The sequence below is a fragment of the Leucopleurus acutus genome, assembly GCF_964270905.1.
Source record: "Leucopleurus acutus genome assembly, chromosome: 10".
Classification (NCBI taxonomy): Eukaryota; Metazoa; Chordata; class Mammalia; order Artiodactyla; family Delphinidae; genus Leucopleurus; species Leucopleurus acutus.
Genome location: NC_139153.1, coordinates 65,484,953 through 65,629,131, shown reverse-complemented (window position 1 = coordinate 65,629,131; position 144,179 = coordinate 65,484,953). Strand labels below are relative to the sequence as shown.

Sequence of the window (144,179 nt, the reverse complement as noted above, 5' to 3'; positions counted from 1 at the left end):
CTCAGTTCAAGCCCTTCTTTGCAGCAGGGCCTTGCACTGGAATTGTTCCTCCTGGTTTTTCTCAACCCAAGCTCTAGGTCACCACACCCTGATCCTTTTCTTCATAGCTCCCAGTACATAATAGAGGTATTTGTTGCCGGGCGTGGGATCCGAGTGTGTTCTTGCCTCCACTTTTACCCCATCACCTGGCCCAGGGCCAGGTGCCTTGTGCCTCACTGCTGAATGGAATTCAGTGAACTCAAGGGTGCGCTGTCATTTGAGAAGTCTTTTCTAAATGTCAGAGGGTATTATTATTTGTCCTCCTTCCTGACTCAGTAACCTCTAATATCCTCTGCTCACCATGAGTTTGCTCTTTACTCCTGAAACACTTAGTATCCCAATCATGTGTGAGACATCATGTTAACTGCTGGAGAGGACAAAGAGAGGAGCAAGTCATGGCCCCTGCCCACGAGAAGGCTCCATCCAGGGCTGGAGACACCACAAGAACCTCATCTGAGGATGAGCTGGGAAGTGCTGCAGTGTCCCTCCACATCCTCTTCTCAGTCCACATCCTCTCCAGGTGATCTCAGAGCCTCACAGGGTCTTAGGTGATTCCCTGACCTAATGTAATGCAACTCTCTCCCACAGGACGAATTCTGAGCTCTTTATCTAAAATCAGCCTGGGGAGCTCTACCCACCACCAGTCCCTCCCATCAGGAAGTTTGCACAAGCCTCTTAGATAGCCTCATCCACCAGAGGACAGACAGCAGAAGCAAGTAGAACTACAATTCTGCAGTCTGTGGAAGGAAAACTACATTCACAGAAAGATAGACAAAATGAAAAGGCAGAGGACTTTGGACCAGATGAAAGAACAAGATAAAACCCCAGAAAAACAACTTAATGAAGTGGAGATAGGCAACCTTCCTGAAAAAGAATTCAGAATAACGATAGTGAAGATGATCCAGGACCTCGGAAAAAGAATGGAGGCAAAGATCGAGAATGCAAGAAATGTTTAACAAAGACCTAGAAGAATTAAAGGAAAAACAAACAGAGATGAATAATATAATAACTGAAATGAAAAATACACTAGAAGGAATCAATAGCAGAATAACTGAGGCAGAAGAATGGATAAGTGACCTGGAAGACAGGATGGTGGAATTCACTGCCACGGAACAGAATAAAGAAAAAAGAATGAAAAGAGGTTAAGACAGCCTAAGAGACCTCTGGGACAACATTAAATGCAACAACGTTCGCATTATATGGGTCCCAGAAGGAGAAGAGAGAGAGAAAGGACCCGAGAAAATATTTGAAGAGATTATAGTCAAAAACTTCCCTAACATGGGAAAGGAAATAGCCACCCAAGTCCAGGAAGCACAGAGAGTCCCAGGCAGGATAAACCCAAGGAGAAACACGCTGAGGCACATAGTAATCAAATTGGCAAAAATTAAAGACAAAGAAAAAATTATTGAAAGCAACAAGGGAAAAACGACAAATAGCATACAAGGGAACTCCCATAAGGTTAAGAGCTGATTTCTCAGCAGAAACTCTACAAGCCAGAAGGGAGTGGCAGGACATATTTAAAGTGATGAAAGGGAAGAACCTACAACCAAGATTACTCAACCTGGCAAAGATCTCATTCAGATTCCACGGAGAAATCAAAAGCTTAATAGGCAAGCAAAAGCTAAGAGAATTAAGCACCACCAGACCAGCTCTACAACAAATGCTAAAGGAACTTCTCTAAGTGGGAAACACAAGAGAAGAAAAGGACCTACAAAAACAAACCCACAACAATTAAGAAAATGGTAATAAGAACATACATATCAATAATTACCTTAAACATGAATGGATTAAATGCTCCAACCAAAAGACACAGGCTCACTGAATGGATTCAAAAGCAAGACCCATATATATGCTGTCTACAAGAGACCCACTTCAGACCTAGGGACACATACAGACTGAAAGTGAGGGGATGGAAAAAGATATTCCATGCAAATGGCAATCAAAAGAAAGCTGAAGTAGCAATACTCATATCAGGTAAAATAGACTTTAAAATAAAGAAAGTTACAAGAGACAAAGAAGGACACTACATAATGATCAAGGGATCAATCCAAAAAGATATAATGATTATAAATATATATGCACCCAACATAGGAGCACCTCAATACATAAGGCAACTGCTAACAGCTATAAAAGAGGAAATCAACAGTAACACAATCATACTAGGGGAGTTTAACACCCCACTTTCACCAATGGACAGATCATCCAAAATGAAAATTAATAAGGAAACACAAGCTTTAAATGACACAATAGACCAGATAGATTTAATTGATATTTATAGGACATTCCATCCAAAAACAGGAGATTACACTTTCTTCTCAAGTGCACATGGAACATTCTCCAGGATAGATCACACCTTGGGTCACAAATCAAGCCTTGGTAAATTTAAGAAAATTGAAATCATGTCAAGCATCTTTTCTGACCACAATGCTATGAGATTAGAAATCAATTACAGGGAAAAAAAATGAAAAAAACACAAACACATGGAGGCTAAACAATACGTTACTGAATAACCAAGAGATCACTGAAGAAATCAAAGAGGAAATCAAAAAATACCTAGAGACAAATTACAATGAAAACACGACGATCCAAAACCTATGGGATATAGCAAAAGCAGTTTTAACAGGGAAGTTTATAGCAATACAATCCTACCTCAAGAAACAAGAAACATCTCAAGTAAACAATCTAACCTTACACCTAAAGGACCTAGAGAAAGAAGAACAAACAACACCCCAAGTTAGTAGAAGGAAAGAAATCATAAATATCAGAGCAGAAGTAAGTGAAATAAAAACAAAGAAAACAATAGCAAAGATCAATAAAACTATAAGCTGGTTCTTTGAGCAGATAAACAAATTGATAAACCATTAGCCAGACACACCAAGAAAAAGAGGGAGAGGACTCAAATCAATAAAATTAGAAATGAAAACGGAGAAGTTACAACAGACACTGCAGAAATACAAAGCATCCTAGGAGACTACTACAAGCAACTCTATGCCAATAAAACGGACAACCTGGAAGAAATGGACAATTCTTAGAAAGGCATAACCTTCCAAGACTGAACCAGGAAGAAACAGAAAATATGAACAGACCAATTACAAGTAATGAAATTGAAACTGTGATTAAAAATCTTCCAACAAACAAAAGTCCAGGACCAGGTGGCTTCACAGGTGAATTCTATCAAACATTTAGAGAAGAGCTAACACCCATCCTTCTCAAACGCTTCCAAAAAATTGCAGAGGAAGGAAAACTCCCAAACTCATTCTATGAGGCCACCATCACCCTGATACCAAAGCAGACAAACATACTACAAAAAAAGAAAATTACAGACCAATATCACTGATGAATATAGATGCAAAAATCCTCAAATAAAATACAAGCAAACAGAATCCAACAAAACATTAAAGGATCATGGGCTTCCCTGGTGGCGCAGTGATTGAGAGTCTGCCTGCCGATGCAGGGGACATGGGTTCGTGCCCCGGTCCGGGAAGATCGCACGTGCCGTGGAGCAGCTGGGCCCGTGAGCCATGGCCTCTGAGCCTGCGTGTCCGGAGCCTGTGCTCCTCAACGGGAGAGGCTGCAGCAGTGAGAGGCCCGTGTACCGCAAAAAAAAAAAAAAAAAAAAAAAAAAAAATTAAAGGATCATACACCATAATCAAGTGGGGTTTATCCAAGGGATGCAAGGATCCTTCAGTATATGCAAATCAATCAATGTGATACACCATATTAACAAATTGAAGAAGAAAAACCGTATGATCATCTCAATAGACGCAGAAAAAGCTCTTGAAAAAATTCAACACACATTCATGATAAAAACTCTCCAGAAAGTGGGCATAGAGGGAACCTACCTCAACATAATAAAGGCCATATACGACAAACCCACAGAAAACATCATTCTCAATGGTGAAAAACTGAAACCATTTCCTCTAAGATCAGGATGTCCACTCTTGCCACTATTATTCAACATAGTTTTGGAAGTCCTAGCCACAGAAATCAGAGAAGAAAAAGAAATAAAATAATACAAATTGGAAAGAGGAAGTAAAACTGTCACTATTTGCAGATGACATGGTACCATACATAAAGAATCCTAAAGATGCCACTAGAAAACTACTAGAGCTAATCAATGAATTTGGTAAGGTTGCAGGATACAAAATTAATGCACAGAAATATCTTGCATTCCTATACACTAACAATGAAAGATCAGAATGAGAAATTAAGGAAACAATCCCATTCACCACCGCAACAAAAAGAATAAAATACCTAGGAATAAACCTACCTAGGGAGACAAAAGACCTGTACTCAGAAAACTATAAGACACTGATGAAAGAAATCAAAGACGACACAAACAGATGGAGAGATATACCATGTTCTTGGATTGGAAGAATCAACACTATGAAAATGACTACACTACCCAAAGCAATCTACAGATTCAATGCAATCCTTATCAAATTACCAGTGGCATTTTTTACAGAACTAGAACAAAAAATCTTAAAATTTGTATAGAGACACAAAAGACCCCAAATAGCCAAAGCAGTCTTGTGGGAAAAAAATGGAGCTGGAGAAATCAGACTCCCTGACTTCAGACTATACTACAAAGCTACAGTAATCAGGACAATGTGGTACCAGCACAAAAACAGAAATATAGATCAATGGAACAGGATAGAAAGCCCAGAGATAAACCCACACACCTATGGTCAACTAATCTATGACAAAGGAGGCAAGGATACACAATGGAGAAAAGACAATCTCTTCAATAAGTGGTGCTGGGAAAACTGGACAGCTACATGTAAAAGAATGAAATTAGAACACTCCCTAACACCATACACAAAAATAAACTCAAAATGGATTAGAGACCTAAATGTAAGACCAGACACTATAAAACTCTTAGAGGAAAACGTAGGAAGAACACTCTTTGACATAAATCATAGCAAGATCTTTTTTGATCCACCTCCTAGAGAAATGGAAATAAAAACAAAAATAAACAAATGGGACCTAATGAAACTTAAAAGCTTTTGCACAGCAAAGGAAACCATAAGCAAGGCGAAAAGACAACCCTCTGAATGGGAGAAAATATTTGTAAACGAAACAACTGACAAAGGGTTAATCTTCAAAATATGCAAGCAGCTCATGCAGCTCAATATCAAAAACAACAAAAAACCCAATCCAAAAATGGGCAGAAGAACTGAATAGACATTTCTCCAGAGAAGATATACAGATTGCCAACAAACACATGAAAGGATGCTCAACATCACTAATCATTAGAGAAATGCAAATCAAAACTACAATGAGGTATCACTTCACAGTGGTCAGAATGGCCATCACCAAAAAGTTTACAGGGAATAAATGCTGGAGAGGGTGTGGAGATACGGGAACCCTCTTGCACTGTTGGTGGGAATGTAAATTGATACAGCCACTATGGAGAACAGTATGGAGGTTTCTTAAAAAACTAAAAACAGAACTACCATATGACCCAGCAATCCCACTACTGGACATATACCCTGAGAAAACCATAATTCAAAAAGAGACATGTACCCCAATGTTCATTGCAGCACTATTTACAATAGCCAGGACATGGAAGCAATATAAGTGTCCATCCATAGGTGAATGGATAAAGAAGATGTGGCATATATATACAATGGAATATTAGTCAGCCATAAAAAGAAACAAAATTGAGTTATTTGTAGTGAGGTGGGTGGACCTAGAGTTTGTCATACAGAGTGAAGTAAGTCAGAAAGAGGAAAACAAATACCATGTGCTAACACATATATATGGAATCTAAAAAAATAAATAAAAAGGTTCTGATGAACCTAGGGGCAGGACAGGAATAAAGATGCAGAAGTAGAGAACGGACTTGAGGACATGGGGAGGGGGAAGGGTAAGCTGAGATGAAGTGAGAGTAGCATTGACATATATACACTACCAAATGTAAAATAGATAGCTAGTGGGAAGCAGCTGCATAGTACAGGGAGATATAAAAAGAAAAAAAAAAATCATCCTGGGTTTTTTCACCAGTGTGTCTCACAGGCACAAATGCAACAAAATCTAAAACTGAATCCATCTCTCCTGAACAATTTAGTGATATTTCAGATAAAAGCATAGCTTATTGAGATAATGATGCTGAGAAACCATCTTACCCTTTGGAGGGAAAAGTTTTACACCAGAAGACATTCCAGGAGGATAAAAGATTTATTTTTTAATTAATTAATTAATCTTATTTTTGGCTGCGTTGGGTCTTCGTTGCTGTTCACAGGCTGTTCTCTAGTTGCGGCGAGCAGGGGCTACTCTTCGTTGCAGTGCGCGGGCTTCTCATTGCAGTGGCTTCTCTTGCTGCGGAGCCCGGGCTCTAGAGCACAGGCTCAGTAGTTGTGGCACATGGGCTTAGCTGCCCCTCGGCAGGTGGGATCTTCCCAGGCCAGGGCTTGAACCCGTGTCCCCTGCATTTGCAGGCAGATTCTTAACCACTGCACCACCAGGGAAGTCCCTAAAAGATTTAAACATAAACAATTTAGTCATGTAAAGACTTTGAATATTTTTGTAAGGGAACTGGGGAGTCCTTGGAGGATTTTAAGCAGAGGAGTGACATGGTCTGATGTTGTAGCAGGATCACTCTAGCCACAGTAAGGGAAGAGACCTGCGAGACTGTATTTCAGTAAACTGCATCCCAGAGCTGCTGCTGGGAAGTGAGCCATCACCCCTGTGTCTTCCTGCTGGCTGCTTTCAAGGTCTTCTCTTTGTCTCTGATGCCCTGCAAATTCATTATGATATGTTTAGGCATGGATCTGTTTTTATTTATCCAACTTGAGATTTGATGATCTCAGTGACTCTGAAGTGTGTTGTCTTCCAAGAATTCTTGAGGATACTGACAGTGTCTCTTTCCCATATTCTCTATCATTTTCTTATGTGACTTCACATAGACATGTATTAGACTTTCCCTCTCTATCCTTCACACCTCAAATCCTTTCTTTCAACTATCCCATCTCTTTTTTTCCAATTATATATATTTTTATTAAAAATTTTTTTTACTGAAATATAGTTGATTTACAATATTGTGTAAGTTTCAGATGTACAGCACAGTGATTCAGTTATATATTCTTTTTCAGATTCTTTTCCCTTATAGGTTATTATGTAATATTGAGTAGAGTTCCCTGTGCTATACAGTAGGTCCTTGTTGGCTATCTATTTTATACATAGTAGTGTGTATTTGTTAATTCCAGCCTCCTAATTTATTCCTGCCCACACCCACTTATTCCATCTCTTTTAATCTCTGGACTACATTGTGAATGTTCTGTTTTTTCACATCTATCTTCCCTTTCATGATTTTTCTCTTCAAGTGTGTCATATCTATTGTTTATTCTTTTTTTAAATTGTTTTAAATTTCAATCATTTTAGTTTTCATTACTAGGAATTTTATTGTATTCTTTTCCAAATCTGCTTTACCAGTCCTTAGATTATGTTTTTCCTTCTTCCTTGTTTCTTGTTGTCCAAGATTTTAAAAAAAATTTTCTGTAAACATGTTATGAATACTTATTTTTTAACTTGTGACAAAATACACATAAAATTTACCATCTTAACCATTTTAAGTGTACATTTCTGTAGCGTTAAGTAATTCACATTATTGTGCACCCAATCTCCAGAATTCTTTCCATCCTGCAAAACTGCCAAATACTTATTTTTAAACAGTGAAACCACAAAAATACTTGAAGAAACTATAGGTGAATATTTTTTAAATTAATTTATTAATTTATTTATTTTTGGTTGCATTGGGTCTTCATTGGCCCCCGTTGCTGCGCGCGGGCTTTCTCTAGTTGGGACAAGCTGGGGCTATTCTTTGTTGTGGTGCACGGGCTTTTCATTGCGGTGGCTTCTCTTGTTGCAGAGCACAGGCTCTAGAGCGCAGGCTCAGTAGTTGTGGCGCATGGGCTTAGTTGCCCCGCGGCATGTGGACTCTCCCGGACCAGGGCTCAACCCCACCAGGGCTCAACCCCGTGTCCCCTGCATTGGCAGGCGGATTGTTAACCACTGCACCACCTGGGAAGTCCCTAGGTGAATATTTATATGATATTCAGATGTGGAGTGACTTTTTAAGCATTGTACCAAAGTCTGAAACCATAAAGATTTGAATACAAAGAAATGTGAAAAAAAAGTGAAACTTCTTCGAAATACTATTTAAATTGAACAAATGAAAAAAAAACTGGGAGAAATTCTTGAAAAATACGTGACAAAGGGTTAATAGCTTTAATACATAGAGTAATTTCAAATCAATAAGAAAAAACTTAATAGGACAACAGGTAATGGAAGTGAATTTATAAAAGAAGGAACACAAACGCCTAAAAAGAAAAACTATTTAACCACAGAAGTAATCAAGAAAAGCAAATCAAAAGAGCAATGAGATTAATATTTCTTATCTATCAGACTGAGAAAAATGAATATCCAATGTCGGCAGGGTTAATAATGAGGAAGTGAGGCTTGTTGATAACAGCTGACCGGAATGTAATTGATAACGCCTTCCAGAAGTCAATGTGGCATGTGTCAAAAACCTAAAAATGTGTACTTTGTTACTCAACAATTACACTGCCAGGACTTTGTCCTAAGGAAAATATTTGAGAAGTGTGCAGGTGTGTGGCATCGTTAGTTATAATAGTGAAAAAATTCTAAACTATATATCCAGTCAGAGTGTTGATTAAACCATCCATCAGCGGACTACTACGTAGTCATTACAATTGAAGGTATTAATTAACAAGAAGAGATTCATGATGTATTAGTAAATGAAAAAAACAGGTTTCCAAACATCATACCATAACGTACATACAAAACATCCCATTTTTGTTAAAAAATACACTTCCTTTGAGTTTGTAAGAATATATACCAAAATGTTAATAGCGATCCTTCGGTTGATGGGATTCTATTTTTATTCTTTTATTATTATTGTTATTGCAGTTATTATTATTAGGTCTGGTTTCTCTTCCCCCCCCTCAAAGAGCATATATTATTTACATAATAATAAGTTAAGTTACCGACGGGAAACAAAAGAAACACGTAAAGGGCCTGCCCACGCAATAAAAGTGACCATTTATTGATAAAGCACGCAGTGTCAGAAGCCCCCAGTGGCGGTTTCCACGTGCGTTCGTCCTCAAGGAAGCCAGGGTTCGCGGTCGCCCGGAGACGCCAGTCCCTCAGGCACCGCCGAGGCCACCTCAGGCAGCGCGCGGGTCCTGACAGGGGGCGGGGCACGGCAGCCCGGAAGAGACGCCGCGCCGCACATACTCCTTCCTTTCCAGCTCCGGCCCCGGACCCAGCAGCCGTCGCGGTTAGTTCCTCGGGAGTTCGGGTTCCATCGGCCCCCATCCTGGCCTTCTCGCCGCCGTAGTCGTTGCTCCTCCCCGGGGTTGTGGCGGAGGCTGCTCGCTCCCGCTGCCCTCCCGTCCATTTTTGAGCAATGAGAGGAGCCAGGGGCGCACTTCGCTGGGTAGTGGGGCCCTGGCAGGCGAAGATTGGCGTCCCGATAGTGGAAGGCGGAGGGGAGAGGAAGATGAAACTCTTGCGTGGCGGGGAAGATCCGGGCGAGGCTAGGGAGACTGTGCTAGCTCCCTAGCTCTTGCACGTTGTTTTTCGGGGCAGAACCCCGCACCCTGAGTTGCCTCTTTGCCTGGTCATGGAAGTTTAGTTTGGGAGAAGAGTGGTAGGCTGTGAAGGTTTCAGCCCTTTGGTTTGGGGTCAGCGGCCTGTCATGAATCGAGGGCTTTCCTCTGGGTCATTCCCGCGCACCTGAAGGTACCGCCGCGCCCATTCCGCATTAGGTACTGTTGCTGATGGTCCCCAAATAGTCCGAGCGTACAGGGTCTGCTTCCCGTTTTATACCTTTGTTGTGAGTGTGAAAGTCTTGCAGCGAGTATGTACCTCCATCGTTTTATTTTAACGTCCTGGCAATTTCTCACCTGAATCGTGTTTTCGAGGGTGGGGGAGGGAACTAGTCACTGTTGGACTTAAGTTAGCGGAGTTTGAATTCTTGTTTTTCATGGTGTGTTTGAGATTTCAGTCCATTGGACAGCGATTTGTGTGTGTGTGTGGTCTTTGGGGGTGATGAACTGGGTTACTGGCCCGTGGCCACACTGCTCAAAAATGCTCTGGATAATCGCTTCCTTCTTGCAGATGTTGATGCCTAAGAAGAACCGGATTGCCATTTATGAACTCCTTTTTAAGGAGGGAGTGATGGTGGCCAAGAAGGACGTCCACATGCCTAAGCACCCCGAGCTGGCAGACAAGAATGTGCCCAATCTTCATGTCATGAAGGCCATGCAGGTAGCGGGGGTGGGGGGTGGCTGCTGGAGTGGGGTGCACATGGAGGGATTTTCCACTGGTGTTCAAGGCAAATTCCAAGGAGAAGTCAGGACAGCCAGAACTGCTTGCTGCCTTGAAGGGCTGTGAGGTAGATACACCGTGAAAATTTGTCTACTGTGAAGTTGAGCTTCCCGTTTGCACTGCTTTTCTAGCCTCTAGTTATGTCTTAACCGTAGTTTTCTGTCTTACAGTCTCTCAAATCACGAGGCTACGTGAAGGAACAGTTTGCCTGGAGACATTTCTACTGGTACCTAACCAACGAGGGTATCCAGTATCTCCGGGATTACCTTCACCTGCCCCCTGAAATCGTGCCTGCCACCCTGCGCCGCAGTCGTCCTGAGACTGGCAGGCCGCGGCCCAAAGGTATAGTGCCCACATAATGCCTCTGAAGGCATTCTCTGAAGTTGCTCTTTCTGGGGGGAGAGGTGAAACAGTGGTTTTTTTTGTGTGGGGCATGGAGGTGGTCTTAGTAATATAACATTGGAATCAGCTCTTGAGGCACTCTGACACGCAAGACCTAGGTCAAGTCCTAGAACCTTTAATGGAACTGGACTCAGGTCTTTAGGCAATCCCTAGAAATGGCATTAAACACAGGATATTAGTCTGTGGCAAGATAAATGTGATAGAGTATTACTGAAATTTTCTCCTGAAATTTTTCCAGTAGAGCGAGGTGCTTATCCACCCCGAGAAGTCCAAAGCAAAGCTGTTTACCATGTGAAATAAATGAAGAGTTGTCTAGAGTTTCTTGGCAATGGGAGCAGAAATAATCACGACAGATAGGGGAGAATGGATGTAGAGAGTGCGTGTGTGTATATTAGCAGTGTGCAAGGGGTCTGTGTGGGGAATTACCTTCTGACTCGAGGTCATTGTTGGCTTACAGTTGGCATTTTTCAGGGCTATGGTTCCTTTTCCTTAGGTTTTGAAAAAATTTGTCACTGGAACTTTGTAGAAAGAGCAGTTCGTGAGTTTGATGAGGTGAGATGCAGAGATTCCTAAAAACAGATGGTAATCAGACTGTCAGGTTCCCTGGAATGGCACTTCGTGGAGCTCAGGAATCTGCATTTTTTATGAAAGCTCCCTAGGTGGTTAGGCAGGATTACATATCTTTAGAGCAAAGGTTCTTCACTGCATCTTGGAATCTTTGGGGGCATGGGAGTGTTGCCAATGCCATTGTTTGTTCCCACACAGATTCCAGTTTGCCATAGGTGGGGCCTGGCGTTTATTTACTTTGGCCACGTACTACAGATTCAATCTAAAAAAGTCCATTTTCAAATCATGAACTCTATAGGTAATTTTCCAGCATAACAAGGTAGAGAGAATACTAGATTAACCTTTCAGTGTTCATGAGAATGTTATCCCACAGCCTAGTGAGACGCGAGGAGGAGCTAGAGGATTCTCAGTGGCCTCTGTATTTATATATTTATATTGGAGGTGGGGCTTGCAGCTTATGGTGCCTCCTTTCCTGTTTGCACAGGAAGTTTTCCATTTCAGAGATGGGTCAGGTTCAAAATTTCGGCTATTCAAATGTTTGTAGAAATGGCTGGATTTCTTAATTTGCCAAGGAATTGGAAAATGTGTGTTTATGCTGAGAAATACAGAAGAAAGCAAACTTTTTGCAGGTGTACGACATTTTAATTAAGATGTGCGTTTTCCTAGGTCTTAGAGGAGCCAAAACGTCAGCGATGGCAGGTTTCTACCTGACTGTTGTGGGTGTAGGAGTTCCTGTCCCCATTAACCCATCATAACTAAGTGTTGCCCAGTGAGAATGAAGAGCAGTTCGTTCTTTTGGCCTGAAGGGAACAGAGTTCCCACGTTGCCCTGTGTTCATACTGTGGTTTAATTTGTGTAGGTCTGGAAGGAGAGCGACCTGCAAGACTCACAAGAGGGGAAGCCGACAGAGACACCTACAGACGAAGCGCTGTGCCCTGTGAGTAGCATCATCTGTATCTGGGTATTGAGGTAGAATCTTGGGATTCTACTCTGGCTGGGGCTCGGCCCTTGTAGATGCCAAGGTAACCAGTAAAGATCCTTCGTTTCATCTCAGATCATCTCCAGCTGGAGTCCTTTGTACTTCTTGTCTTATGCAGGGATGGGGATTAGAAGGAAAGCCCTTTGAGCTGGGGACACTGAAGACTTTAGTTGAAGACCTTTAGAGCAAAACTGAAGACTTTTAGGAAAGCAACATGCTTTCTTTGTTTTGTAGTTGTGCTTGAGGGCAGGGCCCACTCACATCACCTTTGTTGCTTTTTTATTGCAAAAATAGTGCAAAATCTTATTTTTAAATAGCACATGTTTGCACTGATGGGAACAACAGACGTCTGTTCATTCAACAGATATATACTGAGTGCCTGTGGTATGCCAGACACAATTCTAGGAACTGGGGGGCTAGTAGTGTACATGAGAGACAAAAGGCCCTTCTCTTGTTGAACTTGCATTTTAGTAGTAGGGGGTGGATAAACAAAAATAAGTATATATCATGTCCATCGTGGGTGCTATGGGGGCGGGGGGTGTGCAGCTTCCAATTGGATTTTTAGGGAAGGTTCTGTCGAAGTGAGATTGAAGCAAACATTTGCAGGAGGTGAGGCTACCTGGGGGAAGAGCATTACAGGCAAAGGTCCTATGGGGAAGGCACCTGACTTGTCTAAACAGAAGATAGTGGGAGAGTCAGATAAGGATGTAGGTCTCATAGTTCTGTGGGCCATGGTATGACTTGGGATTTTACTCTGGAATAAGGTGGGGAGCCATTCAATTTGTTTTAAAGAGACTCTGTCCTTGCTGCAGAAGCAGTTAATTGTGATATAAAAGAAAGGTGTAAAGGGAATTTTTACTAACTTCTACTGCTCTTGCCTCCTACTTGTGGTGCCTGATTCTTAAGGTGTGAGAAGTGAGCGATTAACCTAAATAGCTTATAGGATAGTAGTAAGAAAGATTTCCTCCAGCAAACAGGCTCTCAGTTCAGAGAAAGTTCGTCATCGCTTTTATTAGAAGTCAAACCACACAAGGAGTCAGCCAGAGGATGTGACAGTTGGTCCCCAAGTTGAGGGTGGGGGAGTGAGCATTTCAGGGAGAGATCGGCATGGACAAAGGTACGGAGTTGGGGAGGATACTGTGGCTCTGGTCAAAGGGCCAGGAGGTGAGCAGACAGGAGCCTGTGGTGGGTGTGGTCAGAAATGGGCCAAAGGTGGGCTCCGATTTGAATAAGATTTACTGAAACCGCACTGACTATTAGCCCTGCCCCTCAAATGTGACTTGTAAAATTTCCTAGTGGTCACATTTAAAGCAAATAGAAATGGTTTATGTGGATATTAATTTTTTTTAATCCCAGGGTATTTTGAAATGTTATTTTAATATGTAACCTGTATAAACATTAATGAGATATTTTGCATTCTCTTAAGTCTTGAAATCTGATGGGTAGTTTGCACACATCTCAATTTGGGCTAGTGGCTGACATATAGGACGGAGCAGCACTAGATCTTTCATCTTGTTTGCCACTTTCCCTTGGTCATAATAAAGTTGCTTTTTGCTTCTGTGGGCCCTTCACCTCTTAGTTCCCCCTTCATTGAGCTCCCTCTGAGCTAGGTGCTGGTCTGAAGCATGGAAGTAACTCAGTGATGGGAAGTGCCGTATAGGAAGTGCACATAATCCAGACTTCATGGTCAAGGCAGCCTTCCTGGAGGAGGCAGTAGTTTGGGCTGTGAGTTTTGTAAGGTGACTTAAGGAAGGCTGCCTCAGGAGAGGGATGGGGCAGAGGTGGCTCAGAAGATGTCTCCCCACTGCAGGTTGTAATTTACTTGTACTTCATGGTACCTTTGCTGACATGGCTTTTCTTGCAAGATTGGGTTGGGTGACTTGTCCTTGTTCTGTAGTGGATCAGATCATATGATGAATCTAAATCGGTGTTTCTCATTCCAGCTGGTGCCGACAAGAAAGCCGAGGCCGGGGCTGGGTCAGCAACCGAATTCCAGTTTGTAAGTATCCCCTTTTTGCTCTTCATAAGCAGTCACTATTCTGGTCTCAGCCCTTTGGATCTGCATATTCAGAGATGCAGTATAGTGTGGTGGGTCCCACCCCTCTTCCCAAGCACATATTCCAGATAGGTTTTTATATTAAGGCACAGTATGCAAACATCTGTAAATATATAAATTACTGAAACACATCTCACAGATCAATACTACATGAGGCATAGTGGTATTTTCTAGTTCATTAATGGCCATCATAGGCTCCCTGGATTAGTTTCGTGAACCAAAACAGGGTTGAAACCTGAACACTGGGGATTGAGCAGGCTCTAGACTCCAGATGGTGTGATCTTCGGCAGGTGCCCCTCTGTGCCTGTTACCTCATCTATAAAGTAGTAGCTATCTCAAGATAGTTGTGAGACTAGTTAATCCAAGTAAAGGATTAACCCCGGGGATGGTGTATCACTGTTGGGACAGCAGCTGTCCTGGGCAGCAGGAAATGGGCCTAGGAGGTGAATGTGGCCCCAGAGCCTGTAAGAGGCAGGGCTGGGTTCTCTGAGCCCTTACATATGGGGACCTCTCCAGTGATGATGAGGCCTGCTGCCCGGCATACCACTTATGCTGATGTCATGTGCTTTCTCTTGCAGAGAGGCGGATTTGGTCGTGGACGTGGTCAGCCACCTCAGTAAAGTTTGGAAGAGATTGTTTTGTGTTGAATAAAGTGTAGCCAGAAAAAATTAATCTTGTGTGCCCTGTTTTGTGCGTTATGTAGCCTGAACAGGGCTGGTTTAAGGATCAGAGTGTTAAGTGGGGTAAGAGCGGATTGGTTTTGGGTGTTGTCTTTATCCAGGGTGACATCACTTGTTGCTGTTAGAGCTGCAGTACTTGGCTTTGACCTGGGCCCTCTTTGCTCCAGCATAAGCCTCCCTGTGGGGTCCTGTCCAGTGTGGTTAACCGTTCTGGGAGGTGGTTGGAAAGCTGGGCGTCTTTACCACACCAGCCATGCTGGCTCAGTTGCTATTCTGGACCTGGAATTATTAATCTTCAAAGCTCAGGGTTTTCAAGAATCAGGGAGAAAACATTGCACAAAAACACCCTAAAGGGACTGCCCAGCCTCCCGCCAGGAATACTAGACAACTGGAGGTCTTGCTATACCAGGGCTCCTTGAAAATAGGAAATCCACTGGGGTTTTTTTTCCTGGGGTTTGTCAGTGATGAGCCGGCATACAACATGAGTACATGGGCAAGAACAGTGTTAGTTTTTCTCTTGGTGGGGCCAAGTGTCATGTAAGTATCCAGAGGGGTTTGATGGGACCATTTCTGTGGGCCTGCACTGGAAACACCACCTGCCTGGTGCAGTGCCAGTAAGTGAGCCTTGAAGGTGCAGCCCAGTAAGAGTCCAGGGGCACAAGCCTGCAGGCAAGTTTGCTGGCTGAGATACCAACTTTGACTTGCAGGTCAAACCTGGGCTGCTGATGGTTGCAGTAAATCTGCACTTCCTGCTCAGAGGTCAAAGCTTTTGAGGCAGCAACTCTGGGTCAACCAGCAGGCCCACCAAGGTAAGGAAAGCCAGCAAGATGGATAACTAATAGAAGTGGCTCTTCTTAAGGGGTATGGGGACTTGGGAATAATTTGTGGGGTACCATGGGCCAAGCATTGTATGGAGAAGGCGGATAATTAACCAGGTGAAACTGATAACTGATAAAAAATCCTAAACTGCACAGGTGGTTTTGCACTGGTAACCACCTATTTCAGTCCTGACCGGCAGTTGTAATTTAGACCACAAGGTGGCAGCGGACAGCAGCCCTGAATGTGCACTTACACTTAGTCCTGGGAGGTGAGCTTTGTATTCTGAACTGCCAATGAGTAGAAGCTTGCTTTGGCAGAAGGAGGTGGTGTTGGGGGAAGCTGTTTCAGAGCAGCCTTGGCTGCCTTGCCAAAGATTGCTTTATATCCAATTTTTCTGCTGGCTCAAGTGATGTCAAGTGGTTTGCCCGTGTTCACATGCCTTGTGATTGTTTAACCTGGATTCTACTGTGAAATGTTAGCTCTCAGCTTTACTGTTTCCCACTGAGGCCAGCAAGTGAGCAGATGGGTTTCCTCTATAGCCTTGGTGATTTTCTAGCCCTAAAATGTCACTTTTTCAGCTACGGCTTTTTGCCAAACTTTTCCCTCGTGATTTAAATTAGTTGCAGAATGTGTTCTCCAAGATTACCCATGGACTCTGGGAAAACCCAAGGAATCTACAAAGTAGAGTCAGAGCCTACGGATAAAAATATACAGATGGAGGTGGTTCTTGCTGCCTGTCAGCCCCCCTCCCTCCCCCTACCTTGGTAAATTGAATGGCCCCTGCCAGTCAATAATCATTGACTAGCTCCTTGGGGATCAATGCTGATAAATGCTCTGGGAAACAGAAGGCTTGAAATTTGCCTTTAAGGACCTAACTGTCCAGTTAGGAAAGCAAAACCAAAGCTCTACAATTGGCAAATTCTTAGTCTAGAGTGAAAGGAAATGCAGGGCAGGGGCAGTGAATGAAGGCTGAAGTGACCCAGAGGTGGGGATGTAGAGCAGGGGAGGGGTGAGACCAGTCAGTGTCTTGAAGAGGTTTGATTGGAAAAATAAAACTGTCAGGTGGTGTCTGTGAGGTTATGAAGCAGATGTCAAAAATTAAGGCTTTTTTTTTTTAATGAGTTTGGGAAAAACAAATGTTTGCTATTATGAATGCCTGAGAAAGTCACTTGGGGTGGGTGGAGTCCGAGGGGCAGAGAGAGGTCCCCCTGACCACCTGCATGGGCACATCCATCACTGGGCGAAAGCTTTGGAGAAGTTTCGGCCTCTTTTCCAGGGTTGGTTTTGAGGCCCATGAAAGCCTGGCATCTGCGCACCAGCCCCATATATGGCTTACCAGCTAAGCCCCACCACCACTACCACCAAAAAACAGGCTCCAAAGGATTTTTAAGGGATTTTGGAAGCTGACAGCTGAAGGTACATTTTACTAATACAAACTTCCCTATATGGACGCAAATCCCCTTTCCCTGAAAAATACGGTCCCCTTACAGGGAGTGCCAATAACAGCTTTAAGTCTCTTGGTGGGGCCAAGTGCCATCTCACAAGTGCCCTGGTTCTTTAGAAGTCCAGATTTTGGTTTGATTAATTTAATAGACCTTTGAGAAGCAGCTACCACATGCCTACGTTAGGTGCTGGGAGACAAAGATGTTTTTGAGAAGAATACATCCTCTAGCCCTGAAGACGTGAGGGCCCACTTGGACCCTCCCTCCACGAGTGCCTGACCAGGCCTCCAGCAGCGCAGTGTGGGTCCTGGGAATTCCCCATCCCTACCCTTGTCTCCAGAAGCCAGGCCTGTTCAGTGAGAACTAAAACACAAGAGGCATGCCTGTGCCCAGACTGTTCTCCAAGCTTTGGGAATGCAGCCTGTAGTAGCCGCACAGCAATGCAGGGTCATGGGCTCCCACCACATCTGCTTCGATGCTGAGCCTCAAAATGGATTTATCAGTTCTTAGACCTGGGAGAAATGAGATGGGAGAAAGGAATCTTGCTGATAGCGCTAACTAGGGCAATTGTTTCAAAGCCCACAGATGAAGCAGACCTGGTTTAACCTGTCCTGGGACCAGGTTTGCCCAAGTTTTCAATGAACGTAAAGCACTCTTGGCTCTCAGAGGCTGGATCAGTGACTGAGGTGAGAGATGGCCTTTTGAAAGGTTGGGCTTTCAGGACAAAGTCTCAGCATGTTATGGAGGGAAGCGGGGGTCTGCTGGCGGGTAGGTGACTAGGCTGGGTGTCGGGGCAGGAGTGTAAGACATCCTCCTGACCTGGTCCTCTGTCCTCCACCTTGCCTCGTGCCACCGTGAACTTCCCCAGAGCCAGTGCAGTGCCCTCCTAAGAGGTCCCCTGCCTCTAGCTTTGCCTTGATTTCAACTACTGTCCCCACCTCAGCCACAGTTATGTTTCAGAAACAGATGTGAACAAGCTACTCCTCATCTTAAAATCCTTCCAAACTTCTATGTTGCCTTCTAGAGTCTTCTAGAATCTAGACGAATGCCAGGCTCCATGCATGGCCTAACAGTTTCATCTGCCTACCAAAACAAGGCTCCAAGTTCCAGAATCCAGCTACACTGACGCCCTTTCTCAACTTCAGGTTTTTTTGCATGTGGTGTTACACATGTGGGGAAACTCTCCCACCCCCACCCACTCGGGGCTCTTGTTCATTCTTCAGATTAAATATCTCCTCTGAGAAGCCTTTCCTGACGGAACCCACGTGACTGCAAAGCCTGGCTAGGGGTTCCTCCCGTGCGTGCCCGTGGCGTCTCAGCTCTCGCAGGCTGGGTGGGAACTGTTTGGACACTGGTCCATTTTCTCTCTAACACTGAGCCTCGCTCCAGTGGCCTAGCTCAGAGTCTCATAGGTAGTAGCTCCTTTTTTTTTTTTTTTTAATATTTATTTATTTATTTATTTATTTTGGCTGTGCAGGGTCTTAGTTGCGGCACAGGGGATCTTTAGTTGCGGCATGCGAACTCTTAGTTGCACCATGCATGTGGGATCTATTTCCCCGACCAGGGATTGAACCCAGGCCCCCTGCATTGGGAGCGTGGAGTCTTACCCACTGGACCACCAGGGAAGTCCCTAGTCTTCTTTTTTTTAACTTTTTATTATTTTATATTGGAGTATAGTCGATTAACAATGTTGTGATAGTTTCAGGTGTACAACAAAGTGATCCAGTTATACAATTTCCCATTTAGGTTGTTACATAATATTGAGCAGAGTTCCCTGTACTATACAGTAGGTCCTTGTTGGTTATCCAGTAGCTCCTTTGTAATTGTTCACTGCATGAATGATGTCCTGGAGGGAGTTATCTCTGAGAAGCCTCCCCCTTCTGTAGAAGGAACACTGGTGGGGAAAACAAAAATCTCTGCAGGAGCCTAAATTGGGAATGCAAAAGTGACTGTGACACATCCTGACCGTGGAGGTTCTGCCAGAGTTGGGGAGACAGACCTAGAAACATACACCAAGTGGTAAGTGGTCCAGTGGCTATGGTTGGAATTTAACTGGTGACTTCTGGGGATGAGGGAAGCAAACATTATCAGGAGGAAGTCCTCCCATAGTGGGCCACTATGACCTTCTGAGCTGAATCTTACAGTTTGAACTAAAGTAGCATGAGGCTGGCCCAGGTGATGTCTCACAGAGTAACTGGAGAAGCAACCTGGGGCTCCCTTCCCCAAGTCTAGGAGTTTGTATTATTTTTATTCTTTTACTTACTTCCTTTCAGCTTTGTTGAGGTATAATTGACATGTAATAAAATACATATACAGACATACTTCAGAGATATTGCAGGTTCAGTTCCAGACCACTGCAGTAAAGTGAATATTGCAATAAAATGAGTCACACGAATTTTTTGGTTTTGCAGTGTATATGAAAGTTATGATATGCTATTAAGTGTGCAATAGCATTGTGTCTAAAAAACAATGTACATATCTTAATTTAAAAATGCTTGGGACTTCCCTCGTGGAGCAGTGTTTAAGAATCCTCCTGCCAATGCAGGGCACACAGGTTTGAGCCCTGGTCCGGGAAGATCCCACATGCCGCGGAGCAACTAAGCCCGTGCACCACAACTACTGAGCCTGTGCTCTAGAGCCCGCGAGCCACAACTACCGAGCCCATGTGCCACAACTCCTGAAGCCCGCATGCCTACAGCCTGTGCTTCATCACAAGAGAAGCCACTGCAATGAGAAGCCCGTGCACCACAACGCAGAGTAGCCCCTGCTCGCTGCAACTAGAGAAAGCCCATGCACAGCAACGAAGACCCAACGCAGCCAAAAAAAATTTTTTTTAATTTAAAAAATTTAAAAAAGCTTTATTGCTAAGAAATGCTAACCATCATCTGAGCCTTTAGTGAGTCATAGTAGTAATATCAAAGATCACTGATCACAGAGCACCATAATAAATAATAATAAGAAAGTTTGAAATGTTGCAAGAATTGACAAAATGTGACAAAGACATGAAGTGAGCAAATGCCGTTTGGAAAAATGGCGCTGATAGATTTGCTTGACGCAGGGTTGCCACAAACCTTCAATTTGTAAAAAACGCAGTATCTGTGAAACGCTGTAAAACGAGATATGCCTGTATTTAGAGTGTACAGTCTGATAAATTTTGACATGTATAAGCCCATGAAATCAAGACAATGATTGGTAATCCCTCACCCCATCCCCAGGCTTTCTGCCTGATCTGCTTTCTGTCAGTATAGGTTAGTTTGCGTTTTCTAGAGTTTTATAAAAATGGAATTATACAGTATGCACCCTTTTATAGACTGGCTTCTTAGCAACATCGTTTTAAGATTCATCAGAGTCATTGCGTGTATCAAGTTACTTTTTGTTGCTAAGTAGTATTCCATTGTATGGATATAGCACAATTTTCAATCCATTTACCTCTTAGTGAGCATTTGGGTTGCTTCCTGTTTTGGGCTATTGTGACTAATGCTACTATGAACATTCATGTTCATTTGTGTGGACATGTATTTTCACTTCTCTTGGGTATATACTTAGGAATGGAATTCCTAAGTATATATTACTATATGGGTCATATAGTAATTCTGTAACATTTTGAGGAATGGCCAAACTTTTCCAAAGTGGAAAGTTTTCTAAAGTGATCTTCCTTGCGGCATGCAGACGCTTAGTTGCGGCATGCAGACGTCTCAGTTGTGGCACGTGGACTTCTCAGTTACAGCACACATGTGAGATCTAGTTCCCTGACCAGGTATCGAACCTGGGCCTCCTGCATCGGGAGTACAGAGTCTTGCATTTTACATTTTCTGCCAATAGCATGAGTTTCAATTGCTTTCATCTTCATGGGTACTTGGTCTGTTAAGTCTTATTATTTTAGCCAGTCTAATAGGTGTGAGAGTTGGGATTTTATCCTGTAGATTGATAGTAAGCCAATTAACAATATAAAGGTGAGGACTGATGTAGCCAGGAGTGCTGGATGCTTGGCAAACACTTGAATCCCCACTTCAGGAAATTGTAGACTGAATCTGGGTCTGTGCAGTGACCACACTGGGGCACTGAGTGGTCATGGGTAAACCACTCAGTCAATAGTGACCACAATACACATTCAGCCTGCTAACGGGAATAGGGAGGGGGGGAAGTCTATCATTTGATTGCTCAGTTTTAGAAAGGGAAACTAGGACAGAATGAGGGCACTAAGGGGAGAGAAATGAAAGGAATTGTTTAAAAAGTTACAGCCCATAGAAAGCCTGGAGCCCATTTCTATTAAAAGTGCTTTATTGGAAGCCCGTGATAAATGCATGGCACAAATCCAAAAGAACAGCCACTTGAAAAATAAGCCCTGCATGGTTTACTGACATATCAAAGAGGCCATTGTGAGGAGAAAGGCATCTTTAAAAATAAATATTAAATGGGAGAGGATACCCAAGCTGAGGGAATAAAGAGACCTCAAAATGGGGCAAAACTTGTAAAAGCCAGAAATCAAATGACATTAAAAAATTCTGAAGAGTACCAGCAAGAAATGTCAAAGTAAATTGTTCTAGTTTATTTAAGTGCATGAGAAGCAGGAGGTCAGTTTGAGAATATAGGGTCATCAGTTCATTAATGTGCAAAGAGTGTACGAGGGAGGGGAGGGAGGGATGAACAGTCAAATGACTCTGACATCTTGGCCTCCATCGCAGAGATTTTCCCTTCTGTTAAAAAAATATATATATTATGGAAAATTTCAAGAATATATAAGGTAAACATAAGAGTGTAATAAACCACCATATATCCACCACCGGGCTTCAACAGTCATCAACATTCTGCCACTCTTGTTACATCAATCCCTATACCCACTGCCCTCTTACCCCTAACTTGATTGTTTTTTTGTTTTTTTTGTTTTTTGCGGTACGCGGGCCTGTCACCGTTGTGGTCTCTCCCGTTGTGGAGAACAGGCCCCGGACGCGCAGGCTCAGCGGCCATGGCTAACGGGCCCAGCCGCTCCGCGGCATGTGGGATCTTCACGGACTGGGACACGAACCCGTGTCCCCTGTATCGGCAGGCGGACTCTCAACAACTGCGCCACCAGCAAAGCCCAGTTCTCAGTTTTGATAAACATATAGGCGTGTAACCACTGCCACAGCAAAGCTATGGGACTTTTCCATCACCCTAAAAAAGGTCCCCTATGTTGCCCCTGTGTGGTCAGCACTCTGACAATCAGTGTTCTTAGTCTCCATAATTTTGCCTTTTCCAGAATATCAGAAAACTGGAACCATACAGTATGTCCTTTTTCCCCCCCTATTTCTTTACTTATTTATTTTGGCTGTGCCAGGTCTTAGTTGCGACAGGCAATATCTTCCTGCGGCATGCGGGCTATTAGTTGTGGCATGCGAACTCTTAGTTGCAGCATGCATTCGGGATCTAGTTCCCTGACCAGGGATCGAACCCAGGCCTCCTGCACTGGGAGTGTGGAGTCTTACCCACTGGACCACCAGGGAAGTTCCAGTATGTCCGCTTTTGTGTCTGACTTCTTTCGCTCAGCATATGGTTTTTTGTTTTTAATTAATTAATTAATTTATTTATTTATTATTACTGTTTAGCTGCGTTGGGTCTTCATTGCTGTGCGCAGACTTTATCTAGTTGCAGCGAGTGGGGGCTCTTCGTTGTAGTGCATGCTTCTCACTGCAGAGGCTACTCTTGTTGCGGAGCACGGGCTCTAGTTGTGCAGGCTTCAGTAGTTGTAGCTAGCGGGCTCTAAGCACAGGCTCAGTAGTTGTGGCTCACGGACTTAGTTGCTCCGCGGCATGTGGGATCTTCCTGGACCAGGGATCGAATCCGTGTCCCCTGCATTGGCAGGTGGATTCTTAACCACTGCACCACCAGGGAAGTCCCAGCATATGGTTTTGAGATTGATCCATGGTGCTGCCTGACTAAGTAGTTTATTCCTTTCTGTTGCTGAGTAGTATTCCACTATGTGGATGTACTACAGTTTGTCTACCCACCTCATTACAAATAACTCAATTTCATTTCTTTTTATGGCTGAGTAATATTCCACTGTATATATGTGGCACATCTTCTTTATCCATTCATCTGTCGATGGACACTTAGGTTGCTTCCATGTCCTGGCTATTGTAAATAGTGCTTCAGTGAACATTGTGGTACATGACTCTTTTTGAATTATGGTTTTCTCAGGGTATATGCCCAGTAGTGGGATTGCTGTGTTGTATGGTAGTTCTATTTTTAGTTTTTTAAGGAACCTCCATACTGTTCTCCATAGTGGCTGTATCAATTTACATTCCCACCAACAGTGCAAGAGGGTTCCCTTTTCTCCACACCCTCTTCAGCATTTATTGTTTGTAGATTTTTTGATGATGGCCATTGTGACCGTTGTGAAATGATACCTCATTGTAGTTTTGATTTGCATTTCTCTAATGATTAGTGATGTTGAGCATCCCTTCATGTGTTTGTTCGCAATCTGTATATCTTCCTTGGAGAAATGTCTATTTAGGTCTTCTGCCCATTTTTGGATTGGGTTTTTTGTTCTTTTGATATTGAGCTGCATGAGCTGCTTGTATATTTTGGAGATTAACCCTTTGTCGGTTGCTTCATTTTCAAATATTTTCTCCCATTCTGAGGGTTGTCTTTTCACCTTGCTTATGGTTTCCTTTGCTGTGCAAAAGCTTTTAAGTTTCATTAGGTCCCATTTGTTTATTTTTGTTTTTATTTCCATTACTCTAGGAGGTGGATCAAAAAGGATCTTGCTGTCAAAGAGTGTTCTTCCTATGTTTTCCTCTAAGAGTTTTATAGTGTCTGGCCTTACATTTAGGTCTTTAATCCATTTTGAGTTTATTTTTGTATATGGTGTTAGGGAGTGTTCTAATTTCATTCGTTTACATGTAGCTGTCCAGTTTTCCCAGCACCACTTATTGAAGAGGCTGTCTTTTCTCCATTGTATATCCTTGCCTCCTTTGTCATAGATTAGTTGACCATAGGTGCGTGGGTTTATCTCTGGGCTTTCTATCCTGTTCCATTGATCTATATTTCTGTTTTTGTGCCAGTACCATACTGTCTTGATTACTGTAGCTTTGTAGTATAGTCTGAAGTCAGGGAGCCTGATTCCTCCAGCTGCATTTTTTTTTTCTCAAGATTGCTTTGACTGGGCTTCCCTGGTGGCGCAGTGGTTGGGAGTGCGCCTGTCGATGCGGGGGACATGGGTTCGTGCCCTGGTCCGGGAGGATCCCACATGCCGCGGAGCGGCTGGGCCTGTGAGCCATGGCCGCTGGGCCTGCACGTCTGGAGGCTGTGCTCCACAACGGGGTACCGCAAAAAAAAAAAAAAAAAAAAGATTGCTTTGGCTACTCGGGGTCTTTTGCGTTTCCTTACAAATTGTGAAATTTTTTGTTCTAGTTCTGTGAAAAATGCCATTGGTAGTTTGATAGGGATTGCATTGAATCTGTAGATTATTTTGGGTAGTATAGTCATTTTCACAATGTTGATTCTTCCAATCCAAGAACATGGTATATCTCTCCATCTGTTTGTATTGTCTTTCATTTCTTTTATCAGTGTCTTATAATTTTCTGCATACAGGTCTTTTGTCTCCTTAGGTAGGTTTATTCCTAGGTATTTTATTCTTTTTGTTGCAGTGGTAAATGGGAGTGTTTCTTTAATTTCTCTTTCAGATTTTTCATCATTAGTGTATAGGAATGCAAGAGATTTCTGTGCATTAATTTTGTATCCTGCTACTTTACCAAATTCATTGATTAGCTCTAGTAGTTTTCTGGTAGCATCTTTAGGTTTCTCTATGTATAGTATCATGTCATCTGCAAACAATGACAGTTTTACTTCTTTTCCGATTTGGATTCCTTTTATTTCTTTTTCTTCTCTGATTCCTGTGGCTAAAACTTCCAAAACTATGTTGAATAATAATGGTGAGAGTGGGCAACCTTGTCTTGTTCCTGATCTTAGTGGAAATGGTTTCAGTTTTTCACCATTGAGAACGATGTTGACTGTGGGTTTGTCATATATGGCCTTTATTATGTTGAGGTTAGTTCCCTCTCTGCCTACTTTCTGGAGGGTTTTTATCATAAATGGGTGTTGGAGTTTGTCAAAAGCTTTTTCTGCATCTATTGAGATTATCATATGGTTTTTATCCTTCAGTTTGTTAATATGGTGTATCACATTGATTGATTTGCATATATTGAAGAGTCTGATTTTCTTTATACAGGCATTCGGGGTTCAACTGACCTTGTAATATACAAATCCTAACTCCACCCTTTTGACAAATGGATACAACCATGTAACTCACTTTTCTGAGAAGGAGAAAAGCAGTCCCTGACATCCAGGAACTGGCCTGACCCTTACAGCTAGGCCTTGGCATGTTAGAAGTTGGCCTGGCACTCACAGTTGAGGCCATGTCACTCTCCTGTTGAATATAAACAATGTCATCAAACATCAGCATCAGACAAGGTGACTTTGTGACTCAGAGTTAAAAAACTTTATAATCCTGTCTAAGCACAGACCAAAACAAGTTAACTGTACAAAGCACTAAAATATAAAGCATGCCCCTCTCTCAGATGATATGAGGGACTGCTTCTCTACCAGTTATGTCTTTAGTGATGTTCTCCCTTCTTCTAGGAAAGATTTTTTAAGATACCCAATCAGAGTTACCCTGCTTCCTGACAGCATCCAATCCAGAACAAAGCCCTGTTTCCTTAAAACCTCCCCCAAATCACCTCAGGCATTTTAAAAATCACCTTTCTGAGATGCTCTATGCTTCTCCATGGTATGTGTTTTCCATCATTGTAAGGAGCAAAAATCCCAACTTGTTCAACTACAGGTATATGCTTGGTTTTGACCTGGAGGGCACTGACACCCCTATCCGGATGCAGAATATTTCACTTTCCCATAAAATTCTCTTACGTCTCTTCCCAGTTAATGCACCCCCTATCACAGATGGACTTCTATGTTGTTTGGCTGTTACGAATAAAGCAGCTGTGTACATTTTGTACAGGTCCTTTTGTGGACATGTTTTCATTTTTGCTACGTGTGTTAGTTTCCTATTGCTGCTGTAATAAAGTCACACACATTTAGTGGCCTAAAACAACACAAATTTATTATCTTACTGTTCTAGGGGTCAGAAGTCCCAAATGGGTCCACAGGGCTGTGTTCCTCTTGCTGCTTTGGGGAGAATCTGTTTTCTTGCCTTCTCCAGCTTCTGGAACCTAGCAGCATTCCATGACCCCTTCCATCATCTTTTTTTCTTTTTTAATTTATTTTTGGCTGTGTTGGGTCTTCATTGCTGCACGCAGGCTTTCTCTAGTTGTGGTAAGCAGGGCCTACTCTTCGTTGTGGTGCACAGGCTTCTTATTGCGGTGGCTTCTCTTGTTGCAGAGCATGGGCTCTAGGCACATGGGCTTCAGTAGTTGCAGCACATGGGCTCAGTAGTTGTGGCACGCAGGCCCTAGAGTGCTCGGGCTTCAGTAGTTGTGGTGCGCAAGCTCAGTAGCTCCACGGCGTTTGGGATCTTCCCTGACCAGGGATCGAACCCGTGTCCCCTGCATTGGCAGGCAGATTGTTAACCACTGTGCCACCAGGGAAGTCCCCTTCCAACATCTTAAAGCCAGCATCTTTAAATCTCTCTCCCTCTGACCTCTACTTCTGTCATCACATCTTTTTGTCTGTCTCTGACTCTCCTGTCTCCCTCTTTCCCTTATAAGGACCCGTATGATTACATTGGGCCCACCCAGGTAATGCAGATTAATATCCCCATCTCAAGATCCTTAACTTAATCACATCTGCAAAGTCCCCTTTTCTGTGAAAGGTGATGTATTCATAGATTCTAAGGATTACAACGTGGGCATGACTTTGATTGGGATTGCTTTGAATATACAGATCAATTTGGGGAGAATTAACTTCTTAACGTGCTCAGGTCTTTCAATCCATTAACATGGTATATCTCTCCATTCATTTAGATTTTCTTCAATCTGTCTCAACAGTGTTTTGTAATTTTTAGTGCAAAATCTTTTGTTAAATTTATTCCGGAGTATTCTAATGGTATTTTAAATGGAATTGTTTTTTTTTTAATTTTATTTTCTAATTGTTTTCTTCTAGGATATTAAAAATCATTGATTTTTAGCCCTTTAAATTAAAATGTAATGAATATACAATAAAAATGCACAGATTTTAGATATTCAGTTCATTGAGTTTTGACAGTTGCATACTTCTATATAATCACTGCCTAAAACAGGAGATAAAACATTTTTATCCCCCTGGGATGTTTTTTCCTGCCCTTTTCCAGCCAGTTCCTTCCCCAGCATTCCTACAACCACTGTCAGATTACTATCACCACAGATTTGTTTGGTCTGTATTTAGATTTTATAGAACTGTATTTCTATAGTATACACTTTTCAAAATGACTAGCTTCTTTCACTTACAATGTTTTTGGAATTTATCCATATTGTTGCACATATCAGTAATTTATTTTATTGTTGAGTAGTATTCCATTGCACAAATATACCATTATTTATCTATTTTCCTTTTGACATTTGGGCAACTTCCAGCTTGGGGTTATTATGAATAAGGCTGTCATAAACATTCTTTTGTTAAGTTTTTGTGAACATTTGTCTTAACTTCTGTTGGGTAAATGCCTAGGAATGGAATTGCTGGGTCATAGGCTAGATCTGCCTAACTTAATAAGAATTTTCCAAAAGCTTCTTTGGAGTGGTGTTTCATTGTACAACCAGCACACAACCATTGTATCAGAGTTTCATTTGCTCCACAGCATAGTCAACATTTGCTGTTGTAAGTCTTTTTCATTTTATTCATTCTAATGAGTATCTCATTGTAGTTTTAATTTATAGTTACTTAATAATGATCTTAAACATTTTTCTATGTGCTTGTTGGGCATTTTTGTCTTATTTTGTGAAGCATCTGTTCAATTATATTTTCCATTTTTTAAAATTGGGGTGTTTTTTGTTTTATTGTTGATTTCTGTAAATATAAAAATACATCTTGAATAACAGTCATTTGTTTTTTTATATATGATGTCTTGTTTATTATTTTCTTAATGATGTCCTTTGACAAGCAGAAGTTTTAAATTTTGATGATGTCTATTTCTGGGGTTTTTTTTTATGCTAATTTTTTAAAAATATTTATTTATTTATTTATTTATTTACTTTTGGCTGCATCGGGTCTTAGTTGCGGCATGCAGGATCTTCTGTTGCAGCATGTGGGCTCCTCTCCAGTTGTGGTGCAAGGGCTCTGTAGTTGTGGTGTGCAGGCTTAGTTGCCCTGCGGCATGAGGGATCTTACTTCCCTGACCAGAGATTGAACCCTTGCCCCCTGCAGTGGAAGGGCAGAGTCTTAACCACTGGACCACCAGGAAAGTCCCAATTGTTAGGTTTTCTTGAAATGTCTCTACCTCTGATGGTATTCCATTTCTGAAGCAGACAGGAAAAAAATCCTCGTCAGGTGAGAAGGGCTAGAACCACATAGAGGTAAATGTAGTGACATCAAAGTAGGTGGAGGCATGGGCCAAAACTTGTGACTAGCCCCATGGAAGGGATGAGTAAGCATGTTTGATTCCCTAGCTCTATTAAAAAATTTACCCTCAGGCCTAATGTGGAGCTTGAAATATATTTATTAGAGCTTTACCCTACAGGACTTTTAGAAAATTGAACATTTTTAGTAGAATGACATATTTGTTAGGATTAATTTATTTGATTTAAATCTATTAGCACCCCTTATCACCTAAGGAAGGGTAGCCACTTCTCAAGAATTATCTCCTTTCCCGCTGTTAAGTATACTGTCTGGGACATATGGGCAATGAATGAATGAATTACAGGTCAGGCAACTTCTTTTGTTGTTGTTGCGGTACTTGAGCCTCTCACTGTTGTGGCCTCTCCCGTTGTGGAGCACAGGCTCCGGACGCACAGGCTCAGTGGCCATGGCTCATGGGCCCAGCCACTCCGCGGCATGTGGGATCTTCCCGGACCGGGGCACGAACCCATGTCCCCTGCATCGGCAGGCGGACTCTCAACCACTGCACCACCAGGGAAGCCCAGGCAACTTTTATTAAAGTTGTGGTAGGTAGCTTCTCATATGGCCCCCAACGATCCTTGCATCCTGCTATTCGTATCTTTGTGTAACCCCCTCCCACATTGAGTCAGGCTGACTTAACGTGATCAGTAGAAAGCTATGGAACCGATAAAGTGTGACTTTCAAGGCTAGGTCATAGAGGGCATTGCAGTTCAGTCTTGGGATATTGTACTGTTCTTTTTGGGAGGAATCCAGCCACCATGGCATGAGGATGCTCAAGCAGCCCGATGGAGAAGTCCACACAGAAAGGTGGACTTCCAACCAGAAGTGGATCCTCCTACTCCAGTCACGCCTTCAGCTGACTGCAGCCCCAGCCAACATCTGACTGCAACCTTATGAGAGACACCACACCAGAACCACTCAGCCAAGCCACTCCAGGATTCTTACCCCATAGAAACCATGAGAAATTAGAAATGATTCATGTTTTAAGCTACTACATTTTGGGGAGCAAAAGGTAACAAATACAAAAGCAAAGATCAGAAACAGAAGGTGCTCCTGGGGGACTTAATGGGATGGACAAGGTAGTCCTGGGAGGTGGGAGGAGTGAGAGGCATGTTAAGGGAGCAGGGTGGAGTAAGGAACCTGTGAAAACCAGTTTTCTGTTTTATTTGCCATTTCATCCAGGATTGGCTCTAAAAAGTTGCTACAGATGATCTCCAAAATGTGTAATCAGGAGAATGCTGTGTGATCTTCATTCAGAAGACTGATTTTAGGTGTGTCATAGGGGATATTCCTATAGACAGGTGAGTGTCATTCCATACTGGGCAAGTGATTGAGCTCTCTACTAAAGGTCAGGTTCTAGAAGGGCAACAGCTGTTCTTCCATTAACAATTTTGTTTTTTTTTTGAGATGTGTCTGTGTCAGGTCCTGGGATAACTGCTGAGCAAGATAAGCAATGATAGGTGAGACACAGACCCTGCCTTCAAGAAATCTGAAATATGAGATTGGCAAGAAAACAATGACAACAGTATGTGACAAATAATGTAACAAAGCAGGACAGACCTAGGCCAGTAGGAAGCATAAAGGCAGTTAGGAGGGCTTTTAACCTGCGTTCTGAAGAATATAAATAAATATAATTTGGTCTCTGGGTGGGAGTAGAGGGACAATGGAATGTGTGAGGGTTTTGGAAGACGAGTCCTCCAGACAGCAAGGAAGCATGTTCAAAAACTTGCAAGGCTGTCTGGAGGTTCAAGAAACCATAGTTAGTTCAAAAAAAAAAAAAGAAACCACAGGTAGTTCAGAATGACTATAGAGTAAGGTCGGCAGGGGCCAGCTCTTGCAGGGTCTTGTATTTCCTGGTAGAATTTGGATTTTATCTTCTTCAGATCACTGAGGAGCAACTGTAGGTGTTTCTTTTTTTGTTTGTTTGGTTTTTTTTGGCCTTGCCACATGGCTTGAGGGATCTTATTTCCCTGAACAGGGATAGAACCCATGTCCCCTGCAGTGGAAGCGTGGAATCCTAACCACTGGACCACCAAGGAATTCCCCAAAATAGACTTTTTTTCCCTTATTTTATTTGTTTATTTTTTGGCCGCACTGCGCGGCTTGCAAATGTATGTGTTTAATCAAGGCCATGACTTACTCAGATCTTCATTTGGGAAGGATTCCTCTTGCTGCTGTGGGTGAATGGGGCTGAACAGGGCTGGATGGGAGCCAAGAAGAACACTGTTTAAGCAAGAGGGAGAGTCCTAATGAAGTAATGGCAGAGGACAAAGAGGGAAGGGGTTGAGGATGTCCAGAAGGCAGAAGCATTGGAGTTTATTATCAATGGGATGGAAGGTAGGAGTTATATTGACTCCCAGCTTTCTGGCTTAGGCACCTGAAGAGTTACCTTACTCTTTACTATGGTCATAGTGAAACAGGCAACATTTTACATATTAATTTTTTCTTATAGGACTTTCAGAGAAGAATTTAACTGGAATAATGTTAATAAGTGCAATTATTTTATGAATTTAAATCTAGTATTTACCCATTATCTTCCAGGAAAGGGTGCAATTCTTTGGTTAATGTTTCCTTTTTTTTTTTAAATTAATTAATTTTATTTTTGGCTGCACTGGGTCTTCGTTGCGGTGCGCGAGCTTCTCATTGCAATGGCTTCTCTTGTTGCAGAGGACAGACTCTAGGTGCACAGGCTTCAGTAGTTGTGGCGTGAGGGCTCAGTAGTTGTGGCACACAGGCTTAGTTGCTCCATGGCATGTGGAACCTTCCCGGACCAGGGCTCGAACCTGTGTCCCCTGCATTGGCAGGAGGATTCTTAACCACTGTGCCACCAGGGAAGTCCTGGTTAATGTTTCCTGAATGAAGAAAAATTAATTATTACTATTAAGGATCTGGGAGCAATCTAGTGAGTTCTTGCAACTAAAGAGGCCCACAAAAGGTGGAGAAGGAATTAGAAACCAACAGAAAACCTCCATCCATCTAGTCAATCAACATTTACTGAGCTCTTATTGTGGACAAAGCCCTGTGCTAGGAGGTGGAGATATCCAGGTAAATGAGACACAGTGCCTGCCTTCAAAGATGTGACAATTTAACTTGCTTATTATCTTTACTCTGGTGTGCTGAAACCTGGAATGCCATTTGCAATTCTGCTCTCTACCTTATGAAAGTGGCAGACGGTATGGTGTAGCTCTCTAGCCACTGGTGTAATTGTACTCATACAACTTTTCTGGGAAGCCTTTGACGAAAAGCAGCAAGAGCCATAAGTGTGTTCCTACCCCCCTTATCCGCCTCTGGGAAATTATCTTGAGGAACTCTCTGAGTCAGAGACAAGAATTTATGTGCAGGGATGTTTGTTGCTGTTCTAATGAAACAGAGGATACAACCTAAGCTTCTAACAGGAGGGAAATGGTAAAATTGATGGTTCATCCCTATGATGGACTATTGGGTAGTAATTAGAAATGGTATTTAAAAAAAACCCCTTAATGACATGGAAAAGACCAGAAAAAAAGCAGGATACAAATCTCTACAGAATGTGCTCAAAGATGTCCATAATTTAGGTTTTTTTTTTAAGTCAAGTGTCATTCCCCTCACATCCCCCCCCATAAGTTAGTTTTTTTTAATTAAAAAAATACTATGGGGACTTCCCTGGTGGTGCAGTGATTAAGAATCTGCCTGCCAATTCAGGGGACATGGGTTTGATCCCTGATCTGGGAAGATCCCACATGCCACGGAGCAACTAAGCCTGTGCGCCACAACTACTGAGCCTGCGCTCTAGATCCCGTGAGCCACAACTACTGAAGCCTGCCCGCCTAGACCCCGTGCTCTGCAACAAGAGAAGCCACCGCAATGAGAAGCTTGCACACTGCAACGAAGAGTAGCTCCTGCTTGCCTCGACGAGAGAAAGCCCACGCGCAGTAACAGAAACCCAGTGCAGCCAAAAATAAATAAAATAAAATAAAAATACTATGTTTTTTTCAAATTTTTGACAGTGGGCATGTTACAGTATTTCTACAATCAGAACTTTGGGCTTTATCTTTCTTTTTTTTAAATTAGAGACATATGGCAGAGAAGGCTAGAAAGACAAGCAAAATGACCAAGATTTTTGGAATTCTGTCGCATGAAGATTGACTAAAACTAACTGAAATTCCATATCTTATGTGTCAAGGGCTTAGTGAAATGTCAATAACATTACAGGCATACCTTGAAGATATTGCTGGTTCAGTTCCAGACCATGCAATAAAGCAAATATTGCAATAAAGCAGGTCACAGGAATTTTTGGTTTCCTATGGCATGTGTTTATACTATACTGTAATCTATTAAGTGTGCGATAGCATTATGTCTAAAAAAATGTATATATCAATTTTAAAATACTTCATTACTAAAAAATGCTAACCATCTTCTGAGCCTTCAGCAAGTTGTGGTAGTAACTTCAAAGATCACTGCTCATAGGATAATGAAAAAGTTTGAAATATTTCAAGAATTACCAAAATGTGACACAGAGACAAGAAATGAGCAAATACTGTTGGAAAAACTGCAATTGGATAAAAGTTGCTCAGTGCAGGGTTGCCACAGACCTTCAATTTGTAAAAAACAAAGCAAAGGACAATAAATTGAGGTATGCCTTTAGTTACAATGTATCAAGTGAGTACTATGTGCCAGGTGCAAAGTGAGTTTATTATCTCTATTTTACAGGGGTAAATAAATTATGTAAATGAGATTCCAACCTAGGTTTGTTTGGTTTCAAATCCTGATCTTTTCTGACTATGCTAAATATAAGCAAATTCAAAAAAGGATAATAAGCAATTCACAGACAAATCCTGCACATGATTTTCAGCATGTCCAGGACATCGGCATGGTACTAGGTTTGGTCTGGGCTGCTGAGAACTTTCACAAGTCATACTCCCTTTTCCTTGCTGGAGGGCATCTGGCTGTATATCCTTCCCTGGAGAATCTGTTTGACACCACAATATATCCTCCTCCTTTACTGCCCAAAATGATGATGCCTTATGATTTGCATTGTGTGTACACATACACACACACATACTCTCTCACTCTTTTCTGGCCCTCCTGTATACCTAAAGAGGAAGCATTTGCTTTTTTGCACCAATAAAGGAATGCAGGATAAACATCTGTTCTTTCAATGTACTACATGCCCCAGCCCATAACACGTCCAGAGCTTCTGGATGTCAATGCACACACACACACACCCCCGCCCCGTTTCCCTGCAGTGCTTAATCCAGGCATCTCAGGTTGCGCTCTCCGTTGCGTTTAACTGCATCCCACCTTTACCTCTAGACCTTCCCCCTCACCCGCTCCCAAATGGATGGGCAAAGCCAAGGCCCGGGCGCCGTGACCTTGGGCAAATCCTCGCTTCCCCCTCCTCAGCGGAGCTGGGCAGCCCTGTACCCGCATCCCTTTTCCCCCGGCTGTCTTCAAGCGCGCCTCACCGTCCCCACCTCTACGCTATTGGCGTAAAAGCCACCTCCAATCGCGCGGCCCCCTCATTCCATACGCTCGTTTACGCTGCGTGGAATGGGAGGGCGCGATTCCCGAACGCGGCCTGCGCTGCGAGCGCGCGGCCGTCCGGCAGGCCGGCGCGGCTTTACGCCCCTGACGTAGCGCGCCCAAGATGGCGACGCAGTCGTCGTCCGGGGTGGCGGCGGCAGAGGGGGCGGCGGCCGTGGCGGCAACAGCGACGGCAGCCGTGACAGCGGCGACGGCGCGGGGCCTGGGCTGGGGGAAATGAGGCGGCCGCGGCGGGCCAGCGGCGGAGCCGTGTAGCTGAGAAGCGGCACCCCTTCCCTGCTTCCCTTGGCCGAGCCGGGGGCGCGCGCGCGCGCGGCCGTCTGGAGCGGACTCCCCACCCTCGACTCCAGCGACCCGCACCTCACCCCCACCGGGCCCGGAGGATGATGAAGCTCAAGTCGAACCAGACCCGCACCTATGACGGCGACGGCTACAAGAAGCGGGCCGCGTGCCTATGTTTCCGTAGCGAGAGTGAGGAGGAGGTGAGGCGCCGGGCCGGGCGGGCCTGGGGTCCCCGGGGTCGGTGGCCGCCCGGGCCGAGGCGCGGGGGGCGCGGCCGCTGGAGAGGGTTTGCCCGGGCCCCGGGTTGGGCCGCTCCTCTCGGCCCCAATGAAGTTCCGACGGAATTTCCTGAGGCGAGGAAGAGGAGGAAGGAAAGAGGACGGTGGGCGGAGGGGAAGTGTGTCTGATCGTGGCCATGCGGCACGGGCCGGGCGGGCGGGCGGCTGGGGCACTTCGGAGCGGGCCGCCTGTCACTGGGGAGAGTGGCGGCGGGTAGAAGGCAGTGGGTGGGAAGAGCGTGTGGCTTTCGGTCCAGGCCTGCAGCTTTGGATCCAGAAAGGGCAGCTCCGCACTTGTCAGACCAGCACATGTGTGTAGAGGCCTCCGTGCACGAGGCGCGGGCCGGCCCTTTGTGACAGAGAAAGAGTCCACTTCATTGGCAGGTTGGGGGTTTGCCGAGGGATTATGTGCGTCTGTGAGCCGGAGTGGGGGTGTCTTAGGAAGATTTAGGGCGTTGTGCAAAAGCCAAAGCCAGTTGTTTATTTTACACTGCTCTGGGTAGCCCTTAGGGTGTAGCCTGAGAAGAAAGGACATTTGATTAGATAATCTTTGTGTGTTGAAAATTTTTCATTTTAATTGGGAAGGCCAAAAGCGGTATTTAAGATCTTTGCCCTGACATTCCTCCACTGCCCTATAGGAAGGCCTTTAGGATTAAATTTGCTTGCAGAAGAGAAATGCTTAAAATCAGTTTCTTTTTGCATAGGGTACTTAAAAAAATCTCAGCTCCTCACAGCCGTTTCTGTGGTGATAAAGGGAATTCAGAGAAGGCAAATGTTTTGTAAATCCTCACAGAATAGCTGCTTCGGAAATTCATAAGATGCCTGTGGGAACGCGTTTCTCTCGTGTGTATGGTGGTAAAATGGCAGTTAAACTGGAAACAATAAAGGACAGTGAAATTCAATATGCTGTATTCCGGCATTCAGCAGTGGGCTATCGTGGCAGGGCTGCAAGTACAGTACATCGTGTTGAAATGGGGAGAAAAGAACTTGACCGGTTAGTTATGAAAAGAAGTTGTGATGAAAGACACAGATGGGTTGCCAGAAGTTGCTGTCCAAAGATATTTAGGAGGAAGTGGGAATTTATTGCCTGAAAAAAAAAAACTTAAAAGCACTGTAATTGTGCTGTTGAGAGATTTTGTGTGTTCCCTTTCAGCAAAACAGTAGGAAACTGCATTTGGAAATGTATACTTGTGTCCTAGAATATATTGTATAAGTCCTCAAAACAGATGCATTGTAATAGCCTGTTAAGCAGGGCCTTGCTGTAAATTATGTACTTGTTTTGGAATATATGCTTGAGTTAAGTAGAATTATTGGCGATGTTTACTGCTCCAGAGGCTTTGTTCTCTTCATTGTCATATCATATTATGGGAAATCAGATGAGATGACACAGGCTGTTAACTAGAGGGAAAACTAATTAGCATAATAGCATGTCTTACTATAACACTATGGTTAAATCTGTGAACACCCCAATTATAAGTAGAAGGGTGTATAATTTACTTGTATGAATGATGCAAGACTTTGTTAAAAAATCATACTAGAAATTGAGAACACATGAGTATTTTGGGTAAGTTGGAAACCCTTTATAGATCATAAGCAAAGTAATGAAGACTTGATTTTCCATTTTCTGTTAAAGTTTTATGTACTGGTACAAGCAGCATCATTGTTAAAACACTTGACTGATCATGGAGTTTGCTGAATTTCTTTTTGAACATTGGTTAATGAGCAGAAGATTGATGCCGATCTTTCATTCAAATTCAGTAGATGTTACAGCTAAAGCCTAGAAAGAATAAGAAAATAATGAAATGGAACCTATTTTAGATTTGTTCAGTTAAGCAAATATGTATTAAGAGCCTATTGTATAGGCTCTTTTGTGTGTTCCTATACAGAATGCTGTATAGGTGCAGCATTCTGTAATGTGGGATTTAAAGATTTACATCCCTCCCTGCCCCCAAAAGTTGAGTAGTTATCGATTGGAACCCTTAATTGGGAGGGATTTTGGACCACAAAATAATCTCTAGGGTGCCATTCAACTCTCAGATTATATAATTGTGTTGGAAGGGAAGTAATTTGTTAGTTCCCGGAGAACTTTTATGTTCTCAATAGTAGTGCTAGAAACTGGAAGTATTAGCTGCCACACATTGTGGGAATGTGAAATTCAAACTCAATAGGACATTCAACCCAATTTTATTTTTTAATGAGCACTAATGGCTTTAATCAAGATAGAATAGGTTACAGAATACTATTAGCATTAATACAACAATAATGTAAGTATGAATAGGACCCTGATTTATAAATTTAGTTAGCCAATGTCAGGAAACGTACTTACAATGTAAAGAAAAAGAGATGGAAAGTATTAGCAGATAACAGACCATGAGTCAAACCTTCTAACATTCCATTTTTCCAGCCCCAGAAAATTTTATTTATAGGCCAGCAGTGATAGCAGCTATAATACTGATCCAGGTTAGGGTGTGTGAACATATCCAGCAAGTTTACTGAGCAAGTTTATTGAGCACTCACCAAGTGTCAGGTTCTGTGATACAGTTAAAAGGAGACAGACAGTGAGGGAGCTTAGAGGCTAGTGGGACAGACTAAACAACATGATGAAAATGAGTTCCCTTTCCTTCAAACCTCTGGCTGCTTTTCCTGTTGATAAGCAAGCATCAACTGCAGGAAAATCCCCCTCCTTAGACGTTTTACTAATTATGGTGACACATTTTGATAAATTAATATCTTTAGGTTGGGGCAATCCTGATAACATTTCTTTCTTTTGTTGTTAAATAAGTTTATTTATTTATGGCTGTGTTGGGTCTTTGTTGCACGGGCTTTCTCTAGTTGTGGCGAGTGGGGGCTACTCTTCGTTGTGGTACATGGGCTTCTCATTGCGGTGGCTTCTCTCGTTGCGGAGCACGGGCTCTAGGCGCGCACGCTTCAGTAGTTGTGGCTCGCGGGCTCTAGAGCGCAGGCTCAGTAGTTGTGGTGCACGGGCTTAGTTGCTCCGCAGCATGTGGGATCTTCCCGGGCCAGGGCTCGAACCCGTGTCCCCTGCATTGGCAGGTGGGTTCTTAACCACTACGCCACCAGGGAAGTCCAACTAACATTTCTTACAGTGCTTTGAACCTGATGTACTGTGGACAGTCTCTTGCCCAGCCTCTGTTTTAACCACTTGGTGCCCTGAACACTTGCTTTTACTCTGTAAGCTGCTGGGCCTGACAGGCCCCGGAGCGTGTGGCCTGCCAGCCAATCATGTGCTTACAAAGACTCAGTTATATTTATCCCTATATCTGTTTATGTTCGTTGTACTTGTTATTGTAGTTATGCAGTGTAATTAAATATGACGTCAGCTGGTGAAATTTGAGTTCAAAAAGAATGGTTTTGTGAGAAGTGTTTCAAATGCTTTGGAATGGTTTTGTGAAAAGTATTTCAAATGTTTTGGAATAATTTCAAGTCACTAAAAAAATTGCTGCTCAATTAATATGGATTAGTATACTGAAAAAGATGGAGAGGGAAGGAGTCTTAAAAGTCTAGAAGGACTCTGCACATAGATAACTTCATGAATGTTTTCAGGTTTTTCTTTTTTAAAAAATATTTATTTATTTATTTGGTTGCGTTGGGTCTTAGTTGCGGCACGTGGGCTCCTTAGTTGTGGCATGTGAATTCTTAGTCGTGGCATGCATGTGGGATGCAGTTCCTGGACCAGGGATTGAACCTGGGTCCCCTGCATTGGGAGCGCGGAGTCTTAACCACCGTACCACGAGGGAAGTCCCAGGTTGTTTTTTTTCTTCATAGAAACTAAGTTGGGTGATACGACATTCATCTTTGTCATGTTATTCACCTTGGGCCTTCCTAAAGCACTTCCAGTGAAATTTTCCCTCTTCCTCCATTCCTTTCCTTTGGAGCCTCCGTGCTTACAGAAAGTGAGAGATGCTAGGGGTGGGATTGCTTGTACTCTGTGTGCCCTCCCTGGACTGGGGGTAGGGGAGTGTAACACAGGCATTTTTGACAGTTGGAGTATCTAGCAATGTGCAGTACTCTTAGAAAGTCTGGTGGTACTGACTGTACATTGGATGGCATCACAGTGCCTGGGAAAGTTGAAGTTGCTCCTAAGGGGTCTGTGTTTACTGAGGGAGAAAAGTGAGTACTGATAGGATCATCTCAGTTAGATTTCCCTGTGCATTACAACTGTTTCTAAAAGGAGAGGACAAGTGTCCTTAAAGGTCTTAGTTTTGCTTGTTGAGCTTTTCCATCAGGAGCCCTGCATCTCTTGGCATGGGGCTCCTGGTTCTCATTTTCTCAGATCCTTGAGCTCACTAGGTTGGATGAGAAGATGATTGACATCGAAGATCCTCAGTGAGTGGAGTCTCTGGTGGCCTGAGTGTCAGTAAAAATGCCCAGAGGAGCAGGTGGAAGGACGTCTCTGCTGAGTATACCTTCCCCCGGGCTCTAGAGTGGGGAGTAAGGCTCAGGTGGCAATCCCAGGGGCGAAAACCATGACGAAGGGCTTCTAGTGGATCCCAGGCTGGTTGGGGAGTCATTTTTCAGCATATCTTGGTCGTGTACAGTATTACATTGTTCTAGGATCACCATGTGTGCATGGATCCAGTCATCTGACTGGACACTTCTGATCCTCATTTCTTTAAATCTTTTCTGAGGCTTTGTGTGCGTGCGTGCACACGCGTGCACACACACACACGCCCTTTCCCTTGTGTCTGCCTAATAAATATGGGTTAGTCAGATGTTTTTCCCATTACCTCCTTTTCTACCTACTTCCCAAGATGTGAATTCTGGTCTGAAATTGTACTGCAGTCTTCATTCTTCTTTTCCACTCCTTGCCCCAATCTTTTGCTTTTGGGTGATTCTCATTTCTCAATAAACAGAGTGTTATGTATATACTGGGTGTGAAGCAGTCTATATTCTTTTTCATAAAATAGTACAAAAAGGAAGGGCTCTTGTTCAAGAATGCATTTGTTTATTCATTCCTTCAGCACACTTTTTTTTCTTTTTTGGCTGCACAGCTTCCGGGGTCTTAGTTCCCCAACCAGCGATGGAACTCGTGCCGCCTGCAGTGGAAGCGTGGCGTCCTAACCACTGGACTGCCAGGGAAGTCCCTCCACTGTACTATTTTAGCCTAACCCATTATTGCCTCTTTCCTGGATTATTGCTTTATCTTCCTAACTTGTTTCCCTGCTTCTGCCCTTACCCCTCTAGTCTTCACTACTACAGCTGGTGGAGTGATTCTTCTGACACAGAAGTCAGGTCATGTCACTCCTCTGCTCCAGTGGTGTTCTGTCTCAGTAAATCCAAAGTCTTAACCATGATCTTCAGCACTCTGGATGGTCTGGTCCCCTGCCATAGCTCTGACCTCATCTCACCACTCTCCCTCTTACTCATCCCTCTCTTCCAGCCCACTGGCTTCTGTGCTGTTTCTCCCCCATATTATCTGCATGGCTCGCTCCTTCACTTTAGGTCTTTGTTTAATTTTCATCTTATCAGACAGGTCTTTAATGATCACCACATATAAGATAACACCAGTCCATTGTGCATCTCTTATGCTTTTTTTCTTGGCATCACATGTCACCATCAAGACATGCTATGTATTCATCTATATATTGTCTGTTTCCTTTCAAGTGAATGCAAGCTAGTACCTGAGGATAGGAATTTTTGTCTCTTTTGTCTGTTTTATTCACTTCCGTGTCCTCAGTGGTTAGAACAGTAGTAGATGCTCAATATTATTTGTTGACTGTGTGAATGAATGAATGAACACATAGTCCCTACTTTGAAGAAGCTTGCAGTCTAGTGGAGGAACTGAAAATAAACAAAATATACCGAATGCTAGTGTCTACCAATAATGTGTTGGTATGTAGGTTTCAGAGAAGTCTCCCAGTTCTTTTCTTATTTCCAGTCTTAGTGACAGGGTGTCTGATAATCTTGAGTATCAGCGCATCGAACGTATGTGTGTATTTGGTTGTAAATACTTTCAGAATCTTATTGGATCATCCCATCATAGGACATTTAGGATTTCTTTCAGATGCTGAACTTGAGAGTCTGTGCCATCTCACAGGATTTGTGTTGGCTAACTGATATAATGTGCTGATCCCCAGCCCTAGTGGTGCAGTACCTGAGGGAAAAGGATTTTCATTTTGCTCATAGCCTGGAACCCTTTATTAATAAGTAAATAAATGCACCAACAGACTACAATCAAGTAGTGGATACTGTTTTAATGACTTGTTGGTAGTGGTTCATAGTCAACAATGTATGTCAAATCGGTATTCTAAAGTTTAGTTAATATTAACGTAATTAATTTGAAGATGAAGGTTGATAGGGATGCCCATTAAATTTTCCTGTCATTATTGCTTTGTTCTTTATGTAGGTCAGAGTAAGAGAAACACAATGTAAAGTTTATGGGTGCTGAGTCTAAAGCATTTGATTGATGGTGGTTAACGTGAAACAGAACAAAGAAACCATCATAGGCAAAAAAGATAATAAGATGTTATGCGGTTAAAAGAAGAATAAAGAATTGAATTTGGTAATAAGGTTCAAACTTAAAATTTAGTAATAAAACATATGCACCTGAGTTTCTGAGTAAAATCCTCGTAACACCCAAGAAAACTTCTTGAATCCAGTTTGAGAATTTCTGCCTTAAAGTAACACGGGTGCTCGAGTGTTCACAATGTTTTTCCAAGCCTTCTTGAAGCCTTTGCTTCCTCACCCTTTGAATAGGGAAAAGTGTTTATTCTTATATTCATTCATTCATTTACTCATTTGTTCTACAGACTTTTACTGAGTGCCTACTTCCAGGTTTGACACTGTTCTGGGGACACAGTGATGAACAAGGTGGAATGGAAGTCATTGCTTTTGTGAAGCATCTGATATAAATGCCAGGAGACAGTAAATGAGCAAAAATATCAGTGAACTTGATGATTTTAGGCAGTGGCGGGTGCTGAGCAGAAAGTAAGTGTAGGATGTGGCTGAGATTGGTGTGTGTGGGGGGGAATTGGCAAATTTTGATAGGGTGGTCCCTGAAAGGCAAGGTAGATGGAAGAGCAATTACAGAGGCCCCAAGTGGAGAATGAACTTGGGAAGGAGGAAGAACTGGAAGCCAGCCAGTATAGCTGGAGATGTTAGAGAGGTGGGAGGGAACCAGATTCTGTGGGGCCTTTGTCACCTTTCCAGTTTTCCTGGCTCTCCTTTACCCCGTTCTGCAAAGCCAGCCAGCAAACAAACCAGTAACATCCCGTGAAACCACCTTCCTTCCTTTGAATATGAGGTGTAAAGTGAATAGCATGGTAAAAGAGTTTATGAGAAAAAGCTGTATTTAAGTAATATCCAGGTGGAGATAAAATAAAGTACTGTAATCTTTTCAAGAGATAAGTCTGAAAGGACACGAAGTAGAGACCCTAAAGTTTCTTTACACTCTTTTCAGGGTAGTTTACTCAGAAAGACTATCTTGAATAGGTGATATATATGCACACACTACAAAATTCAGAAGGTACAAAGGATATGGAGTGAAAGGTAAATCTTCCCACCCGTCTTCTCTAGCCACACCGTTTCTCACCCTCAGTTCTTCTTTCAGAGGTTGTGTGTGTGTGTTTGTGTGTGTGTGTGTGTGTGTGTGTGTAGTAGGCAGTTGCACACAAGTCAGGTAGTTAGCTTATAAAAGTTAGTACTGCAATGCATTGCTAATAAAAGGTTGGAGGACATTTTTTGTTTAATAGAACAAAGGCTTGCCAGTTTTTCCTAGAAATGTATTTGAACCCAGGCCACTCGAGTATGTATGACTTTTCAACACTTACCTAGTTTTATTGAGGGTTTGGTTACCTTAAGTGCCAGGGATTCTTCTAGAGTGGGGAACTGCTGGGAATGGAGTGGGGTGTGTGTGTGTGTGTGTGTGTGTGTGTGTGTGTGTGTGTGTGTGTGTGTGTGTGTGTGTGTGTGTGTGTGTGTAGGTTCAGTTCTTGCGAGGCTGGGGATGTGTTGGCAGTGGGCTGTGTGTGTTAGGAGAGTGCTGTCACGGGGAAGCTACTTGCCTTCAAGCTCCTGAAAAGCAGCTGAGCAGTCGTCCGAGTCAGACTGGGTTTCCTGATTTCTGAACTCTCATCGTTTAGACTACTCAGAGTTGATTAAGCCATAGTACCTTCCTTCTCAAGGTAATGTATGAGCCTAAATATAGGGTGCTGTTCGCTTTAGCCATGTGCCTTTGTCCCCAACTGTGGAATGGGGAGCAAGTAGAATTCTGAATGGAATTGTGGCTTTTCAGCTCTTCTTGAGACAGGCTGTGAGATAACAGAAAATATATATTGATCTCTGTCCCCGGTTCCTGGCATAGAGCTCCTTAAACCCTTGTAATTTCCTAAGTGACAAGAACAGTTAGGAGTGTCTCTTAATCTAATATTAGTCTTTGACCTCTGTTCCTGACACAGGGCTCCTGAAACTCTTGTAATTTCCTGGGTGATAGGAGTGTCTTTTGTTCTGACGAGGCAACTCTGGGTGGGCACCTGGATGGCTCCTGGATGAGGACTGGTCACTGGAAAGACCAAGCCATGATTAGAAGCTTGGAATTTTCAGCCCTACCCCCCATTCTCTTGAGAAGGGAGATAAGCTGAAAATGGAGTTAATGATTGATCATGCCTATGTAATGAAGCCTCTGTGGGGTTCGGTGAACTTCCAGTGGGCAAACACATCCACACTGGGAGGGTGGTGTACCCAAACTCCATGGGAACAGAAGCTCCTGCACTTCAGGGTCCTTCCTGACCTCACCCTATATGTATCTCTTCATCTAGCTGTTCATCTGTATCCTTTAATAAACTGGTAAATGTAAGCAAGTGTTCCCTGAGTTCTGTGAGCCGCTCTGGCAAATTAATGGAACCCAAGGAGTGGGGGTGATTGGAACTTTCGATCTATAGCTGGTTGGTCAGAAGCACCTGGGCTTGTGACTGGCGTCTGAAGGGGGAGAGGGACAGTCCTGTAGGACTGAGCCCTTAATCTGTGGGATCTTCAGGTAGACACTTCCTCTGGGTAGATAGTGACAAAATTGAGTTAAATTGTAGGACACCCAGCTGGTGTTGCAGAGACTTGCTTGGTGTGGAAAACCCCACACGTATTTGGTAATCAGAAGTCTTAGAAGTCAAGCATTCTTTTTTTTTGGCTGTGTTGGGTCTTTGTTGCTGCGCGCGGGCTTTCTTTAGTTGCCGCGAGCAGGGGCTACTCTTCACTGTGGTGCACAGGCTTCTCATTGCAGTGGCTTCTCTTGTTGTGGAGCGCGGGCTGAGCAGTTCTGGCTCGTGGGCTCTAGAGCACAGGCTCAGTAGTTGTGGCTCATGGGCTTAGTTGCTCCGCGGCATGTGGGATCTTCCTGGACCAGGGCTTGAACCCATGTCCCCTGCATTGGCAGGCGGATTCTTAACCTCTGTGCCACCAAGGAAGTCCCAGAAGTAAAGCATTCTGTGTGAGTAGTAAAGGAGACTCACAGGGAAGAAATACACAGCAGGGAAGAACTAGGTTCTTCCCTACTCAAGAAGGAAGAAAACTGGATTTTTTTCCTTCTCATAGACCATGGCTTAAACTTCTTTTCTCTCTCTTCCTAACACTCCCCACAAAGTGCCAACCCAGAGCTGGGTATGGGAGGACTTGACAGAAAAAGGTCATCACAGTGCAACCTCCTGATTTAATTGGAAGTAAAAACAAATTACTGAATGATACACCTATATTCAAATGTAAGCACCAAAAGTGTTTCAGAGCAAACATGAGTAGGTTTTTTCCTTTTTTTTTGGACATCTTATCGTTTATTTATTTTATTATTTTTTAAAATTTATATTTTTGTTTATTATTTTTTTTTGGCTGTGTTGGGTCTTCGTGTTGCACGCAGGCTTTCTCTAGTTGCAGAGAGCGGGGACCACTCTTTGTTGCAGTGCACAGGCTGCTCATAGCGGTGGCTTCTCTTGTTGCGGAGCACGGGCTGTAGGCGTGCAGGCTTCAGTAGTTGTGGCTTACTGGCTCTAGAGCGCAGGCTCAGTAGTTGTGGCGCATGGGCTTAGCTGCTCTGCGGCATGTGGGATCTTCCCGGACCAGGGCTCATACCGGTGTACCCTGCATTGGCAGGCGGATTCTTAACCACTGCGCCACCAGGGAAGCCCTGACATCTTATTTTTAAATTGTGTTCTGCTGCTGCTTTCTTAGTGTAACCAGATTCGTAGAAACAGTCCACTTTTGGTTAGGTATCTGAGGCAGGGTAAGAGCGTGGTTTTTGTGTGCTTTGTCCAAATATACTTTAAAAAATTGGTAAGCAGTGTAGGATGCTTTTTAACTCCTTTTAAAGTGGAAAATTAGTAACTCAAGTGTCATAAAGCATTATCTTATGGGGAGGGTGGGAGGAAGGGTGTTGCAGGAGGGAGGAGATGTGGGGACATATGTATATGTATAACTGATTCACTTTGTTATAAAGCAGAAACTGACACACCATTGTAAAGCAATTATACTCTAACAAAGATGTTAAAAAAAGCATTATCTTATGTTGTGGTAAGTATTTTGTGAGCACTTCCAAAAGGAGATAAAGACAGTGAATTTCTACTCCATATTAAAAAATTATTACAAAAAGAATAAAAATTTAAAGCAAGTAGAAACAAAATGTTATAAAGAGAAGAAGAGTAACATAAACAAAAAAGAAATGATCCCTTAGGTAGACTTTCTTTGTATACAGTTAGTTGATGTCTTTGTTCATAAAAGGGTAAAGTCCTTTTAAAGAACTGCCTGGAGGGCTTCCCTAGTGGTGCAGTGGTTGAGAGTCCGCCTGCCAGTGCAGGGGACACGGGTTCGTGCCCTGGTCCAGGAAGATCCGACATGCCGCGGAGCGGCTGGGCCCGTGAGCCATGGCCGCTGAGCCTGCGCGTCCGGAGCCTGTGCTCCGCAATGGGAGAGGCCACAACAGTGAGAGGCCCGTGTACTGCAAAAAAAAAAAAAAAAAGAACTGCCTGGAAAATCTTTTTTGAGTCTGTTATTTAATACTTCTCTCGTTTGCTTTATGAGAGCAGCTTAGCAATGATGAACAGAAATGGATATGAACTTAGACATACAGTGCTTCTACTTCTATAAGAAGGAGGAAGGATGGTGATGTTTCTTTGAATATTTAAGAATCCTAGTAAAATATGCTAAAAGAAAAGTTATATGCTTTTATAAAACACTTTTTATAGTGAGTAGTATGAGCTAATATATTTTAAGTAATGGGAACTTTTGATTATTTAATTTTTCATTTTCTTCTTTGCAGAAATGACTCATTTACTAGACTTATATTCAGTCATCATTTACTGAGTGTGTGGAGCCCTGACTCAGGGTTTTTATACCTATCACTGCAATGCTTATTTCTTCCCAGTAGGTTTTGTAGTTTGAATAGACTGCCTTTAATAATTATAAGACGAGGGACTTCCCTGGTGGTCCAGTGGCTAAGACTCCACGCTCCCAATGCAGGGGGCACGGGTTTGATCCTTGGTCAGGAAATTAGATCCCGAATGCCACAACGAAGATCCCGAGTGCTGCAATTAAGAGCCGGCGCAGCCAATCAATCAATCAATCAATAAAATTAAATAAATAAATAAAATAATAAGACGGAACCTTTATATATATATATTTTTTATTTTTATTTTTTTTGCGGTATGCAGGCCTCTCACTGTTGTGGCCTCTCCCGTTGCGGAGCAACAGGCTCCGGATGCGCAGGCTCAGCGGCCATGGCTCACAGGCCCAGCCGCTCCGCGGCATGTGGGATCTTCCCTGACCAGGGCGCAAACCCGTGTCCCCTGCATCGGCAGGCGGACTCTCAACCACTGTGCCACCAGGGAAGCCCAAGACGGAACCTTTAGATTTCATTGGTAAAATGAGTTAGGAGGTCTCTGTATGTAATAACTATATTTCTGTGGTATTGTCATGGTGTTGACACTGTTTAATAAGGAGCAAGCTTAGTATCATCCTTCAGCCAGGCACTCTGAGTGACTTTTTCTTTCAAAAAGGAATTTTTTTGTTTAGTACAAAAGTAATTGTATCTATAAAGAATACTTCAAACTGAGGGGTTTAAGATGTGTAGAATACAGAATCCGAGCTCTTGAGGAGCTTTAAACTTTTGCAAGATGCAGTTTAGATTATAAAATGTAAAATACAAAAGTGATGGAGAGGAATTTGAAGGAGTCTGTGAAGATGAGATGGAATATTAGGGACAATTTTATGGGGTGTGTGGCACCACACCTAAATGTCTTGGTTGGATTTGAGTAGCTGACAAAGAATATTCCAGGTGGGAGACATGGGGCCAGGTAGGCCATGGAAAGTCAGAGGCCTGGATATATAGCCCTTGAAAGCCTGTTTGTCCTAAAGTGTTGTGAGGACCACAGATTGTTGGCTTGTGGCTGTGTTTGGGCTGCAAGATGATTAAAGAATTTTTTTTTTTTTTGGCAGTACACGGGCCTCTCACTGTTGTGGCCTCTCCCGTTGCGGAGCACAGGCTCCGGATGCGCAGCCTCAGCGGCCATGGCTCACGGGCCCAGCCGCTCCGCGGCATGTGGGATCCTCCTGGACCGGGGCACGAACCCGTGTCCCCTGCATCGGCAGGCAGACTCTCAACCACTGCGCCACCAGGGAAGCCCAAGAATTTTAAAAAATTAGTAGCCAACATACTAATATTGAAAAATTTCAAATAAGAAATCTGGTCTTTAGGGTTTTCTTGAAAAATCAGAAGATCCAACAGCACTGGGCTAGCATTCCTATGTGAGGACTATGGCCAGAGCTGAGTGGTGGCTGCTCTTTGGACTCTCCGCCCCCTTCAGTTGGCCAACAGCCCTTATCCCATTCCCTGTGGTCTCTGTGATACCAGGGCCCAGGGTCAGCTGCCATTTATTGTGGTGGCTGAGATGTTCTTGCCTTCTGAAGGTAGAGTTCAGAGGAAGGTCAAATATTTCTCGTACCCTTGTAAATTTCTCTCAAAAGTGGGAAGATGGAAGATAAAAAAGGCTACATGTTTCAAGAAAAATGGGAGAGTGCTGATTTCTTTGTGGAGGTGAAAATATTCTTCTTACCTCTTTACTTTGGAAACATGATGTGTCTCTGTCAGAATAATCTGATGGACTTCACACACTTATACCCTGCCCAGGCCCCATATGGTGGCATTTGAGTTTTGGTGTCTGTGGTGGTGAAGAGCTTGGGCCCTGGAGTCAGTCAGGGAGGGAGCCCTGGCTCTTACACTCACTAGTCTGTGATCTTGAGCCAATTACTTTACATCTCTACATGTCATTTCCTCCCGTGTAATAATAGTACCTTCCTATTTCATTGTAGTGTGGGAAAATGAAGTGAAATTATTTATTATATAGAACACTTAGTCCAGGGGCTGGCACAAGTTAATATTCAGTGTTAGCTATGTAAATATAAAACCAAGACAAAGGCAATTTCTACTTCTAACTTGGGGTTGTAGTAAATTGTGATAAGAAAATGGTTTGGGGAGTTTCTGAACCTCAGTTGTTTGTATTTGTTTGTTAATTTAGCTAGTGCTTCTTGAGCTGTAGGCACTGTTCTGTGTTCAGTGAACAAGGCCCCGACCTTCACATTGTTTACAATCTGACAGTGGAGATAGATAAGCCAGCAATTGCAATATAGTGCGGTATTTGGAGTAGAAGATCTTACAGTAAGTTCAGTGATCCTCTGGTTTCATCTTTTGTGGCAATTTTAGTGTTAGAAAAGGTACCAGACAGGGCAGACAGAGTACTTGGTGATGGTGAGCCCTGTTCATAGGAGCATGGCACTGCAAGTGGTCCACCATCTTTCCTTCTTCACTTAGATCATCGTTTATGGAGCAGCTACCATTGATAAGGCAGAAAAAAGGGAAAGAGAAGCCTTTCTCTGGATAAAGAAAGCTCTTATCCTCTGCCTGCCTCCCTGCTCTGCCCCCAGTCTGTGCTGGGAGAGAGAGAAGTTAAGAGGGACCAACCCAACCAATATCTGGGGTGGGGGGAAAGATACTTTTCCTCCTCATCCCCACGGACTTGAAAACAAAAAGCTCAGCAGAGAGCCCTACCAGTTTTGAACTTTGGAGCCGCTGCTGGAACCAGGAAAATCTTTCAAAATTTAACTTATTTTTATTTCATGATGTTAATACGATGTACCATTAAAAATTAGTACTTTGTTGCATGTCTAAGAAATAATTTTAAATGCATGAAAGAAAACCAATGTGACAACTTATATTTATTTAAAATAATTCCTGTGGATTGCTTTGCTTTTATAATTAAACTTTTTTTTTTTTTTTTAAGTAGAAATACAGTGCTGTGGGAGAAAGAAGAAGGGAGATGAATTCTTCTTGGGTTTGAGAAGGTGTGTGGCTTGGAAGGACTTGGCAGAGAACTTGATCAGGAGACTTGGGGGAGAGTATGCTGTGGTCAGACTGAGCAGAAGAGGCCAAGGGCAGTTGAGGCAATGGCATACACTGGAGAGCCTCTGGAGAAGAGTTTGGGGCTATGGTGCAGGGATTTGGAGTGTACTGAATGATTGATTTTTCTGGCAGAAAATCAGAGAGCATAGAATAATGTTTCTGGAGTCGTTCTGTGAATAACTTTGGAAGTGGGTGTGTCTCTGGAGAGAGGGGTAAGTGTTTATTATTTCTAGGGTCTCTGGCCCACTCTTCCTTCCTCAGAGCATTCTCTGCTTTTTGGAGAAAGCCCCTCTTGGAGAGGAAGAAGAGCCTACTTACCACCCCAGAAACCAAATGGGCCAGTGTGCTAGCTCCCTTCTCTGATGGGCCTGTGTGGGTATAGGATTCAGGCTCCACTAGTTGGCTGCTCAGTGCTTGGAGGCTGGGTTCTGAGGAGGCTACTGGAGGGCGAGTGGAGGGCAATGGCTGTATGCTGACCAGATGTCTGTGTTGTAGACCCAGACTGTGCCTCTTGCTGCCAGCCCTGGAGTGCCCGTGGTATGGGCCCATCTTCCAAACCTGGCCCTATAGTCCCTGCCACTCCAGTTTTCTGAGGCTTTGATGTTTCTTCCACTACATTCCTTTTGGCTACAGACAGCCAGACTTGGTTTCTGTTCTAGCAACCCAAGAAGCCTGTCTAATATACCCCCTGGGTCGTTTTTTAAGGTAACCTCCTTACTAATCCAGTGTACCAGACAGATGTCTGTGTCTTGAGTCAGAATTTTCATTTATTTATTTTTCTGGGAGAGCTTTTCCGTTTTATTTATGGAGCAGACTTTAACATCCCCCCTCCCTTTTTTGTGGTAAAAATTTTTTCATGCTAAAGTTTGTAAAATTTAAATGGCCAAAAAATAATCCAGTCAAGTTAGAGCAAATGTAACTAACACTGACCTGAACTGATATTTTTATGAAACGCTTACCAGCATCATACCCTCCTACCCTTGATGCTTATGGTTTCTCTTTTTAGAGTTGACCTATAGAATATTTGGGAATGTGTGATTTTTTTTTTTTTTTTTGCGGTACGCGGGCCTCTCACTGTTGTGGCCTCTCCCGCTGCAGAGCACAGGCTCCAGACGCGCAGACTCAGTGGCCATGGCTCACGGGCCCAGCCGCTCTGCGGCATGTGGGATCTTCCCGGACCGGGGCACAAACCCGTGTCCTCTGCATCGGCAGGCAGACTCTCAACCACTGCGCCACCAGGGAAGCCCCATGAGAATGTGTGAATTTTTAATATTTTAAAACTTATGGGTGTCAAGGTTCAGATAAAAAATGAATTTTAAAAATGCAAGCTTATGAAAACTGTAGGATGCTTTTTTATTTTTTAATAAATTTATTTATTTGCAGCTGCGTTGGGTCTTCATTGCTGCGCACGGGCTTTCTCTAGCTGCAGTGAGCTGGGGCTATTCTTTGTTGTGGTATGCGGGCTTCTCATTGCCATGGCTTCTCTTGTGGAGCACGGGCTCTAGGGCGCGTGGGCTTCAGTAGTTGTGGCACGTGGGCTCAGTAGTTGTGGGTCGTGGGCTCTAGAGTGCAGGCTCAGTAGTTGTGGCACACGGGTCCAGTTGCTTTGCAGCATGTGGGATCTTCCCAGACCAGGGCTCAAACCTGTGTCCCCTGCATTGGCAGGAGGATTCTTAACCACTGCGCCACCAGGGAAGCCCTGTAGGATGCTTCTTAAAATGCACATCGTAACCAAGTTCTATATTGGTTAACAAGAATTTATTGAGTCCTTACTTTATACAAAGCACTATTCTAGGTGCAGTGATGATTTTTAAAACTGTGGACATGTTCCCTAGTCTCCAGGAAGATACTTTTCTAAACTGATGAATTAAATTTCCTTTAGCCATTTCAGTACAGTTGAACATGTGGCTACTGTGGGTCTTGTGTGGGGTCAGATAGAAAAATTGAAAAGGCAAGACTTAACAGTACTTGGAGCAAATAGAAAAATATGTAGGAAATTCCCTGGTGGTCCAGTGGTTAGGACTTGGCGCTTTCACTGCTGGGGCCCAGGTTCAATCCCTGGTTGGGGAACTAAGATCCCACAAGCTGCGAGGTACCTCCAAAAAAAAAAAGAGCTGTGTTTTGGAGGTACATCAGGTTGGAGGCAAAATACTGAAAGAGTCAATCTTGGGCTTTAAGAAATGGATGGAATTTAGATAGATAGGAAGGAGGGGAAAGGGTATGTTAGGAGAAGGGGGCTCACTATGATTGGGGTTGGGAATGAGCTTGTTGCATGCTCGAGACTGAGCTCCTGAGCCTGGGGTGGGGCTAGTGGTGTGGCAGGGTGAAGGGGGAGGTTTATGGTGTAGAACCTTGATTTCAGAGGATGAGGACTTTGGTTTGATCCCACAGTGGGGAACCATAATTGTCCTTCAAAGGGTTGTTGTGGAAAGGCTTGAGATTGGAATGTAGGATAAACGCTGGGCTTTTCACCACAAGGAACCATTGGGAGAATGCTACTCTGTGCTAGAATTGAGAGCCATAGCAGCAGGGGAATGAAGTGAAGGACTGAAGTAGGAGGAGTTGCAATCAAAGGAATGGACAGATTTAGTGAAGGATGGTATGTTAAAGATGAAGGGGGGTTTGTTTTTGTTTTTAATATTTATTTATTATTGGCTGTGTCAGGTCCTAGCTGCAGCATGCGGGATCCTTCGCTGTGGTGTGCGGGCTCCAGAGCGTACAGGCTCTCTGGTTGTGGCGCACGGTCTTAGTAGTTGAGGCAAGTGGGCTTAGTTGCCCCGTGGCATGTGGGATCCTAGTTCCCCGATCAGGGATCGAACCTGTGTGCCCTGCATTGGAAGGCAGATTCTCAACCACTGGGCCACCAGGGAAATCCCTGAAGGGGGTTTTGGTTAAAGATGACTTTAAAATTTTGATCCTGGGTGACAGGAAAAATGGAAATTTAGAAGAGAGGTTGGTTTTGGAGAGAAGATGAGACTTTGGTTTTTGTCATGTCAAATTGGAAGTAATGCAGTGAACTGATGTTGTGGGATTAGAGGAGTGAGAAGTCAAGACTATGGGTAGAGAGTTGAGTGTCAGGGACTTAGATGGGGAGAATGGAGAGTCAGCATAAGAGAAAATGCACAAGGAGAAAAGCTGAGGGCAGGGCCTGAGCTTGGGGCCCCATAGCAGCCAGAGAGGGAGGAGAACATTTCAGAAGGGAATGGTGGGCGATAGTGTCAGACCTAGAGCAGTCAAATAGTGTGAACGTGAGATGGAGTAATGGAATGAACGATGGCTCTCGAAAGCTGTTCCAGTAAAATGGTAAGATGGACTCATAGATTTGGGTTGATTAGGACAGGTTTTAGGAAAGAAATGCACTTTCTACTGAGACTGGAGGGTGGATAAAAGAAAAAAACCTAGGGACCTCCCTGGTGGTCCAGTGGCTAAGACTCTGGACTCCCAATGCAGGGGGCCTGGGCTTGATCCCTGGTCAGGGAACTAGATCCCGCGTGCTGCAATTAAGAGTTTGCATGCTGCAAGTAAAGATCCCGCATGCCGCAACTAAAGATCCTCCACTCAGCAACAAAGATCCCATGTGCCTCAACTAAAAAGACCCAGTGTGGCCAAATAAATAAAGGAAAAGAAAAAGAAAAGAAAAAAGGAAACAAACCTAGAGCCTGAATTATACTGATGCGAATTTGAGAAAACTCCTTCCAGATGACCCCATCCTTCTGAGAAAGAGAAGTGAAGTATATTTACTGGACGTGGTCTGGTGATAGGAATTTGAGAGGCAAGAAGTCTGGCAGAGTTGCAGTGGTTTGGTTGGGATTGAAATGATAGTTTCTAAGGTTGGGGGTTGAATGGTATGTATCCTTAGAAACAGTTGTGGGCCTACTGTGTATAGAGCACCATGGAGGGTAAACTATGAGCAAGAGAGACACTTGTAGAACTCTGGTAACTTATAATCTATTGGGCTCAAAAGAGGATAGAGTTGATGGTGTTTAACTTTTGTATGTTTCCTTATCCCTTTTCACATAGGAGCTGGAGAGGGGAAGGGGAACAGTGGAGATGTTCCAAGGTCTGGGACTGATTTGGGAGTATCGTGTAAGATCAGAAGAGTGGGAAGCTTAGATTCAGTTTTTTCATCTGTGAAATGGGAATAAGTCGTGCCTAATTCCTATAGTTGCTATGAAACCTGAGTGAAGAAAGATAGATAAAGTGCCTCCCGGTCCATCTTGAGCACTCAGGAATTGTTAGCCATTGTTACTAAGGCCTGAATCACAATGGTCAACAGATAGTTGTAAGTATTGTAAGAAAACCCTTTCCCGAAGGCTTTAGGCTACAGAGGAGTGACTAGTGCTGAATTGGGAAGTTGGAAACAGCGGGAAAGAAGTAAATCTGGGTATTGAAGGGTGAGTAGAATTTTGCTGTCATTACATTAATGCAAATTGTGCAGGCATAAAAAAAGTCAGATCCTGATCATGACAGCCTAACACAGCTGCACAAAGATAGACTTCGGTGTGGACTGTGATCCAAAAATATAGGAACTGGGAAAGAAAGGACTTAATGCATAAATGGAGCTGTGTGGGTTTACTTTGAAAGGGCTTTATATGGAAGGAGGTAGGACCTAAGTTTATAGAATCTTTAAATTTGTAGAAGTAAACTAAGACATGGTCTTTCTAGTCACTTCAGGGAGATAAGGGACCTGAAACCAGAAGGGTGTTCATACCCGTCTACTGTGATATTTCTGGTAAAATAATGTACAGAGGTAGAAAGAATATAAATTTCTTTTGACAGATCCACAAAAGGAGTTAAATGAGTGGAATGGAGAAATTTGAATAAAGATATGTTTCTAAAACTGACTCCCCACACCAGCATTCAAAACAAAACACAACAAAGCAGGTGGAATGAGAGGCTGTGATACAATTATAGGAGCATAATCTGTACCAACTTCAGCAGCATCTGTTGCTCATTGTCACCCTTAGCTGCAGCTGATCATGCATCCGGAGGTAGCATGTGTGTATTGTGGGAAGAAGTTGAATTTATCAGAAACATGGATTTTTTGGGCATATTTTGAATACCAAAGCGAAATATTTTTGAAGGCAGTTTTATTAGTTTTCTTCCATTATAAAGATATTTCACACTCACTGTAGCAAATGTGGGAAAAACACCCCCTCTTTTGAGCCCACTAGATTATAAATTAGCAGAGTTCTAATGTATCTCTCATAGTTTATTCTCCATGGTGCTCTTCACATAGTAGGCCCACAGTTGTGCGGATAAATACCATTCAACCTCTTGTTTCTTCTAAAACATAAGGAGGAAATTCTTTTCTTTAATCATTATGGTTTTTTAGTTTTTATAACTTTGTGATTTATTTAAATACAATTTTATAATCTTTTTTCCTGTATAATAAACATTTTTTATAATCTGAACTCTGCATACACATTTTAATGTTTATGTACCCATTGAGTGGATGAAAAATTTACTTAAATGTTCCACTCTTGTTGTAAATGACATTGTTAAATCACAAAAGAAGATAATATTTGGCAACCGTAATAATTATTGGCTTATCTTTCTCCAGTCTCATGAAGTACACATTTTTTGGAATATGGCAACCAACCATCTTAAAGAATTACCACCCTCCGTTTACCACCCTCTTCCCCTAGTGCTCATTAATAAGAAGCAAATGTGAGATTAGTGAAAAGAGTGGTGGTATTTTACAGGTTTTACAAATCTCTTTAATGTCTGAATTAATTGAAGACAGCTGGGTTTTCATTACTGCATTCAGAATCTTTCAATATAAGTATCTGAAGAAAATTGAGTCTCACACAGAGTATGTAGTGAGTTATTTTGCAGAATGTTCCTTAACTTGTGTCTAATGGTGGTTTCTCATGATTAGATTGAGGTCATGCATTTTTGGCAATAATATCACAGAAGTGATGTGCCCTTGTCATTGCATCATATCAAAGGTGCAGTGGTTAATAATCCACCTGCCAATGCGGGGGACATGGGTTCGATCCCTGGTCTGGGAAGATCCCACATGCTGCAGAGCAACTAAGCCAGTGTGCCACAACTACTGAGCCCACAGGCCACAACTACTGAAGCCCGTGCGCCTAGAGCCCATGCTCTGCAACAAGAGAGGCCACTGCAAGGAAAAGCCCGTGCACCGCAGCGAAGAGTAGCCCCCGCTCGCTGCAACTAGAGAAAGTCTGTGCGCAGCAATGAAGACCCAACACAGCCAAAAATAAATAAATAAATAAAAGACAAAACCACCATAAAAAAAAAGGGTACATGATGTCAGTGTGTCTTATTACTGGTGATATTAACCTTGATTGCTTGGTTAAGGTGAGGTCTTTCTGGTTTCTGCACTGTAACATGTTTTTTCTTGTGATGAGAACTTTTAAGATTTACTCTCTTAGAAACTTTCAAATATATAATACAGTATTGTTAACTGTAGTCACCATCCTGTACATTACATCCCTAGAACTTATTGATATTACTCTTAAAACTGAAAGTTTGGGGAGTTCCCTGGTTGCCTAGTGGTTAGCCACGTAGTTCCCTGGTAGCTTTCACTGCTGTGGTCTGCGTTCAATCCCTGGTCGGTGAACCGAGATCCCACAAGCCATGCAGCGTGGCAAAAAACCCCCCAAAATCCGAAAGTTTGTACCTTTTGACCATGGGCACACCACCCCACCCCCACCTTTGTCAGCCACCAATCTGTTCTCTGTTTTTATGAGTTCAGTTTTTTTAGATTTCACCTATAATCGAGATCATACAGTATTTGTCTCTCTCTGTCTTATTTCACAAAGCATAATTCCCTGAGGTTCCATCAGTGTTACAAAGAGCAGGGTTTCCTTTTAATGGCTGAATAATATTCCATTGTGTGTGTGGGTGTGTATCACATTTTTTTTTCTCATTCATCCATTCATGGACTCTTAGTTTGTTTCTATGTCTTGGCCATTGTAAATAATGCTGCATTGAATATGGGTGTGCAGGTATCTCTCAAGATAGTGATTTTGTTTGCGTGGGATATATACCCAGAAATGGGATTGTTGGATCATATGGTAGTTCTATCTTTAATTTTTTGAGGAACCTCCATACTGTTTTCCATAGTGGTTAAACCAATTTACATTCCCACCAGCAGTGCACAAAGTTCCCTTTTCTCCATATCCAGTACTTGTTATCTCTTGTCTTTTTAATGACAGCCATTCTGACAGGTCTGAACTGATATCTCATTGTGGTTTTGACTTGCATTTCCCTGATAATTAGTGATTAGTGATGTTTTCTTGATGATTAGCACCTTTTCACGTACCTGTTGGCCATTTGGATGTCACCTTGAAAAAAATGTTTATTTAGTTCCTCTTCCTGTTTTTAAAATCAGATCTTTTATTGCTGTTGAGTTGTATGACTTCTTTATATATTTTGGATATTACCCCTTATCAGATATATGATTTTTTAAAAATATTTATTTGGCTGCACTGGGTCTTAGTTGTTGCATGCGGGACCTATTTCCCTGACCAGGGATTGAACCTGGGCCCGCTGCATTGGGAGCATGGAGTCTTAACCATTGGACCACCAGGGAAGTCCCCAGATACATGATTTACAAGTATTTTCTCCCATTGAATAGATCACCTTTTCATTTTGTTGATGATTTCTTTTGCTGTGAAGAAGCTTTTTAGTTTGATATAGTCCCATTTGTTTATTTTTGCATTTGTTGCCTTTATTTTTGGTATCTAATCTAAAAAATCATCACTAAGATTGATGCGAAGGAGCTACCCTCTATGTTTTCTTCTAGGAGTTTTATGGTTTCAGATCTTATGTTCAAATCTTTAATCCATTTTGAGTTGATTTTTGTGTATGGGGTAAGATGGTAGCCCAGTTTTATTCTTTTGCATGTGGCTGTCCAGTTTTCTCAACACCATTTATTGAAGAGACTATCCTTACCCCATTATATATTCTTGGCTCCTTTGTCATTAATTGGCCATAAATGCAGGGGTTTATTTCTGTACTTTGTATTCTTTCCTGTTGATCTGTGTCTGTTTTGATGCCAGTACCATATTCTTTTGATTACTATAGCTTTGTAATATAGTTTGAAATTGGAAGCATGATGCCTCCAGCTTTGTTCTTCTTTCTCAAGATTGCTTTGGCTATTTGGAGTCTTTCGTGGTTTCATACACATTTTAGGATTGTTGTTCTCTATTGCTGTGAAAAGTGCCATTGGAATTTTAATAGGCATTGCATTGAATCTGTAGATTGCTTTGGGTAATATGGACATTTTAACAATATTCTTCTAATCCTTGAGCATGGAATAACTGTCCATTTATTTGGGTCTTCTTCAGTTTCTTTCTTTTTTTTTTTTTTTTTGGCTGCATTGGTTCTTCATTGCTGCACTCAGGCTTTCTCTAGTTGTGGTGAATGGGGGCTAGTCTTTATTGTGGTGTACAGCCTTCTCATTGCAGTGGCTTCTCTTGTTGCAGAGCACGGGTTCTAGGTGTGTGGGCTTCAGTAGTTGTGGCACACAGACTCAGTAGTTGTGGCTCACGGGCTCTAGAGCGCAGGCTCAGTAGTTGTGCACGGGCTTAGTTGCTCCGTGGCATGTGGGATCTTCCTGGACTAGGGCTCGAACCCATATTCCCTGCATCAGCAGGCGGATTCTTAACCACTGTACCACCAGAGAAGCCCTTCTTCAGTTTCTTATAGTTTTTATCTCCTTAGTTAAATTATTCCTACGTATTTTATTCTTTTTGATGCAATCATAAATGGGATTTTTTTTCTTAATTTCTCTTTCTGATAGTTCATTGTTAGTGTATAGAAATGCAACTGATTTTTATATATTGATTTTGGACCCTACAACTTTACTGAATTTGTTTAACTTTGGTGGATAGAGTGTTCTCTAAGGTCATATCATCTGCAAATAGTGACAGTTTTTCTTCTTCCTTTCCGACTTGGATGCTTTTTATTTCTTTTTCTTGCCTAATTGCTCTGGCTAGGATTTCCAGTACTATGTTGAAAATAAGTGGTGAGAGTAGGCATCCTTGTCTTGTTTCTGATCTTAAAATAAAAGCTTTCAGTTTTTTGGCCTTCAGTATGATGTTATCTGTGAGTTTGTCGTATGTGTCCTTTATTATGTTGAGGTATGTTTCCTCTATACCCACTAAGTTGAGCTTTTTTTTTTTTTTTTTTTTTTTGCGGTATGCGGGCCTCTCACTGTTGTGGCCTCTCACGTTGCAGAGCACAGGCTCCGGATGCACAGGCTCAGCAGCCATGGCTCATGGGCCCAGCTGCTCCACAGCATGTGGAATCTTCCCGGACCAGGGCACGAACCTGTGTCCCCTGCCTCAGCAGGCGGACTCTCAACCACTGCGCCACCAGGGAAGCCCCTCATTGAGCGTTTTTATCATAAATGATGTTGAATTTTGTCAGAAGCTTTTTCTGCATCTATTGAGATGATTATATAAATTTTTATCCTTCATTTTGTTAATGTGATGTATCGCATTCATCGATATGCAGACATTGAACTATCCTTGCATCCTTGGAATAAATCCTGCTTAATCACTGTGTATAAAATATTATTTTTTAAAAAACTTTGAGGGACTTCCCTGGCAGTCCAGTGGTTAAGACTCTGCCTTCCAGTGTAGGGGGTGCAGGTTCAATCCCTGGTCAGAGAGCTAAGGTCCCACATGCCTTGGGGCCAAAAAACCAAAAAACATAAAACAGTAGCAATATTGTAACAAATTCAATAAAGACTTTTAAAGTGGTCCACATCAAAAAATCTAAAATAAATAAATAGCAGTAAAACAAACAAACAAAACAAAAAAAACTTTGAAATGATTAGCCTCAGAATGGTACTTCAGTAATAATATTAGAAAATGTCATTGCATAAGACACAATAAGGTAAATAATTAACATCACCAAGCCATCATATTTTTGTTTCTTATTTCAGTTTCATCCAGTTTTCTTGGCATAGACTCCTCTTTCATGAATCAGACAACTCCCTGCTATGGTCAGTTTCATCTTTTTCATCATCTTTTGACGTGGATGGTACAGCTGTGGTTTGAGAAATCATGTCTTCTAACCTTCCTTTTTTAAGGAAACAATTCATTTTTAAATCTAAAAAAGTTATTATAGACACATTTTCTTTTATTTGGGAATAAAATGTTGTTACAGGCATAAAATGTTAAAACAGCAGTTTTAGATAAAATATTAAAATTTAGAAAAGTTTAAAAAATTTAAAAACATTGCAAAATAAAACAAAATATACTGCTTGTGTTTTTGTGTAGGCATAAGCAAAGCTTCAGAATTGAAGTTATCGATATTTATGTTAGACAATATTCAGTTTATAGGAATAGCATGTGTAAGTGATGATAGCTGGTAAGAGTGCAGAACTGAGATGAAACTGAGTTAATCTCTGAAAAACGTATTTGTACCCTAAACCTGTTATCTTAGAAAATTCCAGATAACACAAGACTATACAAGCACACATTCCATTAGTTGTCAGAGTGATGGCATGTAGCCTCTGGAAAACTCCACTGTATACACCTGAGAGAATAAGAGTGGAAAAGGCAGATAACATCTTAGTATTAATATGAAAATAGTACCGGCCCCTCAGAGGCCTGTGGCCCTTCAGGAGTCTTTGAGAACTGCTGCACTAAGTGACTGTAACTGCAGCCGGATGTGAAACTCTGATGGGAGGAAGGGCATTGTTATTAGTCAAGTGCTTTTTTGCCTGGTACTGTGTTAGGAGCTTTATAAGATATAATCTCATTTAATCAAAGTCTTTGTAAGGACTTTGGCAGTGAAATATGAGGATGTGGATCTGGAGTGAGATGGGGAGTCATTAGAGGGTTTTGAGCAGAAGAAGGATATGATCTGAGTTTAAAAGGGGTTTCCCTTCTTTCTGTGTTGAGAATAGCCTATGTCAGCAAAGGGGCAATGATGGGAGCAGGGAGACCAGTTAGGGAGCTGCTACTTTAATCAAAGTAAGAGCTAAGGATTGCTTAGATCAGGATGCTGGCAGAGGAGGTGGTATGAGGTCACAATTGGATTATATTTGAAGGTGAGATTTTGTTAATTGGTTGAGTGTGAAATGGGAGTTGGGTCAATGATGGCCCTAAGGTTTTTGACCAAAGTAACTGGAAGGGTGGAGCTGCCATTTCCTGGGATGGAGAAGACTACTGAAGGAGCAGGTTTGGGATGGGGAGAAATAGCTGTACATAGAAATTGGTGTTCAGGGGAGAAGTGTGGGTTAGAGATATAAATTTGGAAGTTGTCAGCCTATCAGTGGTATTTTAAGTCACAAGCCTGGACAAGATCACAAAGAGAGTGTAGGTATAGAAGAGAAGACAACTTGAGGACCAAGTCCCTCAGCACTGCATGATTTAGAGGCAAGGAGTTAAAGAAAGAGTAGCACGCAAGGGGGCAACAAAACCAGAAGAGTATGTGTCTTGGAAGCCAAGGAAAGATTGATTCAACGCAGAGTGAATGTCACCATGACAGGGCTACTGATGCGTCAAGTGGGATGAAGATTGAGAGTTGACCATTGGAGGTCATTAATTGGTGACCTTGATAAGGGAATGAAATTCTGTTTGTGGTGGGTTCAGGAGAGAATGGGTAAAGGAGAATATACATCGGTTATTGTAGACAATTTTATTGAATAACTTTGCTATAAAGAGGAGCAGTAGATAGACGGGGGATGTAGAGTCGAGAGGGTTTTGTTTTTTCTTAAGGGAGAAATTAAAGCATGTTTTATGACGATGGAAATGATTTGATCTGGGAGAAAGGTAAAATGTTATGGTGCAGAAGAGGGGCGGAGAATTGTTGGAGCAATGTCCTTAAGTAGGGCAGAGAGAAGATCTACTGCACAGGTGGAGGGTTTGATTCTCACCTGGAGCACAGATAGTGCCTCTGTAGTACCAGAAGGAGAGGCAGGGTATGTGGGCGTGGATGTAGGTGGGTAGGTGAATGTAGAGATGGAAACATGTGGGTGTTCTATATTCTCAGCAAAACAAAAACCAAGAGATTGAGGGTGGGGCAATTAAGGGTAATACACAATGTCAAATACAGCTGTGAAAATGGCAAAGAAGCTGCAAAAGGACAGTCTGGGGTAATGTAATATAGCAACAAATTAGCCTACTTGTGAGTTTCACATCTGGTTATCTCAAGTGAATTCTAGGATTAACCATTACAGAACTTCCCATTTTGGTTCAAGGTTCTCACTAAATGAGGTATACTTAAATTTATTTTTTTTAAATTTATTTTATTTTTGGCTGCGTTGGGTCTTCATCGTGGTGCGCAGGCTTCTCATTGCAGTGGCTTCTCTTGTTGCGGAGCACAGGCTCTAGGCGCACAGGCTTCAGTAGTTGTGGCTCGTGGGCTCTAGAGTGCAGGCTCAATAGTTGTGGCTCTCAGGCTCTAGAGTGCAGGCTCAGTAGTTGTGGTGCACGGGGCTTAGTTGCTCCACAGCATGTGGGATCTTCCCGGACCAGGGCTTGAACCCATGTCCCCTGCATTGGCAGGCGGATTCTTATCCACTGTGCTACATGGGAAGCCCTTAAATTTCTTTAAGTTTATTTAAATTTATAACATCTTATCCTCCATGTCAAGGAATATTTTTAAGTGTACTGTCTGATTAGGGTGCAATGTTTTATATGTGCTCCAATGATTAGCTTTCACAGTCAGGTTTTACCCTAGAATTATCCTTGTTTTAATGGTCATATTATAACTTACAGGTTTTTTTATAGGTAATGTATAAAAATGTTAGAAAAATTTATTAATAGGAAATCAAAAGGGTAAAAACAGTTGATTAATCAGGTCTGTTTTATATGCTAATAACACTAATGAAAACAACCATCAGTTATATAAAATATGTTTATTAACTTTTAAAAAAATATTTAAATATTTATTTGGCTGCGCTGGGTCTTAGTTGCTGCTTGCAGGATCTTCGTTGCTGTGTGCAAGATCTTCGTTGGTGGCACGCGGGATCTTTAGTTGCAGGATGCGGGATCTATTTCCCTGACCAGGGATGGAACCCGGGCTCCCGGTGCGTGGAGTCTTAATCACTGGACCACCAGGGAAGTCCCTAAATGTGTTTATTAACTTTGATATAAAACGCAGATCTGTAAAACCAGTGGCCAAATGATTTCTTTTTTTTTTTTTTTTGGCCATGCCCCGCAGTTTGTGGGATCTCAGTTCCTGACCAGAGATCGAACCCAGGACACGGCAGTGAAAGCGCCAAATACTAACCACTAGACCACCGGGAACTCCCCCAAATGATTCCTAATGAAGGAAGAAATGCAAACAGATTCATAACTCACATTTTTGTCAAGTCATCCATTCCTAGAACTGTTTAAGGACTTCGCCTAATCAATGATTTCTTTATGCATTTGAAAGTATGTTGCTTAATATTTACTCTTTTGAATGAAATCCAAATTTATGTTCATTATTAAAGTGTATAATCAAAGTCAAAGGCTTTAAACAGTTAACTTTAGGAGAAGCAGCAAAATAAACAAAAACCAGTGCTGCCTCTTCCATGCTTTTGCAGTTCTTTCTTTGCTCTTGATCCTTAGCATGTCATATATTATCACGGTTTTTTTGTGTTTAAAAATGATGTTGTAGACTGGTGTTATTTCATATGTAAGTTTGAAAAGACAATACATAGATGATTACCCCTTTCTTCTTTTTTCTTTTTCTTTTTTTTTTTTTTTTTTGCGGTACGCGGACCTCTCACTGCTGTGGCCTCTCCCGTTGCAAGCACAGGCTCCGGATGCGCAGGCTCAGCGGCCATGGCTCACGGGACGAGCCGCTCCGCGGCATGTGGGATCTTCCCGGACCGGGGCACGAACCCGTGTCCCCTGTATCGGCAGGCGGACTCTCAACCACTGCGCCACCAGGGAAGCCCCCTTTTTTCTTATTTGGAGAGAATTTTACTGTCTGGCTGAGACCAGGATTTATGGATCTCGTCTTGGTTGGTGTCACCTCTTAAAGGTAGCACAGTGACCATGCTAGGAAAGAACTGGCTATCCCTGCTGAAGTGATCAGGCTGATCAGCTTACTGTTGCAGTTGTTTCCCTGCCTGCCCCAGCTGTTACATTGTTGTAGGTTGAGTTCTAGTGTCCTTATTAACCTGTTTCTTTTGCATTCTGGATTGATGATCTAGGAGCTTCTTGATAATGATAATTGTCTTGGTTGTGCTCAGGAAGATCACAGCCCTTTCTGCAGAATTGGCACTATATTTTGGACTGAGTAATTCTGAAGCTGGCTGGGGTTAAAGCTCAGACTTCACAGAAAGAGAAAAACAAATATTGTATATTAACGCATATATGTGGAATCTGAAAAAATTGGTATAGACGATCTTATTTACAAAGCAGAAATAGAGACACAGACGTAGAGAACAAACATATGGATACCAAGGGGGTAAGGGGAGGGTGGGATGAATTAGGAGATTGGGATTGACATATATACACTATTGATACTAGGTATAAAATAGATAACTAATGAGAACTACTGTATACCACAGGGAAGTCTACTCAGTGCTCTGTAGTGACCTAAATGAGAGGGAAATCCAAAAAAGAGGGGATATAGGGACTTCTCTGGTGGTGCAGTGGTTAAGAATCCACCTGCCAATGCAGGGGTCATGGGTTCGAGCCCTGGTCCAGGAAGATCCCACATGCCGCGGAGCAACTAAGCCCATGCGCCACAACTACTGACCCTGTGCGCTAGAGCCCGTGAGCCACAACTACTGAAGCCCACGTGCCTAGAGCCTGTGCTCTGCAACAAGAGAAGCCACTGCAATGAGAAGCCCGTGTACTGCAACAAAGAGTAGCCCCTGCTCACCGCAACTAGAGAAAGCCCGCATGCAGCAACAAAGACCCAACGCAGCCAAAAAAAAATAAAATAATTTAAAAAAACAAGAGGGGATATATGTATACGTATAGCTGATTCACTTTGCTGTACAGTGTAAACTAACACAATATTGTAAAGCAACTATACTCCAATAAAAAAAAAAAGCTCAAACTTTATCAGAAGAATCATGTGTACAGGCAAAGCTTTTCCCTGGTTCCCTGGGAGTTCAGAACTGGAAGCTGTCATCTAATTCCACCCATAGGCATTATGCTGACAGACAAAGAAATAGAAGACTGATTTTAAAAAAAAGTCTATACACATTTTAAGATATTGGCAGGCAAATTGTATTGATACAATGAATTTGACACCAAGTTCTCTACCAAAGAAGTTAGCTCTGTGGAGTGATAGACATGAACAGCCTTCTCAAGGGCTGTGATACTTGAGGCTGGTGTAGACACACTGAATGGCTTACTTAAACATTTGGTCAGTGCCACCATGCATACAATTAATTGGCAGTACAGGATACCTAAGTCTTCTAGTAACTACCAGAGGAAGAGCCACAGAAGAGGGATTACTTAATAAGTGGTCTGGTATATGTAAGCAGGTTACTCAACATCCAGTAAACACCAGAATGGGACTAATGATAGCAGGGGGAGTTAGTTAAATACAAGGGCAAACATCTGACACCAGTGACAATCAGCAAATAAACACTGTAATAGGCTATTAAGTCTTTCCTTAAAGATGGGCTCCATCTGTCTAAAATTGAAATGCAGCCTTACCTGCAGGAAGAGAATGATCTAGTTTTCAGAAGGTTTCCCCTCTAGCACTGGTTTTATAATTAGCAAATGATAAAGCAGTCTTAAGAACTCTCCTTTCTAGATAAAAAGATAATTTCTGTTAAACTTTTTTTATTTACTGAACTTGGCAAAAAAGTTTTTAAAAATGCATGAAGGTCTTTAAGTACCCTTATTCAGCTTTTGAGTAGACAGTCTTATTCTTATAATTTTAGTAATTATTTATTTAGCTGTGCCGTGCAGCATGCAGGATCTTAGTCCCCCGACCAGGGATTGAACCCATGCCCCCTGTAGTGGAAGCGCGGAGTCTTAACCACTGGACCTCCAGGGATGTCCTGGTAATTACTTAATTTATGAAGAATGGTTGCCTCAAAGAAATTCCTTAAGAGGAATTCTAAAATTTGCTTACTTTCCTGCTCTGGTGTTAGAAGCCAGTTTTGTGTTCAAAAATATGATTTAAAAGTATAATGGGACCTCTTTTTTTTTTTAAAGAACCTTCTTAATTCAGATTTATCTACCAGTAATAATGCCAGTTAGCAGTTTGAACAACATATTTTGGAGCTTTCTTGATTCACAGATACATATTTACATAGCATTAGAGTGTTCCCTGTCAGCGGGGTGGGGGGGGGGTCCTCCCTGTTTAGCCTTACCTGACAAGAGTGATTTGTAGTTAACACGGATTATTTTCATATGAACAAGTACTTGAGGGTGTTCACATTTTTTTTTTTTGACTCTACTGTTGATTTACTTCACAGGTCATAGACTAAAGTTAAATTTTTACTTGGTTCCTCAATTATAAATTTGGATTAATGATGTCTGAATTAATTCATGAAGCCTGTGCCAGATGCTTCATGTGCTTTTTTGTCTAGAAGATATTTTGATAAATTTAGTCTCCTTGCTGGCCATTTATTTCTTAGGGTCTTAATGGCCCTGTAGTTCTAAGAAATATTGAATTAATGTTCAGGATGTCACTCTCTAGTTACATGAATTGTTACACTGAATGTTAACATGATAAAATAAAATCATTTAAATCAGATTTAGTTTCTAGCTTCTGTTTTATGCCTGTCTCCTAGAAGTTTTGATAAAATGAAAAGATAAGCCCTTTTAATGTCAATTTACCACATGATACAAAGTAAATGGCCCTGTGATGATGCCTGGAATATATTGCAGAAGGAGTGTTAGTGGTAATCACAAGGGAAGCAGAACGGAACGAAGTCCTGGGGCCTCTGCTGAAGCATCCCTAAGGGATATCTGCTTGCCAGCCATCTGGAGCAGGAACTGAAAGGAAGTTCCTGGGGTCTGTTAGGGAATTTATCTGCAAGTGTCTTCTAGTCCTTTGATGTTGATTTGGGTGAGGGAGGAGAAGCAACTATGAAGAAGAGTGAGACAAGACCAGGGTGTGGATTTGTGTGGTTATTTTTGGTTGGTAATCATGATACTTCCATCACAGGAATGTTGAGTACTCCAATATCTCAAAGGAAAGACTCTCCAAAGGGAATAAATAAGAACGATTTCTCTGTAGCAACTTGAGGGAAACTGAGACCAAAATAACAAATAATTTTTTATAAATTTAGAATGTGTTTTGTTATAAAAATTTGAAAGCGATTCCCTTGGTAGTCTTAGATAGTAATCATTCAACAACCACTTTTAAAGTGCTGGCTCTCTTCCAGGTCCTGTGCTAAATGCTTAGTATTCACTGAGAAGCAAAAATACAGACTCCGCTCTTATGAAGTTTACAGTTAACCACATTCAGAAATATTTGCTCACAAACTGAGGTGACATTGTCTAGGAAAAAGGAACATCAGTTAATAGCACCATTTGACAAAAGACCTTGATATGGACATAGTGGGCAGGGGTGTCTCAGGGAGGCTGCCCTGATCTCTGAGTAGGAGTTAATGAAAGCGTTCCAGATAGAGGGAACAGCATGTGCAAACACTCTGTAGTAAGAAGGAGCTTAGAGCAGTTGAAGAATGAAATTAGGCCAGTGCTGCAGAGGTGCAGAGTACAAGCATGAAGTGAGGTAGGTGGGGCCAGACCATGGAATCCTTGTCAGCCATGGTCTTTCTTTGTTTTTTTGGTTGTTCATTATTTTTAAACTTTTTATTGTGGAAAATTTCAAACATATACAGAAGAGAGACACTCAGCGTACTTATCATCTAGCTTTCATCAATACTTGGTCAATCTTGTTTCATCTGATTATAGTTGTGATTTTAAAAGTAATGGAAGGCATTTGAAGGGTTTTAATAAGAGCAGGAGTAGGTGGGAAACTTGATTTTTGTTTTCAAAGATAATTTGGACTGCAGAGAGTGAGTAGACTGGAGCGGGGAGAGTACATATATTGGGAGACGAGTTAGGCAGTCACTATAGTAGTTCTGTCCAGGTAAATGCCTTGAATCAGGTTAGTGGCAGAGGAGCTGAGAGAAGTGGACAGATTTCAGAGATGTAGAGAGGAAGATCCCAGAATTGGTAACAGGTCGGATATGAGAGGTCAAGGAGAGGGAGAAGTTGACTCTGGTGACTCCTAGGTTTCTGACTTGAATCTAGGATGGCTGAAGGATCCTGAACTTGAAGGATGGTTGGTGGTATCACAGTGTGAAGACCAAGCACAGGAAGAAGGAAGGCAGCCAGTTTCACCATCTTACCAACTCCTTAAACTTCAAATTCTGTGCCTTTCTCCAGGTTACGTGACAGCATGGTTTCTCACACTGAGGCCAAAGAACTAAGCTGAATTGGAACTGTGCTCTCTTAACCCTCTTCAGAGCAAAGGATATGGTCATGTTTGGGTTCAGAGAACATCCCGAAGATGTCTTGTAGAATGGGGCCAGGAAGGCAGCAAAGCAAAGTCTGTCCTAATGGACAGGTGCAAGTAGTCAGAAACATTTTCTTTGGACTTTGAGTAACACTTGCCATGTTCTTTGAGGAGTCATCAATTCTTTAAAATAAACCAGAAAAAAATGTAACACTTTCTAAATATTGTTTCAGGGTCTTATTCAACAATTTCCTTTCTTTTTAATCTTTCAGGTAATAGACTTATAATAAACTGCCTCTAGGAAATCTTGGCTTTGTCTCCAAGATTATGAGTATTACGTGTCTTAGCAGAGGCACTTGTGTTAGTCCTTTTAGGGAGAAGTCAGGATTAGTCTCCTGTCTCTGGAGTCTCTACCAGCTAGCTGCTTGTGCTGCTTACGGTTCCTGAGAAGACCCTCTTGGCCCCTGCTCAGCTCATGGCTAGCTGTAATCGTCTGTAGAAATTTTTAAAAAATCTCTTCACCATCCTGGGGTGGCATGTGATAAACAAATGATTTTAAGTAAAAGATGAATCACTTTAGATCAATTTATTGGTTTTTCTCAGAGAGGTCTTCCCTGGCTCTCTCTAACATAGCTCTCCAAGTCACACACTGTCACATCATGCTCTTTCATCTTCTTCCTAGCACCTATCACTGTGTAATATTACCATATTTCCCCTTTACATGGCTCCCTCCCTTAACACTGAGTCCACGACAGCAGCAGTCTCCTCTGTCTTGCTTACCAGTGTAGCCCAGTGCCTAGACAAGACAAATACACATTCCCAAGAGATAGTTTTTGAATGAATCAGTGAATGTCAATATATATTTCTACCTTTCTCATTCACATAGTTTAAAATAATCACATAAGAGAAGTGATTTGTCAACAGGTAAATTGTTTAGTACTTAATGCATATTAAAACGCACAGTGAGATGTAGCTATGCATTATGGTTTACAAAACAGACAAAAGTTGCTAACATGAAGTTTGGAATTTTTACCATTAAATTAAACTACTAGTTTATTTCATTATTTTAGAATAATTTTATTTCTAACTGATGAAAAATGAGAGATTTCAGGATGCTTTTTGCAAGTACAGTATCTTTCAGTATATAACATTGAAGGTGTGAGTAACCTTTAATTCCCACTAGTAAAAAGTCAAGATGGAGATATTACTCATCATTATATTTTTTCTTTTGCTATTAGCTTTTGAAGTATGGGGACATATTCATGTCACATATAGATTTTGATCCATTGAGTGCAACTTACAGACCTCGTAGAAATAATTTTGAAAGAAATTTACATAAATATATTTATGTTCCTTGTAAACTTACATTTTTATACTAGTGTTCCTTCTCTATCCTGTATTCAACTATAATAGATTCAATGATCTATTATAGGTTGTGACATGATAATCATTTGTTTTGATAGTATCTCAAAGGATGGGTAGGATTTACATATTGATTTTTTTGTTGTTTAGATTTAGGTGCTGTCATCAATTTCGAAATTGTTGTTAGTAAAAATACATATTTAAAAATATAAGCATTTTTAAAAAGTCTTCTCCAGAAGGGAAACAACAGGTTAAACTCTTGTTGGAAACATTGAAAATGATTCAGGAGTCTTTTCAGTGCTAGAGAACAAAAGGCTTGAGCTTCTATGTGAGAGCAAAACCTTAGTTCATTTAAATTTAGTTATATTTGCAGTGACTGACAATACTTAAGAGCTATTACAATTTCCTATGCCAGTCTTGTTTTCTGACTTTTTACAATCATCTAAACATGTTTCTTGATGTCCAACAGAGGTAGATAAAAACAGTCTTCGTAATATGGTAATTTGACAGCAGTAGAAAATACCAGCAGAGAAATTTGTGACCTGAAACAAAGTGTGGTCAAGTTTGAGAACTTAACTCAATCTGGTTAGTTAGCAAATGGATTCCTTGTGTAGCTTCCCAAGGATGAAGCTGGGAACAGATATTGGGAGACAACCAGGAGTCTCTGCCACATTTCTCTTCTTCCTGCTTTCCCTAGGCTGCCACACCATCACCCCCACCCACAAATCAAGCATGGAGGGTAGAGGAAGTTCCTTTTGACTGGAGGCAGGGGTGCAGGGTGAGTAAAGGTGAATGGTGGGAGTGACAGTTGTAACTGTCAAGATGGGTTACAAGGTTCCATCCAGCGCAGCGGCAGAATCAGTGCCGGGCTTTGACTACATGATTTTTTCCTTTGTGAGGATGCCTGTGGAGTAGGAATCATTTTTCTGGCATTTCAAGAGACTGATAGCTAGACTAATTTTGAACTGGACATGTGAAAGTTATAAATGTGCAATTACTAAAAATATGTGCTGATCGGAACTCTCACCTAGTGGTGTTTAATACTTCTATTTTGGGCCCACTTCCCACTGCCAAGACTCCCTAATCTCCCACAACTGCTGAGTTTGCTACCTACCCTTAAATGAGAAGCCTGCTTCCCTCCCTCCTTTTAATGGGCTAGGATAAAAATTCAGTTATTTATCAATGCTGCAGGTGAATGAGGAGTTAAGTCTGCCCTTTGTGTTTTTATTTCCCTTGCTTATTTGTCACTTCTGCTAATATATTTTGCATAGCTACCTTCCTCTAGTGGAAGTGACTAAAAGCCAGTACTTGTTAACTTGCAAAGGGACCTAAGTAACCCCTAATCCTTCTTGAGGTGAGTGTGTGAATCTGGAGGACTCCCAAGCTCTGCTGGCTTGGAACCAAAGGAACCTTGGCACACCTGCTAGTGTATAATACAGCCTCACAGATCATAAACCAGTTATAAACATCTGTTGGCTTTTGGTTACCCAGAAAAGTGGAGAGGAAGATGATATTCTTGCTAGCTTTGAGTGTTGTGATTGTTACTGTATATGCTGAGCATGTTTTGCAAATTTAAACCACTTGCTGTAGAACTGAAGCTGCAACAAGTGTTATTTGCCCTTTATTCAGCTGCAGACTCCCAGGACTCTCACGAGTGTTAGCTAATGGATAGTGCTACAGCCGTCAAATGGAGTCGGGTGTGGAGGAAAGAACATGTTTTTTGTTTGTTTTTTTAATTTTTAATTTTTTTTTATTGGAGTAAAATTGCTTTACAATGTTGTGTTAGTTTCTGCTGTACAATGAAGTGAATCAGCTATATGTATACCTATATCCCCTCCCGCTTGGACCTCCCCCGCTCCGCCGCCATCTAGGTCATCACATAGCACTGAGCTGAGCTCCCTGTGCTATACAGCAGGTTCCCACTAGCTATGTATTTTACACATGGCAGTGTATTTATGTCAAACCTAATCTCCCAATTCGGCCCACCCTCCCCTTCCCCCGCCGTGTCCACATGTCCGTTCTCTACGTCTGCGTTTCTATTCCTGCCCTACAAATAGGTTCATCTGTACCATTTTTCTAGATTCCACATATATGAATTAATAGACGATATTTGCTTTTCTCTTTCTGGCTTACTTCACTCTGTATGACAGACTCTGGGTCCATCCACATCTCTACAAATGACCCAATTTCGTTCCTTTTTATGGCTGAGTAATATTCCATTGTATATATGTACCACCTCTTCTTTATCCATTCATCTGTCATTGGACATTTAAGTTGTTTCCATGTCCTGACTATTGTAAATAGTGCTGCAATGAACACTGGGGTACGTGTCCTTTTTTTTTTTTTGGGGGGGGGGCGTATGCAGGCCTCTTACTGCTGTGGCCTGTGCTCCGGACACACAGGCTCAGTGGCCATGGCTCACGGGCCCAGCCGCTCCGCGGCATGTGGGATCTTCCCGGACTGGGGCACAAACCCATGTCCCCTGCATCAGCAGGCGGACTCTCAACCACTGTGCCACCAGGGAAGCCCACATGTGTCCTTTTGAATTATGGTTTTCTCAGGGTATATGCCCAGTTGTGGCATATACTATGGTCATATGGTAGTTCTATTTTTAGTTTATTAAGGAACCCCCATACTGTTCTCCATAGTGGCTGTATCAATTTACATTCCCACTAACAGTGCAGAAGGGTTCCCTTTTCTCCACACCCTCTCCAGCACTTACTGTTTGTAGATTTTTTGATGATGGCCATTCTGCCCTGTAGGAGGTGATACCTCATTGTAGTTTTGATTTGCATTTCTCTAATAATTAGTGATGTTGAGCATCTTTTCATGTGCCTCTTGACCATCTGTATATCTTCTTTGGTGAAATGTCTATTTAGTTCTTCCGCCCATTTTTTAATTGAATTGTTTGTTTTTTTGATGTTGAGCTCCATGAGCTGTTTGTATATTTTGGAGTTTAATCCTTTGTCAGTTGCTTCATTTGCAAATATTTTCTCCCATTCTGAGGGTTGTCTTTTCATCCTGTTTATGGTTTTCTTTGCTGTGCAAAAGCTTTTAAGTTTCATTAGGTCCCATTTGTTTATTTTTGTTTTTATTTTCATTACTCTAGGAGGTGGGTCAAAAAAGATCTTGCTGTAGTTTGTGTCAAAGAGTGTTTTTCCTCTAAGAGTTCTATAGTATCTGGTCTTACATTTAGGTCTTTAATCCATCTGGAGTTTATTTTTGTGTATGGTGTTAGATAGTGTTCTGATTTCATTCTTTTACATGTAGCTGTCCAGTTTTCCCAGCACCATTTATTGAAGAGACTTCCTTTTCTCCATTGTATATTCTTGCCTCCTTTGTCAAAGGTAAGGTGACCATATATTCGTGGGTTTATCTCTGGGCTTTCTATCCTGTTACATTGATCTGTATTTCTGTTTTTGTGCCAGTACCATACCGTCTTGATTACTGTAGTCATGTCTGTACTTCAGGTTTGTACCCTCTTGAAACCACAGTTTCTTCAAGTGTAAAATAGAAATATGTCCACTAACATCATCTCATTCCTAGGGTCATTGTGAGAATTAAGTTAGATTATATTTACATGCATAGCACTTGGGACATTCTAAATTGCTATAAAAATGTTAGTTACAATTGTTACTAATAATCCTATGAGTTCAGATTGAGCCTTTACTGGTCCTTTAAAGGAATCCAGCAATAACTTTTAAAAATATATTCAATACCTTTAAAAAAATATTTTAATACGTTTTTTTTTTTTGGCCACACCGCACAGCATGTGGGGTCTTGGTTTCCCAACCAGGGATCACACCCGTGCCCCCTGCAGTGGAAGCACAGAGTCTTAACCACTGGACCACCAGGGAAGTCCCTAATACTTTTTTTTTTAATAGACTTTATTTTCTAGAGCAATTTTAGGTTCACAGCAAAACTGAGTGGAAAGTACAGAGTACTCATATATGTCCTCTGCCCCCACACACTTATAACCTTCCCCACTATCAACATCACCCACCAGAGTGATGCGTGTGTTACGATCAGTGATTCCACATTGATATGTCATTATCACCCAAAGTTCATAGTTTATACTAGGATTCACTTTTGGTGTTGTATGTACATCCTGTGGATTTTGACAAATGTGTAATGACATGTATCCGTCATTAGAGTATCATACAGAATAGTTTCACTGCCCTAAAAATCTTCCATGCTCTGCCTATTCATCTCTCCCTTCCCGTAGTCCCTGGTAGCCACCGATCTTTTTTACCGTCTCCATAGTTTTGCCTTTTCTAAAATGTCATAGTTGGAATCATACAGTATGTAGCTTTTTCAGATTGGCTTCTTTCCTTTAGTAGTATGCATTTAAGGTTCCTCCATGTCTTTTCATGGCTTAATAGTTAGCACTGAATAATATTCCATTGTCTGGATATTTATCCATTAACCTGCTGAAGGACACCTGGTTGCTTCCAAGTTTTGGTAATCATGAATAAAGCTGCTATAAATGTTTGTGTACAGGTTTTTGTATGGACACAAGTTTTCAACCCCTTTGGGTAAACACAAAGGAGCATGATTGCTGAATCCTTTGGTAAGAGTATGTTTAGTTTTGTAAGAAACCACCAAACTGTCTTCCAAAGTAGCTGTACAATTTACATTCCCACCAGCAGTGAATGAGAATTCCTGTTGCTCTGCATTCTTACCAGCCTTTGGTGTTTTCGTGTTCTGGATTTTGGCCATTCTAATAGGTGTGTAACGGTATCGCCTTTTTTTTTTTTTTTTTTTTTTTTAATTTGCAATTCCCTAATGCCAAATGAGGTTGAGCATCTTTTCATATGTTTATTTACCATCTGTATATCTTCTTTGGTGAGGTGACTGTTCAGGTCTTTTACCTGTTTTTTAATTAGGTTGGTCATTTTCTTATTGTGAGGTTTTTTGGTTTTTGGTTTTTTTTTTGCTGTACATGGGCCTCTCACTTTTGTGGCCTCTCCCGTTGCGGAGCACAGGCTCCGGACGCACAGGCTCAGCGGCCATGGCTCATGGGCCCAGCCGCTCTGCGGTATGTGGGATCTTCCCGGACCAGGACACGAACCTGTGTCCCCTGCATCAGCAGGCGGACTCTCAACCACTACGCCACCAGGGAAGCCCTAGGACATTCTTAAAACTAATTTTACCACCTCACACCCACTTTAAGAAAGTGGAAAATAACAAGTCTTAGGATGTGGAGAAATTGGATACCTGTATGTTGTTGATGTGAAAGTAAAACGGTTCAGTCGCTATGGAAATAGTTTGGTGGTTCTTGAAAGTTAAACAGAATTATGTTTGATCCTGCAATTCCACTCCTGGATATATATGGAAGACAATTGAAAACAGGTATTCAAATATTTGTATACAGTGTTCAACACTATTCATGATAGCCAAAGGTAGAAACAACCAAATGTCCATCAATAAATGAATAGATAAAACAATTGTAATATATGCATAAAATGGACTGTTATTAGCCATAAAAAAGAATGAAGTACTGATACATGCTACGTTGTGGATGAACCTCAGAAACATGCTGAGTAAATGAAGCCAGACCCTTTGATCACATGTTGTATGATTCCATTTATATGAAATATGCAAAATAGGCAAATCCATAGGTGGAGAAAACAGATTGATGGTTACCAGGGGCTGGAAGTCTGGGGTCTGGAATGAGGAGTAACTAACTGTTTAATGGTTATGAGGTTTTATTTTGGGGTGACAAGAGTGTTTTGGAGCTAGAGGTGGTGATTTCACAGCATTGTAAATGTACTAAATTCCACCTAATTATTCACTTTAAAATGGTTAATTTTGTTATATGTACTTCACCTCAATTTTTTTAAAAAGCTATTTTTTTAAAAGCAATTTTTTTAAGACTGTAGTAACTTTTTAAAAGTATTCTCTTAAAAATTTTCCTTTTAGAGTGGTCTGTTTTAAATAGCAGTTTATAATTCATTATAATTTCATGGGTAAAAAGGCTTTGTTTTCTGCATACTTCATTGGGTGGGTGTTGTGAGGCCATTTCATTCTCTAAATGCTTTGAAGTATAATTGAGAGATGAATTTAGCATCAAATTGTTAAAGTTTTAGAGGCACTGCAAAAATATGTTCAGAAATGATGCTTTTCCAGAGTAGGGTAGAGTAATTATTGACTTGGCCTTTTGGTGGTTGAAAAAAAGACTGTCAAGGTTAATTTATTTATTTTTTTATTTTTTATTTTTTTGCGGTATGTGGCCCTCTCACTGTTGTGGCCTCTCCCGTTGCGGAGCCCAGGCTCCGGATACGCAGGCTCAGCAGCCATGGCTCACGGGCCCAGCCGCTCCGCGGCATGTGGAATCTTCCTGGACCAGGGCACGAACCCGTGTCCCCTGCATCGGCAGGTGGACTCTCAACCACTACGCCACCAGGGAAGCCCTAATTTATAATTTTGATATTCTTTACTTTAAGAAAAAGATTTGAGAGAGCTTGCATTAAAAATATATGAAACAGGGACTTCCCCGGCAGTCCAGCGGTTAAGACTCCGCGCTTTCACTGCAGAGGGCGTGGGTTTGATCCCTGGTTGGGGAACTAAGATCCTGCATGCCATGTGGTGTGGCCAAAAAAATTAAAAAAATAATAAATAAAAAATATATGAAACAGATCAGCTAAAAATTAAGAAAGATCTGTGGAAGAGATGTTCCAAGAATGAACAGTTGTCTGCTAAATCTAGTTCTCCCATGCGTTAGCTAAAGAGAAAGAAGAAAAGATGATAGGAGTAATGGCTTTTTAATGTCTGATAAAAGAACACATACAAGTTAATATAGAAATAGACTTTTCCTGACATTACATTTTAAGATGCATTATAGAGCAAATTATCATATGTAGGGAATTTGAACATATGATAATGCCTTTAAATGTGGTTTGTACCACAATGAGGTTATCACCTCACACCAGTCAGAATGGCCATCATCAAAAAATCTACAAACAATAAATGCTGGAGAGGGTGTGGAGGAAAGGGAACCCTCCTGCACTGTTGGTGGGAATGTAAATTGATACAGCCACTATGGAGAACAGTATGGACGTTCCTTAAAAAACTAAAAATAGAGCTACCATATGACCCAGCAATCCCACTACTGGGTGTATACCCTGAGAAAACCATAATTCAAAAAGAATCATGTACCACAGTGTTCATTGCAGCACTATTTACAATAGCCAGGACATGGAAGCAACCCAAATGTCTATCAACAGATGAATGGATAAAGAAGATGTGGTACCTATATATAATGGAATATTACTCGGCCATAAAATGGAATGAAATTGAGTTATTTGTAGTGAGGTGGTTGGACCCAGAGTCTGTCATACCGAGTGAAGTAAGTCAGGAAGAGAAAAACAAATACCATATGCTAACGCATATATATGGAATTATAAAAAGCGGTACTGATGAACCTAGTAGCAGGGCAGGAATAAAGACGCAGATGTAGAGAATGGACTTGAGGGCACAGGGTTGGGGGGCGGTGGGGAGAAGAAGCTGGGACGAAGTGAGAGAGAGCACTGACATATATACACTACCAAATGTAAAATGGATGGCTAGTGGGAAGCTGCTGCATAGCACAGGGAGATCAGCTCCGTGTTTTGTGACAACCTAGAGGGATGGGATAGGGAGGGTGGGAGGGAGGGGATATGGGGATATCTGTATACATATAGCTGATTCACTTTGTTATACAGCAGAAACTAACACAACGTTGTAAAGCATTTATACTCCAATAAAGATGTGAAAAAAAAATGTGGTTTGTAGAAGATTCAGAATTGTTCTTCATTTGGTCATTTATAACGTTTAATGAGCTCTTAAGTTAAATTTACTTTTGAATAGGCAGTACATTTACATGGTTCAAAATTTAAAAGGCACAAGTGGGATACAGTGAAAATTCTCCCTTCCATACTATTCCCCCAGTTACCCAGTTTCTTTCCGCATAAGACAACCTGTGTTATCAGTTTCTTGTGACTCTTACAGTAGTTGTTTAATTATATAAGATTTATTTAGGGCTTCCCTGGTAGCGCAGTGGTTGAGAGTCCGCCTGCCGATGCAGGGGACACGGGTTTGTGCCCCGGTCTGGGAAGATCCCACATGCCGCGGAGCGGCTGGGCCCGTGAGCCATGGCCGCTGAGCCTATGCGACCGGAGCCTGTGCTCCGCAACGGGAGAGGCCACAACAGTGAGAGGCCTGCGCACTGCAAAAAAAAAGATTTATTAATACTGATTTTCTATGGATTTGGAGTAATTAAAACATCTTGGGTCTATAATAAACCCCCTCTTCCTACATTTACTTCTGTCTATTCTGAGTCTTAGAGCACTGGATTGTCTTCAAGTAAAGAACTCTTAGCCAAGAATTCTCAATCTTAATGCAGTTGCTACCTAGTTTTCTTCTGTGATTTCTAGTGATACTCCTCCATCTTCCTTTTTATGTTGTTGTTCTTATGTTATTTACTTAGTTTTTTATAGATCTTTATTGTAGTATAATTGCTTCACAATTCTGTGTTAGTTTCTGTTGTACAACAAAGTGAATCAGCCATATGCATACATATATCCCCATGTCCCCTCCTTTTTGAGCCTCCCGCATCTTCCTAAATAGAGTAAATAAAGTGTAATTTGAGGTAAAATGAAAGTTTGACAGTTAAATTTAGTTCAGTTAGGAACACAAAAATTTGTGAAATATAGTACTTGAAATTACATAAAACTGTTTTCCTTTTTAAAACTATCTTAACTCTTGTATAGTTAAATGTTTGTTTTGTTCCTGGTGCACATGTATATCTGGCCCATTTTTTGTTCTTATTTTTTGTAAGAACGATAAGCTGGAGTTCACACACATGTGGTCAGAATTGCAAAAGAACAGTTGTTTATGACCTGCCTGCCCCTGCTTATTGCTCTTCTGGCCCCACCATAAGGCCTGCCTTTCCTGTACATCTGGTTGTGTCTATCTATATCTGGTCAATATAGTTTAGCTGGGCAAACTATAGCCATGAAATAAACCGTCATGGTTTAGAATACACTGGTGTAAAGTAAAAATTTCTTTTTTGCTTTTAAAAATAATTTCTCTTAGTCCTGTGATTGTGCTTATGTATGGAATTAAGATTATTTTAATAGTAACCTGTAAAAATTTGTTATGACTTCTTTTAAATAATAAGCAATAGGATAGAGATATATCAGTAACAAAAAACAGTAAACTTAAGAAATGGGCGAGATCTGTGCAAAGGAAACTTTAAAAATGTTATTGAGAGGACTTGAACATAAAGGTAGTTTATGGATGTCAGGAATGCTGTTCCTGTGGCATTGTTTTAATGACCTGAAGAAACTTGAGCATTCTGAATATTTCATTCACTCCGTTTGGCTTTCAGAAATTTCCTAGGGAATAATGCTTGGCATTCTTCTTGCTCAATTATAAAAGTCCGAAATGCTTGTTCTAAAATATTCAAGCTATACACAAGGTTTTAAAGTGAAATGCCTCCTCCTCCTCAGTGCCACCAATTGTACTGTACAGAGGCAACCACTGTTTCTTGGGTGAATGCTTTCAAATGGACGTTTAAATTGAGATTTTAGAAGTTCCCATAATATACGGAAAGTGTAGGAAACTTAAGTTTTCCTGTAGTATCTCAAACTGTTTTTTCCTTTCCCACCTGCTTCTCTCCTGTATTTCTCTCTCTTGAGAAATGGATATCTCTGTCCACCTACTGACCCCAGTTAGAAGCCATAGCCTCTGCATCCCTTTCACGGCGCCCTAATTTCTGTTTAATTACCAGTTCCTATCATTGCTGTCTCCTAAATATGACTTGAATCCACTTGCTGCTCCCCTTCTCCAGGGACGCGGATTACATCCAGCTCCCTTATCCTCTCTAATTGAACTCTGTCCTACCTCCCACCCATCACTCATTCAGCCTCCAGATTCAAGCTTCTGAAACACAGGTGAGATTGCCTTCTTCCTCCTCAGAAACCAAGGAGGATTCCCAGTTGCCTTCAGTTGCCATAACTCTTTGATGTACTTATATGAACTTTTTATACTGGTCTCAGTTAATTTATCAGCTCCTCTGTTGCCCTCTTCTTCCTTCCCATCATGTACCCTTCACCATATCAAACTACTTGAATTTCTCAGCATTCTCTGGATATAATATACTGTTTCCTGCATCTGTGGCTTTGTGTTTGCAGTGCCTCTTGCCTGAACACCTCTCCTTTCTGGGCTCAGTAAATTTCTCCTCTAGGCCCAACTCAAATGTTCCCTCTTGAGAGGTATTCTGGGACCCTCTCAGAATCTTCTTTCCTTCATAATAGTCCTTATCAACATGATGTTGTGGCTGCTTGGGCCCTTCATTAGATCAAGGATTAGATAGTAAATATTTTTGATCTCTGTGAGGACTACTCAGCTTTGCCATTGTAGCTTGAAAGTAGCCGTAGACTGTTGGTAAATGAATGAGCATGGCTGTGTTTTAATAAACTTTATCTATGGACACTGAAACTTGAATTTCATATCAGGTCACATGTCACAATATTCTTCTTATGATTTTTTTCAACCTTTTGAAAATGTAAAAACCATTCTTAAGTCATGGGCCATACAGAAACAGGTGGTAGGCTAGATTTGACCCAGGGGCCATAGTTTGCATTAGGGGATGGGCTGTTCAAGGGTAGGCTTTGTATATTTTTGTACATCACCCCCACCCCAACCCCCCCATGCCTCAATTCATTTCTAAGCAAGTAATGACTGAATAGCATTTTTTTGTGGAATAAATGCTTAAGTAAAGAATCACTTGAGATATGTAGTTTCTTTTTTTTTCCAATTTTTTTTAACTTGAAGTATAGTTGATTTACAATGTTGTGCCAGTCTCTGCTGTGCAGCAAAGTTACTCAGTTATACACATATATATATTCTTTTTTTTATGTAGTTTCTAAACAAATGTGAAGATTAATGGAACTTCACATTGAGAATTACTAGTCATTTTTTATATTTATTAATAAACATTTTCAGAAAAGAAAGTGTTAAAAAGTTGCATAATATAGAGGAGCTCGTAGTGCCTCTCTATGTAGAAGACAGCTCTGGCCAGGAAAGATATAATAAGTAAGCAAATAGTCTCTGTTCACAGAAGAGAATAGTGGAAAGTGCTCCAAATTCTTGATTTGAATCAGAGATTAGATTAAAATACCTTCTCCATCCTTTCCTTGTACCTGGCCCGGAGAAAATCATGTCATGGCTTTTATCCAGTGGTAGCTAAGTTTTCAGAAGGTTTTTCATATGCTGCTAGCTACAGCATGGATGTAACAGGCTCTCAGTCGTCTGGCTGTCAGTCAGGCCTATAGCCTGTGGTTTGAATCCTGGCTCAGTGCTATCCTTTCTATGTCCTTCACCACATCACCAAATCATCTAAGGCTTGGTTTCCTCATCAGTATAATGGCAAGAATTACATAATGCCTGGTTTGTATGATTGTTTGAAAATTAGGGATAGTATATTAAAAACACATGTAAAACGGCAGCACCTAGCACAAAGTAGGCACTGAATAAATACCACCTGCTGTTGTTTTTGTTTGTTTCCCCCAGTATTAGTCTTTTTTTTGTTGTTGTCTTTTTTTTCATTATTTACAAGAATTGTGGGAGGGAGTTAAGGTTTACAGGAACAACTCAATCATTCCAGTAAGTTATGTTCAGACAGTGTGATCCAGCAACTTTAAGTCTTTGTTTTTATTTTTATATAACCTGCAAATACAGCCAAGTTTACTGGGTTTCTTTTCTTTTTCAAGATTTTTTTTTGATATGGACCATTTTTAAAGTCTTTATTGAATTTATTATAATATTGCTTCTGTTTCATGTTTTGGTTTTTTGGCCGTGAGGCATGTGGGATCTTAGCTCCCCGACCAGGGATTGAACCCTCACCCCCTGCACTGGAAGGTGAAGTCCTAACCACTGGACTGCCAGGGAAGTCCCTTTACTGGGTTTCTTTAGTCGTCTTTTTAGAAATTAAAAAAGTCATTGAATACCAGGTAATATAAAGTGCTATGTGTGGTTATCTTAACATTTGGACGTTCATTTGGAAAGACAGGGCAGGACACTCAATCACATAGACCTCTAGCAGTATACTCCATACCCTGGGATATCTGTTCTTAAAATACCTTGTTCCTCCCAAAGTGAAAACTGTGCAGAATATCTGGTCATATCACAGTCTTTGTACTAGGCAGAGAATTTCCTCTTTTGTTAAATAAACAACCTGATTAGCTAGATAAAATGAAGGGATTTTGTAAACTGTTTATGTCTACTTGTTCCTCCTTTTTAGCAGTATTCTGAGCTCCTGTGTAGGGAAAAAAATAGCTAAAGGGTAAAATGGCTTTAAAACTCTAAGAACTGAAACTGCTATTGGTTGGCCCTGTGATAATTTATTGATTTAATTTGAACAAGTTATTTCACCTCATACTCAGCATTATTCATCTTTTAGACATTTTATAGGGTCCTTGTGTCCAAGAACTTGTGGCAGCTGTTCTTTAAAACATTCTGTAAAAAATGGTAAATTTGGGGAATTCCCTGGCAGTCCAGTGGTTAGGACTCCACGCTTCCACTGCAAGGGACACGGGTTCGATCCCTGGTTGCAGAGCTAAGATCCCACGAGCCAGAGAACGCAGCCAAAAAAAAAGGTAAATTTATCTGGAATCCGAACAAGTGCAGATAATTATTCACTATTATGGATCTGTTTTTTTAAAGTAATTAATTAATTAATTTTTTGGCTGTGTTGGGTCTTCATTGCTGAGCGTGGGCTTTCTCTAGTTGCGGCAAGCGGGGGCTACTCTTCGTTGCAGTGCGCGAGCTTCTCTTGTGGAGCACGGGCTCTAGGCACGCAGGCTCAGTAGTTGTGGTGCACGGGCTTAGTTGCTCCGCAACATGTAGGATCTTCCCAGACCAGGGCTCGAACCCGTGGCCCCTGCATTGGCAGGAGGATTCTTAACCACTGAGCCACCAGGGAAGTCTTCCTGTTTTTAAGAAGGGACACGTAAACGGTTAGAATGGGCTTAACTGTAAAAGCAGTTTGCAGAGCATGTCACAGATCTGATAGGGTGCAGCCCTTGTGCCATCTGGGCTACCAGCAGAGCTGTCTGGCAGTAATGGCATTGTTAAGGGGCTGTCGAATGCCGGGGGCATTGCGTTGTTGGAAATGAGATTATGTTAGGTGCGTTACTGCCTGCAATTTTCTGGAAATTAGTAATGTGTCTAAGATATATAGCTTGCTAATCAGGATTTTCCATGTTGTAGATTATCACCATAGATAATTGATTTTTTAAGAAAAATATTTCCAGAACTTTAACTTGGAATACCTAGAATATATCTACCCCTACTATACTGTTGGCAGTGAGATTGGAAACTTGCTGGACACCATGGGGAGTGGAGGGTAAGTAGGGGGAATGGGGATAACTCCTCCAGCTAGAGCTTTGCAAATGCACATTTTCTCCCTTGTGTTTGTCTCTTCCCCTCTTTTTAGTGCCTGTCCAACATTTATATGATTATCTACTAGAAATATCCGTTAGACATCTTATTGAACTCTCAAATTCATATGTTCGGAGGACAGCTTCCCTGTGGTTCCTTCCTCCCCCCACCCTTCCACATTCTCCTTGGAGGGCAGCTTCACCATTGACCTGGCCTACATCCTGTCAGTCACCTGGTCCTGTGGACTTTTCCCTTCTGTATATCTGGAAATCTGTCCCTTCCTTCCAACTCCCACTTTTGTCTTCATTCTTTCTCTGAATCAACTGCAGAAATGTATTTCTGCAGGTCTGCCCATATCCATCCCAAGTCAGAGTGACCTTTCTAAAACCCAAATTGGGTTATGTCATTTCTTCTGACAACCTCAGTGACTTACCCATTGCCTTCAGGTTTCGATCCAAACTCTTTATAATTGGACCTCTGCCTTTTTGTTCAACTTCCCTCATTAACCTTGTCTATTTGCTCTCTGCATTCCTTCTTTAAAATAGTTTGTTCCCTCAGTCAATGGTCCATTCTTTCACTTGCTCATCAAACATTTATTGGCCACCTATATGGGTCAGGCACTATGCTTAAGTATGAGGCAATCAACGGAACCAATCCTTAGACATTTCACTGATCTTTCACACTCTTAATCAGGATCAACTAGGTTATATTGCCGTGACATTTATCCTGAAATCTCACTGTTTTAACACAACAGAGTTTTATTACTTGTGATGATGCTTATCAGTCATGGGTTTTCAGAGGCTCTGCTCCACACAGGAACTCTCTTCCATTCAAGGGGTTCAGGCTTGTAGCTACACCAGCTGGAACTCACAATGTTCTTGGGCACTGTAACAGAGGAGGAAGGAGACTGGATGGGCTTCTCCCTGTCTCAGCCCAAAAGTGACACGTGTCCCTTCTGCTCATATTTCATTACGCAAAACTAGTCAAATGGTCCCACCTAACAGCAAGGGGAGGCTGGGTACCGTAGGCAAGAGCATGCAATATCTAGTGAGCATTGTGGTCTGTAGCACAGTCACTGAAATATAATTGGTCACCTGACTTATTGTCAGTCTCATCCATTGAACTTTATTTATTGGCTGAGTTGGGTCTTCGTTGCTGCATGCAGGCTTTCTCTAGTTGCAGCGAGCAGGGGCATTCTTTGTTGTGGTGCGCGGGCTTCTCATTGCAGTGGCTTCTCTTGGGGAGCACGGGCTCTAGGCGCGCGGGCTTCAGTAGTTGCAGCATGCGGGCTCAGTAGTTGTGGCTCGCGGGCTCTAGAGCGCAGCCTCAGTAGTTGTGGTGCTTGGGCTTAGTTGCTCCGCGGCATGTGGATCTTCCTGGACCAGGGATCGAACCCACGTCCCCTGCATTGGCAGGCAGATTCTTAACCACTGTGCCACCAGGGAAGCCCCTCATCCGTTGAACTTTAAGTTTCTCAAGAGCTGAGGCTGTATCCGCGTTGCTTTGTATCCTAAGCACAGGGTCATACAGTAGGCTTCTGATGATTTTTTTGTTGAATGAGTGTCCTTGAACTTGGATTCAACTCAAGTCACTTCCTTTAAGAAACCTTCCCTTACCATCCCCCTACCACCCCCCTGCCAACCTGGGTTAGGTGTCTCTTCCCATTGTCATTGTGGTATCCTGTGCATACCTCAGCCATAGCACTCCTCACCCTGTATTAGTACTTTTTTTTTTTTTTCTCCTCTGTCCACTAGATAATCAGTTTCTCTAGGTCAGGGACTATGGCTTTCTTTTAGAAATTCATATTTCTAAAAATATGAATTTTATATTCTTTTGAAAATTCGTATTAAACAATTTTAAAGCAATTTTTTAAAACCTAAAAAATAAAACATTGGGCTTCCCTAGTGGTGGGAAGTGGTGGAATCTGGGAAGATTCCACATGCCACAGAGCAACTAAGCCTGTGCGCCACAACTACTGAGCCTGCGCTCTAGAGCCCGTGAGCCACAACCACTGAGCCCACTGCCACAACTACTGAAGCCCGTGAGCCTAGAGCCTGTGCTCTGCAACAAGAGAAGCCACCGCAACGAGAAGCCCACGCACTGCAACGAAGAGTAGCCCCTGCTCGCTGCAACTAGAGAAAAGCCCGTGCACAGCAACAAAGGCCCAACGCAGCCTAATTAATTAATTAATTAAAAAATTACTGAGAATTCCCTGGCGGTCCAGTGGTTATGACTCGGTGCTTTCACTGCAGTGGCCTGGGTTCAATCCCTGGTGGGGGGACTAAGATCTGGCAAGCTGCGTGGTGCGGGCAAAAAAAAGAAAAAGAAAAAAGAAATAAAATATTACTGTTTTAGCTGAAGCCCTTTATGTAAATCTCCCCACATTTCTTTATTTTTTCACTACACCCTTGTCCCTAATCAATATAATGATTTTTCTGTGTCCATGAGGATACTAAGTTGTCCGAGGAGGACCACCTAATGTCATGAATCCAAGAGTTCATATATGGATGGGTGTGTTCTGTGGGTTCGTTTCTCCATCTCTGCAGGGATATCACCTATCTTGATGAAAAGAGCTTCACAAGAGGTCTGATACACTTGGTTGGCTAGGCCCCCAGTTTGATCTGCCTCAAAATTGCAGAGGTTCTAACCTCTGCATCTCCTGTTCCTGGCTCATTGTAATGCCTAATGAATATTTGTTGAATAAATGACAAAATTTTTTTTTCTTAGTGTGTCATTTTCAGAATCTCTTAGGAGCTTTGCCATTTATTTCTTTTTAGATAATTTGTATTTAAAAATCAAGCTTCAGAATAAGAATTTACTGACCAGAACACCACTTACTGTTTTGTAAGGTAGGAGGGAGTAAACCCTCTGGCTAAAATAAAGAATATTTTGTTTTGGTTTTTGCAGTAAATTTTCAATGGGTTGTCAAGGAAACTTACTGAGGAGAAGAACTATTTGCTGGTAATAGTGTTTGCTTTGAAGTATGACTACAAAGTAATGCAGCTCTCTTCCTCCAGCTGCAGTGTTATATGTAGTCTTACCTCATATAGTCATGCTTTGAATGTACAAAGCAATAACACTGGCTAAATTTACTCATTAATATTGCACATTTACTGATATTTAGAAATTAAATTATACTCTGTGGTACAAGTTTGCTTTTCTTTGCTTTAGCTTTGAAATGTCCCTTTAAAGGTCTTTCATTTGGACTATAACCTAATTGGATGGCCCTAGTCAGGCTTTGAAGCAAATGCTTAGGTTTAGAATGGCTGGTAAACACTTTGCCAAGAAGTGGGAAATCTCTAGGAAGAAAGACTACATGTTGTTATTTATATAACAAATCAGTGAAGGATTAACCCATTTTTCTACTTTTTCTTCTTGAATCTCCCTTACAGATTAGATAGATATGACTTAAATGCCATTGTCTAGAGAGTCTTTGGAGGACTTTTTAAAAACTTTTTGGCTTGAGTTAACAAAGATGGTTATATTTGGGTTTATTTTTCTTTTGATAAGGAATTTTTGAAAATGTAAAATTGGCCACAGTTATCGAGGAGAATGGGTATGGCAGTGATCCCCTTTTTCCTTTATGGAAATGATTTAATATAGCAAAACTAAGGGTAACCTGAGAGGCCACTCCTCTGGAGTGTAGACTCTGAAGAAGATAGTGATGACACTGACTACTTTAGCTTTTAAAAAATTACTGTGATCTTAAAACTAGTTTTATTTTATTGAGCTGAAGTTCACATAACATTAACCATTTTAAAGTAAGTCCATGGCATTTAGCAACCACCACTTATGTCTAGTTTCAAAACACTTTTCATCATTCCAAAATAAAACCTGTATCCATTAAGCAGGTACTCCCTATTCTTCCCTTCCTCCAGTCCCTGGCAACCACCAATCTCCTTTCTGTCTCTATGGATTTACCTATTCTGCATATTTTATATAAGTGGAATTATACAACATGTGACTTTTTGAGTCTGGCTTTCACTTACCGTAATGTTCTCAAGCGTAACATTTATGTTCCTTTTTATGGCTGAAAACTAATCCTTGTATGTATATGCCATGTTTTGTTTATCCATTCATCCATTGTTGGACATTTGAATTATTTCTGCTTTTTGGTTATTGTGAATAATACTGCTAGGAGCATTTGTGTCCAAGTGTTAGGGTACCTGTTTTCAATTCTTTGGGGTATGGCGTATACCTGGGAGTGGAATTGCTAGATCATATGGTAATTTTATGTTTAACTTTTTGAGGAACAGCCTAACTTCCACAGTGCCTAAACTATTTTACATTCCTACCAGCAGTGTATGAAGGTTCCTGTTTCTCTACATTCTTGTCAGTATTTATTATTTAAAAAATTGTAACCATTCTAGTGGGTGTTAAGTGGTATCTCGTGGTGGTTTTACTTTATACTTCTCTAGTGACTAATGGTGTTGATCATCTTTTTATGTGCCTGTTGGCTATTTGTATATCTTGTTTGGAGAAATGCTGTTTGTCATTTTGTCCTTGAGTTGTATGAGTTCTTTATATATTTTGGATACTGGACCCTTATCAGATGATTTGCAAATATTTTCTCCCATTCTGTAGGTTTTTTCACATCCTTGATAATGCCCTTCGATGCACAGAAGATTTTAATTTTGATGAAGTCTAATTTATCAAAAATTTTTTGGTTTTGTTTCTCAGGCTTTTGTTGTCATGTCTAAGAATTTGGCCTATGTTACCAAATCCAGGGTCATTAAGATTTACCCTTGTTTATAGTTTTAGCTCTTACGTTTAGGTTGTTGGTCCACTGTGAGTTAAGTTTTGTATATGGCATGAAGTAGGAGTCCAACAAAGACTCTTATTTAAAAGCATAATTTCATGAAACCTCCACATTGTACTTTTTAAAAATTAATTATTTGGCCGCACCCTGTGGCTTGCGGGCTCTTAGTTCCTCAGCCAGGGATTGAACCCAGGCCATTGCAGTGAAAGTGCCGAGTCCTAACCACTGGACCGTCAGGGAATTCCCTCACATGGTACTTTTAATATCCCTTGATTAAATATATATACACACCAACCTAAAACTACTGTGGATTTTATATTATTTTAAGCTATTCCATGTTCTATTAATCAAAGCAGAGTTTATATATATTTTTTAAAAATAGTGCTTGTAAGTTTAAGACATTATTTTCTCAGTCCATGGGCTATATATTGGTGACTGTATATGGATTCATGGATTTCCTTCTTATATCTTTTTTTTTTTTTTTCGGTACGCGGGCCTCTCACTGTTGTGGCCTCTCCTGTTGCGGAGCACAGGCTCCGGACGCGCAGGCTCAGCGGCCATGGCTCACGGGCACAGCCGCTCTGCAGCGTGTGGGATCCTCCCAGACCGGGGCACGAACCCGTGTCCCCTGCATCGGCAGGCGGACTCTCAACCACTGCGCCACCAGGATGGCCCACCTTCTTATATGTTGTGGTCCCCTCTAAGTCTGCAGATGATAGATTTTGTAGAAGAGCATCAGGAGAATCTATCATGGCAAGAAGAAAAGGGATTAAAGATGAAGAAAAAGGTAGAATTTCCAAGGGCTCATAGTTGCAGAGACCTTAAGTGGGAGAGAGAATACTGGAAGGTAGGTAACTGGAAGTTAGTGGTGGGATCTGTGAGTGCCAGAGAGGAAGGAGTGATTTCTTTCAGGCAACAAAGATGACTGCAGAGTAGAAGTTAAGTGCTGGGGAGTGGAGGGGTGGGTGGGGAATACGGTTTGGAATAGGGCCTGAAGCCCAAAAGACATCATCAGAAAGTGATTGTTTAGGGAGCAATTGAGGATTCCTTTAGTTTTGGAAATAATGCCAACCCAGTGCTACCTCCGAATTAGGAGTAAAGCTAACTTTATTTAACATCTGTCCTAGGGAGGGTTAAGGAAAAGAAACTAAGGAAATTCTAGATTTTATTTCAACCATGACTCCAATACTGGTTAAGTTTGAATTAGTAACCTATATTCTGTATCAATATTTTGTGTTTGTTTGGTTTCTTTTCATTTCTTTTTTTAAAATTAATTTTATTGCAGTATAGTTGCTTTACAATGTTGTGTTAATTTCTGCTGTACAGCAAAGTGACTCAGTTATATATATATTCTTTTTCATATTCTTTTTCATTATGGTTTATCACATGATATTGAATATGGTTCTCTGTGCTATACAGTAGGACCTTGTTGTTTATCCATCCTATATATACTAGTTTTCATCTGCTAGTCCCAAACTCCCAATCCTTCCCTCTGCCACTGCTCCCCCCCACCCTGCCCTTGGCAACCACAAGTCTGTTCTCTGTGTCTGTGAGTCTGTTTCTGTTTCATAGATATGTTCAGTTGTGTCATATTTTAGATTCCACATATAGATGATATCACACGGTATTTGTCTTTCTTTCTGACTTACTTCGCTAAGTATGATAATCTCTAGGTCCATCCATGTTGCTGCAAATAGCATTATTTCATTCTTTTTTATGGCTGAGTAGTATTCCATTGTATATATATGTACCACCTCTTCTTTATCCATTCATCTGTTGATGGACATTTAGATTGTTTACTTGTTTTGGCTATTGCAAATAGTGCTGCTGTGAACATAGGGGTGCATGTATCTTTTTAGTTTTGTCTGGGTATATGTCCAGGAGTGGGATTGCTGGATCATATGGCAACTCTATTTTTAGTTTTTTGAGGAACCTCCATACTGTTTTCCATAGTGGCTGCACCAATTTACATTCCCACCAACAGTTTAAGAGGGTTTCCTTCTCTCCACATCCTCTCCAGCATTATTATTTGTAGACATTTTAATCATGGCCATTAAATGTCATTTCTTGATAAAGTTTCCTAGTAAAGGAATTCCAGTTTTATCTCAGCTGAAAGAATGACGAAAAGAAATCTTTCTAGTCCTCATGTTGGTGAGAGAGTTAGGTTCTCAGCACATACTTAGAGCTTAGGGTGATGTGTAGTATCGGCCTATGGCCATCTAATGGAGCAGGAACTGGGGCACACAGGAGTGAGAACCTTGGAGGGAAAGTTGGGACTGTGGTGCCAACTAGGGCCAAGGCCAGCTCTTCATAGCACTCACAGGCTCATCAGTGACAATCTTTGTTTTTTGTGTTTTTTTGAGTGTCTTTGTCAGCTGTGTGTTCAAAGGGCTTTAGAGAAACGAACAAAGGAGAGGATAGATTGGACAACTGAGTGAGAGTCCGAGGGGGGAACACATAATGGCCACTGGTTCAGATGCCCTTCTGCTTTTACTAGGCAGATTGTCTGCTTTTTCATACAGAAATGAAAGCTACTTTTCAAGAAGTGATTTGGAGAGGTATCAACAAAGAATGGATCTTAGGTATTTTTTTGTGGTGTTTAAACTCTGAATTTGTATGAATGTGTCTTTTTGAGTTTTTAACTACCCATGTGACCTCTGTGACTTTCAGGTGCTACTCGTGAGCAGTAGTCGCCATCCAGACCGATGGATTGTCCCTGGAGGAGGCATGGAGCCCGAGGAGGAGCCAAGTGTGGCAGCAGTCCGTGAAGTCTGTGAGGAGGTGTGCACTGCAAACAAAGGGCATGGCTGTACCTTGTCATCATGAACCTGTCATGTCTGTGTAGTTCATTAATTTATCACCACTCACTGAATGAACAGACTCATGATCACAGAAAGAAACCACTTAACAGTTACCACATGCCTCCTTGATTAAAGGGGCAGTCAGGTTGTGACATGGTGATGTTTATCAGGCACTCTGTGCAAGGGGAGGGCTCATAGTAGTGACCGTATGTGATTATACCAGACAGGCCTTTGTGATTTCCTATGGATCTCTTCCCACACTGTCTCTGTTACCTGTGGCAGAAGATCAAGAATCAAATAGTTCATCAGCCCATAGAAATAAGAGGAGTAAGCAGTATTGGTATTAATGGCTTATTCTCATTAACCTTTGGGTGAGGAGGAGGCAGCCCTTGTTCTCCTATGCTCCTTGGGTCCTGGCAATAGAGCAGTGGCTAAAGCAATACTTCTGTTAGCCAGAAATTGTTAATGGTGCACCTTGAGAGACAATAGTATCTTCTTTTTTATTTGGTCACATGATATTCAACATATATATATTGAGTTCTTGGGCCATGCCCAGTATATCTTACTAGATACTCTAGAATAAACAGTCAGAAGTCAAATCTCTTGGTTCCCTTACTTCAAGGGCTTATAATTTCGTTGGGGAAACTGAGAAACAAATTGCAATTCAAAACCAGGAGGAAGGAACTAATGTTTCTCCATAGCCTCTTGTGGCAATACCACGCTCTGCTTTGCTTATGCTAATCTCCTTTAGGAGTCCTAACTCAGTGGTGTAAGTTTTACCACCTCCATTTACTTGCCTTGACTACATAGTGCTTTTTAGATCCATTTCCTTGTTCCAGAAGGGACTTAAGACTGATTCTAAGGACATAAAGTAGAGTTTAGAAAAAGTCTAAATTCTGCATTTCTTTTGGGTCAAGCCCTTGCTGAAGTCTTCTTCGACTAATTTTACTTTGGAATACCCAAGGAATTCTTTCCTTGCTCTGAAGTCCTGCAAACTTGTGTTGACTTGTGCCACTCTCATTTTATCATATATCTGTGTATCTATAACTAGATTGTAACCTCTAAGGGCAAAGATTATATTTCCCATTTTAAATCCTCCCTTCTTGTGCCTAGTACACAGCTGGGTGAATAGAAAGTAATTAATATATGCTTCTATGACAGATGGAACATAAAAGTCCTGAAGAAATACCCCAATTGGAAATTATCAGAGTTCTTTCTAGAGGATCTCAAAGGTTTGACTATTCAAATAAGTGTGGTAGGGCCAATTGGTGGACCTAAGCTACATAATTTTGATTTCAATCCAGTTGGCTTCTGTGAGTTCTGAGGCACCTAAGGCAAAAGTGATGTTTGACAGAGTTATTGCGGCTCTGTGGATTCAGACAGGTTGTTGGAAGACCTGAAATAGACTGATGGTTCTAGAATAGAGAGGAAGGAAAAAATTCAGAGACCTTTGGGCAAAACTTGCTGCCTGGTTTAGAAGTTTTGGGTGAAGTGTGACAGCTTTACCTCTGCAGAGCACATTTGGATTTGGCATCTGTCTCAGGAAAACTTATACCCGTTGTTGTTACTATTGTTTCGTTGAGTGCTACAGTCGAATTGTCCTTGGGTTATATAAGTGCAACTAAGATGTAGAAAACTAGATGATTGCAATAGGAAGTACGTGAGGGAGTTGAAAAGGATATAGGGTTACCCTTTTGTTTCCTGGAAATTACATACCATCCTTCAGTAGGTAAAATGGGGAATAAAGTGGAGAATAAAGTGGAGTTGGGACATGAGAAGGTGAACAATGCAGCACAAATAATTAAAGTATATTTTTCATATGGTCAGTATCTTACCTACCTCCTGTCTTAAAGGGAATCCCAAGCTTGAAATTAAACGCTGCCTGCCATTCTCAGCCCTGAAGAATCCTGCCTGACTTTGAGCAGATTTTTTACTCTCCAGTCAAGAGTCATATCATACCCTGTTCTTTATTCCAGCATTATTGAGAGGATAAAGAATAAGGTACCAAATAAACCAAATATTCGTACAAACACTATAAATTAGAGAAATGTGTCATTATAAAGACAAACATTTCCATGGCTTACATCAAAATAAAAGGGAGGGGGTAGCTTTTCTAATTCCACGTCTATCAACGGAGAATAAGACTTGAATCAGAGAGGATGTAGGTAGATGTTTTTTATTACCCTTGAAGGGTAGCTTTTGTAAGCAGAAACCACTGTTCAGGGGTTTATTTAGTTTTCAAAATGTTATGACTTTTTAAAAGCACACATTCAAAAACTTTGTTCTTTCCTAATGCTTGCAGATCTGATTGCTATATTTATAAGCATAGGAGATTTTTAAGGGGCCTTTGGATAATGTCATTTTTAAGGAGACTTTGGATAATGCTTAGACCAGTTCATTGAAGACTTTTAGATGTTTCAAATTACATTTATAAATTTAATTAATTTGATTGCTTTTTAAAGAACGTCAGTTGTCTGACTTTAAAAAAATGAAAACCTGATGAGGCTCTTCAGCAAAAAGTCCTGTGAATGTCATGTATTCAACTTATAAATCAGATGAATCTTAAATATTCCCATAGTGTATATAAACTTACTGAGATTTTCAACTTAAAATCACAAGTCAGAAATAAGTTATTCAGTTATACTTTCAAAGTTGAGGTTACCGTCTAATAGGCCAAATTCTTTTAAACATTAGAAAATCATATAATATGTCTGGTCTCCTTCATCTTTCCTGTTAAATGAGGCCAGGACTCAGGGGTGGCCTGTTAGGAAAGGTCGATCCAGTTCACTGCAGCTCAGTCAAGACTATAACTTCACAAGGCTGACTAGCGGTCATGGAATCCACGTGGGTGGTGATGGGTACTGAGTGAGCCATCTGTAGTATCTGGCATACTAGGCTAACTTTGTGCTTCACCCTGAAGGTCTCTTCCTCCATGCAGTCTTCATGATTCCTCCCTGTAGTCTTCATGATTCCTCCCTGCAGACTTGTTCTCCATATGTGTTTCCATTGCAGTCTGTACTTCTAGCATCGTATTTATCATGTTTTATTCATATCGCTTGTCTAGTTGTCTTCTGTGCTAGACTTTACACTCTGTGTAGCCAGGTACCATTCTTTCTTGCTCACTGTTGAATCCCCAATGCTTAACACATAACAAGTGCTGAACAAAATAAGTGCTGCAGTGTTTGGCGTGACCGCTAGAGCAGCCACATAAATGCAATTGAGGTAGGCCCTTTGGGGTTGTCAGGAGTAGACATAACATCTACAGGCCCCTCAGTTAATTGAGGGAGAAGAATATGGCAGTATCACAGCAGCTGTCCAGCCAGGCTGTGCAGAACTGGAAACTTAGGTCACAGAGCACAGGCAGGCCTTGCTCGCAGTGGGTGGATGGATGTGGGAACGCACTGTAGCTCAAGAGCCTGGTCACCATACCAGAGGCCCAGCGCCTCTCTTCCACTGTGGAGCGCTGCCTTTCTAATGTCTTCTTAGCCTCCCAGCTTCTGCTTAACACTTTTTTTTTTTTAATTTATATTATTTATTTATTTTTGGCTGCGTTGGGTCTTCATTGCTGCAAGCGGGGTTTCTCTAGTTGCAGTGAGCGGGGGCTACTCTTCGTGGCGGTGTGCGGGCTTCTCATTGCAGTGGCTTCTCTTGTTGCAGAGCATGGGCTCTAGGTGCGAGGGCCCAGTAGTTGTAGCACGTGGGCTCAGTAGTTGTGGCTCGCGGTCTCTAGAGCGCAGGCTCAGTAGTTGTGGCGCACGGACTTAGTTGCTCCGCGGCATGTGGGGTCTTCCTGGACCAGGGCTCAAACCCATGTCCCCTGCATTGACAGGCGGATTCTCAACCACTGCGCCACCAGGGAAGTCCCAGCTTACTACTTTTTGTTTGGTGTTTTTCCTCCCTTGTGCATCACTAACCTGTCTGTTGACTCACTCTGTCTGTGTATCTCACATTCAGCCTTCCTGAGAGAGGACTTGATCGGTTTTGCCTACTTACAACCTTCAGAGCTGCCAGGCCACATCAGTTTCTAGCCATTTTGAAGATGTCTGCTTTACCTTTGCATCAGTTGCTGATTTCTTATTCCTCTAACTGAGCTCAGAGTGGCAAGGTCATGTGCTATAAAACATGACAGCCTGGGGCTTCCCTGGTGGCTCAGTGGTTGAGAGTCTGCCAGCCCACGCAGGGGACACGGGTTCGTGCCCCAGTCCGGGAAGATCCGACATGCCGCGGAGCGGCTGGGCCCGTGAGCCATGACCGCTGAGCCTGTGCGTCCGGAGCCTGTGCTCCGCAACGGGAGAGGCCACAACAGTGAGAGGCCCATGTACCGCAAAAAAAACCACAAAAAAACCATGACAGCCTGTGCTTAAGTACTGCCTGCAGCAGCTGTACCAATGGTATGTAGTAAAAAGATATTTAATAACACAGGGAAATATTTGTAGCACATTCCTAAGTGATCAAAGCAGGTTATGAAACAATATTTATGATAGAAAACCATTTAGTGGGGAAGAAATATGTGTGTCTATTTGTACAGAAAGAACAGATAACACTACTTGTACACTTACTATGTGCCAAGCTGCGTTTAAGGGTTTTGCATATGTCGCCTCATTTCCTCACCAGATCCAATAAGGTAGGAACTGTTATTATCTACATTTTACAGGTTGAGATTCAATGAGATCAAGTAATTTGTCCTGGCACACCAGGACAAATTGTGCCCAGCTAAATGTGCTCAAGTGCTCAAGGTAAGATTTGAATCCAGAACATCCAGTCTTAGCACCCACACTCCTAATGCCTTGAAAGAATGCCCATCAGATGTTCACAGTGGTTATCTTTGGGTTAGCTCTTAGATTATCAAGTTTTCTACATTGAACATATATTTGTTACTATAAAAATTTTCTGTATAAACGTGAATGGAATGAGGTTATTAAGTAGTTTATCATGGCATTGTCAGTCCTAGATACCATGAAACTCAACCTGTTCTGAAGCTTTGTTCAACCCAGCTTAAAACTTTTAGCATATTGGCTGAATCTCAGAAACAGATAAATCTGTAGCACTTGAAACATTACCAGTCACATTTAAAGGGCTGAACTTCCGTGGCAGTCCAGTGGTTAAGACTTCACCTTCCAGTGCAGGGGGTGCAGTTCTTCCCTAGTCAGGGAGCTAAGATCCCACGTGCCTCTAGGCCAAAAAACCAAAACATAAAACAGAAACAATAGTGTAACAAATTCAGTAAAGACTTTAAAAAAGTTCCACATCAAAGAAAAAAAAAACCAAAATCTTTAAAGGGCTGAAATATTCCCTTTTGGAAACTAGCTTCCATTTTTTAGCTGCTTCTAGTTAAAGTCCTATTGTAGTGACCCCTCAAAGGGATGAGGCTTTCTCCCAGGACTGACCATGGGCCTTGGTAACAGTGCATCTCTAGCAAAGGCTAGTATGAGCCAGCCATGTGATGCTCTCTCTGTAATAAGAAAGAAAAGCACTTCTTTGTGAGGTTTTCAGAGCTATTCTTTCTTGCTAATTCAATGGGAAAGGTAAAACTGCTGGCTGACAGGGAAGAAGAGACGCTGGATCTGAAACTGTTCTGTCCTCTGTTCAGCTGTTATGTTTCCATTTCTTTCATCCATTCTGACCTCCGCCAAACCAGGAATGTTATCACAAAGATACAGTACATCTGAAAACAGAAACAGGAAAATATTATGTGCAAACTTCAGCTGCATTCTCTTCAAGGGTGACAAAGATGGGTACCTTCTGCCTTTAGAGAAATGTAGCCAGTGATAACTGAGAGTGTGGCCAAATGCCAGTTCCTTTTATCTGCTGCCTCATGTCTGGACAAGGTCCATATCCATATCCATTTCTAGCATATAAATTATAAAGATTTTGTAGGCAGCCTGATAATTAACCTGTGACATAGGCCTAGCTTTAAAAAAAAAAAAAAAGGAACTTGTTCTCTGACTTCCTCACTTGTGTCCTAATATCACACTTCTCTGCTGCTCCTTTGTCTCCTACCACCTGTTGCTTTGCCACGTAAATTCACCATCATGGAAATTTTTTCAAGTCAGTGATGTCGCCTTAAACTTCCCTGTACCTTGCTGTCCTCCCTCAAGTTTTTGGGTTTTTTTGTTTTGTTTTGGCCTCACCGCACAGCTCATGGCTTATATTTCCCCGACCAGGGATCGAACCTGCACTGCCTGCAGTGGAAGCATGGTGTCTTAACCATTGGACCGCCAGGGGGGAATTCCGTTAAGTTTTTGATACACTGTCTTATGTAAACATTTCACAGCATGTTTGACTGAATTCACCTTCATTTAAGATAGTTTTTTGAACATCTAGATGCTTTAATATAGTATCAAGGATCTGGTTGCCTTGAGCCCAGAGCTGCTTCCTGATTATCTCTAGCCTTACTAATCTTATTTATGTCAGCCTATCAAGAATTTATTGTAACCCTTCTTGATCTCATTTGTATTTTCAGATAAGACCAGGGAAAATGCCATAGTGAACTTTATTTTTAAAATCTATATCTTCTTATCCCAATTCCTGTACTATGTGTTCCCTGTCCCTGCAAAAAAAAAAGGTTGTACTCTGTTTTTTATGTAACATAGCAACCAGAAGGCTCCCGTTGGTATCTCAGAACTGTCTCTGACAGGGAAGCAGTGTTTCATGTCTCTTGTTATATGCAAGTAGAACATTTGAAAAGCCTGTGACTACTTGGGAATAATTTGAAATACAGTTTTGTCAGCCTTTTTCTTAGCTCGTAGTGTTAGACTCTGTTTGGAGTGGAGAAAAAAGTGAAGGCTCTGGGGCTTCCCTGGTGGCGCAGTGGTTAAGAGTCCGCCTGCCGATGCAGGGGACACAGGTTCGTGCCCCGGTCCGGGAAGATCCCACATGCCGCGGAGCAGCTGGGCCCCTGAGCCATGGCTGCTGAGCCTGCGTGTCCGGAGCCTGTGCTCCGCAATGGGAGAGGCCACAACAGTGAGAGGCCCGCGTACTGCCAAAAAAAAAAAAAAAAAAAAAAAAAAAGTGAAGGCTCTGTGTGACTGTGTTGTATTTTCATCTTTACTTTTTGGCCCAGCCTAAACAGTTATGAATGGAAGATGGGGATAGTGTATCACAGAATTTATTAGGGAAATACATTAATTTTTTTTTATTTAGAACTTTAACCACAAAATATATATCATAATATATTAAGAATAATTTCAGTCATTTCAACATGATAAATAAAACAGGGGGAAGTAATGTAGACCAGGGGTCTCCAGCTCATAAGCTTGTAGGGAAGCAGTCAGGCAGTTGACGGTGGGTGTAGCTCTGGTAAAGTGGGGAGAGCCTACCCTAGACCAGAGACGGTCCTCTTCAGGCCCAGCCGGTAGTTTTCATGTGGCAGTTAAGACGCAGTGTGACTCTGCTGTTTTAAGAGAAGCATGAAAGCTGGATTTATTTTTTAATATATATATATATATTTATAAATTTATTTTATTTTTGGCTGCATTGGGTCTTCGTTGCTACACGCGGGCTTTCTCTACTTGTGGCGAGCGGGGGCCACTCTTTGTTGCAGTGAGCGGGCTTCTCACTGCGGTGGCTTCTCGTTGCGGAGCACAGGGTCTAGGCCCGTGGGCTTCAGTAGCTGTGGCTCGCGGGCTGTAGAGTGCAGACTCAGTAGTTGTGGCACACGGGCTTAGTTGCTCCGCGGCATGTGGGATCTTCCCGGACCAGGGCTCGAACCCGTGTGCCCTGCATTGGCAGGGGGATTCTTAACCACTGCACCACCAGGGAAGCCCCAAAAACTGGATTCTTATGTGAGATCTCCTGATCTTTCAACATAAGCAACTAATTTTTTAAAATTCGTTTTTAAAATGTCAATCAAATAATATACACATAGTAGATTAAAACAACAGCAGTAGTAGTACTAAAAGGCTCATAATGGAAAACAACCAAAAGATGTGTTCTTAATTAGGTGGATGATCTGTTTTGCAGATTTTTACTTTATTTTGAACTGTAAACTGAGAAGCTCCAAGCTCTTGGAAGAAGGTAGTTTTATTTTTTAGTCTCCTAAATGATAAATGAAGGCAAATAAAGGTTTTTAACCTTGGGAATACTGCATTGTTTAATAGAAATGTTAATATGAGAAAATATATCCAGATGTAAATTACTGTAAATCAAGAGAGATCACAAACCAACCCCATTTGTTTGTTGAAAAGCAGGCTTTATTTAGGTAGCATTTTCTGCATTTCTGTTATTTAATTTTTAATTTTAAAAACCACATGAAAATGAATTATTAATAATGATGTACATGTATGTTATATGCACCTATAGATTTATCTTTAAAATTGATTTAAGGGAATTCCCTGGTGGTCCAGTGATTTGAATTCTATGCTTCCACTGCAGGGGACCCAGGTTCGATACCAGCCAGGGAACTAGAACCCCACAAGCCACGTGCCAAAAAATTAATAATAATAAATTTTAAAAATTTTTTTCAAAAGTAGGCAAAGGATTTTTCTATGGTTGAAATTTTTCAAAATAAAAAGTTCGGAAGAAAATAAGCTTAAACACTTATCATTTGCCACCTACACTCAAAGTCTTCAGGTGGAAACCACGAAATACAACAATGATGGATGCTACTTTCCCCAAGAAAAATTGTGTTTTTATAAGTACTACCATGTCTTTAGTTTTACTTGGTAAAAAGATAGATATTTTTAGCTTCTTTGGTCAAAGCATTATAAAATGTAAGAGTCATGTCTCTTAATGCATTATATTTAATTATCTTATCCTGGTAATTTATTCTTTTTTAAGAATTTAATGGGAAATGTGCCTCAGTGGTAAAACATTTCAGGAAAACCTTTGTTCACCTAACATGGGGCTACATGTTTGTGTGTGGCAACATGTTTATTCTGTGGTCCTAGAAAAGCATGTACACAGAAATATAGCAAAAGAAGTTAAGAGCTTTTCCTTAGAAAAAGTCATTTTGAATATATAAAATGATCAGGGAAAACATACCATGTCTTAGGTGGAAAACCGTTGGTGTGAGGCCGTTTTATGTTAGAGTACAGATTGAATCCCGCGGATCTCTGGCAAAGGCCCTTAAGTAAATCCGTATTGAATCTCCTGTTTCTGGCAGCTGAGAACTTAGAAAGGGCCTTTCCTCTCAGTTACAGTTCAGGGATGAAAGGAGACCTTGGCATAGACACTGCCTCCAGTGAAGGGCTTGGCTGAGGCAGCTGTGATAATCCCTGTGCTCAGTTTTTGCTCTGTGCTCACATGACCGAGAATGTAATTCAACTCTGGCCCCAGAGCAAGGGAGGCCTCTTTCTCCTTTCAGAGGAGGACTCCTCTCTGCTCCTAGGCTGCCTCGAAATGGTAAATGGCTACTCCTAGGTTACTTCCACAATGACTTCTGGAGTCAACCTTAAAATGATTGAGAATTTTTAGTGACTGTCATTTTGGCTTTTGTAAAAATACTTAATGGATACTCTTGGTTTTATGAAAAGTGTTATTCAAAATGTTATTACATATTTGTGTTACTGACCTTGTTTAAATACACAGGTGCTTTTTTTTTAAGTTTATTATTTATTTATTTTATTTTTGGCTGTGTTGGGTCTTCGTTGCTGCGCACGGGGTTTCCTTAGTTGCGGTGAGTGGGGGCTACCCTTCGTTGCAGTACGTGGGCTTCTCATTACAGTGGCCTCTCTTGTGGCGGAGCACAGGCTCTAGGCGCGTGGGCTTCAGTAGTTGTGGCGTGTGGGCTCAGTTGTTGTGGTGCATGGGCTTAGTTGCTCCGCGGCATGTGGGATCTTCCTGGACCAGGGATTGAACCCGTGGCAGGTGGCACTGCACCACCAGGGAAGTCCTACACAGCTGTTTTTGACTAGGAATTTCCATTAGAGCTATTTGTAAAAATTTTAATATTAAGAATAGAAACAATATAATCTGAACAGGACTCTTATTCTGAGGGCTTTTAAGTGCTCACTCTAGCATTTAGTGATGCAATTAGTGTAGCCAGTTTGATTACTTAAGTAATTAAGCTGGTGACTACTTCAGCTCACCATTTTTCTGGTTATAAAAGTAATACATGCTCCTAGCAGAATGAAAAGCCAGACAGTGCAAAGATGATGGTATGTTACCATAGTTCCTTGGCTGATTAGTTTTTCCCCAACTATTTAATTAAGAAATTTTACAAAAAAAAAAAAAGAAATTTTACAAACACGTAAGTAATATTTTAAAAGAGTGAAAAAAACACTGTATATCTTCTTCTAGGTATAATATCTGTTGACTTGTTGTATGTTTGCTTTATCTCTCTGTGTTTATATCCATACCCTTTTTTTGGCCATTCCGTTTGAAAATAAGTTGTAGCTATCATGGCACATTACCTCTAAGTTCTGTTCTTTATTTAGCATGCATCTCTTTAGAATAAGGCCAGTCCCCTACATAACTATATACCATTGTCACACCTAAGAAAATTCATAATAATTCCATAACATCATCTAATATTTACTCCGTATTTAAATGTCCCCAACTATCATGAAATGTCTATTATATCTGTTTGTTTCCTCACACATTACAATTGGAGGTATGTCGTTTCAGGCTAAATGATATAGATATATTTATACAATAAGTAGAACCATAATCTCAGCCTTTTCACACCCTACTCACTATGATGCTGACTTTTTAAAAGAGTCCAGGATCATTGTCTGATAGACTGTCTCATATTATGGTTTTGTTTGATTGTTTCTTCCAGGTGTCTTTTAACTTATTTCCTTATCCTCTGTACTTCCAGCAACTTAGTCTAGAGCAGTGTTGTCCAGTGGAATATTCTGAAATGATGGAAGTGTTCTATATCTGCGGTGTTCAGTGTGGTAGCCACTAGCCATATATGCCTATTTAAATGAATGAAAATTAAATAAAATTTAAAATTCAGTTCCTTGGTCATACTAGGCATATTTTAAGTTCAGTAGCTACATGTGGATAGTGGCTACCATTTTGAATAGCACACGTCTAGAGGCTTGATTAGATTTAGGGTAAGCATTTTTGACAAGTTGCTGCATAGGTGATGTCAAGTACTTCCTAATACTTAATGTCATGAGGCACATAATGTCAGGTTGCCTTGCCATTCGTGATAAAACGTTTGATCAGGTAATAACTGACAGTCTCTCCATTGTAGAAGTACATTTCTCCTTATGTAGCAAAATTGGTAAGTAATCTGTTGAACAGTTCTTCCAGGCTATATGAATCTCTTGTCTCCCAACAACCTAACTTTTTTTTTTTTATTTATTTACTTTTGGCTGTGTTGAGTCTTTGTTGCTACACGCGCGGGCTCTCTCTAGTTGCAGAGAGCAGGGGCTACTCTTCATGGCGGCGCACCAGCTTCTCATCTCAGAAGCTTCTCTTGTTGCAGAGCACGGGCTCTAGGCACGCGGGCTTCAGTAGTTGTGGCACGCAGGCTCAGTAGTTGTGGCTTGCGGGCTCTAGAGCGCAGGCTTAGTAGTTGTGGCACACGGGCTTATGTGGCACATGTTGCTCCGCGGCATGTGGGATCTTCCCGGACCAGAGCTTGAACCCGTGTCCCCTGCATTGGCAGGCGGATTCTTAACCACTGAGCCACCAGGGAAGCCCCCAGCAGTCTTTCAACTAACAGTTTTAGCATCTACTGCTGAACCTTACCAAATCAGATAAAAGAGCAGAGACTGAAGAACAGTGATTTTCTAATTCTTTTTTTTTTTTAAGCTGAAATTCTTCTTTAAAAGAAAGCCCTCTTCCTCCTCCCTCCCCACCCCCCTTTTTCCTTATTTTAAATAACCCCACTGGAGTAATGGATTGGTTGGTTAGGACTCCACACTTCCACTGCAGGGACACGCGTTCAGTCCCTGGTCGGGGAACTGAAATCCCATGTGCTGTGTGGCACGGCCAAAAATATATAAATAAATAAAGTCATTGGAGAGGGAATGATCATATAAGTAAATAAATAAGTAAATAAATAGCCTTGGGGGAACGAAGTTGGACTGGAAGGAAGCCCCTGGGAAATTTTATCTAAATTTTTTTTAGTTTTTTACAACCCCAGAGTCTGGGCAGAAACGTGAAGAGATCAAGCAGTTGAAAAAGTCAGTATTTAAAGTGCTTAATGGCATAGCCATAATCCCCCAAGGAATTCTAAGGGGATATATTTGGGTTCAGAAAGATCAAAATTAGCATTGCTGAAATTTTGTTCTGTATTGTCTTCTTGGGTGCAAGGAAATGAAAGCAAAGCCATCGCTGGGGGCAGATGACAAAGCTTCAGTTACATTTTTTGTTTTTATTTTTGCTTTTTTTTTAGGCTTGAGACTTGATCTTGTTCTTCAAAGAATTTTTTTTTTTTAATTTAAGTTAGAATGATTGATGAAGATAATGTTATTGGGGCAAGGGATGGTTCACATGGAGATCATCAAGACAGTTTACTGTTTCCAGATGACTAGATTAATCCTTAAAGGAGTATGAATAGAAGTAATCCATGAAGAATCGTCAAATGTGCTAATCTCCCTGAGAACTAAAGAGTATTGCAGTTGGATAGATTTATGTGAACTCTTTTATTGGTGATGCTGACACAGTTTGTGTATTTAGAAACAGTTATTGCTGCCTCACAAAACCTAAAACAAGAATAATCATGTTATCTCATAGTTTCTGTGAGACATGAATTCAGACAGCATGCAGCAGGGATGGCTTGTCCATGATGTCTGGCGCCTCAGCGGGAAGAATCAAAGACTGGGAACAGAATACTGTTGAGAAAAAAGCTTGAATAACTTTTTCTACTAGGCTTCCAGGACTCAACACTTTTCTGATTTTTCCCCTCCATCTGAGTTGTCTGCTGATTCCTCCCTGAAGGCTGAATGTCCTGAAGTTCAGTTCTTTGTCTTTTCTTTCCTTGTCTCTCATCTACTCCTTGGTGGTCTCATCCAATCTCAAGGATTTAAATATAGTAGGTGGGTAGTTGGGTTAGTGGGTAAGTAGGTTGGTGGATGGGTGGATGGATGACCCATCCATCCCCAACCACAGCTCTCCTTAACCTGCCTATTTGGTATTTCCATTGGGATGTCCAGTAGGCATCTGAAACTTAAGATGTATAAAACTAAACTTGTGATCCCATTATCTACTCCCAAGACTGCTGCTCCTCCAGCAGTCTTCTCCATCTCAGTAAATGTCACCTCCATCCTTCCAGTTGCTTAACTCAAAAAACTAAGAGTCATCCCTGATTTCTTTCTTTTCTCACACCTAGTATTTAGTTCATCAGCCAATTCTGTTGGGTCTGCCTTCAAAATACATATATGCAGAATCTAACCACTTCTCACTATCTCTGTCCTTACCACCTTGGTCCAAGCCACTATCACCTCTCACCTCAATTCCTCTGCTCCCCCCTGTACTCTTACCCCTTTAAGTTTATTTTCAGCACAGCAGGCAGAATGATCCTATTTTAAAAACCTGGTCAGATGATGTCACTCGAAGGCCTTCTAAGCCTTAGAGTGGCCTGTGATCTGGTTTCCTCTGGCACCTCATCTCTCACTCCTCTCTCTTGATCACTGTGCTTCACCCACCATGGTAGCACCCTTGCTGCTCCTCCAGCAACAGATTTGCTGTTCCTTCTGCCTGTAATCACCGTGGTATATACAGCCTTAGACATTGAATCTAGAGTAGAGAGCCTCCATCCTGCTGGTTTTTCCAAATGGTTTATATAGTAATTGCCCTTTATTGGTGAAGAAATACCATAGTATTGAAGATGGGAAATAAACAGTTTCAAAAAACAGATATAATGTGTTTGTACTATACCCAGCAGGTCTACACATTTACATCTGTGCCAAATGAAATACCTTTTCCACCTATCTACCTGCCATTCTTGCTCATTTAGAGCTCTTCCATACTAAACAATCCAGATGAGGTGGCAGTTGTTCATTTCATTTGGCTTGATTTTTCTTTCTCTTTACTCCCTTTTGGGGTTGAGGAGTGACTTGAGGACATAAATGGGCTGTCTAGGATGCCATCTGAACAGCCAGTTTTATCAGTTTAGAGATTTGGTAGGGTTCCATGTCAGGCCCTAGAACAGATATGGTTTTGGTTTCAAAGTAAGTCATAAAAACACTAAAAAGGGCTGAGCTTTTGAAGTGGTTTTTTAGAATGGAGAGGGAGGCAGTTAAAGAAGGGAAGAGTATCATTTTCAACCAAGAGCTCCTCCATGACATGGTTTCACTGAGATTTATGAGAGCTGAAAGAAAGACGATCAACTATTTATGCCTGTATGACCAGCAAAGTTCTGTGTGCGAAACTGAATGAGGACCTTGCTGAGAAGATCTGTAGACAGCGGGTGTGCCTGTCTATGTAAGGACTATGATGTTAAGTGGAACTTATTTTTATAGGGTTATGGAAGCACGTTGTTGAAAAGGACATCAAGAGGTTATCTGGTTTAAATCTACACTTTTGGTCAAGCATAGCTAACATTCAAGCCTTCATTTTTTTCTTTTGAATATGTATGTTTGAAATATACTAACTCTTGTACATTATCTAAATGAGTTAACCTTTAATGCCATCCAGCAATGAAACAACCACTACACACCTATTAGAATGGCTAAAATTTTTAAATGCATGCCATTCAACAGCAGATGGAGAGTAAGAAATGCAATTGTAGTTTCTTGCTGCTTTCAAATAAACTGTTCATCCCTGTTGAGTGAATTAAATATACGCAGTTTTAAATGTTTCAGAAATAGCAAGATCACCTTTACAGTGATACTTGGCAACATGAAGTTTTTTGTCATTTCAAACTGAAATTGCCAGTTCTGCCTTTAAAATAAAACCTAGATTAGTGGTAAGAAAATTGAGGGGCCTATCAGGTAAAGAACACCAGAATCACTTAAAATTGCTAGACCAGCTTCTCTTAAGCCCCTCCTTTTTAAAATTGATCCTCATACTATTTTTTCAGATTCTCAGGTAGTCTAGAGGGCAGATTTATGTAATACACCCTCAGTTATTGCAAACTCAAAAAATTTAAGATTTCTGTTTATATAACGGAAGATTTAAGATTCCGTTTTTAAGATTTAAAATTCCGTTTAAGATTCCGTTTATATAAGATAACGTTTATATAATCTTGCCTGCCCTCCAGAAGGTGTCCTAATTTATTCTCTCAGCAGCAGAGATGAGGAGGGCATTGGTATGGTTGGTAGGTGCACGGACTGTGGAATCAAAAGACCCCTACGTCCAAATCCTGGTGCTGCCGCGTAACTGCGTGGCATTGGCAAATTATTTATCATCTCTAAGCATCGGTTTTCTTTTCTGGAACATAGGAATCATGATAATACCTGCTTCATAGGTAGACATTTAGTAAGAACTCAAATACTAGTTGTTATTATTATTGGAAAAGATGAATGATTTGACCTGAATCACACAGCAAAGCATGACTTGACCACTCAGGTGTATTTGATTCCAAAGCCTGTACACATACCAACCATATTAAAGCCCTCATCTCCCCCACTCCCATTCCCGATACCCTCATCAGGAGGATGCTAGTGAGATTATTGAACTATATGAGCATTTTAGGTTGCTTTGAATATATATTTAGGAAAGAAAATTGATTTATATTTTTGGCATTGGGTTTATTTAAATTGTTTTATTGTTGCATTTTTTAAAATGCTCATATGATTGGCAAAAATGCTGCCACCACCACCTTTTAGAGTTTTCTGTAGCATATTTTGTGAAGTGTCACAAAGATTGAAGTGCAAAGGGGGATACTTTATTTTTCGATTTTAAAATGATTTTTTGTCCTGTAATTTTTCAAGATTGAAAATTTTTCCAGTATTTTATTATAAAAATTTTCAGACATATTGCCACACAGAAAAAATTTTATTGTAAACGTCCATATAACTCACTACCTAGATTCTATCTACCATTAGCACTTTACTGTACTTGCTTTATCACTTAACTTACATCTGTTATTGAAACCTTAAGAAATAACCAATACACAACAACAAAAAGTCATTTATATTTCCATCACCTAAAGACAACCTTTGTTAACATTTTAGTAATTTCATACATGCTTACACATCTAAAAATACGTGTATTTCTTTTTAAAAATAATACGGGAATTTAGCCATTTCATTAGCTCATTATATTGTGGACATCCTTTTGTGGTAGTAGGCTTACATGTGAATGATTATTTTGAAAGACTATATAATAGTCCATGTTTAAATATACCATAGTTTGCCTGATCATTTTTTGTTGAGCATTTAGTTTGATTCTAATTTTTCATTATTCTAGACTTTATCCTAGTACTTCCAATAAAATGTTGAAGAGGAATCATGGGAAGGGACATCCTTGCCTTGTTCTTGATCTCAGTGGGAAAGCTTTTTTAGTTTCTCACCATTCATTTTGATGTTAACTGTAGATTTATTTTTTTAGATGTTCTTTACCAAGTTTTATCAAGTTCTATTCTTTGTTTACTGAGAGGTTTTTTTTATCATAAATAGGTGAACTTTTTCATGTGGTTTTTCTGCAACTATTCATATGATCATGTGATTTTTCTTCCTTAGCCTGTTGATGTGATGGATTACATTAATTGATTTTTATATGGAACCAGCCTTGCATACATGGGATAAATCCCACTTGCTTGTGGTGTATACTTTTTTTAATATCAGTACATTGTTGGATTCAACTTGCTAACATTTAGTTGAGGATTTTTACATCTGTGTTCATGAGAGATATTACCTGTAGTTTTCTTTTCTTCTAATGTCTTTGTCTGGTTTTGGTATTAGGGTAATGATGGCTTCATAGAATAGGTTTGGAAGTATTTTCTCTGCTTCTATCTTCTGGAAGAGATTATAGAGAATTGGTATGATTTCTTCCTTAAATGTTTGGTAGAATTCATCAGTGTACCCATCTGGGCCTGATGCTTTCTGTTTTGGAAGATTATTAATTATTGATTCAATTTCTTTAATAGACATAGGCCTATTTAGGTTGTCCTTTGTGTGAGTTTTGGCAGATTGTATCTTTCAAGGGCTTGGTCTGTTTCATCTAGGTTATTGAATTGTGGATATAGTATTCCTTGGTTTATTTTATTCCTTTATTATCCTTTTGATGTCCATGGGATTTGTAGTGATGTCCACTCTTTAATTTCTGATATTAGTAATTTGTGTCTTCTTTTTTCCTTGGTTTGCCCTGTTAGAAACTTGGTTGTATTGATCTTTCCAAAGAATCAGCTTTTAGTTTTTTTGTTTTTTCTCTATTGATCTTCTGTTTTGAAATTCATTGATTTCTACCGAATTTTATTGCTTATTTTCTTTTGCTTTCTTTGGATTTAATTTGCTCTTCATTTTCTAAAGTGGAAGCTTAGATTATTGGTTTTAGATTTTTTTTTTACCTAATATATGCATTCAGTGCTATAAATTTACCTTTAAGCACTGTTACTTGTTGCCTCCCACAAATTTTGGTAAGCTGTGTGTTTATGTTCATTTAATTCAGAGTGTTTTAAAATTTCCCTGCGATTTCTTCTTTGACCTATGTGTTTTTTAGAATTGTGTCGTTTAATTTCCAAGTATTTTGGATTTTCCAGCTACCTTTCCTGTTAAAGATTTCTCACATAATCCCATTGTGACCTGAAAACATATATTGTATGATTTCTATACTTTTTAATTTGTTAAGGTGTCATTTATGGCCCATAATGCTGTCTATCTTGGTGACTGTGCCATGTGAAATTGAGAAGAATGTGTATTCTGCTGTTATTGGATTAAGTAGTCTATAAATATCAATTATATCTGATTGCCTGTCTGCCTGCTGATCTGTCCATTTCTGGTAGAGGAGTGTTGAAGTCACCCAACAGTAATAGTGGATTCATCTGCGTCTCCTTGCAGTTTTGTCAGTTTTTGCCTCACATATTTTGATGCTCTGTTGTTAGATGCATGTACTTTCTTTTTTTTTTTTTTTTTTTTTTTTTTTTTGCGGTACGCGGGCCTCTCACTGCTGTGGCCTCTCCCGTTGCGGAGCAACAGGCTCCGGACGCGCAGGCTCAGTGACCATGGCTCACGGGCCCAGCCGCTCCGCGGCATGTGGGATCTTCCCGGACCGGGGCACGAACCCGCATCCCCTGCATCGGCAGGCGGACTCTCAACCACTGCGCCACCAGGGAAGCCCAGATGCATGTACTTTTAAGGATCATTATGCTCTCTTGCTGGAGAATTGACCCCTTATGTAACACTCTTATGAAGCATTATGTAAATACTCTTTATCCTTGATAATTTTCCTTGCTCTGAAATCTGCTCTCTCTGAAATTAATATACTTACGTTTTCCTTAGATTTGTGTTAGCATGGTATATCTTTCTCCATCCCTTTACTTTTATTTTTTTTTTATCCCTTTACTTTTAATCTATATGTGTTTTTATATTTAAAGTGGGTTTCTTGATGACAACGTATTATTTTTTTGTCCCCCCTGACAATCTGTCTTTTAATTGATATATTTAGGTCATTGATGCTTAAAGTGATTATTGATATACTTGAATTAATAGCTACCATGTTTGATACTGTTTTCTATTTGTTACCCTTATTTTTTGTTTCTGTTTTTGTCTTCCACCCTTTTCTGCCTTTTGTGTGTATTATAAAGTTGAGTACTTTATAATAAATTATTCCATTTTCTCTCCTTTCTTAACATAACAGTTATGCTTCTTTTTTAGTGATTGCCCTAGAGCTTGCAATATACATTTACAACTGATCCAAGTCCACTTTCAAATAACACTATACCACTTTACAGGTTATGCAAGTACCTTATAATACAAAATAGTCCCAATGCTTCCCTCCCCTCCCTTCTGTCGTTGCTGTCATTCATTTCACTTATCCTCATGCATATGTCTGTGCATACGTAGTTGAATACAGTGTTGCTGTTATTTTTTTTAATTATTTATTTTTTGACTGTGTCAGGTCTTAGTTGCAACACATGGGATCTTTCGTTGCAGCATTGCCGGCTCTTCGTTGCAGTGTGCGGGCTTCTCTCTAGTTGTGACGCCCGTGGGCTCTGTAACTGTGGCACGCTTGCTCTCTAGTTGTGGCATGCTTGCTCTCTAGTTGTGGCACACAGGCTTAGTTGCCCTGCGGCATGTGGGATCTTAGTTCCCCAACCAGGGATCGAACCGGCGTCCCCTGAATTGCAAGATGGATTCTTAACCACTGGACCACCAGGGAAGTCCCGCTGTTATTATTTTTAACAAACTATTGTCTGTTAGCACAATTAAGAGTAAGAAAAATAAAGATTTTATTTTACTTTCTTATTCCATCTCTAATGCTTTTCCTTTCTTTGTGTACATCTAATCTCTGTCGTTTTCCTTCTCGCTAAAGAACTTTTAACACTTCTTTCAAGACAGGTCTGTTGGCAACAAGTTCTCTCGACTTTGGTTTGTCTGAGAAAGTCTTTATTTTGTCTTCACTTTAAAGAGTACCTAGGTTGATGGTTTTTTCTTTTCAACATGTTAAAATATTTCACTCCATTCTCTTCTTGTTTGGATGGTTTCTGAGGAGAAGTTGGATATAATTATAAGCTTTGTTCCTCTATAGGTAAGCTGTTTCCCACCCTCCTCTGGCTTCTTTTGAGATTTTTTTTCTTTATGTTTGATTTTCTGCAATTTGAATATAGTATGTCCAGCTAGATATAACTTTTTGTGTATTTATCCTGATTGAGTTTTCTAGATCTGTGGTTTTGTGTCTGACATTGATTTGGGGAAATTCTTAGTCGTTATTGCTTCAGATATTGCTTCTGTTCCTTTGTCTTCTTCTGGTATTGCCATTATACAGTGTTATACTTTTTATAGTTGTCCCACAGTGCTTGGACATTCTGTTCTGTGTGCTTTTTTTCCCCAGTATTTTTTCTCTTTGCATTTCAGTTTTGAAAGTTTCTCTTGACATATCCTCAAGTTCAAGGTTTCTTTTCTCAGCCATGTCTAGTCTGCTAATGAGCCCATCAACGATATTCTTCATTTCTGTTGACAGTGTGTGTTTGATCTGTAGCATTACTTTTTTATTCGTTCTTAGAATTTCTCTCTGCTTGTGTTAGCCATTATTTCTTACTTTTTCCTTTAGAATCCTTAGCATATTAATCATGGTTCTTTTTCATGGCCTGATAATTTTAGCATCCCTGTCATATCTAAGTCTGCTTCTGATGCTTTTCTGTGTCTTCAAAATGTGTTTTTTCCTTTTAGTAAGAGTAATTTTTTGTTGAAAGCTGAACGTGATGACTGGATGTAAGGAGCTGTGGTAATAGGCCTTTAGTAGTATAGTGGTAAGTTGTGCATTCTGTAGTCCTGTGATGATTAGGTCTCCGTCTTTCAGTGAGCCTGTGTCCTTGGGCTATGAACTTCAGAAGTGCTTCTTAGTAGTTCCAGCTCCTCGCCCTCCCACCCCCACTTAAGATGGGACAGGATGGATGGTGGGGCTGTAATTGGGTATTTCCCTTCTCCCAAGTTGGCTAGACTCTGTTAAAACCCCAATAGATTAGGCTCTGGTAAAATAGTTTCTCTTGAAGTCAGCCTTTGTTAAGAGCAAAATGTTACGGAGTATTTAAAAATGGCTATTTTTCTCCTCTCCAGAAGCAGGAGGGGATTTTTGTCCAGTATTCACTATGAAAACCTGGTTAGAGCTCCCGGAGGTAAAACACACAAAAAGCATGGTGGCCCCCCTTGAAGATTTTAGGCTTGTCCTTGAACCTCCAGTGATTGATCAGTTACAGTTTAGGTTTTCTTCCACCCTGCCCCTCACTCCCTTCCCTTGGTGGTTTCTGCTCTGGTAAATTGAGATTCTCTGATTTGGCTGTCTCTCCAATTTGAGGGCAGTGGTTTGCCCTTTGGCTTCACTTTTCTGATAAATCTAAGAATAGTTGTTATTTTTTCAGTTTGTTCAGCTTTTTATTTGTTGTTGTGACAGCGTGGGACCTTCTAAGCTCCTTACATGCTGGACCAGAAACTAGAAGTCTCCTTTACTTTTAAATAACACATTTGAACAGGTATTTATTTTTCCAACCAGATAAAACAGTCTACTCACACACACACATAACTAGTATCCTTTTATTGCCCAGCTCTCATTTGTTTCAGTTTGTAACTTTGGGTATAGATTATCATTATTAATAAGATATTATTCTTGAAAATACAAAAAGTTATTTGTTACATTGATAACAACCATAACAATAATTATTTAAATTTAAGACCAGTAATTTTTATTGCTTTCATTAATCACAGCTTTTTCTTGCTTTGCCTCCAATATATTCTTCTTTCTTGTGTGCTTTTTTTCTCATGCATTATTGGTTGACTAATGACTTACTGGCCAATGATAATGCTCCAGAGCATGCTCTGAGACCTGGTTTCTTGTCTACGTTTGCCCTTGCAATAGATCAAGGAAGCAAACTTGGAATTTCAAAAAATAAAAGTATTGGACTTCCCTGGTGATGCAGTGATTAAGAATCCGCCTGCCAACGCAGGGGACACGGGTCCAAGCCCTGGTCCGGGAAGATCCCACATGCCACGGAGCAACTAAGCTCGTGCGCCACAACAACTGAGCCTGTGCTCTAGAGCCCGCGAGCCATAACTACTGAGCCCATGCTCTGCAACAAGAGGAGCCACCGCAATGAGAAGCCCAAGCACCGCAACAAAGAGTAGCCCCTCCTCGACGCAACCAGAGAAAACCCGCACACAGCAACGAAGACCCAATGCAGCCAAAAATAAATAAATAAATTTATTTAAAAATAATAATAGATAAAAGTATTATCTGTTACTGTAACACCGACCAGGTGGTTCAGTTCAGTTGTTTACCTTTGGTGGTGTGTTATAATGAGGACTATAGTCAACCAGTTGGTAATTCTTTTTTTTAATAAATTTATTTATTTTATTATTTTTGGCTGTGTTGGGTCTTCGTTGCTGCTCACGGGCTTTCTCTAGTTGAGGAGAACGGGGGCTATTCTTTTTTTGGGGGGGGTGCTATTCTTCATTGCAGTGTGCGGGCTTCTCATTGCGGTGACTTCTCTTGTTGCAGAGCAGGGGCTCTGTGCACACGGGCTTCAGTAGTTGCAGCACGCGGGCTCAATAGTTGTGGCTCGCAGGCTCTAGAGCATAAGCTCAGTAGTTGTGGCACACGGGCTTATTTGCTCCGTGGCATGTGGGATCTTCCCAGACCAGGGCTCGAACCTGTGTCCCCTGCATTAGCAGGTGGATTCTGAACCACTGTGCCACCAGGGAAGCCCCAGTTGGTAATTATTTATAAGAAAAATATGAGAGTCATTAAATGTTTGATAAAAATTTTTTTCTTCACACATGAATGGTTTGCCTAATTATTAGACTCCTTGAATAATCTTTTTCCTCAGGACTCTTGACTTCAGGCATTGGGTGTTATAGAGGAAAAGTCTGGTATCAAAAAAATTTTCACCTACATAAACACATGAAAACTTTTCTTCTTATTCTTGGCGCAGAGATGTCACTGGAGTATGCCTCCTATTTGGCAAGCCCTTTTGGTATGGAGATTCATATCTTTTCTTCTTCAATTATTACCCCATCTTCATCAGTTTCATTTTTTTCTGCTGAAACTCCTATGACATTATATTCCCTTATCTTTTTTTTAATGTATTTTTTATTTTTATTTATTTATTTTTGGCTGCATTGGGTCTTCATTGCTGAGCACAAGCTTTCTCTAGTTGTGGCGAGCGGGGGCTACTTTTCTTCGCGATGTGCAGGCTTCTCATTGCAGTAGCTTCTCTTGTTGTGGAGCATGGCCTCTGGGTGTGCGGGCTTCAGTAGTTGTGGCATGTGGGCTCAGTAGTTGTGGTGCACGGCTTAGTTGCTCTGTGGCACGTGGGATCTTCCCAGACTAGGGATCAAACCCATCTCCCCTGCACTGGCAGGCGGATTCTTAACCACTGCACCACCAGGGAAGTCCCCCTTATCTTTTGTGATAATTTTGATCTCTGCGTTTTTACTCTGTGTGCTGGGAGAATTCTTCAAATTTTGGCCTTCTATATCTCTAGTTTTCTGCTGTATCTGGTTAACCGTTGATTGCCTTTTTAGGGTTATTAGTTTGTTAATAATAATGGTGATGTTATTTAAGAACTGATTTCACATTGCTCTGTATTTGTGACAGCTTGCCTTTTTTTTTTTTTTTTCTAATTGTAACATCTTGAATCTTACTGAATAAGAATTAGTTTTTTCTTGGAATAACCTTGTTTCTTAAATCATCAGATTGGTTCCCTTTTTTTGAACTAGTATCTTTCCATACATTTAACTTTTCTCTGAGTACTCATTTTTAGAGTGAAGTCTGAGTTTGTTTGGTAGTTAATAACTGAAATAAATGCTTCTGATGATTATGAATCTTCTCCTTAGAAACAGTCTCTTCTTCATGACAATAGCTTCTCCAGCTCATCTGCCTCAGCAGTGACCCATACTAAACCAGCCTGCCAAGCTCGCTCCTTATAAACTGATTCATCTTACAGGACCCATGTTCCCCATACCCTACAAGGTTAGAGTTATGCTGACTGTTTAACCTCTGCTTCATGCATGCAGAGTTTAGTAGGACTGTGTATGTGTGTGTCAGGGGCGTTTACAGGGAGTGTGTCGGGGGCCTGGGCAGAGATTCCTTTACTTTCCTCACAGGTTTCACTTCCTCTTGTTGATGCTTTTCCATTCACTCCACTCTTATCTGCCCAGTAGTTTGCTAAGAGTCAGTGTTTCCTTATGTGTTGGTTATTACAGAAGGAAATTAAGACTGAGGGAGTCAAGCATAATAAATACACCTATCCATCTATTAATAGAATGTCTTAAAAGATATTTTCCCCCCTTGAGTTCTAAAATTGTATCAAAATAATATTTGTTCATGGTACATGGCTCAAAAATAAAATAGGGCTGGAAGACTTTGAATGAAAAGAAATATTCCTTAAGTAATTCCCTAAGGAAAAACACCCAGTAGGTAATATCTTATTTCTTGCTTCATGCTTTCACTGTCTCACTGTAGGTTTTGCTAAATAGAATTTTTTTATTGAAAATCACTGTTGCGGGCTTCCCTGGTGGCGCAGTGGTTGAGAGTCCGCCTGCCGATGCAGGGGACACGGGTTCGTGCCCCAGTCCGGGAAGATCCCACATGCCGTGGAGCAGCTGGGCCCGTGAGCCATGGCCGCTGAGCCTGCACGTCCGGAGCCTGTGCTCCGCAACGGGAGAGGCCACAACAGTGAGAGGCCCACGTACCAAAAAAAAAAAAAAAAAGAAAGAAAGAAAGAAAATCACTGTTGCTTAAAATTAAGAGTAGTATTATCAATATTATGGATATAAGTCTGATACCAGTTTGGTTCTTATTCCTCTGGAGATAACCTATTTTTTCTCTCTCTTTACCCCTGAGGTTTTGAAGTATCTCATTGATTTGTCTGTAATTTCTATTAATTAAATATTAGAACCTCTAGACTGAGCCTTTACTCTTATTCTTTTTTGGTCATATTTTTCATCTCATTTTCTTCTATATGTTTTGGGAAGTTTCGTTGACTTATCTTCTAACTCTTCTAATCAGTGTTTTATTTCAGCAGTCATATTTTTAAGGTCTAAGATATCATTTTTATTCTTGTTTGCTTTTACATACATTTTGTGCTTGTTTAGCATGCCATAGCTTCTCTAATTTCTTTAAAGGATAACTAATATTCCCCAAGTTTTCTTCTGTTTCTTGAATTTTTCTTTTGACCAGAGCCAATTTTCATTAACTTATTTTGATCTTTCTTTTGGCAACTTTCCTTGTATGTCTCGTGACCCATGGTTGTCTCATCACAGTTAGGGTTGAGGCAGTAGCAGCGCTGAGTGGGAGCTCTGTGTAAATGGATGGGCATATAGAGTGACCTGGAGGGAAGTGGAGCAGTTGTGCCGGGACCTTTCTAAAAGAGTGCCACAATAGGAGGGATTTATTCTGGGGATGTGTATAGACATATAAGCTACAGTAGTTCTTTCCAGTTTTTCTGTTTTTCCACTTCGATTAGAGCCCTCAGAGTTGTCTGGGTGATAGATGCCTGGGTGCAGACCATTCTCCATGTATGGGCATAGTTGTTTGGTATTTAGACCTTTGGCTTTCAGGACCCCTTCTCATTCTCTGTGTTCCTGCCATATCCTATCCTTGAATCTCTCCAGAGTCTGGAAGCTAAGCTGGCTTCTTTTGCTTTTCTTCATCTTTCAACCCTCATTCATCACTTTGCACATTCTTGGAATTTTTTTTGAAATCTCCTTTCTTCCAGTACCTGCTTTCCAGTCGTATTCCTCTACTTCCATTTTAATGAGGTCTTAGGAGAAAGAAGAGATACTATGCTTAGTCAGTATACCACTACAGGCACACCTCGGAGATGTTGTGGATTTGATTCTGGACCATGCAGTAAAGCAAATAGCACAGTAGGGCGAGTCACACAAATTTTTGGTTTCCCAGTGCATGTAAAAGTTATATTTATACTATACTGTAGTCTGTTAAGTGTACAGTGGCATTGTGCCTAAAACAATGTACACGCCTTAAATATTTTATTGCTAAAAGATGCTAACATCTGAGCCTTCAGCGAGTTGCAGAAGTAACATCAAAGATCACAGATCACCATAACAAATATAATAATAATGAAAAAGTTTGTAATATTTTGAGAATTACCAAAATGTGACACAGAGACACAAAGTGAGCAAATGCTCTTGAAAAATGGTACTGATAGTCTTGCTTGACGCAGGGTTGCCAACAAACCTTCAGTTTGTAAAGAAAACACATCTGCAAAGCACAATAAAACAAGGTGTGCCTGCACATTAACAAGTTTTAAAATTATTTTTAGGGGGCTTCCCTGGTGGCGCGGTGGTTGAGGGTCCGCCTGCCGATGCAGGGGACACAGGTTCGTGCCCCGGTCCGGGAGGATCCCACATGCAGCAGAGCGGCTGGCCCCGTGAGCCATGGCCACTGGGCCTGTGCGTCCAGAGCCTGTGCTCCGCAACGGGAGAGGCCACGGCAGTGAGAGGCCCGTGTACCGAAAAAAAAAAAAATTTTTTTTAGAATTATATCTCCTCTTTGCCTTTGACTCTGAAGTAATGCTATAAATATTTTTATTTGTTTAAGCTAATCATCTAAGATACTAAATAGGAGTATCTTTCTTTCAATAGATCTATCCCCCATCAAAAATAACGCAGGCAGGGCTTCCCTGGTGGCGCAGTGGTTGGGAGTCCGCCTGCCGATGCAGGGGACACGGGTTCGTGCCCTGGTCCGGGGGGATCCCACGTGCCGCGGAGCGGCTGGGCCCGTGAGCCATGGCCGCAGAGCCTGCGCGTCCGGAGCCTGTGCTCCGTGACGGGAGAGGCCACAACAGTGAGAGGCCCGCGTACCGCAAGAAAAAATTAAAAAAATAACGCAGGTAGGTCATGTGTTTATAAATTGAATCATTTTTATTTCTGATTTATCTTAAACACTAGCAGCTTTTTAAAAGAATCACTTTTTAAATCAAGGAATTGATATTTTATTTATTTTAAGCTTATTAGGAGAACCGAATTTAAAGGTTAGCTCTCTTACTGCAAATAACTACTCCTAAATTATCTTTCAGCTGTTGTTTTTAAACATTGGAATTTAAAAAAGATATCTTTTTACTCAATTTATCTGTCTACATTATCACACATAATTGAATGCTACACATTGATGAATAGTTAATTCAGTGGTCTAATGTGGAGATTAGAATCTGCCCAGTTAGAGACTATAGTACTGTATTTGAGCTGGTTTCTATTGGAAACCTGAGTAGAGACTGAATTACTGGGATAGGAGCCAGTTGCCTTCTGCTAAATGAATTGATTCCAGATGACTCTTCCAAAACAGATGTATTTGCTTTCCCATCCAGCTCCACATTCCAGGAAAGGATTTTTAGTCATCAGGAAGTATATTCCGTTGACTCCAATACAGTTCACAGTGGCTTCAGCAAATACTAAGTGCAATCCTTGCCTCTAGAGACTCCTCAGTCTTTAAACTACTAACAGCCACTGGACCTGGACAGGTCTAACTTATCTGGCTAAAGTGCCACTTAACAGCTTCCTCTTAATTCAGTGAACTTACAAACGCAAACTGCCTAGTGCAGAGCTTGCTACACAGGAAGTAAATTCAAGGATTCTCATTCTAACTTATCTCCAAGGGACCCCATGTGGCTCAGTATTAAAGCTAAGTTTCCAGGTTAAATCACAATAAATGTAACTTGATTATATTTAGTTACACTGACTAATTAATAGACACGTACTTAGACTTAAAAAAAAATAAAACTTGCCATATGCTGTTTTCAAACACAGTAATACTGAATGACTAAGAATGAACGGCTGGTAAAAGATATATCAGGCAAATACTAACCATAAGAAAACTGAGATAGTAATTATAATATCAGGCAAAACAGAGTTTAGGTGAAAAACATTAAAGGGACAAGAGGAACATTTAATATTGATAAAAGGAACAATCTGCCAGGACAAGATAGCAGTCATGAACTTGTGTGTACCTGGCAAGCTCTTCATCGGCATAAAGCAAAACTGACAGAGTTATGGGGAAAAGCTGACAAATCTCCAGCCATATTGAAGACTAAAACATCTCATTTAGAAACTGATAGGAAAAGCAGCAAAAAAAGAAAGGATTGAGTAACAATTAATAGGGTTGATCAAATAGCTATATTGAGGAATAATCTTGCATCCAAGAAAGAATATGTAAATTTTTAAGCACACATGAAAGAATTATAAAAAAGTAACCCTATGTTAAGCCATAAAAGAGGTATTAAAAATCCCAGAGCATCCATAATATATACTATAAAAGAGGTATTAAAAAGAGGTATTAAAAATCCCAGAGCATCCATAATATAGACTATACATACTGTGATATAGTGCAGTAAAATTAGGAATCAATAATAGAGCCAGCTTGACGGAGAAACATACTTGGAAACAGAAGAAAATGTTCTAAATAATCCTTGAGTTAAAGCACAAATCACAAAAACTAGTAAGCAAATAGAGCTGAACAGTTATGAAAGTTCATATCATGAAACTTCATATCATGACCTATGGATGCAGCTCATTCACTTTGAGCCCTAGATGATTTTATTAGAAAGCAAAATAGACATTAAATAAACTAAGCAGTCAATTCAAGAAACTAGCATAAAAACAACAGGATACTCTCAAAGGAAGTAAAAGGATGAAAATAACAAGGAAAAGAGCATGAATTAATGGGGGAAAACAGAAATGATCAGCAAAACCAAAAGTGGGTTATTTTTATTTGTCTAATAAAATACACAGACCTCTCACTGAATCCATAAAGGAAACAAGAGAGAAGGCAACAAATAAGCAATAAAAAAGGAAATAACCACAGATATAATAGAGATTTTTAAATTAAGAGAATGCTATGAAAAGCTGCAAACAAAAAAATTTGAAAACTTCGATAAAAATTTTCTAGAAAAAACTACCCAAATTTACTTAAGAAAAATTAGAAAGCCTATATGTAGATCATTAATCCTTATAGAAATTAAGTGGTAATCGCCAATCTCCCCAGCAAAAAGATTCCAAGATCAGACGAGGTGAATTTTACCAAAACTTCCAAAAATATATATTCTTACCTTAAAAGAACTATTCCAGAGAAGGATTACTACACACCTCTTGTAAGGCAAGTATGATCTTGATTCAGCAAGCAGCATACTTTTTCTATAAAGGGCCAGATAATAAATACTTGAGATATAGAAGCCATATGGTCTCTGTCACAAATGTTCAACTCTGCTGTTGTAATGCGAACACCCTCATAGACAATACTTAAATGAATTACCGTGGCTATGTTCCAATAAAACTTCATTTACAAAAACCGATGGAAGGGCAGATTTGGCCTGTGGGCCATAGTTTGCTGACCCCTGATCTTGATACTTAAAAGTAGAAAGAACAGTAAATTCTGAACTATGAACATGGATATGAAAATCCTAAGTAAAATAACAGCAAATAGAATCTAATGCTTTGTCAAAATATCATACAACTGGGTTATCCCAAGGGTACAAGGATAGTTCAGTCTTGGAAAATATGTTTATGTAATTTACTTCAGTAAGAGTTTAAAACAGATAAAATTATCATCTCAGTAAATGAAGAAAAATTATTTATTAAAATTCAGCACCCTTTCATCTTAAAAACTGTCAGCAAACATAAAATAAAAGGAAATTCCTTAACTTGATAGAGTAATAAAACTTACAGCAAACATTATATTTTTGAAATTTTCAAAGCATTCCTATGGCAGACAGGAATAAGACAGTTATGATTGCTATCATGCTGCCATTTGTTATTGAACTGGGGTCCTAGCCACTGCAGTAAGACAAAAATAAAAATTCAAAAGGAAGAAGCAAATTGTCATTATTTGCAGATGGTGTGACCATTAATTATAAAAAACCAAAGAAACACAATAGAAACTAGTAGAACTAGTAAAAGCACTTTAAAAGGTTACAAGATAAAGGATCAGTATGCAGAAACCAGCAATGTTTCTTTAAACAAGTGACAATCAACTAGAAAATATGCAACTTTAAAAAATATACATTATTCACAATAGCAACAAAACTATACTAAAACTGAAATACCTTGCTGTAGACTAACAGAATGCAGGATCTTTACAATAAAAATAATAAAACTTCATTAAAGGAATTTAAAAAGACCTGAATAAATGGAGAGAGTCTATTCTTGAATGAAAAAACTAAATATTGTAAAGATGTGAGTTTTTCTCGAATTAACACCAAAATTCAAAAATAAAAGTAAACATCCCCGAAGGATTTTTCAAGAGATCTGAAAAACTGATTTTTGAAATTCGCATAGAAGAATAAAGGTGCAAAAATGGCTTTGAAATTTTTGAAAAAGAACAGAGGCAGAGACTGCTCTTCCAGGTATTAAGATAAAGCTATATTAGTACACAAATTAACAACTATATTAGTAAAACAAAGTAATATCCATGGGACTCTTCTGGCTACTTGGGAATAAATTCCCAAATTTATTTTGCTGGATCATAGAAAACATACGGGAGACCAACTAACTTTATGCCATGGGGACGGGGACATGTTTCTTAAAAAGACGTTAAACACACACACAAAGGAAAAAAGAAGTAAAATCAGCAATGTCTGGTAAAAACATGTTTAGCAAAGGACATTCAAAAGTAACGATAAAAGACAAATGCCAGATTGGGAGAAAATATTTACCACAGAGGATAAGATATAAATAATTTCTGAAGATCATTAAGATGGTCAATGAACACATAAGAAAAATGGATAGAGTATGAAATCCCAGACGAAGAAATCTGAATGTTCATTAAACATAGGAAAAGTGCACGATTTCAATTTTAAAATTATGCATTATAATTTTACACTCACTATATTGACCCACAATTTAAAAAAAGCTGATAACAAGCACCAGTGTTAAAGAGGAACAAGAGGTACAAGGTACAAGAACTTGTATACTGCCTCTAAACTTGGAGAATATGTCAGTTAGTTGTTGCTGTAAAACAAACTATCCCAAAATTCATTGGCTTAAAAAGTAAGTATTGGCTTCCCTGGTGGCGCAATGGTTAAGAATCCACCTACCAATGCAGGGGACATGGGTTCGAGCCCTGGTCCGGGAAGATCCCACATGCCACGGAACAACTAAGACCATGTGCCACAACTACTGAGACTGTGCTCTAGAGCCCGCGAGCCACAACTACTGAGCCCGTGTGCCACAACTACTGAGCCTTGCTCTAGAGCCCGTGCTCCGCCACAAGAGAAGCCACTGCAGTGAGAAACCCGTGCACCACAATGAAGAGTAGCCCCCACCCTCCGCAACTAGAGAAAGCCCGCGCACAGCAGCGAAGACCCAATACAGCCAAAAATAAATAAAATAAATTTTTTTTTAAAAAAGCAAGTATTGCTCACAAGCCCATGGGTCAGCTTCTCGTGTCAGCTGGACTACTCAGTTATCTATAGCCAGCTCTGCGTTGAGTTGGCAGCTGTGCTGATCTTGGCTAGGCTGTCTCACTTTGGAGGTCAGCTGGCTGTAGGCTGCTTTGTGATATCCTCAGCTGAGACTGGTCTTTCATCCTTTAGGAGACTAGCTCACATGGCAGTGGCAGAGTTCCAAGAGAAAAAGTGGAAACTGTAAGGCCTCTTGAGGCCAAGACTTGGAACTGGTATACCATCCTTCTGCATTTTGTTGGCCAAAGCAAGTCACAAGGCCAGGGGTGGGAAAATAGATTCTATCTCTTGATAGGAAGAACTGCAGAATTACACTTCAAAGGATATGGGTACAGGGAGTTAGTTCCCTCGTGGTCCAGTGGTTAGGACTCTGCACTTTCACTGCTGAGGGCAGTGAAACTAAACTAAGATCCCACAAGCTGCGCGGCACAGCCGGAAAAAAAAAGGACATGGATACAGGGAGAGAATTGCAGCCATTGCTGCAGCTGATCTACTGCAGAGAGCAACGTGATAATAAGTGGGAAAATTGGAGGTACTTTTACCCTGTGATTCAGAAATTTGACATTTAGTTATAGATCTTGGAGAAACTCCCACACATGGTAAGTAACAAGGATATCTGTAAGAGAAGTTCTTTTTTTGGCAATTTTTTTTTTTTCGTGGTACACGGGCCTCTCACTGCTGTGGCCTCTCCCGTTGCGGAGCACAGGCTCCAGACGCGCAGGCTCAGCGGCCGTGGCTCACGGGCCTAGCCGCTTCGCAGCATGTGGGATCTTCCCGGACCGGGGCACGAACCCGTGTCCCCTGCATCGGCAGGCGGACTCTCAACCACTGCACCACCAGGGAAGCCCGGCGATGTTTTTTATAATAGCATGACTAAATGTCTACCAACAAGTGAACAGATTAATAAATTGTGATAAATTCTTAAAATTATTGATCAAGAGTTAGAATGAATTAACTAAAACCACATGTATTAATATAGCTAAAAGTCAGAAACATGATATTGAAGAGGAAAACGTTGCAGACTTTATAATCCTTTTTTTTAATCAAGTAGAGAAACATGCAGGAAATACTATATACCATTACTAGTGGATATATACCTAAGTAGTAGAAGTGTAAAAACATACAGTCGAATGATAAAAACCAAATTTAGGTGAGTAGTAGTTAGTTACTTCTGGCAGGAGGTGGGGAATACACAAGAGGCTTCTGTTGTACTAGTAGTTTTATTTCTTAAGAAAAAAAATGACATAGAATGATACACTACTATTTGACAAAGCTGGTTAGTGACTACCTGACTACCTGAATGTTTATTTTATTATTTTCTTTACTTTTTTGATATTTGAAATGTTTCATTTAAAAAGCAAAACAAAAAACCTTGGGATGGGATTTCAGTGGACTTAAACTGTCTTCTCATCTACTTCCATCTGTCTTCACTGTGATTCTTTCCTTCTATAATTGACAAGTTTGGTGGATATCAGAAAGTTATGTGTATTGAAGACCATATATTTTTGTTCATAGGTTTCCTCATATAGACACTTGCATTAGAGTTGTTCCCCTGAGCTCCTTTTGCACCTGGGCTTACTGCTTTAATAGAGGAAGATTTTATACTACAGCTCCCTGAATGTACAGAAATTTTCTTTTGGGATATGCAGTCTTCCTCAGAGAGCTGCCGTTTAAATCAAGGGAAGTAGCAGGAAGCTTTCAGATACAGGTGCCAGCGTATCTGACTAAAAGTGGCTTTAACATCACTAATTATTTTTCTCACATAAGAGGTCCAGGGGTTGGCCATTACCCTGTTGCTTCAGCAGCTCAGCCGTCAGGACTTTGGTTCACTTCTTATTGATTTTCTAGGCCTTACCCTTATGATCACAAGATGACTGTTGCAGTTCCAAGTTTCAGGTCCCCACCTGACAAGCAAGGAGGTATAGGGTTTCTTTTTGTACAGCTCTTTTTATCATGTTGGGAAATCTTTTTTAGAAGCCTCCAAGAAACGTCCTCTCAGGAACCACTGACCCAGAATTGGGTCATACACAGCACCCCTAAACCTGTCACTGCAGAGGGCAGCAGAACTCCCTGTGCGGTTCCAAGTGTGCCATAGCTCTCACCTGAACAGAATCTGAGTCTTACTGGTAGCAAGGAGGAAGGGAGAATTCTTGTGGACTAGACAGCCATCTGTGTCTGCCACCATATCCACCTGAGAGTGAAAAAATTGGTGTCAGAAGGTGATGGTCCACTTTATGCCCATCCAAACTAAGCAGCAAAGCCAGGGATCTTTGTGGTAGGAGATCATTTTAGGGGCAGGTTCAAAGGCCCATCACATCAGTGCCTCTGCCTAGACCTCAACTACACACCCCGGGAGACTGCTAGAGGGAAAGAGGGGGTACTGGAGTGTCCCTGGTCAGTCCAGCCCTTTACAGATAAATATAGGTTTGGCCAAAAAGTTCGTTCGGTTTTTTCTGTAAGACGGTGTAGTAGCACTTAGATCTTTAACTTCATTCAAAACAATTTTGTTGGGACTTCCCTGGTGGTCCAGTGGTAAAGAATCTGCCTTGCAATGCAGGGGATGCAGGTTCAATCCCTGGTCAGGGACTTAAGATCCCACATGTCACGGGGCAACTAAGCTCGCGTGCCACAACTACTGAGCTCACGTGCCTCAACTAGAGCCTGTGTGCTGCAAACTACAGAGCCTACATGCTCTGGAACCCGTGTGCCACAACTATAGAGCCCACACGCCCTGGAGCCTGTACGCCATAACTAGAGAAGAGAAAACCCGCACACCACAACTAGAGAGAAGCCCGCGCACCACAATGAAGATCCTGCATGCCTCAACAAAGATGCCATGTGCCGCAACTAAGACCCGACACAGCCAAAAATAAATAAATTGTTTTAAAAAAAATTTGTTAGATTGTATTCTGACAGCTGTCATATCAGCGTGCATTTAAAAAAAAACATCAAAATTGGTGAATTTTGTGTAGCCATTTTAATATTGAAGATGGAAGAAAAAAGCAACATTTCTGGCATATTATGCATTATTATTTCAAGAAAGGTAAAAACACAACTGAAACACAAAAAAAGATTTGTGCAGTGTATGGAGAAGGTGCTGTGACTGATTGAACGTGTCAAAGTGGTTTGCGAAGTTTCATGCTGGAGATTTCTCGATGGACGATGCTCCGCAGTCGGGTAGACCAGTTGAAGTTGGTAGTGATCAAATCGAGACATTAACTGAGAACAATCAACGTTATACCATGGGGGAGATAGCCGACATACTCAAAATGCCCAAATCAAGCGTTGAAAATCATTTGCACCAGTTTGGTTATGTTAATTGCTTTGATGTTTGGGTTCCACATAAGCTAACCGAAAAAAACCTTCTTGACCATATTTCCACATGATTCTCTACCTAAACATAAGGAAAACACTCTGTTTTTAAACAAACAAATTTTGATGAGCTTTGAAAAGTGGATACTGTACAATAATGTGGAATGGAAGAGATCTTGGAGCAAGTGAAATGAACCACCAGCAACCACACCAAAAGCCAGTCTTCATCCAAAGAAGGTGATGTGTATATGATGGGATTGGAAGGGAGTCCTCTATTATAAGCTCCTTCCGGAAAACCAAACGATTAATTTCAACAAGTACTGCTCCCAGTTAGACCAACTGAAAGCGGCACTCGATGAAAAGCATGCGGAATTAGTCAACAGAAAACGCATAATCTTCCATCAGGATAACGCAAGACTGCATGTTTCTTTGACGACCAGGCAAAAACTGTTACAGCTTGGCTGGGAAGTTCTGATTCATCCACCATATTCACCAGACATTGCACGTTCAGGTTTCTGTTTATTTCGGTCTTTACATAATTCTCTTAATGGAAAAAAATTCAATTCCCTGAAAGACTGTAAAAGGCACGTAGAACAGTTCTTTGCTCAAAAAGATAAAAAGTTTTGGGAAACCCCAATAAAGATGTTAAAAAAAAAAAGTTTTGGGAAGATAGAATTACAAAGTTGCCTGAAAAATGGCAGAAGGTAGTGGAACAACATGGTGAGTACATTATTCAATAAAGTTCTTGGTGAGAATGAAAAATGTGTCTTTTATTTTTACTTAAAAACCGAAGGAACTTTTTGGCCAACCCAATACTTCCAATCTCGGTAAAACACCCCGAAAGGAAAAAAGACATTTGTGTTTTTTCCTTTTTAAAAAGTAGCCAGTTACTCAGGTAATTTTTGTCAACTAGACCTCAAGTATTAGAATTGATACTGTATACTTTGAAGTTCAAGAAAGCACTCATCTGCATATGGTTGAATAATGAAGGGTAGTAGATATTTTATTTGGAATTCTTACTACTAGCTAAGATGGGCTTTTAAATAAAGACTTCTCTGGATTAGGGGCTTTTGACAATACAGACAGAAATTGTAACTGCTTTCATATGATTTTTAGAAAAACAGGTCTATACCAGTAACCTGACGGGACCAAACTTACATATACCCTGAATCAAATCTTATCCCCAAATGTCTGAGCCAAATATCTGTCAGATGTGACCCTGACACCTACCCCATCCTGCGTGCAAGAATCATATGAGAGGTAAAAATATCTCTCTCCAGTTGCTTGTGGCAGCATTTGAGAGAGAGCTAGGATATGAAAGTTGGACTGTGGAAGATTGTGAAAAAGTAAAATGGTTACAGTGAACTCTGTCTCAGAGAAACTTTGCCTATGAGGAATCTTCCTCTTATCGGCACTATGGCTTTAAAGAACTGAAATCCATTTTCTTACAAAAGAGGAGCCTCCTCCTAAGAAAACTGCTAAAGCCCAGTTTTAAAAACTGGTAAATATAGGAATATTTCTTTGCTTTTTACCATAGATAATCATTGGTAGAATCACCTTAGATAGAATTCTCCCAAGTAGATCTTTCAAGATAAAACTTGAAAGAAACATTTAAGAAATAAAACTAGTGTTGAGTTCGTGCGCCGGTCTGGGAAGATCCCACATGCCGCGGAGCGGCTGGGCTGTGAGCCATGGTTGCTGAGCCTGCGCGTCTGGAGCCCGTGCTCCGCAACGGGAGAGGCCACAACAGTGAGAGGCCCGCGTACCGCAAAACAGAAAAAAACAAAAACAAACAAACAAAAAACACTAGTGTTGATTAGAAGTGATTAATTAGATTAATTAGAAGTGAAAAGGCCAGTGAGTGTATTTCAGTGTACGGATGACAGCATTATTTGATTTACTCTAGACTATAAAAATGCATCTATTTCATTAAGAAAAATGTTTTTATACTTTGCCCAACTGCCTCTGACACAGAGTAAATCATAGATACATGTTGGTGTTGAATGCAGAAATTACTATAATTAAAAGTTTTAAGTAAATTGTATTGTCATAATATTAAGTTGATTTATGCCTTTAAAATTTGGAGATTATTTCCTTTTCTGCATTTTTGTTTTCTTTTAAGAAAAGTAAATAATTGAACAGTAACTGCTGAAGATAACTTTCTCCACTTTGCAGAAGAGAAATGGAATGATGTCTTCTGTGAACCTCTATGAATCTTTCCTTGTGCCGCCTCCCCTCTGCCAACCCACCGCGGGCCTCCTTCCCCCAAAGCCTGACGGCTCTATTCCCAGGCCCTGTCAGTGGAGGCCTGTGGCAAGAGCACAGGTGACACATCTCAGGAGCTGATCTGAGCATGTTTGGGCTGCCTAGGATCAGAGTACAGCATTGGCTTTCCAGATGAGGACAGCCTGCCAGCTCGTCCCACTTGTTCAGGCAGCTTCATTGGTTAATTCATGAAGTACAGTCTAGCTAGTCTTAGCTGGCTGTGGAGTGCAATTATTTCTAAAAACATAGAAAAGCAATTTAAATAAGAAAAGGTACACACTTCCATTGAAGTAGACCAAAAGCCACATGGGGAAAAGAATAGATGGGAAAAGAATAGGAAAAGAAATAGGCATGTTGGCAAGAGAAAGGGAAGTAATTCCTTGACAGATAATTAGCAAAAATTAATTTCAAAATAGAGCTCATTTAGGAATCTAGGCCTTTAAATTGGCTTCTGTTGTTTCTATTATTGAATATCTCTAAGGAACTTTTGGAGTACTTATTTTAAATTTTTATTCATTCTGTACAAAGTTATTGAGTACCTACTGTCTTTAGAAAGTATATATATATATATATATATATATATTTTTTTTTTTTTTTTTTTTTTTTTTTTTTCAGTACGCGGGCCTCTCACTGTTGTGGCTTCTCCCCTTGCGGAGCACAGGCTCCGGATGCGCAGGCTCAGCGACCATGGCTCACGGGCCCAGCCGCTCCGCGGCATGTGGGATCTTCCTGGACCGGGGCACGAACCCCTGTCCCCTGCATCGGCAGGCGGACTCTCAACCACTGCGCCACCAGGGAAGCCCAGAAAGTATATTTGCCTTGATTTTTAATGTATTGTACAAAATAACATGGCAGTTGTAATAGAAAAGAAGTTACTGCATCCCCCAGGCATTTCCAGGGAAATCTTTCCCTCACTTCTCACCCCCTCTACTCCTAGCAGAGACAGATATAAAAGGCAAAAGCTAAAAAGACTGCCTGACTCAAAGCAAAGTGGATACCTCCGTAGATCAGTAACAGAGCAGAATTGCAGAACAGCAGAGGAAAGTTTCAGCCTCCATGGCCTTGCATGGCTGATGGTTGGAGCCCTTGGAGTAAGGGGGAGGCCAAGTACCCAATGGAAAGGACACCAGGAGCTGAGACTTTTAGAAAGATATGGGCCAACAAGAGGCACATGAAAAGCTGCTCAGCATCAATAATTATTAGAGAAATGCAAATCAAAACTACAATGAGGTATCACCTCACACCGGTTAGAATGGGCGTCATCAGAAAATCTGCAAACCACAAATGCTGGAGAGGGTGTGGAGAAAAGGGAACCCTCTTGCACTGTTGGTGGGAATGTAAATTGATACAGTCACTATGGAGAACAGTATGGAGGTTCCTTAAGAAACTAAAAATAGAATTACCATATGACCCAGCAATCCCACTACTGGGCATATACCCTGAGAAAACCATAATTCAAAAAGACACATGCACCCCAGTGTTCATTACACCACTGTTTACAATAGCCAGGACATGGAAGCAACCTAAATGCCCATCAACAGACAAATAGATAAAGATGTGGTACATATGGAATAGTACTCAGCCATAAAAAGGAACGAAATTGGGTCATTTGCAGAGACCTGGATGGACGTAGAGACTGTCATACAGAGTGAAGTAAGAGAGAGAAATATCATATATTAATGCATATATGTGGAATCTAGAAAAATGGTACAGCTGAACCTGTTTGCAAGGCAGAAATAGAGACGCAGATATAGAGAACAAATGTATGGACACCAAGGGGGGAAAGCGGGGTGGGGGGGTGATGGTGGGATGAACTGGGAGATTGGGATTGACATATATACACTAATATGTATAAAATAGATAACTAATAAGAATCTGCTGTATAAAAAAAAGATATGGGCCTAGGTAGGGAGAGGATGCAGATGCAGTGCACAGTAAAGGATGGGGCTCTGTCTACAGTATTCACTATATGACCTTGAAGCAGGACCCCTAAATTTTCACTTTAAGACCTGGCTCTGGAGAGCCTGGTGAAAGCAGCGTCACAAGTAAGCCCTTCACCAGTTGGAACGTGAATTTACTTCAGGTAAAATGAATTTTATAGCATGACCTGACAAAGAAGTTAAATATTTTCAGAATGTTCAAAACGTAAATAAAGGAATAACTTTTATTTTAAAAGAACAACAACAACAAAAATCATGGAAGGGCTTCCCTGGTGGTGCAGTGGTTAAGAATACACCTGCCAATGCAGGGGACATGGGTTCAAGCCCTGGTCCGGGAAGATCCCATATGTCACGGAGCAGCTAAGCCTGTGTGCCACAACTACTGAGCCTGTGCTCTAGAGCCCGCTAGCCACAACTACTGAGGCCACATGCCACAACTACTGAAGCCCACACACCTAGAGCCCATGCTCTGCAACGAGAGAAGCCACCACAATGAGAAGCCCACTCGCCGCAACTAGAGAAAGCCTGCGCGCAGCAACAAAGACCCAACACAGAAATGAATGAATGAATGAATAAATAAATATTTTTTAAATCATGGAAACAGCTGTATGTAATGGAAGCAGGTAGATATGTAAAGAACAAGTAAAGATGAAAAAATCAAATAAAAAGTGGACCAGAAATGGATAACTCTAACCAGGATATGGCTGAAAAGAAAATTAGTAAGTTGGAATAGAGTGAAAAAGTCACCTATAATGCCTCAGAAAGACACAGATCTAAAAAAAAATACCAAAGGGCTGATGGGATAAACAGAGTATATACTACAAAGTCCTAATCACTGTGTTAAGTTGCCCCTCTCGCCTAATTCTCTGTCCATCACATGCTCTGTGCATTCCTGTCATAAAACCTATCATTTAGCAGAATTACCAGATCTTTTTTTTTTTTTTTAATTTTTGTCTGTGTTGGGTCTTAGTTGCAGCACACAGGATCTTCGTTGTGGCGCGTGGGCTTCTCTCTAGTTGCAATGTGCAGGCTCTAGAGCGCATGGGCTCTCCAGTTGAGGCATGCGGGCTCAGTTGCCCCTCAGCATGTGGGATCTTAGTTCTGTGACCAGGGATCGAACCTGCATCCCCTGCATTGGAAGGCAGACTCCTAACCACTGGAGCACCAGGGAAGTCCCACCAGGTCTATGTTTTTATTGACTTATTCTTTATAAAGCTCCTGCCAGGTGCTGAGCTCTTTTCTAGTCATGCTGGGTACAGACAGCCAAGAACGAGTCAGATAGGGGTCTTGCTCTCATGGACTTTGTGTTCTAGCCTATTCATCACTATACCTCTGGCATCTACACCATTGTCTGGCTCAGATTAGGCATTCAGGGTATATTGGTTCAATCAATGGGTAAATGAAGGAAGTAATTCATACCTCAAAATATCTTTTGTATGGCTATGGCCTTGATTATCTTTCTCTGTTTGGCCAGTTTTGCATTGGTGAGAGAGACAGGGAAGAGATGAGAGGAATTTCTCTCCCTAGAGCATACCCTGCTGTTATCAGTCTGTGACACAGACAACACTCTGGTATGACCCCCACAGACCTGGAGTCCACCTGAGCTGTGTCCTCTCGTTTTTTTACTTCTGTTTTACAAATTGGTCAAGAAGATTCAGAATGAGGGTTTCCCTGGTGGTGCAGTGCTTAAGAATCCTCCTGCCAATGCAGGGGACACGGGTTCAAGCCCTGGTCTGGGAAAATCTCACATGCCGCGGAGCAGCTAAGCCTGTGCGCCACAACTACTGAGCCTGTGCTATAGAGCCCGCGAGCCACAACTACTGAAGCCTGTGCGCCTAGAGCCCACGCACCGCAAGGAAGAGTAGCCCCCGCTCGCTGCAACTAGAGAAAGCCCGCACACAGCAACGAAGACCCAACGCAGCCAAAAATAATAAATAAATTTATTTTAAAAAAAAAGAAAAAGAAGATTCAGAATGAGACCAGCCAGCAATGTAAGCAATGTCAATGTATGAATCTTTCTTTTTTATTTTTCAGGCTGGAGTGAAAGGGACATTGGGAAGATTAGTCGGAATTTTTGAGGTAAGTCTGTTAAAATCTTTGGTGCAATTGGTATCATATTAATAACCACGTATATCTTCACCATGGGCCATTCAGGCTTCCGTAACAAAATACCAGAAATTGAGTGGCTTATAAACAATAGAAATTGATTTCTCATAGTTCTAGAAGCTAGGAAGTCCAAGATCAAGATGCCAGCAGATTCAGTGTCTGGTGAGGACCCACTTCCTGGTTCATAGACAGCGGTTTCTCTCTGTGTTCTCACATGGCAGAAGAGGGAATGTCTCTGGGGTCTCTTTTATAAGAGCACTAATTGTATTCATGAGGGTCTTCTGTCATAACCCAATCACCTCCCACTGTCCCCTACCTGCTAATACTATTACCTTGGTGGTTAGGATTTCAACATATGAATTGGGGGGGGCGGGGGAGGACATAAACATTGTCCATTGCAGTCTTAATCTAGGAAAGATGCCATCTTCGTTTCACCAAGTTTTCACAACAGTGCAGCACCAGCAGAGAATAACATGCGTTCTTTTTAAAATCCCATAATCTCCTCCAATTAACTAGAATTATTTGTTAGAATTGTTTTTCTCGTGTCTACCTCTCTTCCTCTCCTCCCAAGATGTGAGGAGGGATAGATAAGTGTAAAGGAGACAGAGGAGAAGTGGAAGATAAGTAGCTATAGCACAAGAGACAAACAAGGACATAGTCTGGACTAGAGATTTGGAGAAAGTAGGAAATCAGGGAATAAAGATGAGCAGGGTTAGCAGGAGGAGGGGAGATGTGTGAGATAATCAGCTTGCTCACATTGATGGGACCCCTGCCCACCACAGTCTCTTCTCTTTCTGGTGTTCTAGCTAGTTAAATTTACCTGGTGCCTTTTTCTCAAGAGGTCCCAAATCCTTTTCTCAGTATTGAGAAGTTGCGCAGAAAAAAGAGGGTAAAGCCTTGGCTTTGGAAGCCCAGGCAAAGAGCTCACCCTCAGATTCAAGTGTGGCATGTTTTAAATAGGCCAGTTGGTGCTATTCCATATCTGATTGTAGGACGATAAAAAGTGAAAGGAATCCTTGGGTCTAAGCTCTCTGGACGTTTACATAATCTCAGCTCTCTAAGGAAAAACTCTCTCTGTCCCTCTTTGCCCTTCAGAACCAGGAGAGGAAGCACAGAACGTATGTCTATGTGCTCATTGTCACAGAAGTGCTGGAAGACTGGGAAGACTCAGTTAACATTGGTAAGTTATCCCCAGATGGCCTCCAAAGAGCTCCCCACAACCGGCCCTGGCCGTGCCGTAGGTCATTACCCACAACCACAAATGAGAGCCTGATAAAGAAAAGAAATAACAGAAGGATGTCCATTTTTGAACTTGTGAAAGGTACTATTTTGAAATGTTTAAGAGGAAGCCAGAGTTGGGTACATAGTCAACATTTCGAAATGCGGCCCATAAAAATAAGACCTGTTGATTCTAAAACCAAATTGGATCCTCCCAAGCAGGTATTGATCAAGGCCTCCGCAATGCTAGGCCCGCTGCTGGCCATGAACCTCAGGCGGGAGCACGGCCGTGGCTGTTCCTTGCAGTGCTTATTCGAACTGTTAGAGAAAACTGTCAGTTTGGTTGTGTGAGCCCCTCCCTCCAGAGCTGTATAGTAGGTGTAGAGTGATGGGAGTAGTTTCCAGTTATATTCATGTTACCCTTCAGGTGCACGTGACTTTCTTCTAAGGAGCCATTTTCTTTGATCTCAGATCACTATTGCATGTATGTGTCCTTTTTTTTTGTTTTGGCTGTGTTGGGTCTTTGTTGCTGCACATGGGCTTTCTCTAGTTGAGGCAAGTGGAGGCTACTCTTTGTTGCAGTGTGCGGGCTTCTCATTGCTGTGGCTTCTCTTGTTGCAGAGCACAGGCTCTAGGTGTGTGGGCTCAGTAGTTGTGGTGCGTGGACTTAGTTACTCTGTGGCATGTGGGATCTTCCTGGACCAGGGATCGAACCCATCCATGTACCCCGCATTGGCAGGCGGATTCTTAACCACTGCGCCACCAGGGAAGTCTGTATATATGTCTTTTGACCTAAAAATTGAGGTGATTTTAATGGTTGGCTCATGGTTTAATCTTTTAGCTCTGAAGGAAAGTATATTCTAGAAAAGTGTAATATTAATTTAACTTCTGTTGTAAATTGGCAAACAGATATAATTCATTTACCAAAGCCTCTCCCTTTATTGTTAGTGTATGCTTTGCCATCATGCCTCTCACATTGTTGATCTGGGCATTTCATAGCTCTTCAGCTTTTAATGGCTTTGTGTTTGGTAAGAATGCAATAAACTTAAGTATAAATAAATTCAGTGTGGGGGGTATTAAAAATAGACTCCTTGACAGCCGGTGCTGGGGCCTGAAAAAGAAACAGAGGTGAGTGGTGTGGCTGGCCCTGTCCTCAGAGTACTCTGTCTGGTGGGAGTCACACACTTGTGATACTAATTTTTAATGTACCATTGCTCTATTAATATCCAAACAAGCCTTTCACCTGTACTCCCACTGCTGAGAATTGACTCTAATGAAACAATCTGAATATGGGAATAAGCCTATGAGCCTTCCTTCAGATGAGCCTTTTTCAGATGAAAAATTGGGTCTTAAAATGTACAGGTCAGCAAATGTTAAGTGATCTAAGGTCCATTCATCTGATGGAACGTTAGGCAGCTGTTAAACGCATACTTATGAAAGTTCTACACCATGGGAAAGTGCTTATGAGATCGTGTTGGTGACTGAAAACAGGATATAGAATTGTATATACACTCATTAGAACTACATTAAAATATGAATTTGAAGTGAAAACAAAGATGAGGTACTGGTTTTCACCTAAAGAATTGGCAATGCCAAACAAAAGTTAACAGTGCTGGCAGGAGTGTGGTAAGACTGACATTCCAACACACAAAAGCAGGATTGGGGATCAGTACATCCTTCTGGAAAGCTGTTTGACAGTATCACAAGCCCTATAGTGTTCAAATTTTTTTTAAGTGTAGCATTATTTATAATAACTAAAATTGCAGACTGTTGATGTCCAATGGTAGGGAAATGGTTAAGTGAATGACATTATATCCATGCTAGATATTATGATGTAATGCAACCATTAAATATCATACTTTTACAACAGAGAAGAATGCTTAAGAAACAATGTGAAGTGGAAAAGAAGCAATAACAACAGTAATAGTAAAGCAAACTCTTACAGCATGTACTCTGTCCCAGGTATTGTTCAAATGCTTTACATATTAGCCCTCACAACAGACTTGTGAGATAGGCATTATTTATTATCTCTATTTTATAGATGAAGAAAGTGGGGCCCAGAGAGGTTCAGTAACTTGCCCAAAGCTGTGCAGCTCATTAGAGCCATTGATGTGATTGGAGCCCAGCATATTAGCTTCAGTGTCCATGTTCCTAACAACAGCACTCCATCAGGGCCTCTGAGGATTCCGAGCACCTTAAAGCATGATCCCAATTATAGTTGCTCAAATAACTGTGTCTTTTTCAAATAAGATGAAAGAAAAGCAAATGCACTAAGGTATTAAGAGTAGTTACTTCTGGTTTATAAGATTACAGGTAATTATCTTATTTATGCTTTCTTCTGTTTTCCCAATTTTAACCAATGATCTTTTGTTATTTTTGTAAGAGAAAAAATAATGGAGGATTTTAAAACATGCATTTAAAAAAATGTAAATACACTGAAAAGTTAATAATGATTGTGTTGAGATTATATTTTCCTCTTTTTGAGAAAATATTTTCTTTTTTGTAGATATATCACTCTTATACAAAAATTTTAAAATAAATAACTGATTACAAGTCAGCCATCCTGGTAATTCTGGAAGCTGATGCTCATGTCTGTTTTTGCAGGAGATGGGGTTGCTGGCGGGCTTCAGGCACTTATGTACAAGCCGAGGAAGCCCAGAGGCCCCGGAGCTCAAGAGGAAACCACTAGCAGTGGTTCTCTTTAGAGGGCAGGTTTCACACAGTTACTTTCAGCTCTTCAGTTTTCAGATTTCTTACCAGTTTTCTGCATTAGACATTTGTGTAATATTTGAAGCATATAAAGTGCTTGCATCACCCTTGTAAGAAAAGAAAATAAGGAAAAATAAACTTACATGTTTTTTAAATGTTGATAACCATCGTGGTCATTTTGTAATGTGTAGAAATATCAAATCACTATGTTGTACGCCTGGAACTAACATAGTGTTGTAGGTCAGTTATACTTCAATGTAAAAAAGAAAAGAAAAACACTGATAACCATTGCTTCCATGTTTTTTTCTACATTTTCTCAAAAGTTTTAGGGTCAGAAACCTGCTGCTTTCCTTTTGTACTGATTTCTTTTTCTCTCTGCCTTGACAGGAAGGAAGCGGGAATGGTTTAAAATAGAAGATGCCATAAAAGTGCTGCAGTATCACAAACCGGTGCAAGCATCGTATTTTGAAACGTTGAGGCAAGGCTACTCAGCCAACAATGGCACCCCGCTCGTGGCCACCACTTACTCAGTTTCTGCTCAGAGCTCGATGCCAGGCATCAGATGACTGAAGATTTCCTGTAAGAGAAATGGAAATTGGAAACTAGACTGAAGTGCAGGTCTTCCCTCTCACCCTTGCTCTTTCACCTCTCCTCACAGGCCTCCTCTTTCAAATAAGGCATGATGGGCAGCAGAGAAAGGGTTTATTGATAATGTTGCTGTTTGGTGTTAAGTGATGGGGCTTTTTCTTCTCTTTTTATCGAGGGGGTGGGGGGTGGGTGTGTAATTTGTCAGTACTTTTGTGCATGATCTGTCTCTCCCTTTTCACACCCCTACAATTCTCTAAAGAGGCAAACAGCCTTCCCTCTGCCTTGGATTCTGAAGTGTTCCTGTCTGTTTCATCCCAGCCCTGGCCAGATTTTTTTTTTAATTTTTTTTTTTTTTTATTAAAAGATACCAATATGAGATGAAATCTTTCAAGAATTTGTCCTGTAATGTGCTGTTAAGTCTGGTAGGCTGGTCACTTTCACTGCAAGATACATTTATCTACACATTATATACTGGGCATATAATATGTAAATAAATGACTTTTAGAAGAGGGATTTAACTGTTTAATTTTTCAAAGTTTTGTTTTTTAAATTCAGGGTGTTTCTGAAGTGGAGAGCCTCACAATTAATTTACTTTTTTGTTTCTGATGCTAGTGGCTAGGTAAAGTTCCCTGTCCTCTCTCTTTTCCCAGTCATCGACTGTAGTTATGTAGGGTATGGGAAGAGTTTAGCTACCTTCATAGTGCTCCCAGGACTCATGGCCTTCTCTTCTCAAAGCTGTGTTTCCATGCCAAGAAAGAAACAGGAAGAAACCTATTTTCTTTTTTATTACCAAGCCAGGAGCAAATGGCCTCAGCTCAGATCTGGAGAAACAATGCTAGAAATTGAATTCCTCCCTACATGTTGACAATAGGGATTTGAACTGGATTCTTGGGATTACTATCTAAAAAACTGGAGCGTCGAGCACTGTTTCTATCCTGCTGGTTTGGAGTTTTTTCCATAATGCTACTTATCGCCGACAAAGGCCTCTCTCCCTGTGCATCCATGCCTTACACCGTGCTGAACTGGATATTGTCCTTGTGCTCTGAAGCATCCAACTATACTTGGCAAGTGCAGCTGTACAGTCCTGTCCCTGTTCTGGGTAACCATGTTACGTTCCTGAAAAGTACACAGGAGGAAAATTCAGATGTTTGCTTGTCTTTGTAATGTTATAGCACTTGTAATTGCACCATGGAGCATGCTCAGAAATATTAAATATGTCTCCCACTGGGATGTGAAAGGTCCATCGTCCGCTGAGAAGTGGTATGGGAGAATGCTTAATCAGTTATTAGAACAGCAACATAATGCATTGGCTCCCTGCAAACTGTCTTGTTGGGTTTTGATACAAGTTTGATGCTGGCTTCATTTGCCAGTTGTGTTGTTTAGTCAAGAAGTAGGCAGAAAAGGGTCTTGAGACCGGGGCTGGGGGTGGGGGGCACTGATCAATCCCTGGCTTGGGACAGGAGTTTGTTGCTATACTCTTGGTGGCATCTCCTTTGTCAAAACATAGCCAAGATGTGAAATTAAAATCGTAGTTCTCTTTATTTAAAAATTCTAATAAATACTCAAACTTTGAAAAGCTTTTGCTCTTCCCTCCCACTAAAAGAAATATAGTATCTGGTAGGCCTGTGTCATTTAATGTTCAGTGTTTTAGGGGACATCAGTTGATGAACTTAAATTTTTGCTATCTATTCTCGGTTTGCATCTTCTCTCCCAGTCTTAAAACACGGAGCCAAAAAGCAGTGCCGGCAGTTTCCTTAGGAGACCGCTCTACCTCTGGGAAAGGAATCCTGTCCCTAAGTAAGGGTCCCAGTGGATAGAAAGCACCATGGGATTTGAATCTAAATGCCAACTCACTGTTCATGTGTCCTACTTAAAAACGAACACACTGCTGCTTATTACCTGATTTAGAGCATTCTGAGGTTCTGTGCGAATAAATAAAGGGGACAATAAAATAAGTTCAGCTCAGCACTAAATGGAGTCCCCAAAACAATCTTCAAAATAAATTCTACCTTTATGATACAGATTGAAAGAGCTTTGCAGGAAAACGATTAGTACTCTTGAAACAGGAACTGCATTTGTTAATAGTATTTGTGCAGTTTTTAGTGACCTGAAGATGTTTTCACTGGGCTGGTATAATAATACACTACCCTACAAAGTCCTGTTTGGATGGTTGTTGGCGTCTTTGGGTCAGGAAAGTGAACTGTGCCAAGAAGTATTTGTCAGTGACATGAATGGATCCCATTAATGCAGTTAACTGGCGAGGTTGTGCTGATGCTTCCTTAACTGACAAAAGGAGGCTTTGTCCAACACCAGAATTGTTGAAACTGATGCAGTTATCTGTTGCACTGGGATTCTGGTGAGCAGGGGTCGGTGTTTTTCCCTCCCTGGCATCATAAACACCATGGCTATCTCCTGACGTGTAGTCACAGCCCTTTTGTGATACATTACTTAGACACATGGTTGCAGTAACCTTTCTATCTCCCCCAAAGAAAGCAAGGAAAAACAGAGGAAAGCTCAAAGTTTACCCTACTTGCAGAATATTTAGACAACACTGATTTGCCATTAATTCTGCAAGTACTCGCCTTATTCAGGCTTGGCAGAAACAGGTTCCTGTGTTCAGGGCAGATATTGAGTCTCTCTCACAGTGAACGGGCACATCTTAGATTCTGATTATTACCAGAGTGCCCATCAGAGTCCACCATACTCAGGATGGAGAAAGATAGCAATGGCTTTTTCTAAATTAAAATTTGTTTTTGGTTTATAAATTGCAGCCCTTGGGGAAACAACAGTGAGATCATGCCGTTTTTTTGGACCAGGACTGTGTGTGAGTGAGTGAGTGTGTGTGTGTGTGTGTGTGTGTGTGTGTGTGTGTGTGTGTGTGTGAGAGAGAGAGAGAGAGAGAGAGAGAGAAAGAGAAAGAGGACTACCAGGAGTCGGCCACGTTAGGTTTTCTGGTCGCCTCTCAGAACAGTGCAGCCCATGAAAGAGGAGTCTTGATTTTTCTCATGGTAAACAAAACAGGATGGAAAAGTTACTGAACTGACTGTTTTATTTTTACAAGTGTCTGCTGCCCCATCTGCCCTGTGAGGAGAGGGTTTCCTCACTGCTGAGTCTGAGCTGAGGCCATCTGGAGGGATCAGAGAGTGTGGGAGTATCACCCTGCTAAGGCTGAGCAAGGCCTAGAAGGTGGCTTCGCCACAGGATTTCCGCCCTCTGCATTGCGTTGCCAGTGCTGTGGAAAGTGAGGCACTGGAGGCCTTGCTTCCCGCAGCCTCTGGGGAGCAGAGTGGGTCACTGCCCTCTGAGAGCGTTTGCAGTTTTTTGTACACTGTTGCTACATAGTCAAGTTCCTTCATGGCAGAGAAATATTTTCTGTTTCAGTGTTAGGAGTCAGCCCATGTAAAGTCTCTTAGACTTGCTTAGAAGAAAAAAAAAGTCACCTTTTGTTTTGAAAATTCTAGGAGGAAGAAGTTCCCCATAGAACCATGCTTCCTCCGTCTCCTTCCCCTTTCTCTTCTCCACGTACAGTGCTTATTGGGGGCTTCTTCTAAACCTCTTCAACAGAGGGGAGTAATCGGTCTTCTGATGGACATGGATGTGCGTTTCATACCTTGTACTTAACATATTTGTCATCTCCATCTAGTGCTGTGTTAATATCTTTGTTGATCTCCCCACCTGATCTTTTTTTTTAAACAGCTTAGCCTGAGCCATATTTTTGTTCATTTACAAAAAGGATTTAATAACCACAATGTGATTTTTGCCACAACTGTATAATTTTTAATATTTCTGAAGTGTTCTCTAAGCCCATCCTAGTTGAGAATGGATTTAGCATTAGAAGAAATACCTGGAGAAATCTCCACAGTGGGATGAATTTTTGCTTAAAGAGAAATGAGAGTTGATAATATAACTTTATATCCTGGTCCCACCTGCATTTCACATCTATATCTTTACAAAAAATAGGAGACATGCAGGATAGTCAACTCAAGCATTTCTAGGGAGAGGAGATTGTTTAATGGTGATTAAATAATGCAGATGGCTCTTTGAGTTCTTATTCTTGAAGACTCTAAAAGAAGTCAGACCTGAGGCTGTGCAGTTTATACTGCCCAGTTGGGGTGGCAGTCGTTTCTTCTGAGCACTGCTGGGATGGAACCTATTTCCCCAAGGCTCTGCAGCTGTCAACCTTAGTGGCGTCAGCCTTGCTCCATCAGGGCACCCCCCCCCCTCACTTGGGGTAGGTGGGAAAGCACCCGAGTCAGCCTCTGCACTCTGGGATGAGCTTGCAACAGAGACCACACCATCCAGAAGAGCTGTGTATTCCACGTCACCTGACATGTCACCTAAAGCAGTAAGACATTTGAGATTTTCAAGTAAATTGTGAATTGCTAAATACTGCAATCTATAGAATATACTACATCAGGTTGACTTGAGGTCATCACAGGCCCTGGGAACCTCCTTTTAGGCAGACTCTCCTTTGGAAGCCAGGAGCCTTCCACTCCTGTCTCTGAAAAGGCGGCTTCACACTTCGACAATGTTTTTGCATTAGCTTGATAACCTTTCAGGGATGGGTGAAGCCTAATCAGGACATTTAAAAAATGATATCTCTCACCTTCAGAGTAATCCAATAGTTTGTCCTCCTAATCCCCTTAAAAATTAATAAATAAAAAGAGAAATAAAGAATCCCATTTGGTGTTGATTATAACAGACTCCTTGAGCTGAGGCTGGCAGTCACGTGATTTGATTTTGTGTGTCTGCTACGTGAAGCTTTTGAAGTGAAAAGGGCATGTCTCTCCCCTAAATCTTTGTTGATAGTGATGATCTGTGAGCCTGAGCTTGTCCTAGAAAATGAGACTGTCCACCTGGCAAGGGGAGCGCAAAGAAAAGCCTCCTTAACTCAGAATTGAGCACAGCAGGAGGGCCTCTGCGGAAGAAGGAAGTGCTTTTGGCTGAAAAAGCAAGATTAATATCTAGAAGGTGGCGAGTCATTGCTTCTGTTCCTCCAGCAATTAGGTTGTTGAATTAAATAGGTTTCCTTCAGTTTACATTCTGAGTTCTTAACCCCAAACAGGGGCCACTAGAACAGCAAAAAAAGGCATTTAACCCCCTGGAGATAGGCTTTAAAAGATACAAAAGCAGCAGCCTTGTCATTTTCCAGGTTCATCACCATTTTGATGTGCTACCCGCCCTTCCACCCCCACTGCAGCCAGGCCAGATGTGAAGATTCTATAAATATTTGAGTTGGGGAACATAAATTCTGGTTCTGGAACAATTACGTACTAAATTGCTCACCATCTGTGGACGTTATCCATGGGATGCGCCTTTCAGGGAACATTTCACCAATACAGTAAAATCACTCTTCTGGGCTTGAGGCCCTAATCAGGCATTAAGATCAAAATCTTAAGTCTTTGGAACTTCTCAGGAAGAAAGCAAGATACCCTTTCCCGATGCTGGGCCTTGAGACTGGACTCCCTGTCTGTACAGTGGGGTGGAGTGGCTCACCTTCAGGAAGTCATTTCTCCAGTAATACTGGAAGTAATACTGATACGAGCCTGGCTTTCTGAACACTTTTGTGCTGAATTGAAAATGTTAACCTAAAGCAATAGATCCATGTAGCCTCTTCTACCTCATTACTGTCCCATTGGAAAAAAACAGCATTTCAGTGTTAAGGCTTGGTCTTAACATAATAGATATGACTTATGCCAGGGAAGATAGAGGCTGATTATGGAGACACCCACAACCGGAACAGATAGGCCTGCTCCACGTAAGGCCTCCATGGGGGCAGGTTGAAGTTAGGTCTTGGAGAGCTTCCAAAGCACTGGGGGGAGGGGAGGACTTCAAGGGCCTTCGCCCAGCCAGCAACTGGCCTGTGCTCCTCCTGAGGACGTGAAGGATTCGAGGGAGCTGCAGGCACCTAAGCCACGGTGCGCAGACACAAACCTGCCCTTTTGCCTCCTCCCACGTGACTGAGAGCATTTTTTGCTCAGAATCCAAAGGGATTCTGTCCTCCAAAATCCAGTTTGCTTCAGGTGTTTTGTTTTGCCTCTGAAAACCTCACCCTTGCACTCACCCATTCATGGACATAGAAGTGCTGCTCAGGGCACAGATTCACGAGGGAGTCCAGGGCCCAGCAGTTGCACAGTGTTGCATTTTGTAGTTAGAAAAACAGTTGGTCCACTCTATTATAAAAGAGACACAGTGTGGGGTGCAGTTTTATAAATGTCAGGTCTGTTTTTATTGTCTCATGGTCTGCAAACATTCAAACTGATTTATAATTGAAGAAAAAGTTGGTGGTTAAAATGAATAAAATGTCAGTTAGTGCATCTATCTTAAAGATAACTACCAGTGTACACCATGTGTTTAAGGAAGTAGGAGCATTTGAGGATGTTGTAAAAGTAAAGCAGGTACCTCTGGCCTACCCAAGTGTTTCAGAGGGAGGATGTGGAAGCCTGTTAGTAGCATCTTTATATTTGATTTTGTATAAAGAGGCCAGTCTTTATTTCAAGGACCTTTTTCCCACCTACTCAATCACCTTGGTAGGGGATGGGCTCTAAGGAAGAAGCAGTGAGACCCCAGCTCTATTTGCTGAGCTACAGGGTATGATCTCCAAACAGCATGAGGCGTATTTGAGGGGTTTCCCAACTCTGCTCACCTCCACTCCACTCATCTACCATCAGCACCAGAAGGGTTAAACTCCCTGGGACCATTCCAGTTCTGAAACAGATGAACTAGAGGTGCTTCTGAACCCTGTCTTCTCAAGTGTATCGCACAGGTGCAGTCTCCCTTTGGCCAAGTTCAACAGGTGTTTCCAGGGAACCCTTTGGATGGAGATAAAGTAGCCAAGATGTATTGAGTTTAACTTTTTCTGAAGGACAAAGTCTTTGTCCCTTTCCCTTCATGTTTTAGCTGAGGCCTAAATGACAGAGTCTCCAGAACTGAGACAGAGCCAGGGGCCCATGTACCCAGGGACCAGTCCCCTGGGGATCACACAGACTCAAACCAGACTATTCAGATTCCACCAGAACTCCACTGCTGTCCCCTTCCATCAGGACCACCCAGAAAAGCAAACAACTTAGCCTTTCCACCCCTAGGTCACCTGGTTCCTTGGTGACCATTCTGCAGAGTGAGAATGGATCACCTGTTTAGGCAGTGTGCTGTATATTTCTAGAAAGGGTAAAAAGTGGAGTGGCCAATGGGCTGAGTACTCATCCTTGGAGAGGGTAGCAGAATAACCCCAGATGAGCTCAACAAAACCCCAGGGAATCCAAGGAAAGGCGCTTGTGTGGGAGGAGGGGTTGGTTATGGTCCCTTAGCCTCTTGCGACCTTTCACAACTGGGGTTTGGAATAACGTCGCCCTTACCCCTATCCAAATGTGCTCCAGGACGTAGGAGCTCCTGACCCAGGGGTGCATGGTCTTGTTTTCCATTTTTTCGTTTGCAAAACAACCTTGCTTGGTATTGTATGGAAAAGCGAGTTTTCCTCCCTGCCCACTTGGAGCCGCCTGCCCAGGCCTGGCTTCTTCCCCAGTCTCTCAGTGCTCTTAGGAGCTGAGGGGAGCAGAATGGGTCCAGAGGAGGTGGAAGGAAACTGAGTTTTCCTGCACCCTTTCTCTAGGAGGCTGTTCTTAGGCTTCCTTCATACCTCTCTTTCCCGTGGGGGCAGGCGGGTTGTGGGGGAGGGCTGAAAAGAAAGTTCAGGTTTGGGTCTGAGACAGGTGCACAGCAGATGCAAGTCCCCCTTTTCCCCCTTTAATAGCCAGCCAGCCGTGTGTAACTGTCCCCTTACTAAAGCATCCCCTCATGTGTGCCGGCAGCAGAGGACAGCAAAGCCCTCCCCCATAGTCTAGCTGGAGCTCTGGTACTATCCCTAAAATCCCACCACCCCTATATCTGACTCCTTTTTGTAAAAACAAATGCTTAAACCTGTGAGTGTGCTGTTCCTTTCTGTGTGTTAATCAGTTTCTTTCCACTTGAACTGTGTGGGAGGGAAGGGCATTGGAACTGTAGGTTGTAATATTGTGCCAACCAATAAAAACCAGTATTGCACACACATCCCTGCTTAGTCTCTGGTTTCTTTCTAGAAGTTTTCTTCGAGTCCCTCTCGTCAGTCTTCTTTTGATTTTACCACCACCCTCTGCTGGACTCTTGAGAGTTGCCCCAGAGGTCAGAGGCGGCCGCATGGAAGATTTGCTGTTCAGGGAGTTCAAGTAAGGAATGAAGTGAAGCCCAGGAAGGTAGTGAGAGTCAGTGCCAGGGACCCCCCGGCAGACACCCAGTGCTTCACTAGGAGCCCAGAGGGGCATGAGGGGACAGAGGTGAGCCACATCCAGGACAACAAGGGAGCACAGCAAGGGGTGCTCTCCTGTGTGGAAGCAGAAGTTGGGCCTGGTGGAGTCAGGATGGGCTGGAGCGACGTTTTGAAGATGCATGCTGGTAGGACTTGCAGGCAGAGAACAGGCAGGGCACCGCCAGGGGGACAGCAACATGAAGTTAGCTGTGCCCCTCCAGCTGAAGACAGATGACAAGCATTATGGGCTGAAAAATAAAGCATGATGAGGCCAATTTAGGGAAATCCCCAAAAGCCAGGCCAAGGAGTTTGGCTGCGTACGTGTGAAGTGCTCTTGAGCAGGGCAGTCGTGTAGAATCAGCCATGTTTGAAGAGGAGGCAGGAGAGGTTGGAAAGGAGCCACCTGGAAACTTGTGATGCCAGGCCTTACAGACTCAAGGAGTGGACCTGGGGATGGAGAGAGGGCTGGAGAAGCAAGAATAAAGAGTGTATCACAATCAGATAAACGCGTTCATCCACTGAGGGCCCCTGGCCTCTCTGGGACTCTGGTGGCATCACCACTTCGTTCAGCCCCAGGGCAAATTCCCAGTCAACTGGTCAGAGCACCCTTTCCTCCTAAAATTCTGATTCTGCAGGCCTCCTTTATCCCATGATGATCACCGTCCCTTCCTCTATCAAAGGATTCTTTTGCCAGATTTAGTGTGTGTAATGAGGCTGTGAGCTTATGAACGCCAATGCAAGTGCTACATGCAGGAAACCACCAAATGGCCACCTCTAATTGGGATCTGGGGTTCCGGAAACT

At 41.4% G+C, this 144,179-nt stretch overlaps 2 protein-coding genes across 3 annotated transcripts; both read left to right on the top strand.

Moving 5' to 3' along the window:
• Nucleotides 1-9,274: 9,274 nt before the first annotated feature.
• Nucleotides 9,275-15,068, top strand: LOC309968052 (small ribosomal subunit protein eS10). Its single transcript, XM_082849161.1, has 6 exons — nt 9,275-9,340; nt 10,183-10,332; nt 10,563-10,734; nt 12,221-12,298; nt 14,284-14,339; nt 14,975-15,068. The coding sequence occupies exons 2-6, from the start codon at nt 10,183-10,185 to the stop codon at nt 15,014-15,016; spliced, it is 498 nt and encodes a 165-aa protein (XP_082705287.1). The 5' UTR covers nt 9,275-9,340; the 3' UTR covers nt 15,017-15,068.
• A 19,431-nt stretch (nt 15,069-34,499) lies between these two features.
• On the top strand, nt 34,500-143,105 carry LOC309968051 (diphosphoinositol polyphosphate phosphohydrolase 1). Of its 2 annotated transcripts, XM_082849160.1 has the most exons (6): nt 34,500-34,865; nt 69,761-69,841; nt 89,918-90,028; nt 130,510-130,554; nt 131,677-131,761; nt 134,896-143,105. In XM_082849160.1, exons 1-6 carry the CDS (start codon nt 34,767-34,769, stop codon nt 135,072-135,074), a joined length of 600 nt encoding a protein of 199 aa, XP_082705286.1. In that variant the 5' UTR covers nt 34,500-34,766; the 3' UTR covers nt 135,075-143,105. The 2 variants fall into 2 exon arrangements, with proteins under 2 accessions (XP_082705286.1, XP_082705285.1); XM_082849159.1 differs by lacking the exon at nt 69,761-69,841.
• Nucleotides 143,106-144,179: the final 1,074 nt, after the last annotated feature.

What these genes read in the sequence shown, in the direction of transcription:
- LOC309968051 (XM_082849160.1), top strand. Translation starts at nt 34,767, where the DNA reads ATGATGAAGCTCAAGTCGAACCAGACCCGCACCTATGACGGCGACGGC. An exon ending in GTAGCGAGAGTGAGGAGGAG is followed by an intron (nt 34,866 to 69,760) that starts GTGAGGCGCCGG and finishes TGCTTTCCCTAG; the next exon opens with GCTGCCACACCATCACCCCC. An exon ending in TCCGTGAAGTCTGTGAGGAG is followed by an intron (nt 90,029 to 130,509) that starts GTGTGCACTGCA and finishes TTTATTTTTCAG; the next exon opens with GCTGGAGTGAAAGGGACATT.
- LOC309968052 (XM_082849161.1), top strand. Translation starts at nt 10,183, where the DNA reads ATGTTGATGCCTAAGAAGAACCGGATTGCCATTTATGAACTCCTTTTT. An exon ending in TGGCAGGCCGCGGCCCAAAG is followed by an intron (nt 10,735 to 12,220) that starts GTATAGTGCCCA and finishes TAATTTGTGTAG; the next exon opens with GTCTGGAAGGAGAGCGACCT. An exon ending in CAGCAACCGAATTCCAGTTT is followed by an intron (nt 14,340 to 14,974) that starts GTAAGTATCCCC and finishes TTTCTCTTGCAG; the next exon opens with AGAGGCGGATTTGGTCGTGG.